Source organism: Spodoptera frugiperda, chromosome 13 (genome assembly GCF_023101765.2).
Source record: "Spodoptera frugiperda isolate SF20-4 chromosome 13, AGI-APGP_CSIRO_Sfru_2.0, whole genome shotgun sequence".
Classification (NCBI taxonomy): domain Eukaryota; kingdom Metazoa; phylum Arthropoda; class Insecta; order Lepidoptera; family Noctuidae; genus Spodoptera; species Spodoptera frugiperda.
Genome location: NC_064224.1, coordinates 2,567,135 through 2,684,469, shown reverse-complemented (window position 1 = coordinate 2,684,469; position 117,335 = coordinate 2,567,135). Strand labels below are relative to the sequence as shown.

At 35.1% G+C, this 117,335-nt stretch overlaps 4 protein-coding genes across 6 annotated transcripts; 1 reads left to right on the top strand and 3 right to left on the bottom strand.

Annotated features, from left to right (window-relative positions):
* Positions 1-6,492: 6,492 nt before the first annotated feature.
* LOC118270816 (uncharacterized) lies at positions 6,493-30,033 on the bottom strand. Of its 3 annotated transcripts, none has more exons than XM_035586595.2 (5): positions 29,866-30,033; positions 15,806-15,963; positions 14,316-14,515; positions 12,722-12,936; positions 6,493-7,403 (listed from the first exon to the last, which is right to left on the bottom strand). In XM_035586595.2, the coding sequence occupies exons 1-5, from the start codon at positions 29,932-29,934 to the stop codon at positions 7,368-7,370; spliced, it is 678 nt and encodes a 225-aa protein (XP_035442488.1). In that variant the 5' UTR covers positions 29,935-30,033; the 3' UTR covers positions 6,493-7,367. The 3 variants fall into 3 exon arrangements, with proteins under 3 accessions (XP_035442488.1, XP_035442489.1, XP_035442491.1); XM_035586596.2 differs by having other exon boundaries at positions 6,493-7,302; XM_035586598.2 differs by having other exon boundaries at positions 6,493-7,287.
* A 23,901-nt stretch (positions 30,034-53,934) lies between these two features.
* Positions 53,935-76,546, bottom strand: LOC118270618 (uncharacterized). Its single transcript, XM_050697911.1, has 4 exons — positions 76,099-76,546; positions 66,357-66,431; positions 64,096-64,271; positions 53,935-54,323 (listed from the first exon to the last, which is right to left on the bottom strand). The coding sequence occupies exons 1-4, from the start codon at positions 76,544-76,546 to the stop codon at positions 54,126-54,128; spliced, it is 897 nt and encodes a 298-aa protein (XP_050553868.1). The 3' UTR covers positions 53,935-54,125.
* A 16,006-nt stretch (positions 76,547-92,552) lies between these two features.
* LOC118270509 (uncharacterized) lies at positions 92,553-106,255 on the top strand. The gene is made up of 4 exons (XM_050697893.1): positions 92,553-92,691; positions 94,068-94,224; positions 95,504-95,598; positions 106,185-106,255. Exons 1-4 carry the CDS (start codon positions 92,673-92,675, stop codon positions 106,214-106,216), a joined length of 303 nt encoding a protein of 100 aa, XP_050553850.1. The 5' UTR covers positions 92,553-92,672; the 3' UTR covers positions 106,217-106,255.
* Positions 106,256-111,644: 5,389 nt separating this feature from the next.
* On the bottom strand, positions 111,645-115,563 carry LOC118280565 (uncharacterized). The gene is made up of 2 exons (XM_035600661.2): positions 115,105-115,563; positions 111,645-114,434 (listed from the first exon to the last, which is right to left on the bottom strand). The coding sequence occupies exons 1-2, from the start codon at positions 115,226-115,228 to the stop codon at positions 112,150-112,152; spliced, it is 2,409 nt and encodes an 802-aa protein (XP_035456554.2). The 5' UTR covers positions 115,229-115,563; the 3' UTR covers positions 111,645-112,149.
* Between the last annotated feature and the right edge of the window lie 1,772 nt (positions 115,564-117,335).

The window sequence follows — 117,335 nt, the reverse complement described above, 5'->3', positions numbered from 1 at the left end:
TACTTACCATTGGAAGGTTTCGAACCCGCACTCTCGTGCATGAGAAAATCATGCGTCTTAAACCTCCGGGGCACTAAGACATAAATAAACCTCCGGGCACCAACTGAACAAATCTGTCCTTGATTTGTCCAAAAAAGTTAGAGAAAAAACAGAATTATACTTCAAAAAAGCTAGCATAAAAGTTTCCCTATGAAAGCGAAAATTGTGAGGCGTCATAATTGGTGTCTCCTAAACTTTTTCTTTGAGAATTCTTATTATCAGCAAAAAAAGATTTATCAAACTATTGCGTAAAATGATGAGAAAATATATCAAGAAAAAGCTTTGAAGTTTCGTGAAGTTCTTGTTTGATAAGAGTGGAGTTTTTTATCTCGAGAGACGGACGAGTTTGAGAACGTAATATCTGTGTCCTCTGGGAAATGTAAGTACTCAAACAATACTTTACTAGTAACTGCTCTTTTGAACTCTAGAGATCAGTCAGTAGTTTCTACAGTTAGGTAATCAAAAACTGTTTTGTCAAAGTATGTTACAAACGACATACACATACGGTACATGTTGACGAAAAGAGTTTGCGTAACGTAACGTAATTTCTGGAAAAATACTTATAAAGTTTTTCATGTACTACAAGGAAAGTTTAATAATCTTCTCTTACTGGCGTAACTGGCATCATCATCAATAGACTATAAAGAGCTACTGCTGATCAAAGGCCTCTTCTCACACGGAAAAGGTTTGAGCATCAATCACCACGCTGAATCCATCCAAATTCAAAAGTCTTTATTGTGGATCACAGGTTTGTATGGTAATATAATATAGGTCTTAAATAATTAAATAGATGTTTTATTCGAACAGACCTGATGGTAAGCAATCGACGCCGCCCATAGACCCCCGAAACATCAGAACGTTACAAGTGCGATGCCCCTTTGCCCCCTTTTGGGGGTTAGGAATTAAGGGTTGTTGAGGAATTGGGGATTTTGGAGGGAGGTTATCGAGCCTACAGTAACCTCACTTACACAAAGAAACACAACGCAAGCATTGTTCCTCGTCGGTATTCTCGTCGGTGTCTCCCACACTTAGATCAGCTATATCCCGCCCTTTGGGTATACAATAGTCATGTAGGAGTTTATGTACACATAAAAAATAATCTACTATTTAAAAATATCTAGGTTCGACTTGCTGATAAAAACAAAAACAGTAATAATTTGGATAGCGACAAAATAAAACTTTCTTCTTTATCAAGGATACATTAACATTATGACAAATGATACCTCAGAAAAACACTAATAGCTTTATTATCTCTTACCAATCTATTTTTAAACAACTACAATAAATCTAGATAAGACTAAGCACCTCGCAAAGTATCTGGCAATCGCAGGCTCTTCACAATATTTCTTCTCCAGTTATCCCAGTCATAATACAAACTTGGATGCGTGAATACTTCATACGTTACGTCTTTCTTCTGAAAATTACAATAAAATAAATTAGACATAGGAAAAATCTAAACAAGCCACCCATGGGGTATACAGGCACAAGGGTCTCGTGTTTGATTCCCGGGCAAAACATTACTGGGTATTTTTAGGATTTTCGAAAATGTGTCATCCCCTATTACATGGGACTTATAATCCCAAATGGTGAAAAGTAAGTGTACATCGTATAGCCGCATTACGTCAGGTAAAGTTTACAGAGAGTCGCTAGAGGCAGGTTACTTAAAGAAGATCTAGAAGTCAGAGAACGAGGCCTATCTCAGGAGTGGACGTCTACAGAATACTGGATAACTGATATGATAATGAAGATGACAAAAAATAATAAGCGATTGTTCTTATAGCCACAAGATATCCAGCATTAATACATATTTAATGCTTAAAATATTTTCTCTCACCACTTTAAATATTTTCGACTTACACCAGTTTGTTTTTTTATGAGATAAGTTAAACAAGCTGACGTATCACCTGATGGTAAGCAATCAGCGCTGTCCATGGACACCCGAAACACCATTTGCCTTACAAGTGCGTTGCTAACTCTTTTGAGACTCTTACTAGGAATTTGAGAATTTAAAGGATTTGAGGATTGGTGAGATTGGAGAGGTCTCCAATAACCTCACTAACACGACAATACATATCGCAAGCATTGTTTCACGTCGGTTTTCTGTGAGGCCGTGGTATCACTTCTATCGAGCCAGCCTATTCGTGCCGAAGCATGGTATACACTTAAAAGTATGTTATGAGTCCCATGTTATAAGGGGCTAAGCCCATTGCCATACACCAGACACACAAACAGCAAGAGTCTGAGACTCTTTCTCGCCTCACCCAAGACAGAAGATGTCGTTGGATAATTTTCCCTCTCGAAAAACAAGAATAGTCTAAAATTAAACTGTTTTCTACTGAAATGAAAATAATAATTCCCACACGCGACTTTATCTTAACCAAGCTCAAGTTAAGTGGAACAAAAATGTCACGGTCTCTATTCCTGACGTGGGTGTGTAGATATTTATAAAACAGGAATTATATTTCAGACCTTATTTTTATACTATTATGGTCCTTGATATTTTTAGAGAAAAAGCTGAAGCATAAAATGGAACCTGTTGATTTTCTTATAGCAATGTGTTGTTTTGTGAGTTGCGGAAGAAAATTGTTAGGCGTTTGGAAAGACTGCGATTCCATTATGGAGGATTTTAGTACCTACTACCTATACAAGACATGTATCATTTGCATGTTTCACAAATACAGTTACTGTTCTGACAAAAGGTCTGACTTTTTTTATGTGATTACCTGATCGTTCATAATCGGTGCCGCCCATGAAGACCTGAAACACCAGGGGTGTAACTTTTGGGGGTTAGAAATTTAAGGTTTATTGGGTATTCGGGAATTGGGGAGATTTGGGAGGTGTATAAGTATAATTGGGCCTCCGGTAACCTCATTCACACGACAGGTTAAAATATATTACTATTGAATATGTTACTATTTAGCTAGAATATACATAATTATACTTCAGAGCTAACATGTATAATTATGACCAAATACAACACTGGGTACTCATTATGATTAATTGTGACTGCGAACCTAAGACTTAAAACCGAGACCTAAGACCTAAGACTTAAAGCCCACATAAATAAAATTAGGTACATTGCCTGAAAATCCCAGCATTAGATACGTCTACTACATAACAAATCTAGACATATAGTTTATATTTCATATCAAAAACGTCTACATCTCAAGATTTTTCCAACACATCGCTTCTACATTTCACAGAAGAATCCAATAAATCCTTTTGACACATTGAACCGCGTAAGAAACACAATTCAATTTATTTTCAATCAAATCTCGACACTATTGTCTCTGTCCTTATGTTATAAAATAGAATGACATTCGAAATATTGACATAAAAATATTATAGTGTCAATGTTGAGCTTTCGTTTTGATGTGTCATTCTTTTTTATTGTTTTTTCTTAGATTTGCGATATTTATTTTGGCACAAGCTCGCCACAGCCTCCTTTACCGCTGCAACTCCTGTGCACCAGAATCTACAGCAGATACAACCATGAAAACACCGGAACATTGAAGTCCGGTGCATCCCAGGGACATGAATGACTGTCTTGGATCCCGCAACGAAATAAATCAGAAGATATTATTAGAGGAGAAAAAAAAGAAATGCGATATAATAGTTTTAGAATAAGATTATTGTTATAAAAGACTGAAAATAGAATTTATCTCAGTACTCAGAGTCATTCAATGGTTAGTTAACCCAATCATTAGCAGTACTTTTAGGAACAAAATTTTAGGTTACTAAGGAATTGTATAAGTAATTATTAAATGTCTCTGAGTAAGGTAGTAATACTTAATTCATAACTAAAATAATAATAGCCTTTACTGATCATTTAAAGTTTCAGAAAACGTGTTTTAAAGATCTTCTTAATCGTTCTTTCTCGTAAAATTTTAAATTTTGAAATGAAAACCGAGCCTCGTTTTCTCCACGAAACTGATTAGATACACAATTCCAATTCAAATTGGGAGAAGGAGTCTCTATATGACTTGAAACTAGAAGAACCTTTCTCAATACTCATTTACTTGAGTAAAACCAGGTATATTTCACAAGTAGTGTGCTAAACACAGTCGTTCTTTCATGTTTATGTAGCAAGTACTTACTTTCATATTTTTCGTATGTTCCGAACAACTTTTACTGCCAACAAAAAGTTTTCAAACGTTGACAAATTGTTGTTTCTATTTGTTCACAAATACTTTGTGTATTATATTCGACTATTATAGCCAATGTTCGCAGCTTTACTTATGACATAAGTATACAAAAGGGTAAGTACCTATATAGATTATCGTCTGATATTTTTTAGCAATTAAGCATACACGTAGTAGTCCTATATATTTATCTGTTTGACTGAATATTGTTGTTACATTGTTCTCTTACACAATTGAAGCAACGTGCGAAAAAGAATGCAGCTCGAATATGCGATGTATCCAATAGTAGGGACGCCATTCATAGCACACATTTTTCCTTATAAAAAACATAGCTTACCCGAGTTCGATTCCATCAGTGCTATGTTATGTGTACCAATGAATATGACAGCAACGTAGCATAACACATATTATTATCTGATGGAAAAGCACTCAAACGCTTGCGATGTGAACATAGGCTATTGCTCAAACCAGTCAATCAATCAACAGTCTTATTGGTAACTCTTTCATAAAACCAGTAAAATATAATAATATTACTACCTACTTGGTCGAGTGGTCGCAAGTGCGACTGCCGAACAAGGGGTCTCGGGTTCGATTCCCGGGTCGGGCAAAGTATTACTGGGCTTTTTTCGGATTTTCGAAAAATTCTCGGTAGTAGCACGGAGTCTGGAATTGTGTCCAGGATATGGCAATAGGCTCACCCCCTATTACATGGGACTTTAACACAAAAATGGTGAAAAGTGGGTGTACATTGTATAGCGGCATTACGTGCCGTAATGTGCACCTCTGCTTACCCCTTCGGGGATAAAAGGCGTGAAGTTGTGTGTGTGTGTGTGTATTACTACCTACCTATTACATCCCTTTATTATTTCAGCTTATTGTTATTGAGTCCCAATCGAGTCGTAGTTTAATAAAACGCACAAATATTTAGAGAATCAACAAAAATCGGTGAAATTGGATATATTGTAATATCTCTCGAAGGGCAAACGAAATTATACAAAACATGTTGCCGGGAGTACGGACAACATTATGGTAATTTATATTTGTGGGTTCTCATGGTAATTTTGTTGATTCAGAGTTTGTGTCGCATTACTAAAAATACATGACAGATTGGGAATTTAAAATTTTAATTTGTCATAACCATAAGGGTGCTTTTCCACCAGATATGTGCTATGTAGCTATGCTACCCGTGCGTGCGGCGCGTCTGTTCAGCCCGCGTCTCAGAATGTCATCAAACCATCACAGATGAGGCCCAGTAGGGCTGATGCTGCGGACTACCTACCCAAAGCTGCGGACTACCTTCCCGGAACTGCGGAATACCAAGCGGGTTTACTATGACCCCAGCTCGAAAAGTAGGCATTAGAACGGGGTGGTTTTTAGTCAGTAAGATTCGGACACTCCCTTTCGCGGCACTGACACTTCCAAGGCGAGAGAAATCATTGGATGATTCCCCGCCTTAAAAAAAGCAACTAATTCTAACATTATTATTATTCTTAAAGGTAAAACGGGGTCGAGGTAATAATACCATTTATCTCAATGTCCTAGAAAGTAAAGGATCACGTTTTCATGAAGGATACAAAGCAAAAGCGACCTTATTACTGAAGGTTACTGGTGTAAATACTAATTGTGTTTATCCTTACGTGCTTAGCACACTTACTTTTTAGTACCTATGCTACAGAACCTGGTTCTTAGCTGAAGACAGACGTCTAGCTTTTTGATTCGATTTTTAAGATTCAGCCTTCAAATAGGTTCTATTTGTTTTTAGACTTTGACTTTCTGATAAAAAGCTTTTATCAGAAAGTCATGTAATGGGCCAGTTAAATATCAGCACAAAACCCTTGCACACATAGAATACCTATATAGTACCAATTTTAATGAAAGGTTGAATAACTTTTTAATAAGTTTTTAAGGCCTTCAATTTTCTTCTATTTTAGTCTGTCTGTGGTTAATATCTTTCGAACCTTCTCCTACGTCTGAAAAATACTTTGCTGAAAACCACATAAAAATTGGTTCAGCCAAATGCGAGATAATCGCGTCTAAACATACATATGTACATGCTTTCATAATTTAAATTCTGAAACACCCATTCCAAAGGGAACCCCCTTTTAAAAACAGTTATCAAGCACAGTATTAGTTTTAAAGTAAATTATTTTCAACCTGGAAATTGAACCCAAGGCTTGTAGTTATCTTACAACTGGCCAGCTTGTATTAGTATTTTTATGATTAGTTATTTTCTTCATAAGAATAAAATAGTTGGTACAGTTGGTACCATCTGTTTACGGTAGTCAGTAGGATTAAATAAAGTTAAAACATGTTAGTATTCAATTCGTTTATTCCACAATAAATAATTAGTACAATTAATGCAAATTTTTAATAAATTATTATATTAATAATTAAGGCAAATGCTTAGTAATTATTATTTAAATGCGAAATTAGCATCATTGTACAAGTTAGTGAGTACGACTATAGTTAACATGATAATAAATAAATAAATAGTGTTATTTACATTAATAATACGTGTACACTTAATAATAAATTATTATTTTGAAAAAATAATAATAAATAATAATATAAAAATAAAAGTCGACAAAACTTTAGCTGCATTTTATTTGATGTGTATTTTCTGACTCATTTTGCTTAAACTTTTTTTTTGTATTTTTTAATAAGTCATTATTTTACTTTTATATGTATATTTCTTTGGTACGTTTTGTCAACTTTTACGTAAACGAAACCTATTACACTTTTCTTACGCTTTTCTCTGCTTTTGGTGGGTCATTGTTATTCCCTCTCTAATTTTGGTACATTAAGTTAATGTACCAAAATATTTTTATCAGCACGTAAACTTAAGTTTACAAAAGACTTCAAAAAGGAGTATTTCTGTATTCTTTGGTCTATTTTAACCCTAGTACCGGTACCTAATACATATCTGTTTTGGTACAGTCACTCTAATATTTAGTTTGTGTCAATGTTTATTGCACTCCATTTTTTTCATCTTTCTTGTTTCAGCCCAAGCAAGATTGTGTAATAAGGTTCATTTTAATTGGTTATTTTGTTGAGGTAAGTATCGCCGTTAACTCCATTCAGTATCAGTCATCCAATTGACTTAGTCCTTTTTGACAATAGCCTGAAAAGTATTCGTACTTTAATTTCTTTTAATTTAAGCTAATGTACTTTCATTAAAAGAATGGTTTACTCAGTTCCAAACGATTGTCTTGAATCGATTGACTGAAAAGAAAAGAAATGGTACATTGATATTATTAGTTTTGGAAATTATTTACAAAAGCAATTTATTTCTTTTATAAGTAAAAAAACATACTCGTCAATAAAGCACAGAAGGCAAATAATTAAATACCGACTAATTTAGTTTTAGTATGTGAATAATAAAATTAAAATAGCAAAACGAAATAAAAGTATTGCATTACTGGAATTCTAAATTACGAATTCAAATGAAGGAATCATATTGCATTCATTTATTAAGTACTAATTGAAATCTTGTCTGAAATTACTCTTGAAACTAAATTACTCGGTATTTTATATCAAATTTGAAATTAAATAATAATACGTTTCATTCTAAAGAACAAATCTATAGTCAAATAAAATGAGAAAGTGCTCTACTGCAACATAAGAGTGGGTTTATTTAATACTACAACTAATATTAAAAATACGAGAAGATAAAAGCTTGATTAAAAATAAGTTATTTACTAAATAAAGCTACATTGTGCTAAGTAATTAAAGCGATCCATTCCAATGGCACATGTGTTTGTGATGTGTGTAACTCTTAAACAATTAAAAAGAACTGTGAAAGAATGCATGCAATCTGCCGTTAGATAAGTTATTTCATTAATTAAAAGATTAGGATTAGAGGCATGTTATGTTTTAATGTTAAAAGATTATATTTGAATGTAAGTAATTAAAAAAAATGTTATTTTGTTATATGTGTCGTACGTGTATGCATATGCATGTAGTAATAAGCGGTTATATCAATATTACAAAACAAATACTCCAATTTTATATATTAGTCTAGAAGCCTAGATAGTTTAAAAGTACATTTATATACACTTTTGATATTTACGTCAAATTTCATCCATGGTCTATTGGACCGTCTATGACGGTCGGGATTCCTCTACCATAAATGGGTATTTGCCATGACCTCTTTATTTGGTAGGTGCGGATTAGTAGTAAAAATTAAAGATCTTCTACTACAAAGCAATACTATTATCATCTTTTATATAAAAATAAGTCGGGTTTTCCTTCCTGACGCTATAACTGCAGAACGCAAGAACCGATTCCACGGTTTTGCATACGCTGGAAAGGTATCGGGCCCCGTGAGGTTTATAGCAAAAAAATCCGGGATAATCATTGGTGGCGAGACGGAGTTCGCCGGATTTGCTAGTCTGTTATAAAAATACTAAAAGAACACTCTGTCTTAAACAATATTTGTATTAAGCGTTAACAAAAAAATGATGACAGTACGATTGACCGACAAACATCCAAACAAAGTAACTTTCACATTTATATTATTAAGGGCCTGTTTCACAATGTCTAGATAGCCGCTATGTCCCAGATAACTTTGAATTAAGAACGTAATTTGTATGCACTATCTGTCATATTAGTTCATCAGGCACTTATGTATATGAAGGTGGTGAAACAGGTGCTAAGTTTGATAATACGTCTTAAAAGAGGATAGTTATAATAATCGCGGTTTGTTTAAAGGTACTAGACTAAGGTATTTTGTTCGTAAGAATAAATAATCTAGTACTATTACAGTTCTATATTTCGTGTTATTTTGACCCTGAAATACTTTATCTTATATCGTGTAAAATAACAATAGTACAATCACATAATAATATTTAAACAAATTCATTTAAAACTGCTCATTGCTCTTCAAAGAAATTCAAACTTTAACCTATTGTTTACAAAGTATAAAATTGAATAATAGAGCTTAGGATAGCTTGATATGCTGATGGGTTAAGAGAAATTTTATTTTATCAAAGGACCGAAGCTCACGAAAGCATTTTCTTGTTCTACCTTTAAAATTTATGCGCACCCTAATAATTTGTGTTTGAACTAAATATTATTAAAATGAATTCTGGAGGCCGTTTAGCCTAGAGGTCATTTTGCCCGAGACTAATAAAACTTCAAAAAAGGTTGACCTAAAGCGTTTCTGGCGAAGATTTATAACGATAGAAATCTGGTACCTTTTTGTAAAGTGTTTATTACACCTTTGTAAGAAATTAAAGCGAAAATGTTTAATATATTTTGTATTATATTTTACAGAGACTAGGCAGAAACGTCCTGTGACGAAACAAGACAAGAAATATGAATACCATTAGATAGGGTTTATTTAATCCTAGGGGGTAATTTTAACTCAAACTTTTAGAATAACGAAAAACGTTACGCTTTGTTCTGGATTCCGGATGGGCCGGCTTGACTGGAGTGATATCGCGGCCTTATAGAAAACCGATGTGTAACAACGCTTTCGTTGTGTGAGGTTACCGGAGGCCTAATTACCTCTTCTTCTAATCCCCGATTCCCCAACAACCCAAAAATTCCCAGTAACGCACTCTGGTGTTTCGGGTGTCCATGAGTGGCAGCAATTGCTTACCGTCAGGTAATTTGTCCACTCATTTACTCCATAAAAATCCTATTTGTTATAAAATTTGGTTCAAAGTTACCCTAGGGTCAAAAAACTCGATTTTACCAATAGTACGTATAGATTTTTTGAAAGATTATTATAAGGGATTTTGGAATCAGATAGGTAAATAGTATTATTAACTCGACTGTAAGACACCTAAAACCTAGGTCTTATAATGACCTGTCCGTCCAATTTATTGTGCCTTCTTCATCCTTATACCACTTAATATTTAAAAGCTAAACAAGACCATTGTCAGCTTGAAACTGCCAACTACTTAGTTCTTTCTTTCATAAGACAAAGCGGATTTTCAATATTCTTATAAAATACTGCATTCATAAACTAAGACCTGCTAAGTGCTAAGTCACGTCTAGCGTTTAAAATGAATGTTGAATGCATTTTTAGGGTACTGCACCAAAAGATTAAAATAGGACTACTAAGACTGTCTGTCATTCACTGTGAGCTAAAAATCCCACACTCCCTAGAAAACTGGGCACCTTTTGAAGGTTTCTCACCGTTATCAAAAAAGGGTTGTATCTTTTAATAGTATTTCTCCCCAAAAAGCTAGGCCAAGGCTGTTGACATTTGAAAAGATAGCTTATACAGCACCCTTTAGTTGGTTCATTCGTACCAGCCAATCAAAGCGCCGAAGGCACACTCGTTTCGTTTTTGTTCAACGTGAAGCAAACTTGTACTAAGGGCACCGTTTGTTTGTTAATTTGAGTAGAATTTAGTCATTATAATTTTATATGCTTGCTGATGACAGATCGATCTGGTATTTGTTACATACTTTTAATTTTTATGACCATACAATTATAATCTAACTTTCTTCAACAATATAAATGAACGAATACTACGAAGCTCTTCGTCCATGAGTCCGACTCGCACTTGACCATTTTTTTATTTAATATGGTGCAGTCAGGTCCTTTATGAATTAAAATTAAATTTGCTGCTCTCTATTTACGAGGCGAATACCTTAGGTTTGTTGGGAAAAATGTGTTAGATTAATTTTGTGCTCAGGTTACAAATATGTGTGGAGTGTTTTGTTTTTTTTTTCTAAAGCTATATGAGTGGTTTGTTGTTTATTGTTTTTAATTTAAATTCCGTTGTCATGGTTGTATAAAAAATAAAATTATATTTTTTGATTTTCATAAATGCAGACTTAACCAAAGTACCTTTGTGATATTAGATAGATAGGTTAGATTAGACTACATTGCTTACTTAATTATTTCTTTTATTTATATTTGGCCTCCATCGTTACTACGAAAATTTATTATTACTTATACAAAATTTTAATAAAAATAAAGATTAATGATGTTTTTCGTAATTGGCAAGAATATACAGATTAAAAGTTAATCTTTTTCTAAATCTCTTAAAAATATCTACTTAAAAAAAATAAAATCCGACAACATTTTAATTATTTTCCCCGCTTCCTGATTGCCATTTAAAACCATTAAGTGGACTTGGTATAATCTGCTTTATATTATATTTTAATATTTAAAAACACATCAAGTAATCTCTTTTTATATGATATAATATTTTTAATGGCTACATTTTTCGCGTGTCCGTAATGTCAGCGTGTAGGGTAACACGTGACAAATTATTTCGTTTCTTATGGAGTTTTAATTGTTTGTTTCCATTTTTAAGAATGTTTTAAACTTTTGATGTGTTTTTGTACTAGGCTTGTGCCTAGTACAAAAACGTGTTTTACTTAATTATAATAGTATATATAATGAGTAAATTATCTTGTGATAATTTACTCAATAACATATTTGTCAATCTTAAAGGTAACAAAATGAGAATTTGTGATTAACGGTATGTTTTGATAGGTATTGAAAGTTATAATCTTAGTCTTTTAAGATACACATTTTTTTTTTAAGTCATAATGCCGTACTCAGGGAGATTTAAATAAAACTATTTACTATTAACGATTAATTAAAACTATTCCTCAGTAACGATTTTGCACCGAAAACAGTTGCTAAGAATTGGGTTAAATAACCATTAAATGACTCTGAGTACAGCGGTAATTTATATTATGAGATCGGTTTTAGTACATTTATTTAAATTAAAATGCAAGTTTACAGCGAAAGCCAAATCACTTTACATTTTAGGCTGCATGTACCTACTCATTCTATAACACAAAAATACACTTGCCCGTATTGTCTTTTCCTTTCTTTACTACCCATAAATCCTGACAAATTGTATTTCGTAGAACATATTCGTACAATATCAGAAAAATGAAAATATGATTCAATCTATAGACTATCTAGAGGCGTAACAATGGGGGATACATTCAATACCTTTCCTGGAATCTCAGTAGGATGATAGAAGCTTTCACATTTCTATTGAAACTCCTTTCCTTCGACAGAAAGTTTATATTTCAATAACATGTGGCTACTTTAACATACGTATATAGGAATTTAAAAAGTTTGGATTGTTGAATAAAGAAGTATGAGTTATGATTTAATTTATGAGGTAATAGTTTTACGTCTGAATACTAGAATACTAAATATTAAGTTGTACTTATCGCGCTATCTTTGTTAATTGATAAAGTATTTGTAGCTGTAGAACTAATCTTTAAATTTAGTGGTGCAAATCGTGCCGCTTATTTAATCAAACAATTTAATCTAATTGTGCTTTCAATGCCAGTTTAGTTTAATTAATTCTTAGACATGCTGAATACAATTCACAGATGCACACAGACATGCAAAGATACAAAGAAAAAATATTGAGTGATAACATTCAAGCCAAACCTTCATCACAGAGTCAGAAAAACAGGTGCAGTCATGAAAATCAGTGTAGTCAAAGTAATCGAAGCAGTCAAAAAAGTCATGACAGTCAAGAAAAACAAACATGCACAGTTGAAACAATTTAATGAAACATGCAACATGCAATATGATCAGTCGGTCACCTGAGAAGAGAATAGCTTCTTCAATCCGATGATGGTTGATAGTAAGAGAGCAATCTTTGAGATCAGTAGGGCCTTTCCGACCATGAGGGCCAAGACTTTGAAGGTCAGGGCACCGAACAATCCGAATTTAAGGGCAGCCAAGGCCAACACGGGCCCGAATGGCTTCTGACGGCCTCTTCCACTTTCGAAGACCTTTGGTGGTTTCATTGATACACCTGGAATTGTAAAAGAAATACGTTTATATTTATCTGACAGATAGGTAAAGTCATAGCAAGTGAGATAACCAAATACTTTTTTTAAGGGGGAAAATCATCCTATAACTTCTCCCGCCTTGGGCGAGGCGAAAGAGAGTATCAGACTCTTACTGACTAAAACCACTCCGTTCCTACTCCTGCGTTTCGAACCGGAGCCCCGGTAACCCGCTAGGTGTCCGTATATCATCAAATACTACCAGTTACAGATGTCTTTACTGGGTAAAGGAAAGGGGTAATTAATAAGTTTTAAAGTTTTTAACTACTTCTTTGTAAACTACTAATAAAAGTATCATGTATGTATGTCATATTTAAAAGTCGATTTGCAAACTCCAAAAATGTATAAAATGCGTAAGCTAGCATTATAATATACAAACATGTTGTAAGCTTTTCTGATATTTCCCATAAATATTCCAGATAAAAATAATATTTTTCGCTTCCTGAGCTCCGTCTAATAAATCCCAATTGGCCATTACAGTCCGATATACAAAATTGGTCTGCAAGTCCGGGGGAGCGTTCACGCAGAGTCTATTACAGCCACGCATCGGCCCTTCTAATTACTTCCCAGTGCGGCGGTCGACTGAGCTCGAATCAATTACACAATTCAGTACACCTGAAAGGCACCTTTTAGGCCTTTGGTATGTATGTAAGTATGGGCTTGAACTGATATTGGATTTGTCGATTTTTTTCTATCGATTTGCCCTTTTTTGTATAAACTAATGTATGTCATAGATAATAGAACTAATGTATGTCAGTTTTGAGTATCATTTTTCACATTTTACTTAAAATTTTCAATTTTCTAGTTGTTTGTTATTACAATTTTTTTGTTTTTTATTCGGTAAAACATCCTACATTCTGGATCGTGGATGTGTTTACAAAGAAATTGCTTCTACGAGGCATGCTGTGTAGGAGATACTGTTTAGGTACTAGTTATATACTCTAAATGTAAAAATGGTGGGGTATTCAGTTCGAAGAAAGGGTAAGTAAATGTTACATTGCCTCGTTGGCTATTGACTGCCTCGTTGGTCGAGTGGTCGCAAATGCGACTGCCGGACAAGGGGTCTCGGGTTCGATTCCCGGGTCGGGCAAAAGTATTACTGGGCCTTTATCGGTTTTTCGAAAAATTCTCAGTAGCAGCACGGAGTCTGGAATTGTGCCCAGTATATGGCAATGGTGAGAAGTGGGTGTCCATTGTATAGCGGCACTAGCCATAATGTGAACCTCTGCCTACCCCTTCGGGGATAAAAGGCGTGACGTTGTAATAGTAGCAGTAGTAGTAAATGTTACATATTCACTTCTTTTAGCTTTTTAAACCAAGTAAAATATAAACCAAACAAACGTACCAACACCAAGGCTTCCGTCCTTCTCCTGCTTGCCAGAGATGACCAGGTCTGCATCATTCAGCAGCCTGTACCTCAAGGACCGCGAGCTGACGAAGTGCCACAGCTTGTCCATGATGAACTGCTGTGCCTGGTCTTCCAGTGATGTACCGGCTCTGGCCAGGGTCTCTGATTTAATTGGGATTTCAGCTGCGGCTCCATGACTGTAATGTGAAATTTGTAACGATTACTATATTTGATCCGTCTAGTTCGTCAAGTAATTGCAATTGGTAAGTAAGGAAACTTGCATTTAATTCCCAGGTAGAGAAAAGTATAAATTGAGAATTGAAAAAAAATCTGAAATTCTGCCCGACATAGGGTAACAAGCTTAGCTTCAGTGAAAGTGCACCTCTGCTACCCCTTCCAAAGACTGAAAGGTGTGACGTTCCGTTATTGATGTCACAATTTGAATCTGATATGCTACAATGCAACAATCAAACAGGGGCTAATTAGGACTATACACGATATTGGTTGCTGTAACTACGCTGCTTCTTATTAATATTTCAGAGACCAATACCTAGCCTACCTTCAAGGACGTCACTGTCAGAGAAGTTATTATAAAAAAAAGAAATTAAAAATAACCAAGTAATGAATCTTGTTTTACGAACTTTGTAATAAACAAACCCTTTACAACCAGGAAGAAAGTATTAAATAAAAAAGGAGCGCCAACCGGCAATCTTGACAGTTCGACGTACGAACGGTAGGTACTAAAAAGTTTTTCATTAACGGCATAATGAATTAAGGCCGGTGTGTACTTCTGAACATTTTTCACAAAGTTTCGTCTGAAAGTTTCGGAGTTCTCGGTACATTTTTTTTTTATTTACGCCCAACTACCCTTTTTAATTTATAAGGCGAATCGAAAACTTCTTGTTTCTTTGTTCGTTCCAGTTCCGTTCTTTTTTCGGGAAGATTAGTTGTGTTTGTGAAGGTGTGTTCCGTATTCACGGTTTTGGTTATTATGGACTCTATTGTTTTTAATAAAGTTAGAATTTGATTAACTTGATATATGGGATTGATGAAACTTGTATATTATCACAACTTTCGTGATGCTTACTCATGTAACTGTTTGACGAGGATGATCAGTTCAGGAGGACCAGTTTCAAGTCATGCTAGAAGCTCATATTAGATATTCGCCGCGTCATGCGTCGCGAAATGCTGCTCATGAATATGACCCACCTATGAATAGAAACTAGTCGAGTTCCTCGTCAAATACGCAAGTAACATAATAATTAAGTTTGTATTTTTTTCAATACGGTCGATTATTTTGATTGTACACTGTAGAATTTGAAGTCCGAGAATTTGTTAAGATTAAGATTATGTATTCAAATTGGGCCAAGTACCATCAGTTTCAAGATCAAGTTTTAGTTCTGTTATGAGGGCTAGGTGAAATACAGTTAAAATTAATTATTCTTCCAAAACCACCACAATCCAATTCTTCGGAAACCAAAACTTACCTTTCATCAACAATCATAACATCATCTCCTAGCTGGAAGGATGCTGTCCTGAGCATCCGATCCACGTAGCCAACCAGTTCGATAGCTATACACGAAGATGTCTCTCGCTGCACACATTTGTTCGTCAAACCTCGTTTCAACGCTTCTTCAGGGGATTTCTGAAACAGAAGAAAGTCATAATTCAATTAAAATTATAATTAATTATTCTTGGAGTCTTTTCAAGTCAGTAACTTTTGGAAAGATGTAAGTTTTTATTTTTATTGGTGGTTAAATATTAGCATCGTTTTTGTTATGTTACTGGGCGTTAAGTGGTTTTCCATCAGAGACGTGCTATGCTATATTGGCAGTAAATGCGTTTGGCTTCCATCAGTCATATTCATTGGTACACATAGCTTAGCATTGGTGGAACCGGACTCAGCTAAGCAATTTTTTATATGGAAAAATGCGTACTTTGGTTGTGTGCTATGGATGGCTTCCCTACTATAGATACATCGCACCCTTAGTATCAGTGGAAACGATCACATAGTTTTATAGCTTAACTATTACATCTTCGTAGCATAGTTACTACTAAGTACAGTATTTTAAAATCACCCAATTAAGGTAACGTGATACAACTCAATGTATTATATGAAAAACTCGTGAAAATTATCGCCAACAAAATTTCATTATACATTTCGTTTAAATTGGTTACAAAACTCGGGAAAAGCTGACGAATATTCACTTTACTCAATGTTGAAATACATACACCTGCAGCAGTTGCAATTTATTTTACATACCGCCTTAAAAATACAACGCGAAACTTTAATTAAAAGCATTGTATACATACATACTGAATTAAGTATTGAGAAGGCCTAGTTCGAATATTCTTTACGTTTAACGAGATCAAAACCGCGTCTAGTAATGTCATTGATTGATTCATCGGAGTAAGTCTAAGTCAATCAGAGCGCAAAACGCGGCAAACTTTTTAATCTCACAAATTATTCAAGTAACACATAAAAGTCAACGCACTTGTAGCGCCTCTGGTGTTTCAAATGAATATGTCTGATTGTTTACTGGCCTATCCACTAAAAAGAACACAGTTTTAAAAATAAATATGTGTAGTCTGTTCCATGTTACACAAAAATATGCCATCATAGCTATGCATTATGGATTATATTCACATACAGTCATCTATTACATTTCGGATTTGAATTTATCATTCGGTTTGATAGCTTGGTTTTTCACGCAGTTTTCCCCTTAGTCTCACTTTATTTTGTGTAGAGGTAATGCAGAAGGTTCATAGAATAAAGCTAATTTAGGCATGGTTACAATACTTTTTTTTGCATTATGTTCCTAGTGGTATAATTCTGAAAAGTGATACACAGTCCATTTTTGTCTAATTTTTAACCAATGACACACGAATGCAAAAACTAGCCGATAAGAGAAAAATACAAACCATCGACTTTATAAATACATAGTAGCGTATTAATTGTAATAACCTACTTTAGTACCCTCAACCCCATTTTAACCCCATTTTTTATAGTAGCACACCAATTTTAGAAACGTTTCTTTCAAATATTAGCGTATTTTTCAACAATAACATAATTTTACCACTGATTTGACTTGATAAATTATTTATTAAATAAAAATTGTGCCTTTGATTTTTTAATTTTATACTTTTTATTTAATTCTTATTTCTAAGTGAACCTTCTAAACTCGCCTATAGCATGTCAATCAATGGTGATAAATCGTGCAGGACCAACGCAAGGATCGTTGACAAACACATTAATCTGTTCAGTTCCTATCAATAAAATATTTCTCAGCAGACCCTTGTTTTGTTTTCCAAGGAAAATATACTGATAAGCAGAATAAATGGCACTATATATTGCACGTATGCTCACGAAAATAGCATCGACATAAAGTATGTTATGAAAATAGTGCGAGGTTATTTTTATTTTCTTTATTGTAGCGTTTCGTAGATGTGAAAGAGCCATCACCATGGGACCCAGTAGGGCTGATGCCTGACCCGGATATTTGGACAACCTAGCGGGTTACCAGAGGCCTTAGTCTGCTATTCGGACGGAGCTATGTAGGTTGTATAGCTCCGTCCCTCTTGACACTGATCAGTGATCGACCATTCTGACACAATTGTAATAGCAGACTAAGGCCCCGGGGCTCCGCATCAACAGCTTTAAGTGGCCACTGCTGACCAAAGACTTCTTATTGCACGGAAAAGGTTTGGGCGATTTCAAAATTATAATTGGAAATTATACGCCCATGTTTTCTTACGGCAGTTTGTCAGTGGTGTCTAAATAATGTTATAAATTAGATATAATTCGGAAAAAGTCGCATTGATAGGCACTTGGCGTTAAAAGGTTTCGAAATCGTACCTTCATGCATGACTAAGCATCTTAAATCTCAGGGCCACCACAACATGCTCCTTGCAAACACAATATATTTTTATTCTAACCTTTTCATACACAGTCTATCAATTTATTTACATACATAGCCTATGATTGTATAAACCGTATTTGTCTCAAGGTTTCACTAAATATGGAACATAAATGCCAATGTGTGAATATTAACTAACCTCAATTTTTTTTTTTTTTTTTTTTTTATATTGAATGGGCCGACGTTTGGCCGCTATCTCGCCTGATGGTAAGTGATGATGCGGCCTACGGTGGAGCACGTCTGCCCATATAGCAACCTATTCACTCGGGCTTTGAAGACACCCAGGTTGTACCCATCAGGAAACACAGACTCCGGCAAGGAGTTCCACTCCCTAGCAGTTCGCACAAAGAAGCTTGAAGCGAAGCGTTTCGTGCGAGTTATTGGGATATCCACCATGAAACGGTGACGCCTCGCCGATTGTCTTGTGGTTCGTTGATGGAAAGGACTAAAAATGTTCGTCTATTAAGGAACTTTAATTAGATTCTCTATTTCATACATGGATAAATCTGTCACAATTATGTAGTTTGTGTTATAAAGGTATAAAGCCTATATATATGTTGTGACAAATAACTTAATTAAGAATGGGAAATAAGCCGTGTAGTAATGGCAGAATATAATATTACTCAAAGTCAAAGTCAAAATTATTTATTTCAAATATACCAGGAAGGCATTTTTGAACGTCAAAGCAAATATTAAAATAAAATATATTTCTGTTGGTTAGTCCTCTAGGGAAGTTATTTGCTCGTTCTAAATATAACTTTTATTACAACCCCTACTCTTTGAGCTGACAAAACAAGTAATACATAAAAATACTTTATTATGCTAAAAGGTTTAAATGTGCTTATATTGTATGATCATAACATATCTTATATTATTGTCCAAAAAGCAATCTCAAAACCATTAGTTAATTGTCTAGTCATTTTAATATCTCTAAAATCCTTTAAAATCCTAATAACCAAGTCCAAGACCTTTCAGTTAATGAAAAATTTAAACCACAAGCACTTAATATTTTAGTATTTACATTTTCATGAAAACTTATTAATAAAACAATGGATTATATGAGATAAAGTGGTAAAAACAAAGCGACATCTTAAGTAATCCCGGTTTGTACTTTCAAAGGATTATGTTTAATACACTAGGCGAGAGAAAATATTATATAGTTAGAACAAGTGGCTGTTTTAAGGTAAGCGTCCACAGGCCCGCATCGTACGCACCGCACGCAACGGATTTTAGTTTGTCTTGTATAGAAACTCATACAACTGCGTCCACTGATCCGCATGGTACGGACCGCATCATCGGCAATGCCTACATGCGATGCGTACTGATGACGTCATACGGAATGCGTACGATGCGTATGAAGCGGGCCTGTGGACGCTTACCTGCTTTTCCACCAGTAATGTGCTATGTAGCTATGCTACGAAGATGTAAGAGCTGAGCTGTGAAACTAGCTATGCGAGGAAGATACGCAACTCGAGTATGCGATGTATCGATAGCCATTCACAGCACACATCCATAGCACGCATCTTTCCATATAAAAAATATAGCTTAGCTGAGTCCGTTTCCACTAGTGTTAAGCTATGTGTACCAATGAATATGATTGGTGAAAGCCAATCACATCCACAGCAACGTAGCATAGCACGTCTCTGGTGGAAAAGCAGCCTTATGTTTATTACTTTACTCGTTCATTTTTAAATACGGCTTTTCAAACAAAGCCGGATTTGTGATATCGTTTTTAAAAGTATTTTTCATAATACAGTGAAACCTCGTTAAGTGAGACAACCAAGGGACCTTCAAATTAGTATCACTTATAGAGGTATTCCACTAACCCAGTGTCTCAGATAACCAGGTATAAATGAATATTTGTCTCATTTACAGAGGGTTCCATTAATGGAGGTGAACATACGGGTTATTTCACATAAAGAGGTGTGATTCTTAAATAAAACAATGTGTTATGTGCACATTATAAATGAATAAGAATAAGTAAATCAACAAACAAAACGATGTTGTCTCAGTTACTGAGGTTTATGCATTAAAATTCACTTGCTGTCTCAGTTATAGAGGTAACTAAGATGATAAATCAAAAGAATGAATCCCAGATATAGAGGGTTGTTTGTCCCACTAATAGAGGTAATTCAGTGCCAATGGGTAGGGACCTCAGTATGAGTTCCATTTGTGGAGGTTTCTCACTTATCCAGGTCCCACTTAACCAAGTTTCACTGTATATATTTTCTTATACGGCTTTGAATAACAATATTAAAATATTTTAAGCCGTTCTTATTATTTCCATGCGATTTTGTGACAACAGATCGTTACTATCTCAGGTAACTATAGGTAAATAGGTACATTTGAAATGTCAACAAATAAATAAACAAATAATAGTCTGTCTGTAAACTAGATGTTCGTTCCAAAGTTTAGCTTTGAATGAAGAAGAACGAAGAAGAAACTCCCCTCTTTACTCTTTTAAAAAAATACATGTTTACAATTTCTCTATGTATACTATGGAAAGCCAATTGCTACGAATCTTATGATTATCGTCTGATACATTTTCAAACAATACTTTATATACATTTATGTTGATCATAAAATTGCAAACACTAAAACCATACATTTACTACTTTTTAACTACATTCTCTTAAAAACACTTTAGCATAAAAAGTAGATAAAAATCTAGCCATAAATCATGCTTTCAAATTCCATTTCCTTATGAAAATACAATACGTACGATATGTGTTCCTACTACCATTAAAACAATGTATGAAGACTATAAACACTATAAAACATAACATAGCTACTCCATTTATACACTTTTTGTTTGCTCGTCTTTACGATTGTTAATTGACTTTAATTGGTTATGTGATTCTTTTGATTTATTACTAAGAAAATTTGTATTAATAGGAAGACGTGAAAGATATAAAAATATATCTTTATTTTTTCGTTACTCCTTATTACATAAATTACTTGCCAATAAAAGTTTACTCAAAATCGGTGCAGTCGTTTCAGAGATTTACCGGAACAAACAGACAGACAGACAAAAATTCACAGATGGAAATAAAAAATACTAATTTGGTGTATGTATCGCATGTACTCATCATATGCATGTAGTAAAAAGCGGCTATTTTAATATTACAATAAACAGACACTCCAACTTTATTTATTAGAGTGTAGATATAAATTAAGATCATGATTTAGTGGTTTCCGATAATTACATATGTCGGTTGGTTACTAATGCCGTAAACTCAGATCATGCATGAATGCTACGAACCTCGTGATAAACTGTTATTAATCCATATTTAATTTGATGTCTTGCTATTATTGCATTATGATAGTTAAAATGGGTAATTAGAGTGAAATATACTTTGTGATTAACACCGAGCACAATTTCACGAGAACTGAAAGCCCAACCAAAAATCATATTAGAAGGAAAAAAAAGTAAATTTAAAAATGTCACCGACCAAGAAAAAAATCGTTGAATATTATTACCGGCCTGCTTTTAATAGTCATCTACAATTCAACTTGACTTATGAAAACGTTCCGGATTTCCTTGGTTTTGTGTCGCCATTATTATGGAACCTGAAAATGTCCGCGACCTCTGTCAAAAACCTCTCATTTTTGAACAGGAAACTAAATTCTGTGTGTGTGTGTAACTCACAGGAAATTATGTCTTTTGTGGTCAGTTTGAGCCGTTCAAAGTCAAAATCAAATCATTTATTCTAAAAAAAAACATCCCGGCCGAATTGAGAACCTCCTCCTTTTTGGGAAGTCGGTTAATTAAACCATAAATAGGTGCTTTTGAAATGGAATGTTTCTCGTGCCTAAAATGTTTCTTATGCTTCTGTAGACATTGAATATTGCCAATCACTAAATGGAATAATTAATATTGTAATTATTATCAGAGTCAGTATTCGAGATGCATCTTTGTCTACCACTCCGCAGCTGCGGATAACGTAAAAGGTTACCGGGGCTCCGACTCAAAGCAAGAGAAGGAACGGGGTGGTTTTAGTCAGTAAGAGTCTGACACTCCCTCCCGCCTCACCGAAGGCGGGAGAAGTCATTGGATGGTTTCCCCGTCAAAAAAAATTTTGTCTACCATAAATTATAAAAAAAAATTGGCATGCTCCTGTAAAATATTACCATCAATGTTACCGTTGCAAAATCACTTCAAAAACGAACAAAAATCATTCAATCATTACCTAAAAACAAAATACTATCCCAAAAAACAAAATAGCAAAATACAAACAACATCAACAAACAACACACCATCCCCTTAAACAGCGGGACGATTCACACGCATCTGCACTACTAACACACTTTCCTGACAATTGATACCTCATATTAAGTAACGCCCCAAGTCATAGGAGAAAGCGGGCACTTTCATAAAGAGAGTGTTTTGTTTTAATTATACCAGTAGGATGCTGATTAATAGAGCGGGTGCATGCAAAATGGTATGGGAAATTGTTTTTTGTTTGCTAATTTGTTTTTGTGGACGGTTCATTGTTTTGTAATTGGTAATTATGGTTGATGAGGGGCTTTTAGTATTATAGGTTTTTGGTTGGTTTGTTTTTTGTGATAAGGTAAACAAATAGATAATTATATCTTTTTAATGGGAGCTAATAATAGTTTATTGCGCTTGGAAACTACATATTAAGTCTTGGGCTCTTTAGTAGGTATTAAATTATATGAAAAAAAAACTACTGCCTCGTTAATCACGTGTCCGCAAGTGTGAATGACAAGCAATGGGTCACAGAGTTAATTTTCGAATTAGGCAAAGTATTATTGAATTTTGTGCATTTAAGAAAAAAAAATCAGTATAACCACGCTATTGGAAGTGCACCCATTGTATAGATTGCTATATAATATTAGGTTCACTTCTAAGGGGGTTCACTTTATACATGAGAATTGTCTCACACTCCCTTTTACTTGGTAATCATAATACAACTCTTGAAAAGTTAGTGTTACATCGTGTGCACTTCAGTATTCCGTTTCAAAAATTATAAGACATGATGCTGTATAATATATATTCTGCAAGTTAGTTATTTAGTAATTAAAATAGTAGATAAATCGCTGACCACTCCCAACTTGCACCACCCACAACAATGTTAATGAAACTCTAGTATCGACTAGAGCACCAAGTAGATAATTATAGCGACAAGTGAAAATGTAATTATGAAGTTCCGATGTTTAGCCACAAGAACTTGCGAGTACAATATTATCGATGGTTTAAAGTTTGCGCCGCTTGTTTGAACAATGATTAATGAGAGAGTTATTGTTGCTTTTGGGGTAGTAATCGGAACAAATTGGTATTTGTTTAAGACTTAAGATATGTTTTTAGCATGCTATTTTCTGAGTTCTAGATGATTTCGCGATTTCGTTAATTGAAATCCGTTTGTTTATTATGATGATGAACGTTTTTCTTTTGTATAGTCTTAATGCTTTTAATCTAAAATTTTTGATAGTTATATAGGGTCGGTTCATATCTGACGTAAAATACGTCGAGCGTATCATCGGTCGTACTGACGTATCGTCGGTCAACTGTATTCTATACATTTTGTCTGTTCTAGCGTTATGCGACCGATAATACGCGCATGTTCCGTCAGATATAAACCGACCCTTAATCCTATTCATAGCTATTATTTTCGTTACTAAAGAATAGTTTAAGTAATCATTAAAATATAACGTCTCTCAGTACCTACGGTACTATCCTTACTAATTCTCAGTGTCAAATTTTTGGTAAAACTAAACTAAACTTAGTTATAAAGTTTCCATGTTCGCCATGTTTAACTTAAACTTGTAAGTTACCAACTTATGTCCAACTTATGCCTGAGCTGGTACGTTTAGAGGAGTCTAGGTTCAATTTGCATAATCCTAAAGTTTCTAGTTTACATCGACCAGAGGAGGAAATTTTGGAATTATGTTCCTTATTACATAAGGTGTTCTAAATGTATGCCACGGCTTTAATGGGAGGTAGTGTTGTTTTTGAAGATTACAATAGTAAATATAAATAATTATTGATTATGTGTAATTTCTTTTTCTTACAAAAATACTACGTCTGTGTTGTTATGAAAGAGCTGTCTCTGTCGCTTCGTCAATGAAAACAATTCTCGCATGGAGCAACTTATTGTGTGATCCACAAATTGTTGTTTCGGGTCTGGGTGTTATGTGTTTGTAAAAGCACTCACAACTCGGGAGAAAATCCTAGAGTGAGGTAACGTTTGAAAAAAAAAAAACGGATTAACCACATAACATATGCTAATTAAACAAAAGACTGACAATATGGAATGTCATTTCATAAAACCTTTACTAACCATAAAAGCTACATTAAACATCTCAATACAATAAAGCAGTCTAAGAATGTAATTTATACTTTGTTACTATTTATACAAAGTACAGTTTTGTATAACACAAACTTTTTATAGTCGAGGAAAAATCCCGAAAACAAAAGAAGTATGTACAATTGTACAAAGAAGGTCACTTATCCTGCCTATTATACTTTTATACTTAATGAGTTATCGTAGAGGTAATTTCAATTTTTATAGTGATACATTCAAACATATACTTTATTGCATGTTTTTTAAGGGTAGTTTTTGGGCGAGCGAGCGACTGATATTACCTATGTGTTATTTCAGTATTTTATATTTTACTAAAAGATTACAGATTCCATTATTAAATTGAATAAAAAATTCCATTTTTTATATTTTTTTGTAATGGCTATTAAGGTACCTTGATGTCGCAATATTTTATGGTATACGAAATTGGTTGAAACAATTGCCAAATGTAAAAAAAAAAAATAGTAAAATCTATGTAGCTACACTTATTTATTGCTTTCTATTATAGCCAATTGGATTTAATTTTACCACAGAAATATTGACAAATTCACCAAAAAGTTGAAAAATTGCAGATGCGTGCAGAATTGCAGATACGTTACGACTTTTATCCCCGAAAGTGTAGGCAGAGGTGCACATTACGGCACGTAACGCTACTGTACAATGTACACCCACTTTTCACTATTGTTATGTGTTATAATACCCATGTAATAGGGAGTGAGCCTATTGCCATATATCGAGAACAAATCCAGACTCCGTGCTACCGCTAAGAAATTTTTGAAAAACCGACCAATATAAATCCAGAAATAAAACATGTCTGGGTTATTACTAGTTAACAAGTTATCCTATAAAGTCAAAGAAACCCGAACTTCTTTGATATTGTTTGATAAATAAAAATAATATACAACGATTTTAACTACTAAAATCAATCCGTGAAATAACACAAGTAACATTTGGCAATTGGTCAAGTATAAGCGGAACTGTAAACCACAATAATCAAAACTAAACTAAACCCACTTAATAGCCATTCAAAATACAATACAATATACCACTTTGGACAATTGATGGCTTTAAATGTATTTAACTGTAGTTTGATAATTATTATTTCAACATCGAAGTTCACAAGTGATAGTTCCATTATATGGATCATACATTATTGTAGTGCGGTTGTAGATCACGGCTCTATTTAACGAACAATAAATATAATGTGTGGAGATTATACTATACCTCTTTTTAAGTAAGTAATCTTTGCCCCACACTAGAATTTTCTCCTGTGTCGTGGATGCGTTTATAAATATACAAGTTCACATACACATGATACCCAGACCCGAAACAACAATTGTGTGTATCTTAAATCCATAGGTGACGTCACAAGCCGTACAAAACTACAGTAAAATTTGAGTGATTAGCATGGGGAGAAAATCTCATTATACCACAGCAATATTCCTAGTCAGAGGACGCTCTCTTTGATCATAGGGAACATAAGACATACGACAAACGTATTGGCAAACCTAGACATAGTAGTAACGATCAGCTCGATAGTCTGACAATCTTACCCGGAGCTGCGGACTACCTAGCGGGTTACCGGTGCTCCAGTTCGAAGAGCAAAAGTAGGAACGGGGTGGTTTTTAGTCAGTATGAGACTGACACTCCCTCGCCTCACCTTGGGCAGGTGAAGTCATTAGATAATTTTCCTCCCCCAAAACAAAAAAGGGAAACTTCATACCCTGTTCCCCAAAAAGCTATTGCTGTAATAGCACTTACAAATAACACTAAATGCTTTTACCGACGCTCATAAAGTGCTAACAAGAGTAATTGTAGCATTGTACCGATAAGTAATTAAGACATAAATGTCGAATAAATTTAACGTGTAACACAATTTATGTCTAGTAAGTAGTAATCCTGTTGAGTGAATTGTTATGACACTAATAGTCTGGTAGTGGTATTATCCGAAATGTAATTGTAATTGGTATTATACTATAGGGACTTTTGTTATTGTTTATTTACGATGTCTTGTTTTGTTTATTTCATTTGTGAAAGAAATCAAAGAAAGAAGAAAGAAAAACAGTTTATTTGCACCGATTACAAAAATAATAAACATAAATAATTGATAAAATAAAAGTATTCACGGCGCAAAAAGGCTTAACGCAGAAAGGAGGTGGTATATGGAATAATACAGCCCTGTCTAACGACTTCAAGTGAAGTTTTTCTAAATTAAATTCTAAACAGCCCCCTTCTCAATCTTCCTAATTCCCGATTCCCCAACAACCCTTAAATTCCTAACCGCCAAAGGGCCGGCAATGCACTTGTTATGCCTCTGGTGATTCAGGTGTCCATGGGCGGCGGCGATTGTCTACCATCAGGAGATCTAACTGCTCGCTTACCGGCTAAAACTAGGCTTAAATTGTAGTGTTTTTACACCATTTTATTAGTCACAATCCTTATAAGAGAAACATAGGTTGTTGTAATTTCATGTAATCTACGAAAAATATAAAAACTTATCCTCATTACAAATTATTAAGCCCAGGATCTTTAAAAATCGCACCTCCAACTCACCCAAACCTTATAGGTGTCTTCAATTCAAAGATATAAATATAATCACAGCCACAAAACTAACTGGTCTCTAACAAGAGTTCCCGGAGATGTGTTCCATAATTAATTGGAGCTAACTGTAATCTCCAATTAAGATACGCATAGCTCGCGACCACTTGCTCGAGCCCGTTATGATACACACTGCTGTTTAATCAGGCTGACTTGTTGGGGAAATTAATTATTATTTATTCATTTACATTATTATTCATTCTGTTTTTTTTTCGATTTAAATACGATAAACTCTTCTTTTCAGTTTTTGAATGAATAAATCGATAAATTCTAAGGTAAGTAACCTAAAACGTGTGTCAAATCATTAAAATTATTTGTATTCTATTAATAACATACAATTCCGTGTTTATCGTAGAAAGGCCTATCAAATATATTTATTTATTTTTATAATTGATAAACTGAATAATAAAAACCTTTTTTAGTTATTGTACCACCACCTTTATTATTAAACTGTTTTATTTAGCTTGACTTGTTTGTTTGTTTGTTTGGGTCTTTAGTAATTGGAATTTCTCCCCCTTCCTGACGACAGATCAATCTGATTTTTGGTACACACTCTTATTCTTGATGACCATACATATCCCATATAAAACCGTTTAACGTACGAAATACTTTTATGTATTACCGATTTAGGTATTAACACGCCCGCGTTGCTATATTATTATAACTACACACAAATAGCATTACATCCTAACGAGCACTGTGTCTCAGTATAATGCACAATATCAATTCAAAGAAAATTCATTAGCAGAGTTGCGTGCACGCACTCAGCTGTGTCAGAAAACCGCTTTCAGCGAAATACCAATAATCTTGAAGTAATGTGATAATTAGCCAATAGCTTTCCACTATACATCATTAATGATTATTGTCTTGTAATGTCATTCATATTGTCAAACGTTCAAAATTTAACCATGCGTGAAACACGCAGATTCTATTTTAAAATGCATATACAAATTTGCATTGATATTATGATCACGCTACCCAAATCATCTAGATTGAAATACTACTTTTATTTTGAATTTTTTTCTTTGCTTGCTGTGTTGCTTTGACTTCGACTTTTAACTTAAGTCTTTGACTGCCAATAGAAAACTACTAAAGGCAAATCCTCCGCTAACATCGGTCACCGATGTCCACCACGGCGTTCAATGTGTTGAACGAATTACATACAATGAAACATCTCATAGGACGCTATCTACTAGCAAAAATCACATAAAAAATCTTTCAGTAGTTTTTGAGTTAAATGTGATGGAAAATGTTTTTCCGATAGCACATAAGTAACTGAAGCATTAAATATTTTGCCGAATCTAAAACTTGGTTCACTGAACTACGGCATGGATATCCTAAGAACAACTGACCATGAGCCTGCCTAAGTCTAGTCTATCGTGAAATAACAGATAAAACTCTAACCTACATCAAAATCAAATAACTGTCACAGATATATTTGTCAAACTAAGCTCCCATCCAGTTGCTAAGCTCAACAGAATGGATTCTAGCAAACAAAATAATAAATCGAACATTCTGAACACGTTTTTAATATTAAAACATACAAATTGTTCATATATCTGTAGAAGTGATTAAACGTAGAGGCAGCTTATCAAGCTACACCTTCCATTACAAATTGACCTATCACTACTCAAACATTCTTCATAATTGGAGCTCAAGTTAGACTGGGCGTGTTTAATCCGATATGCTGCCGTTTTGTTCCAATAAAAGAACAAAGGATATAATATAGTACATTCCGATAATATTCGAACAATTGAATATAATCCCCGCTTTTATGAAAAGAGCCTTTTCACATGACGGAAAAGTATTACGTATGTAAGATGAAAATATGAGACAAAATTGAATGGGTAGATTCTTTTTGTTACAAAGAGAATGTCTACATTTTTGATGTAATATTACAATCGATAATGAGTCTTATGGGATGGGTAAGAACTTATCAGTTCTTTTTTTTACAGTCTGATAGTTTTTTAAAGGTTAATAATACTCAAAGGGAATTAAGATATTTAACATTTTCGATGAATACAGAAATAAATGTTTGTTAAAATGAAGACGAAATTATCGTGAAATATATTTTCGTGACACAAACCGATGACAAATTTAATTTTAATTACTTTTCAATTAATTGGTACGGTAGCTACTCATTAAAGAAATTTTGTTTCAGAAAATCCAATTAAAGCAAAGCGTAGTCAATGATTAATTTTTATTAAAATTCATTGAGACGTTCATTTATTTAATTAGATTTCGAGTTCATATCGTTTTGTGAATTCATTCGTATTAAAAATATATTTCTCTATTTTTGTTTTAAATAGTAAATTAAAACTACTGACCCGGCAAACGTTGTTTTGCCCTTAAAAAAATCTAGATTTATGTATTTTTAATGCCACATTATAAAAAAATAAAAACAAATAATTTCGTCAAAAAATTTAAAAAATATAATTATATTTTAAGAATGATAAACCCCTATCACTTAGGGGATAGAAAATAGATAGTAGCCGATTCTTAAACCTACTGAATACGCATATAAAATTTGGTAAAAATCGGTAAAGCCGTTTCGGAGGAGTACGATAACTAACATTGTGACATGAAAATTTTATATATTAGAATAAACATATCAACCTTAAAGTTGCACACATACAAAAGAAATACTCAAGCAAAACATTTATATCGACACATTTCCCACATAATAATATATAAAAAAGAAAACCTCACCTCCTTATCGATTTCACTCGCTCTAACAATACCGAAAATCAGAACCGCTAATAAGTATGCGTTCTTCATTTTTATCGATATTTTTTGTTCAACGTCTTTTCACTTCACTGACACAAACTAACGTTGATTTGATTGGCTCACGTGTGTAAACCAAATGCTTGAAACTGCATCACTATAGTGTTATATATGAAGACGCTTCGCTGATTCCCTGCAGTGGGGCTTGCATTATAGGAAATCATGCATGTCTGTTTGTCTGTTTGTATGTTGATTGTGACAGTTGCTGTTTATATTTTAACTAGCTTATACTAGCGGTTTTGCCCTTGTTATTTCGACAAAAAAAAAACGTATGCAATTATTCTAGACTCTATTATCTATATCTGTCCAAAATTTAATTTATATCTTTTTTTCTGGTATAAGCCGGTAAACGAGCAGACGGATCACCTGATGGTAAGCAATCGCTGACGCCCATAGACGTCCGAAACACCAGAGATATAAGTGCATTGCCGGCATTTTGGGGGTTAGCAATTTAGGGGTTTTCATTGGAAGGGGGATCCTGGGCATCCGGTAATCTCACTCTTATTAAATTAATAAATATACAAATGGTAGTGGTCATTTATAATTTACTTACAATAAAATTAGGTGAAAGAGTAACAAACATACCAACATCCTCTAAAACTTTAGCTTTCTGATCATTAAAAAATATTGTTGAGAGTTCTAATATCTTGAAACTCAACCACTTGTAGTGCTTTTTCGTCTTCATCTTTAGGAGACTGTCATCTCCTCTTAAGCAGACGAATGATGAGTAAGTTAAAATTCGAAGGTAATAGTCGACATTATCGAATTTAAAACAATCCATGTAACTTTAATACTTCGCATTTAAAGATAAAAGTCAGATACATTCATAAAATATATTACCAGCTCAATACAAAAAGTACCAATACATGATTAAACAAAGACAAAAGACCCTGAAGCAATAATGTCGGCCAAACGATGTACTATACCATACCCTTACTCCCCACACGACTTGTGAACATGCATAGTATAGGGAACTATGTAGGATTCAGGAACATACCGATATCGTTAATTTCCTTCCATTTCCCCTAAGGGGGATAGACATGATAATAGCGTATTTATTAGAAACGCAATCAAGGAAAACGTAGAGGGAAAAGTAAGTTAGTATTCAGTTGATCCGGAGGTGCGGACCACCTAGCGGGTTTACCGGGGCTCCGGCTCGAAAAGCAGGAGTAGGAACAGGGTGGTTTTAGTCAGTAAGAGTCTGACATTCCCTCTCACCTCGCCCTGGCGAGAGAAGTCATTAAATGATTCCGCCCCCCGCCCCCTAAAAACAGAGGGAAGAGTAACTCAGTACTCAGTTGTTGACCAATTACGTTTACTAACCAATAAGTGTGCTGATTTTTTTAGTGTCTCAAACTTAAATCACCATTTTTCGGTACGAATGGGTCGGCTCGACCGTGGTGATATCACGGCCTCACAGAAAACTAACGTGAAACAACTTGCGTTGTTGCTTGCATTGTCTTTCGTTATCTTAGTAAGGTTACTTAAAGCCCAATAAACCGCCTTCCCAATCCCTGATTCTCCTACAGTCTTTAAATTCATAACCTCTAAAAGTCCGGCAACGCACTTGTAACGCCTCTGGTGTTTCGGATGTCTATGGACGACGGTGATTGCTTACCATCCGGCTTATACCATCAAAAAACACCTAACATAATAGTTTCACTATTTTTTATCAAACCAAGTCAATTAAGACGAATAATAATATTCCGAAATTGCCAACTTACTTAAAACATAACCCCTCCTCGGTTTTTGGGGCGTGGTTCCTTAAAATTTACTTCCCCCGTCTTGTAACCCTATCCATTAAATCTAATAGCTAACATCCGTGGCGTACGAACGAGCCTTTGTTGTCAAACCTATCACTGGGTTTTATAATGTCACTCCCTGTATAAATAAACCCGTGAAGACACTAATGCTTTGGCAAATTTTTCGCTTCAAATAAAGTCTTTAAAAGACGTCGCTTAATAACACGACGCTTTTGTCAGCCATTATGCAACGAGAAGTATATTCTGACTGCCTCGTTGGTCGAGTGGTCGCAAGTGCGACTGCCGGACAAGGGGTCTTGGGTTCGATTCCCGGGTCGGGCAAAGTATTACTGGGCTTTTTTCGGATTTCCGAAAATATCTCAGTAGTAGCACGGAGTCTGGAATTGTGCCCAGTATATGGCAATAGGGTCACCCCCTATTATATGGGACTTATAACATAAATTGTGAAGTGGGTGTACATTACCTACATTGAACAGTGGCATTACATCCTATAATGTGCACCTCTGCCTACCCCTTCGGGGATTAAAGGCGTGACGATATGTATGTATGTAAGTATATTCTCTTCATTTATATCTATACCCTCAGTACGAGTTTACTATACGTTTAACAAGATCGAAACGAGACCGCGTTCGGCGCTCTGATTAGTTGGTTCATTCGCACCGGCCAATCAGAGCGCTGGACGCGCTCTCGTTTCGTTTTCGTTCAACGTACAGCAAACTCGTACTAAGGGTACTGAGTAGTTATAAGTTGTTATAGTTGACACATTTTTAACAAGAACTTCGTATGAATAATGTTAAAAATCGAATTTAATCAAAAAATTTTGGATTGGAATTGATATCGGCCACACGTTTCACCAATGCTCTCTGGTAAGCCATAACTTTTTTAACGTAATCATTAATTAAAGCAAGTAAGATTAGTACAGCAAATATTCTTATGTACATGTATGTTACACCTACACAGGCTGATAGTGAACGAATAGGTCTGTACCCTTAGTATGAGTTTCCTTTACGTTGATGCACGCGCGTTCGGCGCTCTGATTGGTTGGCCTATTCCAGCCGGCCAAACAGAGCGCCGAACGCGCTCACGATTCGATTACTTCAAATGTAAAGCAAACTCATACGGTATTAAGAGTACTGTTGTTTATTATAGCCATTTTACTGTGTCAAAAAACCCTTTAATATTATCCGAAGATGATCTGTAATATCGACACCAAATCTCAATAACCTATCGCCCAAATCGTATTTCCAGATATAAATGCATAATTAAGAGTCCGACCCATTTACTTGCAATAGTTACCCGAATATTAGGAACTCAATTTGACAGCGCTTACAAGACTGATCCATTAGTAGCTCTTCAAGCAGTTTGAGGGTAATTGCTTTTGGATGGACCTCGGGAAATAGCTGTTTGAAAACTAATCTATATTAATGGAGCTGATTTTGATGGTATTTGCATAAATGATATTGTTATTGGTAAATGTCTCTTTTATCGCTTCAAAAATGATATGGATTTCTTTATGGAATAAGCCGGTAAACGAGCAGACGGATCACCTGATGTTAAGCAATTGCTGCCGCCCATGGAGAGCCGAAACTCCAGAAGCCTTACAGATGCATTGCCGGCTGTTGGGGGTTAAAAATTTTAGGGTTGTTGGAGAATCCGGGATTGGAAAGATAGTGGAGGTGGTAATTGGGCCTCCGGTAACTTCACTCATACAACGACACACAATGCAAGTGTTGTTTCACGTCGGTTTTCTGTAAAGCCGTGTTATCACTCCGGTAGAGTCGGCCCATTCGTGCCGAAGCATGGCTCTCGTACACTTTAGTGTTGCTAGCCTTTTCAACATTTCATACGCCATATGAATTACATATTGTAATGGCAGGTTCTTAGATTGTAATGGCAGAGTATTACCCATTTTTCTTTCCGTGGGTGTTGTTAGAACTATACTAAACTACATATTTCACAAAAAAATTAGTAGAAACTAACTCTGATCATGTCTATAATATCATAAGAGCTGTTACGTTCCTACAATTTAAAAAAAATTTAACACAAACTTACGAAAAAATAAAACAAAAGTAAGAAAAAGTCGGCGGACAAACTAGACGCATGCGTAGCTAATGATATTAATTTATGTATAGCTAGTATTGGCGCGACAGAATGCATCAGCTGTTTCACATTTGACGCCATTTTGTAAAAGTCAGCTGAGTGATACGAAGCGCAATAATACTAGTACTAAAGTCTTTATTAGTTCTTAATTTATATTGGTAAGTTAAAACACGATATCTTTCGTTTTTAAAGTATTATAAAAGGGAAAGTGTTTTCCTTTACTGGTTGTATTTATTTCAAGGCATAACTGGATGATTTTTGTGTCTAGAGATATTTTGTAGGCTGAACAGTGATGTACTTAGTCTTTTTCTTTTAACAGCTTTTGTAATGGCAAATGTTGGTAGATTTTGAGCCCCGCAACCTCATGAATGAGAAGCGGGCGTTCTAAATCTCTGGGCCACCACGATATTTTGCACCGTAAACTATACTACATATTTATTTTAACATGCTTTGATACATTAAATACCCCGTGCTTTGATACATTAAATACCCCGTAAAATGATAGTAATTTTAAATGACTGTCAAACGACAATAGAGTCATTAATTATTTTGAAACACATTGACAGTCGCATACTATTATTATTTGTAGGAAGCTCACTGAATGTCAGTTTGTCACACAACTCACTAAGTTTACAACACGTAATCAGTGAATTAAAAATACAAATTAATTGGTTATTGCATATTAACGAGCATTCAATACAAGGCAATAGTTTGATTGATTTTATTGACATTCATTTGTATTGGTATTTTTACATTAATTTTATTTTTATTTGTAGCCGGGATCGTGACACTGCAGGGCAAAGGCCTCCCTTATCTCCTTCCTTCCTCTTTCCTCTTTCTGCGGCCAATCCTTATCGGAGGACGTCCCTCCTTCTCTTTTTGTGCTTGCTCCGACGTCTGTTGACGTTGAGTGGGATTTTTTACATTAGGAATATATTTTACGTTTATTCAATTAATCACAAAAAATGCCATGCTGGAGGTTCGTATTCCACAATATACGACGCGGCGACTGTCGCACTGCTACACAGTCGATTTTCTCGTCAAATAATCTATACATATAATAAAATCGTAGAAAAGTGCTGTCTGTACATTGAAAATAAAAATAAAAAAAATAGCAGGGGTTATTGTTATGTCGATGTCGAACCCAAAAATGTAATTAACTTTTTTTTTGTCTGTTTGTCTGTTTGTCTGTTTGTCTGTTTGTCTGTTTGTCTGTTTGTCTGTTTGTCTGTTCGTCTGTGCGCGCTAATCTCAGAAACGGCTGATCCGAGTTGGATGCGGTTTTCACGAATATATTGTGGGATGCTTAAATTTACATTTAGTGTTTGTTTCATGTCAATCGGTTCATAAATAAAAAAGTTATGTCAAATTAAAGAATCACGTCGAACACTATTCTATGCTTATACCATTAATCTCCGCAACTATTTGACGGATTTGGTTGAAATTTGGTACAGATATAGTTTAGAACCTTAGAAAGGACATAGGTTTAGACATAGGTAGTTTTTATTTGTTTTCTATCGTTTTTATTATTAGTATTTGTTGGGTATCGGCCGAGCGCTTCGGTACTGTTGTGGAAATAGTGTACTATAAGTCGTATGATTAATTATTTGTCTGCAGTGGTCCTGCTGTTTCGTATATTCTAAATTGGTTTCGTTGTATTTGTCTATTAAAAAGTTTATTTGTTGGGTTTTCCTGGTTAAATTATTTAACGTAGGTTTAGTTTGATATCGATTATTAGTAGTTACTGTAGTTAGTTTGTTTAATAAAATTGTAAGTCTATAATTTATAAATTAATTAGATTTAAGTCGTTTCTTTTAAATTATTTAGTTTAAGCTTGGTTTGGCTTGGTATTATAGCATTGAGGATAGGTTGTAATATAATTTCTTTTTTAATTGTTATAAATTCGTAATTCGTAGCTTTCTTTAATTCTTTAGTTTTAAGTTAGTTTTCATCTTAATTTCGGAAAGATTATAATATTTCTTTAGTTTAAGTCCGTTTTTAAACTATTTTTTCAATGCCCTAAGTGAGTGTACATCTATTAAATTCAAACGCAGAGCTCATTATGTTGATTTTTGAGGAGTTCCCTAGAATATTTTCCACATCTCATTTTTGAAGAGATCCCGCGAAATCGGGAACTATGTGGTTAAAACCAAAAATTTGCCGGAAGTCACTATTCCACACGAAGGAAGTCGCGGGCTATAATAAATCTGTAGAAGGGTCAATTCTGTTCATTGAAAATATAGAAAAAATAAATAGCAGGGTGTTACTGGGTCGATACCAAACCCAAATATGTGATTATTATTTTTTTGTCTGTCTGTCTATATATGTTCAGGCATCACGTGAAAACTAACGGTTTGATTTCGATGAAACTTGGTATAATTAACTTATTATCCTGGACATAAAATAGGTAACTTTTTATCCTGGAAAAATACGTAGAAAAAAATCTTTATTTTTCAGTTTTATTCTGCTCAACAGCAGTAGCTCAATAGAGGGATCTCCTTAATTATTATGGGCCTTGCCGTATTTGGGTCCAATAGATATTTATAAGATGTCATTTTCACAGTTACTCAAAATGGAGAAATAAAACTTCCACGCGAAGACCGACATCCGCGCGGACGGAGTCGCGGGCAGAAGCTAGTTAATAATAATTAATTAAGCAGTTTATGTCCAGCAATAGATCACAAAATTCCAAAGATGATGTTTAATCACAATCTAAACCTACTACTATAAGCACGACTATCAATACAGAGGAAGCACAAACATCACAAGTATTGTTTCCACAATAACAGAAGTTTACTTTCAGTATATTTTGTAAGTAATTCATCTGGTATTGCGTGTGTCATACATAGTCCTTGTCACAATCAAGGTATTATCTCAAACGACATTGTCTGGCGTTTATCTACAAACAACATACACCACAGTTGTCATTTCTGGCTTACGTTCGTAATCCAGTACACAAACACGACAGGAGAGAGATCGAATACTAGATAGTAGATCAACTGTATTACGTATCTATTATTTTACTATCTTTAGCTAAATAAAGTCTATTTGATAAATATATTAAAACACCATCAAATGTAATCGTTGTTTACCAAAAAGTGGTCGCTTAAAATTCACGATTTAGAAAAATGATCTTTCTATGGTTACCTATAAGAGATTAGAAAAGTACCAATCTAAGAATGCTTTTCCACCAGAGATAATATAAAAAACAGCTTAACTGAGTCCGTTTCCACCAGTGTTGAGCTATTATATCAATGAATATGATTGGTGGAAGTCAAACGCATCATCAGCAACGTAGAATAGCACAATTCTGTTGGAAAAGTAACAAGCCCTACTTTTCATTCACTGTTTATTGATCTAGTCAAATAGTTACATTGTAGCATCTTGTAAAAGTACCCAATAAGCATTGCATACAAAGGAAACATTTGAGATAACATCACCTAAATAAAATACAAAAGGAAAGTACTACATCAATTTTTCCAATAAAAATTGCCTTCAAAAGTATCAAGACGAAAAGCAAACGTATTCGAATATTACAAATGTCTGGTAGAACGTTACCAGTACGAACTCGTGTGGAGCATAAAAACATTTATACCAAACTTATATTTTCTTGCAAACTGTATATTTGTTACAGTTTGTATTGGTGAATTCGATATATTTGAAATATTACTGGTTTTGTCCAAAGTAGCCTGAAAACGTAGTCAAAAACTACTTTGATAAGAAAAAGAGAAACACATGATTTTACTTTAATTATTTCTTATCTATCTAATTACATTCTTTAACAAAAATTTTCAATTCTTTCTTGGGCCATTCCCTATCATTTATGAGATTTTTCTATTGTTATATGAGAAAACTGCCTATTGAGAAAACATAACATGCTTGTATTTTGTGTGGGAGAAAAATCATTAACGCATTTCTGTCGCCTTTGGGTGAGGCGAGAGGAAGTGTGATACTCTTACTGATAAAAAACCACCCCGTTCCTATTCCTCGTTTTCAAACCCGCATAAAGCCGCTAGGAAGTCCGCAAGAATATATCCAGTTATAGCCTTAGTTTTATTTCGATAGTAAATATCTTCAATAACAATTTCAACAGCGTACCTGTGACTTTAACGATATATTGCGATTATTGGAAAATATGTGTTTGTGCAAGTTTTTCCAAACTTTTACTTTCAACGTTAGATTTTATTGGCTTTCCGTTAGCCGAGCCGAGATGCCGAAAAACTTCTGGCTTCTGGAAATCCGCCAACAAATCGTTCTGACGAAGGACTTTGTGAGGGATCTTAAATCGGCTTTGAGTTTCCAACGTCAATTGAAGTGTGACTGAGTGTTTTAGTTGAAGTCAAGTCTCAAGAATCTTGTATTCGTCAAGTAATACATGTCATTGTACCTATAGTATGACAATTACGTGATAGATTTTGTATATTTTGCTGAATTATTGCTGTGGTATCTTACTAATGTTTTAAATGCGAAAGTTTGTGTTTGTGTCTATGTTTGTTACTCAATCACGTCAATACGGATGAAAGGATCGGGATTAAATTTGGGACGGGGATAGATTGTGGTCTGGAATAAAACATAGGCTCCTTTTAATCCTATGGGAACGCGAAAAAAGCCCCGGAAAAAAGCTAGTTTTTTTTTTATAATTATGCATGTCAACTGTTATGGTGTTGTGATTATAGGATTTGTTTGCGAGCAGCACATTCGCCGCATTTGTATGTATCATTATTAACTTCTTGTCTGCCGGTCTATGAGATATAATAAAAATTACATTGTGTCTCGCGTTGATCTACGCTGCTGGCATATCAGGGGTTAAACAATAATATAATATGAAGATTCAAGCTTTAAAACACAAAACGCTATATAACTTCAGCATGAAAATTAAAATACAACAATAACGTTCACTAACATATAAAACATACACATTACACATATACACAGCGCATTAGTAAAACATTATTTATTTTTAACGACTGCGAAAACGCGAAAAATGAAAACAATCCATCTTGTTCAGTTTCGTTTGCACCGATTTTAGCGTGACAGACGGACAAACGAACAAACTTTCACGTCGATCATATAACAGTAAACAATTATTTTCACTCAAATTCATTTTCAGTATTTTTATTACAAATTACATATCAATAACGTCGGGGTAATAAACAATTTTCCGTCGTGGTATAAAAATGAAACATGGCTTTGTGTGAGCAATAACTTTGATTGTTAATAAGCGTGAAAATTCACAGTAAATTACTATTTAAGTGCAAAAAAATTAAAGTTTTTTGTTACCATTGCGTGTCATAGTAATTGATGATTTAAATTTTATTTACTTTTTTTTGCTGTATGATTGTAAAAGGTTGCCAACCGCTGGCAGGTGGGTGGGGAGACGTCAATGTTGTCATTTTTTTTACTGGCTCAATTATGTATAATGATATGTCTGTCTGAGCATTCGTGTTGCTTTTCGATTACTCAAATATGTAGACTTTTAGTTGTACATGTTCATTTTAAATGATATTGTGTATAGTGAAAATATGAACTTCATCAACATCACAACGACTGACATGATGCAGTCGTAAGACGTCCACTGCTGAACTTAGGCCTCCCCATTGGGGGGAGCCCTTCCAGACTTCTAGACTTCCAGATATGACGGTTAGAAGTGACCTGCGTCCCGCGGCTCGCGGCCTTAATGAGGTCGTCTGAAAGTGGACGTGTTTGAGCATTATATCACTTCAAGATCTATAGGGGTATTGCAATAAGAGCCAAATACTACAGAATCTTGCTTCAATTTTTTTTTCAAAGAACTATGGATTGTACCAAAATGATTGACATATTCACCGTATTGCTAAAGGGTTTTTTTTGAGGGGGAAAATCATCAAATTTTTTCTCTCCTTGGGCGAAAATGGCTGACATATTCACTGTTATCTAGTATTGCTAAAGGGATAAAAGTAAAAATAAAGTCTGTTTACAAAACTTTTCAGCTTCAGATAAAGTACTGCAACCAACACTTTCTTAACAGTAAAATCGTCAAAACACAACACCCTATATCTCCAGTGAACGATGACAAATTTCAGAATTTCCCATCCTCCTGAAACTTTCACAAAAGCCATTATTTAATTGAGAATCGATAACGCTTTCACTAAGTTTGACGGATGCTGTGATGATGTGGTTCACTTCCGTCATAATCAGTGTATTAGGGTGCTTTTTCACCATTTATATCTATACTTAGAATAAATCTGTATGAGAGCTCAATGCTGTACATGAAATATGTTTCCAAAATAGCTATCAGCGGGTGATAAGTGATCGATACTGACGCCAAAACTGCAATCAGAATTTTTTTTGTCTGTCTGTCTGTCTGTCTGTCTGTCTGTCTGTCTGTCTGTCTGTCTGTATGTTCTTTATAGAAATAAAAACCACTCGACAGATGTCAATGAAACTTGGTACAATTGTTCTTCATACTCCTGGGCAGGTTATAGTATACTTTTCATCACGCTACGATCAATAGGAGCAGAGCAGTGAAGGGAAATGTTGAGAAAACAGGAGAACTTACGCCATTTTTTAAGCTAGCCTTAATGTTAAAGCTACAAAGTAATCATGTATGACGGAAATGTTCTCCTGAAAACTGTTTAAAAAATATGGCACGACAGCAAATGTCTCTCTTATGGTTGACTCACAATAACACGTATAACTCCCGATAGCTTAGCAGTTCGGAGTTTTCTGATTAGATGTATTTGTCTACTCTTACGTTTATAACACTCTCATTCATTCATTCATTCATTCATTTATATTAAATTTGTTGAAGGGTCAATACTGGACATTGAAAATATTGAAAGATATATAGTAAATAGTAATAGCAATGTGTTACTGGATCGATACCAAACTCAAATAAGTGATAAAAAATTTTTGTCTGTTCGATTTCGATGAAACTTGGTATAATTATACCTTACTATCCTGGACATAAAATAGGATACTTTTTATCCTGGAAAAATACGTATAAAAAAACATTTATTATTCAGTTTTATTCTACAGAACGCGATCTCAACAGCAGTAGCTCAATAGAGGGATCTCCTTAATTATTATGGGCCTCGCCGTATTTGGGTCCAATAGATATTTATAAGATATTTATATTTATAAGATTGTCAGAGTTACTCAAAATGGAGAAATAAACTTCCACGCGAAGACCGACATCCGCGCGGACGGAGTCGCGGGCGGAAGCTAGTAGAGCTAGAAGAAGCTACGTTGTGAAAGTATGCGACCGTTTTCACTGATACTATGTAGCTGTGCGAGTAAGATGTGGTATAAAAAGAGCCACCGCAAAATAGCTGTGCGAGCAAGATGCATCCATAGCAAGCAGAAGATGCGCAGCTCCAGTTTGCGATTTATCGATAGTAGGGAAGCCTTCCATAGGACGCAGTTTTCCATAAGATAACATAGCTTAGTTCAGTCCATTTTCACCAGTGCTAAGCGGAATGTGTACCAATGAATACGATGAGTGAAACTGTCATACTGAAATCATCAGTCAATCTTTTGTGAATATCAGGACAAAAGCCTCGTGTAATATTGTTAGCGAAAGTAATCTGTTCTGTAATGAATTTGTGTTAAAATTGTGTGTTTATGTGACGGTGTGTGTGTTGTTTATGTTTTGTCTATTTATTTATTTAAATTAATTGCTTTGTTGTTATAATTAGACAATTTTGAACAACATTATTATTTTATCATCACACAATATTCATGTTTACACAATATGGACTATGACGCTATTATGTATGTACAAAAGGTTGTCGTTATGTGAGTGAGGTTACTGGAGGCCCAATTACCCATCTTCCCAATCCCCGATTTCCCGACAACCCTTAAATTCCTAACCCCCAAAAGGCCGGCAATGCACTTGTAACGCCTCTGGTGTTACGGGTGTCCATGGGCGGCGGCGATTGCTTACCATCAGCTGATCCGTTTGATCGTTTACCGACTTATACCATAAACAAAAATTCTTAAGATTATCGTTACGCAATTATGCATAAATTACATGCATATTAATTATGCTTGAATGATTAGTTCTTCAAATGACGCAGGCATCACTTTGGCACTACGACACTCTAATTCCGAATTTGTTAGGGTTGAAAATCGCAATTTAACATATTTAACGCCATAGAAGGCAAAAGTGACCGGCGCTAACGAAAGATTTGCCTTCAAAAGATTTTTGATCGCAGTCGTTCTTAAAATATTATATTTTAATGATGGATTATAATGTCTCAGATTTGATTTTTGTATTGTATAAGCCTGAAACCTTTTGATCCGATTGTATTTTGTTACAATAAAAGACGGTCCAGACGTCCTTGAGTTTTGCGCGTAGCGACCATTACGTTTTATTTCAATACGGTACATATTTTGTTGACAAAATTATAACACAGGTTCGAATACATAAGAGTTGTGTTTAAATCTTTATTTATTTATCAATTTTAACTATTATATATGAAATATGGTTATAGCAAAAAATACCTTAGGAATAAAACAGAATTCATAATAATTTACACTTAAAACGTAGAATTGGCTATTTATTGGGTGTTCGTCTATGGTATTTACGAACCGATACGACCCTCAAAACATCAAGAAAAGAACATATTTCTTTTAAAACGCCGACAACGCACCTGTGATTCCTCTGGTGTTGTGGGTGTCCATGGGCGGTGCTGATTGCTTACCATCAGCTGAAGCGTCTGGTCATTTGCCCCCTATTCCATAATAAAAGAAAACTGTTCAGATTTCTTTTATTATTTCTTTTTCTTTTCCAAGATGTATTATTTTCTGAGCTGCCTCCATAAAAGCCATAAAATAAAATATCTCTGATCTTTACACTCACTGCCTTTTATGGATAGTAAAAATATGATGAATTAAGATTTAAAATCGCTTTCTTGGCAAAGACCTAGTTTACATTTTTAGTATTAATTTTAAAAGTGGGATTTGGATTATATTTTCTTTTACAAACAAGAATACAGAATTAAATAACGTATACTTAAATATTGAGATCCAAATTATATTACCATCGACGTCTTACCTTATCAGCCAATTTAAATTAAAATATGTTTTCCACCATACAAATTTTAATTTCATATTTATATACCCTAAATTTTGGAATTACACCCTATCTTCAGTGTTGCATCGGCTAGGTGCTCAAAACTTTTCCTATTTGGTAGTATTGTTTTTTCTTAATTGATTTCCTTAGTGTTTTGCCCATGGGACCATTTTCAGTAAGTAACAAGGTTCATGTCCCTGTTTTAGGCCATGTGACGCAAAGTGATCTTACTTTATTCATGTACAATGTACACCTATAATATGCTTACCATTTCCACGAATAACTTAGCAGACTATGCTAACAATACATGTAAATTGTTTCAACTTTGAACAAACAAACATACAAACATAAATAAAACACGAACATTATAGTCTATATTTATGTTTATTCTCAAAATATTCCAGACGTTATCCATCAATCATATTATAGGACTGATACGAAATTAGATTTCATTGGAAATCTGTCCTAAAAATAAGATTTAACTTTGAACAGTAGGTATCACATTTCACACCGAAATTATAAGTATGAAAGTTTGTTTGTTTGGATATTTGTTCGTCAATCACGCTAAAATTACTGAATGGATTTCGATGAAATTTGGTATACAGACAGGGTGTGAGCTGTTCTTAGATTTACATTGATCACAATTTCAGACTCTTTGCTACTTCCCGTGCGTACGGCACGGCGCGATCTTTGCGTTCTTCAAAGAGCCATCAGGCAACCCACAGGCGGACTGATGCCCGATACCGGAGCTCCAGCTCAAAAACCAGGAATAGAAACGCTGTGGTTTTTAGTCAGTAAGAGTCTGAAACTCCCTCTCGCCTCACACAGGGAATTGGATGATTTTGCTTTTTTCTCTTGCCTGGCAGACGCACTTGCGACCACTCAACCAACAAGGCAGTTATGTATTAAAATAGTGCATTTATCAAAAGATTTTTTTTTATTTTTTGCAACTTCTATGTACAAGGGTGGGCTTAATGCCATTGACATTATCACCATTAGGTAATAGAGTGAGATCGAAGTCAAAATTTTCAGTGTAGATGTATTTCTTTCAATTTAATTGGAAAATCAAAGTTAAAAATAGCGTAGATTATGTAGTATAAAAGTAGCATATATCAATTATGGCTCATGTTTATTCTATATACATACATAATAGATAGATAATTACGATACAAGCATTCGATTGCGTGTGCACGTCTCGTGACGTACTTTCCACCTGAGACATTTACAAGATCATTGCGACTTGAAAGTATTTTTTTTAGAGTTCCTTGATTGATTTTTTTATTTGCTGAAGTAAAAAAGTCAAATAAATATTAAAAATTTATTATTCTGTTATCGGCTTACACACTCACTGAAACTAGTTGAATTCCTCGTGAAACATTTACTGTTTAACGAGTAATTGTCATTCGATTAGTTTTAATAGCAGTGCGACAATCGCTTATCCGTGTGTCGCGGAATGCTGCTTATAAATATGAGCTTCTAGCATGGCTAGAAACTAGTCGAGTTCCTCGTCAAACAGTTACGTGAGTAAGCCGATAATATAATAATTGATTTAGTATGTCTCACGAAAGTTATAATAAAATTCAAAGTTTAGTGAATTGGAGCAAATCTAGAATTAGGAAATAGAAACACAAGAATACTTTGTTGTATTAACAGAGTAACCAGCTCCTCTAAACTTCAATCCGATCCGCTAAACACGTACATGTTTATGTGGTAAACCTTACGAAGGTAAACAATGGGGATTAAATAAATAGGTAAAGTTAGTTCATTACACACGTACGAACTTTGTTTTCTACTAAGTCTCCTGCATTAAATTCACCAAGCGAAGTAAAAACTATCGTTTTATTTTTCTACTTTTCTAATAATATCTTTTGATTTATTCCGTTGCAAAATCCAAGACAGATTTTTATTTGCCTGTGACGCGCCGGACTACAGTTTTCCGGTGTGGTCATGGTTGTGTCTACTGTAGATCCTGGCTTACAGGCGTTGCAGCGGTTTGGGAAGTCGGGGAAGGTGTAGCTGACTTGCCTCTATATAAAAAAAAAAAAACACTTACATTACTGAAGTCAAAAGCAGAAGCACACTCACTCAAAAAAAAGTCTCAGCATATTAAATTAACACATCAATTAACCTTCAAACTACAAATTACAGACCGTCAAGAAAACAAAAATCATAACCACAAAAGTACGAACAACTTTAACAAAAAAGAAAAAAAAGAACAAAACATTTGACACCAGCAAAGAAAAGGACATCGACAAAACAAAAAACTAAAGACAGACACCACAACGCGAATCTACGGAACCGGGCGACGTTCAAATAATTCTTGGTAAACTTTTTATACGATTTTCCCCGATGTAATGTGTTTTCTGTTAGTTTATACATGCCGATGCCGGCGCACGGTGAGGAGGACTCTCATTCTTTTTCAACCATCCATGTATATTAATGGACAACACCGATATTTTCCAATGGATCTGACGAACAATGCAAGTATGGTGATTAGTTACGATTTCCTGAGCAATTACTGACGTGACTGATTGTGTTTGAATTATGTTGTTTTGATTATTTTCAGCAGTGTGGTAGACACTAGAGTAGGTACTAAGTCTCTACTACTCTTCACGCGGGTGCCGCAAGAGCTGATTGACTGTCTGAGTTGGTAACAGATCTCACATCTAGACATTATTTCTGTGTATCGTTACGCCTTTTATCTCCGAAGTCGTAGGTAAAAGTGCACATTACGGCACGTAATGCCACTGTACAATGTACACCCACTTTTCACCATTTGTGTTATAAGGGTGAGAGAATTGCCATATAACGGGCACAATTCCAGACTCCGTGCTATTACTGAGAAATTTTCGAAAATTTCTCATCCTCTGCTAGTTTAGAAGTCGGTACCACAAGCCCGTAACCAAATTATGTCTTACCGATACTACCTATATTGTACATAGTTAATCTACACTCAGATTTTAGTATTATTTTGTTTACTATTCGTGATATCGACTTCTAAACTATCAGCGCATAGACACAGGCTGAACAATGAATCATTGTTATTGTTTGGTTTTATGTTAGGTTTTGTGATTCCAACTATTAACCTTAAATTCTAAGACTCGTACCCAATACTTAGAGGCAGATTGGTTCACAAGTCTGGTCAATAAACATTTTTATCTTGTATCAAAGATTAATCAAGTGGTTAAACCCTGAACCCCTTTCACATTGCGATACCAAGACAGACCCAAGCTCAAAGATCGTGGCTCATACCAACAAACCATCAAGAAAGATAACGAAGTAATATTTTTACGAGCAAAAAAGCCTCAGGCACCAACTAGAAACAGCAATAAAATTCTCATACGTTATAAAAATATGATGTTCAGTTGAGTAGCAGAATATAATGCTGTGTCAAAGTAGTCTATAATGGTAGAGTAGCTATTATTTACTTTGTGAATTATATTGTTTGTGGAGTTATAATCTAGTGTGATTAGAAAAGTAAAAGTTATGTTATTTATTACAATATGACAAGTTATAAGCACTAAAATAGTTTAGCTGTTATAACATAATATTAATAGCAAATATAGTGATAGTTTTGGCTCACAATTCGACCTTAGAGAGGCTATCTATAACCATCAATAGATGAACTGAGGTAACAATCTTGAATTGTCTCGGTTGGCGCGGTGACTGGGCAACTGAAAACAAAGAAACTCTTTGTATGATCCTTAAAATGTTATTCCGGGTCTAGGTGTTATGTGTAAGTGAAAGTGCATGCTTGTAAACCCACCTACGACACAGGATTAAATCAGAGTGTATGGTAAGGTGTAAAAAGAAATATAATATTGACAAAATCTTTATTTGATTTTAGGAAGTAACAAAAGAAGCCTACTTCTATTAACCTGATAAAATGGCTGTATTCTTAGTACTTACATAAGTAAGTAATAGAAAATAATCTCGAGAATATTTTTTATCGAAAAACCCATGAATAATGAAGCACTTGAAAATTTAACACAAACCTCATGCTTGCCACTATGTACAACAACCGCGTAGCATACTTTTCATAACTTAATCATGTTCTTCCTAATAAATAAGAGTCTAACACTCGCTTCACCCAAGGCGGGGAACGTGATTGAATGATTTTTCCACCCTCAAAAAAAAGGAGACTTACAATTAACTACCAATATCTGACATTACATAGCAATAGACAGTTAATACAATTTTAATCTTACAACTGCGGAACATCTAACATTTTCTTCATTTCAACCACACACACATTACGAAGCGAACCACAGCTGAGAAAAATAAATAGGCTCATAGTAGTACGTGTAATGGTCGTAAAAATAAAGGAACATGGTATGGTGGGCTGTTAGAGCGGGCTCTGTCACAATGGCGCAGAACAATGTAACATACTCAAAGCTTTTATGCTTACTACCTGATGAATACATAGGGAGGCTGGAGATTGCCAACTTTTGGGTCATTGTAGATGGGTAAAGTTAAACACAAATATTATAAATATGAAAGTTGTATGGTGTAAGCCGGTAAACGAGCTGAAGGATGAGCTGATGGTAAGCAATCGCCGCCGCCCATGAACAACTGAAACACAAAAAGTGTTACAAGTGTATTGCTGGCCTTTTGGGGATTAGGAATTTATAGGTTATAGGGAAATCGGGGATTGAGAAGACTGAGAAGAAGGGTAATTGAGCCTCCGGTAACCTCACTCACACAACGCAAGCGTTGTTTGACGTCAGTTTTCTATGATGCCGTGTGGTATCACTCCGATCGAGTCAGCCCATTCGTGCCGAAGCATGGCTCTCCCACACTTAAAAAAGTTAATAGGTACTGGTCTGAGAAGACTCATGTAAACGATAGTTTAGGCTCATCAGCCTATCTGTCTGTGTGTATCAAAGTTTCCTACACAGAAACAAGGAACAAATTTTAAGGAATTTGCAATCACGGCTACAGTAGTATGGCTTTACACCCAGTTGGGACAGAAACCATTGTGTCTTTGCTAGCACTGTAGAAACTTCACAGGAATCTAGTTGGATACTGTCCTGAGTTGTACTGAATACAATAGGTCAAAGGATTTGCTTAGAGATCAGAATCGCTTGCACTGTTGTTGCCATTAGAAGAGTGTGGTTAAATTAATTAAAGCATTGCTGGTTTTGCTATGACTTTTTACTAGAATATTTAAACACTATGACGTTATTATTACTCTACTTATCATCCAGCGCTTTTTAGAGCTTGAAAGTATATATAGTGTATTCTAAAAGTATCTGCCACAGCTTTAATGGGAAGTAGTGACGTGTTTGAGGATTAGTTATTTCAATTTGAGAACATAAAGAAGATAAATAAACATTGAATTCACTCTGCATAAAGTGGTTCACAAATACATCACTCTCAAAAAGACAACTTTTTAAATAAAAGACAATTCTTTCTTAAAAATCTCATAATCAATAATTTATATTATTTACTATTGTAATCTTCAAACACAACAATACCTCTCATTATGTAGGAACACTTATGAACACACCTTTTAGATACAAAAGCAACGATAAATAATGTAACACTATGCGTAGTTTCCATTACGCAACTGAGAAATAATAAATAGCAACATTGTTTTATACACAAATTGCTATTACAAAGAATCAGGCGTAATGTATTTTTCAACAACATTTATAGTTTTAGACGCAAACTTTTACTGAATATCAAAACCATAAAGCCATTTCTTCAACAATTTTATTACGACCTTTGTATAAAAAGGCTCCAAAGTATAAAATTTCAGTTTCCTCAAAGCACAATCACGTCTTAGATCGTATAAAAGTCAGGGGTCGCTTGAGTAAAAGTCGTAAAGTTACAAAAATACTGTTAGTGATGTCCATTTCTTTTTTTGGTCCCGGCTTTTTCATTGACCCGGGAATTCCGGACCTCTTTATTACGAATAACAGATATTTTAATTGATAAAAGTGGCCACTGCTTATCTATCGTATTAAGATATAAAGGAGACCACGGGATTGTGACATCATTTGAAACTTTCACAATATTTGGAGCACATTTTGGTAATATCCTGATTTCATATGAATTCACTGATTGGGAAACTTTAATTAAGTACATTGTGTCACAGAAGTTGACGCACTTTATTTGAGCACCTGTGGTCTAGTGTTTGTATAACTTTATGTGTTTTTCCACTTTGCGAAATTTGTTAAGAATTAGTAGAATTTATTTTATTTTTTTTTAGAACACTTGCTACTGTGTTTTTTTTAAGGGGAGAAAATCGACCAATGAGTTCTCTCAACTTGAACAAGGCGAGAGGGAGTGTCAGACTCTTTCTACTCTGTTCCTACTCCTGCTTTTGGAGCCTGGGGTGCTGCCCAGACGTAGAGATAAAATACAACGAGTATTATAATCAAACAAGTTTTAATAGTGCCTACTCACCACTTTAATATTAGACGGAATTTCCCAAAAACCTCTTGCAGATTTAGATAGTAGATTTAACTTTCGTAATGACTGTACCTCGCTCGCTGGTTAAGTGACCGTAAAATTGGATTCACCCATAATAATTACCATTATGAGCGTTTTATACAGTAAGCATTCAGTTTGAAAACTTCGCATCGTGTTAACCTACATTTTTAAATGATTTTTAACAAAATCTTGCAGCTTCATGGAAACATTAATAACTTTTCACCAAAAATTTACTGCATGACATCTTCCATATTGATAACACTGACGTTTTGACACTGAGTAATGGATTCCCGCGTTCAGTGAAATCCCGGGATCCCGGAACTATTGCCACATCACTACGACCGCGAGTGGTCACTCGAGACACATTTTAACATTCTTATAGAGTAATAAACATCACTATATTTTTAGTACGTAAACTTTATTTTCTTTATAGGTTTAAAAGTTGTGGTTTCACGGAGAAATGTGTTGGTTTGCTATAAACTTATACTACTTAGTACTTACTTACTTTTTGTGAGATGTAAGTGCAGTTTCTTTGAGTTAGAGCTCTTAGATGTGTCTGGTGCATTTCAAAGACAGTGTTGCACGATGGACTTAGGAGATTTAAGAGTCTAACATAAATATACCCCTATATAAATGGCAAAAAATACTGCCTCGTTGGCCGAGTGGTTGCAAGTGCGACTGCCGGACAAAGGGTCCAATTCCCGGGTCGTGCAAAGTATTGGTGGGCATTTTTCAGTTTTTCGAAAATTTCTCAATAGTAGCACGGAGTCTGGAATTGTGTCCAGTATATGGCAATAGGCTCACCCCCTATTACATGGGACTTATAACACAAATGGTAAAAAGTGGGTGTTCATTGTATAGCGGCATTAAGTGACATAATGTGCACCTCTGCCTATCCCTTCGGGGACAAAAAGGCGTGATGATAAAAATGGGTAAAATATTGACAAAAGTAACACTGTTATAGCTGCTGCTAAAGACAATAAAACTTGTAATGGAAACTATCCAAATATTTATACTTAAAGCAATTAAAAAAAAATGCCTTTCGTTCACCTTTTTTTACCAACACAATCAGTTCAGTTTAAAATAAACTGCTAGTGACGTGACAGCAAAAGGGGATGAAACGTTCCAAGAAAATTAATTTGGCTGATTCGTGATTTTTGTTGCTTCTGTTTAAATGAAATTCGATGTTATAATAATATTTCCTTTTCTTTTAATTTAATTGTGGTTTGACGTAAAAATCGGTTTGGTAAAAATAAACTACGTGATAGTCTTTCTTTGAACTAATTGAGAAGGACAGTGGGAGGATTTTCTTCAGTAGTCTTACGGTTGATAAAGATGAGGATGATAAGTCCTCTTTGTTGATATTATATTAACACTAACAAGAATTTTATAGTAGAGATGAGTGGTAAGTTGTTTTGGTGATCCTAGGTATAGTCATGTTAACTTAGGAAGAGGCGGGCCGCATGAGGCTACGAACATGCTCATGGCCCAACCACTGCGACACACGAACCAGACCCACGTGTACAGCGCGTCATGTTCCACACGCGCCTTAAAAAGCATCAAACCACCACAGATGTGGCCCAGTAGGTATGATGCCTGATCCGGAGTTGCGGATTACCTTGCGGCTTACGGGGGGTATGTCTCGAAAGGCAGTAGGAACGGTGTGGTTTTAAGTTAGTAAGAGTCTGACACTCCCTCTTGCCACACCATGGGCGAGAAAAGTCATAAGATGGATTTTCCCTTAAAATAAAGTATTCATCATTTTAATTACGATTACATTACGCCATGCAAAGTCACAGATAATTAAAATTGGACTAAAGAAGCCTGTTGCAAAGAATACAAAAATAACGTTTGGAAAATATCTAGAATAAATAGCATCTCTTAAGTTTACTAGCACCAATATAATAAAGCCCGTAATAAGATCTAGGACTCTCAAGAAAATGCCAAGCGTAGGTGCTTACAAAATAAAATACATTAAAGAACATAAGTAAAGGGTACCAGGTGTTCATAAAGCTGAAGTGGTACTCAAATGATACTTCATTTTATTTATAGGTAGTCAATAAAAAGGTTGGGAATGTGCAGTAAATGTTTATGGCGTGGAACTGGAGTCGCGATGTATGCACCCAGTTTATGTTCGCCTGGTACCAATGTGTTAAGTTATTGGAGTTAAAAGCATCGTGATTAGGTGAGCGATGGGTTTTATTGTCGTTTTGTGTGTGTGTGACTGGGGAGAAATGTTATTTAACTGTGGAAGTGTTTGTTTAAGATGTGTGATCAGCATTTTCTTTACTACAATATATACCTTATAACATAAAATATAAGGGCAGGTACTCTAAACAGATGAGGTGATCGTGCTTTGTGGGCTGCACTGACAATTCCCGAAAACGGAAAATTTCAATAAATACGACAACTTTCTTTTGAAGATCGATAATATAATCATCCAATGACTTCTCCCACCTTGGGCGAGCTGAGAAGGACTATCAGGCTCTTAAAAACTACCCCGTTCCTACTCCTGCTTCTCAAGCCGGAGCCCCGGTAAAAACACTAGGTAGTCCGCAGCTCCAAATCAGGCATCATCTGAGATAAATATGACGATGAAAACGTTCTTAATCTTACCAATCATCAAATGAACCAATTATAACTCCATAAAACCAAACAAACCAATCCAATAGAACTTCCAAAATGGACAAACAAAAGTCCTATCAAAACGTTTCAATTATGTATATCCGAATGGCGATCAAACGATACAAGATTCACACAGAACTTCCAAAGATTACCACCAGTTCCTTGATCAAACAATATCAGCAGATAGGAAGAAACCGGTATCAAATTAGTTTCGAAGATCAAAGGGGGAAATTCAACAAGTAATAAAAGTTTTTACTTTAGGCTCTGAACAAATGCTTTGGGCAGTACCCTCATGGCTTCCACTAGAGAGATAACAGGGAAACTTCGGTATTTGTTCTAGGAACTACCAGGAAACTATGATTATGAAGACGTCTGTTTAAATTGACCATGTAAACTTTGCATTACCTTTGTGGAGTGTTCTCAACTTGCGGATGAAGGTATCGAAGGTATATTTGTCAAGAACTTATTGGAAAACCGAATTCTTCGTTCTAGATTCGTTTATTAATTTGAATATGTTAAAGAAGGACCTATTTTAAAGACGGGCGGGATATATTGAGAAGGAAAAAATTAAAAAATAAACTTATAAAGACCGACACACACACGACAAGACTGATGACTGTTGATGAAGCGAAAGAGGTATATAAGATTCGTTGCAATTGATGGTCCATTGTCTCTGTCTACCGGTGCTGCTTCTGGAGATTATAAACGTTATTGCCTATAAAATGAAAAACAAATTAATTTCTAAGTATTTATTCAAGAAAATCTTTGTACATTATTAGTCATAAATTAATTATTTTAAATACCTAATATTAATGTAATAAATACATAAGCAATGAGCAATAATTTATTTTGAAACTTAAATAAACAGTCTTAAAATCTAAAATAAATAAATGCATTATCAGACAGTGCCCACCTTATAACTAAAATTAAATCGTAAAAATACCGAAATTACATAAATATAACTAGACATATATTTATGTAATCCTGCCCAATTAATAAAAACAAATATCGTTCTACACAAACTTATATGTCGTACACATAACTTTTATTAGGTATATTTAATGTGATGTGATAAAGACATTCAATATAAATAATTGAGAGGGCTCGAAACCTACCAACGGTAAGTACCAATGTGACTTTTTCCAAGTTATAATAAGTACTTTCTAAGATTATTTAGACATCACTGACAAACGATGAAGTAAAACAACGTGAGGAAACCTGGGCTTATAATTTCTAATTATGAGTTTGAAATCGCCAACCCGCATTGAGCAAGCGTAGTGATTAATGCTCAAAACATTCTCCGTGTGAGAAGAGGCTTTGGTCAGCAGTGACCACTTATAGGCTGTTGATGACGATGACCCTCACGTTAAAATACATTCAATAATGCAGTATTACTTAATAATTCACCAATTGCTGATATTCACACGATCTGTGGTCATTAAAGTATTTAATTCTGTATATTAAATAATGTATTTAATTCATGTATGTAGGAATGAAATCGTTTAATACATTACTGGGAATATGATAGTAGTATTTCAATGATAGCACTGTTATTGTCATCAATGATTGAGCGATCAGCATTCAAAGCGATCGCTTTAAAAGTCAGTTGAATGTTTTAAAATATTGAATTACATTGTCTCTCAATACTTGTCCTGATGCACATTACTAAAGCCATTGAAATTTAATATTAAGCTCTTGTTTATCCGTAAATGTAAATGCAATATTAAGCTATTGTTTGCAACGTTTTATTTTAAGCTGTTGAACAACTTCAGCTTTTGTCAATTAAATCATTTATATTGATAAATAGGTACTTTTGAAACGACAACAAACAAATAACTAAATAGTCTGTCAGTCTGTCCGTTAGTGAAGCTAGGCGCTCATTCCGAAGTGTAGCCTGTTTTTGGATCTAAGTGTATTTTAAACACTGTGATAAGTCAATGTTTTCTCCATTATCAATAACAAATATCTTATAATCAATCTGATGTTTTTGACTGTGATGTATGTACCTAATCGATCATTAAACATTACAAAAAGTTTTGTTCATTTTTGTAAAAATCCTTTGTAAAATTATCCACCACAAAAATCCCAAAATAAATTAAAATAAACGTTACTAAAATATTTTAAAATAATGACAATAAATAAACTTATGAACTAATTACGCCATGAGGCCACCACTTATAACCACTTATAACTACTTATGGCGTTTATGCAACTGCGCCCGGCGCAGTGATGTAAGTGGGGGAGGGTGTGGGCCTGTGTTTCATCATGTTGTAGGCCCTGTTTGAGGCCCAGTCCTTGGCGTAACCCCCACTGGCGGAATAGGCGTAATTGTTATTGTAATCTGCGGAGTAGTCGCTTGAATCGCTGCTTCCGAAGTAGGAGTAGGACATTGGATGGTGGTGCTGGAAAAACAGAAAAATATTTATTTATAATTTATCAAAGGAAGGTACTTTTTACTTTTCGTCACAACGTTGCCCAGTGCTGTTAAAATCACAATACCTTATAAAGATATAATACAAAACTAAATAGCTACTAATGGTCCAAACAGTACGGTCTATGAACATAAGGCCTAAATATCAATTAGTACAACATTATTGTCCTACCACTATTTAATAAAAGTACATCGAGTTGTGTATGATAATGGTATTTGATGGGGGCTTTTTTCGGTTTTTCGTAAATTTCTCAGTAGCAGCACGGAGACTAGAATTGTGCCCAGTATATGGTAATAGGTTCACCCCCTATTACATGGGACTTATAACACTAATGGTGTAAAGTGGGTGTACATTGTATAGCGGCATTACGTGCCGTAATGTGCACCTCTGCCTACCCCATCGGGGATAAAAGGCGTGACGCTGCATCTTTTCACAATCGAGATTAAAATGTAAACAGATTGAAAATGTGCAGATTATTTCATAATTTAAATACCGATTCGTTTGAGTGAATAAATATTGAAAGGATTTCCGCCATTTCATAATGGCTTTGTAGTTGGATTAACTCATTAATTAATTAAAAATATATAATTTCAGCTGCGGTTATAAAGTACATTCATACGAGAGAACATGATATTCACATCGTTACTTTTGGCTATTTTAAAATAGGATTTAACTATAAATAATTTTAATGGTGCTTTTTTACATGAAGTAGGTACAAAGAGGAGATGCTATAATGTGATTGTGCACTGTGACACAAAAACGGATACTTTCGGCGACGTATTGATTTGAAATATCGCATGATGTTATTTCTATATTGCGTTGTATAATTAGAAATGCTTTTTATCTAAGAATAAAAAATAAAAGGTGACGTGTTGCCAGGACTTCGGCTCGAAGAGAAAGAGTAGGAAGTAAGTAGGAACAGAGTGATTTTTAGTCAGCCTCGCCCAAGGCGGGAAAAGTCATTTAATAATTTCCCCTCTTAAGATAGGCCCACCGCCTATGATTTTCAAGTATTCAATTCGTGGGTACATTTACAAACATACAACAATTTGCGGTTCACACTAAAAGTTGCTCCGTGCGGATTTCGAACCCACTACATGTGCTACGCGCCAACGGTGCAAATTGAATGTAACTTTCAAACAAAAAGCATGATGTGACTCACTAGTCAGTAGTGAGTATTGCACAATGCATTATAATACAAACTATTCACTATTCATGTATGGCATGAAATCAATTGCTTATCATTCCTCTAACAAGTGTTAGTCAATACATGTGGAATTTTATGATATACTATTGCATTAACCTTGCTTCTATCGTATGATTTATAGCATAAGATTCTAAATAGAAGCAAATCTTTATCTAGCCCACAAGTAATGATCGTAAGCCTGCCTTCTCCGGAGCTGCGGACTACCTAGCAGGTTTACCGGAGCTCCGGCTCGAAAAACAGGAGTAGGAACGGGGTGGTTTTTAGTCCGCCCAAGGCCGGAGAAGTCATTGGACGATTTTCCCCCAGCATCAAAAAAAAAAGCCTGCCTGCCTTTGCTGGAGCCGGTCAGCTCGCTCACAAGCGTGGGCTTGAACATGAACATGAAAATATTGCTATTTTTTACATTGAGCGGCTTACAGTACAAAGTTTTCCTGTATAGATAAGAAACTTTGTATCAAATTAATAATTAAACATAATATTGAAAAAACTTCAACACTTTAAAATAAATCGTTTATTTGTGAAACTATTCATTAACCCCCGACGCAAAAAGAGGGGTGTTATAAGTTTGACGTGTCTGTCTGTCTGTCTGTCTGTCTGTCTGTCTGTGGCATCATAACTCCGAACTGCAGTGATTTCAATTTGGTTTTTTTCGTATTAAAGGGGACTTATCTGCGAGTGTTCTTAGACATGTTTGATGAAAATCGGTTGAGCCGTTTTAAAGTTATGGGCCGTGAAAGTAACGTAAGCGGGAGATTAACCGAAGGTCTGCAAATATACTGGGTAGGGGTCTCAAATGAAACCGCACTGAAAGAAAATATTGAAAGATATCATTTATTCGTATTAAGAAAAATAAAAAAATAAATTAAAAATTTAAAAAAAAATAAAAAAATTAATAAAGAATTTAAAAATTAAATTAAATATTTTATAAAATACAAAAGTATAAAACCTTCACCAATGTAATCTTTAGCCTACTTATAGAAATAAAAACTAGTAATTAATAAGTAAAAAAAAAATCAACGAACTTGACCTTGATTGTAATCTTTACCTTAACAAGAATTGAAATTATAGTAAGTATATGTAATATACTAAGCCTAACTTATCCTTACCTACCTATAAAAAGTATAAAATAAAAAATTAAATTAAAAATTTAAAAAACCCCGACACAAATTTACCTTTAAAAAGTAAAAAATAATAAAAGAAACCTAATCTTAAAGTACCTAAGAATGTACTAATAATTCTAAAAAAAAAAAATACGTCGCGTTGGGGGACCGCATGAATACGGACCGCACACCGCCGCCCGCGCCGCTGTATTTCTATTTTCTGCGTTATAGTTAAGTACTTAAACATCAATTTACTTTAATGTTAACACCAAGCATGTGATACTTATGAAAAAATCGTAGAGAAGTAAGAAATACATAATTAGGAGCGGTCCCCCAACGCGATGTATTTTTTTTTTTTTTAGAAGATTAGCATTCTTTGGTACTTTAAGATTAGGTTTCTATTATTTTTTACTTTTTAAAGGGAAATTAAGTTTTTGTGTCGGGGGTTTTTTAAATTTTTAATTTAATTTTCATATGTTAACAAAATATTTTCTAAAAACTGAGCTGGTGGAGTTACATTTTCATGCCTTGCCCAACTTAAATACCATATCACAGACATGATATGAACTTACCACTTGTGGTGCGATCCATTGCAGTATAACTCGCTGCACTTCCACAAGATTAACATTGTGTCTTCTCCTGTGAGTGATTTCAGCTCCACAATTGACACAATATATAGATTCACTAGGCAAAATCGGAAAGTCCAAGTTTACGGGGTCGTCGTCATGTAAAGCGGTTTCGTTGCCAGGGTTAACGTTTGAGCGGGTACTGAGTCTAAGAGTGAGCCGGGGTCATCGGATAGAAAATCACCAGAATCCATTTTGAATAACAGTAAAAATATCCAAAAAAATAATATTCACAATATAATACGAAAAAGAACTGTCACAAAACTGTTGTCATGGCAGTGTCACCAATAATAACAATAATAATTACAAAACTGTTTTTATTCTTATAATAAATTGACACTCCCGAATAGAAATCAAAATTCATTAAATATTATTATTAAATGTGAACTTATTTTTCTCAATACAGCTGTTCAAAAAGCCCATTTTGGTTGATGTCCTTTCTTAATAATAAAATTTAAAGTCAAAGTAAAGCATTTATTTCAATTACATAAGGCACTTTTGAAACGTCAAATTGAATTGTCCGTCAGTCTGTCTGTCAGTGAAGCTAGGCGCTAAAGTGTAGCTTCGAATGGAGTCCATTCTTACTGTAACTAATTGTATGACAAGGGCAGGGACTCGAGTTCGTGGAAAGCAAACTATTTTAATATAAAAACATCATCACAGTGTTGTTTACGACCAACGAAAAATATATTATCTTAAATGCCTTCGTGGAAATCGTAATATGTCCTCGATTCTGTCCCAAAGGAATAAGAGATCATTATGTGCTCAAAGGAATACGTATACAGGCTGTGTCATAAATACGAAATAATATTATTATTGTCACTGAAGTTTGTCTTATATGTATACTATAACTTGGTCTGGTCAAAAAAAAATCATTCTTAAACAGTTTAACGACATCTCTATTCTACATACACAGTTACGCGGGTACATTCACAGGTGTAGCTAGTAGGTTCCACTCCCTTAATGCATTATCGCAGAAATAATATTATTAGCGAAAAGTTTTTGGTGCGGTTTTGGGGGCTTCAGGGTACTTTTTCACCACAGATATGCTATGTAGCTACGCTATGAAGATGTAATAGGAAATGAAACTTGTGACCGTTTCAACTGATATTAAGCTATGTTACCGTGCAAGTAAAATGTGTTATAAAGCGCCGCCGCAAAGTAGCTGTGCAAGGAAGATGAGCAGTTTGAGTATGCGATTTATCGATAGTTCCATATAAAAAACATAGCTTAGCTGAGTCCGTTTCCACTAGCGCTAAGCTATGTGTACCATTGAATATAAATGATGGAAGCCAAACACATCCACTAACCTAACGTAGCGTCATCTCATCTCTGGTGGAAAACAAAGTAATAACAATTATAAAACCGTTACACATAATTATATAACTCATTTCCGTATTAGCTGACTTGGGTGCTAGAACACTTTTAAAAACGGAAAAGCGGGCGAAGCCGCTGACAGAAGCTAGTTATTTCATATTCATGCCACACACTGTACATTATATAAGTAAGGATAAATACTCTCATTAAATATAAACATGTATAATGTACCTAGAATACGCACCGGATTTTATAAATAATAAATAGTCAGAAAAGTAATATCGCTTATATGAATATCGCTTATAAGAAAATGTCTAAAAGGTATAATGAATTTATAATGTCGTGTTATCATAAGAAATTGAGAATAACAAGAAAAAAGGGAAGTTCATTATTACATGGATTATTTCTAGAAAACAAGACTAATAGCTTTGAATATGAAACTAGTAAATAATGTATATATACTCTATACATATCTAAATGTATTTCTTTATTTTTAAGTTATAAATATTTTAGTCACAGTTATTATTATTATTTGGTTTATATACCTATATAGATACATGTAATTTAGTAATTTTATTAATAAATCTCTCATTACGACTCGAATAGAACTCAAATCTATAATATAAAAATAAGTCGGGTTTTTCCTTCCTGACGCTATAACTCCAGAATGAACGATTTCTACGGTTTTGCATTCGTTGGAAAAGTCTAGGGTGCTGTGAGGTTTATAGCAAAAAAAAAAAAAAATTAAAAAAGGAGAAAAGCCCACCTGGTGGCAAAATTGAGTTCGGCGGGGTTTGCTTGGAAAGTTTAAAATTGTACATAGATATTTTTTTATAAGAATACTTGGGGTGTGATCTACAATCGAATTTATATGTTTTAATTATTAATTCTCCGAACTTTTTCACCAGCTTAGACATTAGCCTGTTACCAGGCACTATTACCGACCACTACGAATTATCATTAAAAAAAATTAAAGACTACAAAGTACTCATATACTTTGTTTGGCCAAAGAATCAAAATCCCAAGCTTAACTCTAAAGGACGTAGGTATAACGAGGAAGTCAGTTGAAACCATTGACAGAAACAAACAAAACTTAACGTTCAACAAACAAACATACAGTCATACAATATTCATATTTGCTAAACAATTTGATACCAAGGACGCTATGGACAGTGGTATCTGTTAGATGAAAGCTCATATCAAGTGGCTCGAGATAATACTATTTATTTCGATGCGTTTGTGTCGCGAGTGGATGACTGGGATGGCTGGATGATAAGACACTGGGATATATAGTTCATATTCTTTGTCTATAGAATGATGAAATAGAGTATTTAATTTTATAGTGTGGGAGAGCCATGCTTTGGCACGAATGGGCTGGCTTGACACAAGTGATACCACGGCCTTACAGAAAACCGACGTGAAACAACGCTTGCGTTGTGTTTCGTTGTGTGAGTGGGGTTACCGAAGGTACAATTACCTCTTCTTAATCTTTCTAAACTCCGATTCCCCAACAACCCTTAAATTCCTAACCCCAAAAGGCCTAGAACGCACTTGTAAAATCTCTAGTGTTTCGGGTGTCTATGGGCGGCGGCGATTACTTACGATCAGGATAATGATGAGAAGTACTAAGCTACAATTGCTATCAGACTCAAAGCTACATTATATCTGCCCAAAATAGTGGAAACAGTCTCCCAAACTAACCATTGTATAAAATTGCATGCTCAACGTATTAACTCCTGATTGCTTTAGCTTCAATGCATAGTTCAACCCGAAATGAAACACGATTTCGCCAATGTACGTTAAACGAATCACATTCGCTCACACCAAACACATTTCGAATTAATTGATTTCTGATTGGACGGTTTTCGACAGTTTTCATTGTGTATCGTCGATCGCACGAAAGTAATGCAATAATTGCAGATTTTTGGTTTAAGTAATTCAAAAAGACTATCAGAACTCGTTGTTTGTTTAAAAATATTCATAAAGTTTTAAATTAATAGAATGCTACACTTATTCTATACGAGCTTAATTGTATAGTGAACTAAATATATTTAGTTATTTTTTTATAGATCTGTTACAATAACCTTTACGATCTGCCTGATAGTAAACGGCTACCGTAACTAAACCACACTAGTAACCTATTTTATTAACTAGCTTCTTCCAGTGGCTTTGCCCGCATGCTCGTGGGATTAAAAGTAGTCCCGTACAGTAATTTCAGCGTGATTGGCGAAAGGAATATCAAAACAAACAAAATTTTATATGTTTTATATTAGTGTGATAGTGAGATTTTTTGGGTCGGAAAATTTTGGATGAGGTGAGAAAGAATCAGACTCTTACTCACTAAAAACAACCCCGTTTCAACTCTTGCTCCGAACCGGAGCCCCAGTAAACACCAAGGTCGTACACAGCCTCGGTATTATACAAGGTTAGCATCATGAATGCTTTGCTAATCATTATTATCTATCCACTTTATTATTTACTGAAGAAATGGCTCATTTATGAGACCTTCACCCAATTTTTCGCTTTTTCTCGTGTCTATGTGATATAATAACAAATCTACTATAACCTTCAATGTTTATTTATCATCTAATTCGGTGTTGTAGAGGAAAAATTATATTCCTATTTGATATTAAGTAGAGGGAAAACGATATACCAATATTTGACGATATTTTTTATATCTAAGGTAGTAATTTTACCAATAAATTATTTCTATTAGTTCGCATTACATCATAATGAGCTTAAATTGCTTATAAGGAACATTAGACTGTATTAAGTAATTGATTGCCGCTATTGTATTCATATTTCACTTAAATAGCAGTTCCAAGAATTTCCTTGTCACGTATTTTGAACTTCCAAAGACTTCATTATGATATTCTTTGGCAATTTTCATAATTTTGCTTCTTTATGTTCCTTATATAAGAAAAATTTGATTTTTTAAATCAGTGTATACCCTTTCAAGATCTTTGTTTAGCAACACATTTAATTTTTCTGGGCTGATTTCCTTGTCTGTCTTGATCGTAATTGTTGGTTCTTTTGGCACTTTTGACTGCACGGTTGGTGCGGTGGCTGGGCAACTGGCTGCCGTGCAACGTATAGCGGATTCGATTCCCGCACGGAGCAACTCTTTGTGTGATCCATAAATTGTTGTTTCGGGTCTGGGTGTCATGTGTATGTGAACTTGTATGTTTGTAAACGCACCCACAACACAGGAGAAAATCCTAGTGTGGGGGAACGTTTTCTTAAAAAAGAACTTTAAAAAAATCTCTTAACCCATTTTTAATAACCAATAATAAATAGTCTACTATTAACTAAAAAATGCTGATGGATTATCTTCTAAGATAAAACCATTAAATGAAAAAAAAATGGCCACCATTGGCCTGCGCACGTGATACTGCCATTTTGGGAACCGCACCATTTTGTGGTCACAATATGTCATAAAATATGGCGATAAGCCCCCAATTTTGCAGAAAATTGCCACAATCTGCAATGATTGGTGAAATTGCTCTCAATTGTGCTTCCCAGTTGCAAACCGAAATATTTGGTGGGCAGAAATTTTAATTTTAAAATTCGACATTTTCATTTTTGATTGGTATCATGTCATGACTGTATTTTAAAACTGTGAGATACAAAAACCTTGATGCTATTTTTGTAATCTGAGTTTAAAGTTTTAACCCTTAAACTGGCAAGCACTTTTATTTCTTAAATTTGTTATTTTAATGTTATTATTTAAAAAATCTGTATATTACAGTTTTCGCGAAAACCTGTGTACTTCAGAGAGTACATTGCCAATTATAGTGTAAACTACGTTTGTACTACGTGTAGCACACTGCCAATATATCACTAATACTCATTTTGTTAATTTATTACTTTATTTATAAAAAAATCATCACAAATAAAAAATGTTTTAGTATGACATTGACGACAACAGTCACGGGCATACTCTGCAAGATTATTTCGGAGAGTGCAAGGTGGAATTGCACATACTTGAATACCCCTAGTCCTTTGATTCATCGAATCACAAGACAATCGGTGAAGCGCCACTACTTCATGGTAGATATCCCACCCACTGGTACCAAGCGCTATGTTTCAAGCTTCCTTATGTGAACTGCTACAGAGTGAACATTCTTTGCCGGAATCTGTGTTTCCTGAACAGCATAACCTGGGTGTCTTCAAAGTCCGCGTGAATAGGTTGCTGATAGGACAAACGTGACTCCACCGTAGGCCGCATCATCACGTACGAACTTGACGAAATAGTAGCCAAACGTCAACCCATCAAACGTAATCAAAACTCAAGTTTTGTTATTACCATACTGTAAAATATAGAAATAAATTACATATTGAGTAGCACTATTCAGTTGGCAATTTACTTTTATAAGTTACTGGGACTCAGCAAAGCTGTCCCAAAGAGACAAAGTCCTTAAAAATACACACATAGCACAAAACAAAACTAATAAAAAGAACTTTCCAGAAAGACTAACAGTCAAGACACACACATAGGGACACAATTTAATTTATTTACATTTTACCTGGACCCTGCAAAACGTATACTAGACCCTTGTCAAGAGATTTTGAGAAGGGTTGCCCTACCATTCGCTGCTAGTACCATTTACTTTTCTATTAATTAGGAAGTCTAGCGGAGTAATGTTTTAAAGTAGCCATTAGTAAATTACTGGAGTTAATTAAATTAATAAATATGTGTGGGAGATATTTATTGAGGATAAAGGTGAGGCAGGATGGTTGGTTGTCGTTGTATATGGCACTGGCATACTAAAGGGAAAGGACTCCAGACCAGCTGATGATGATAATGTTGACGAGGGTGAAGATGTTTATAAACTACAGTCACATTATACCAGTTAAGTTACGAGTCCTATTGCAACCCAAAATTATGCTCCACAGAGTTGAATTTCCGGAGCTGCGGACAACGTAAAAGGTTACCGGGGCTCCGGCTCAAAGCAGGAGAAGGAACGAGGTGGTTTTTAGTCGGTAAGAGTCTGACACTCCCTCCCGCCTCACCCAAGGCGGGAGAAGTCGTTGGATGATATTCCCCCTCAAGAAAAAAAAATTATGCTCCACACAGTTGAATTAATATCAGAAATGTTGCATCTTGTATCTCACAATATTACGTTGAAAATAAATCAACAGATTTTGGCTGAACACAATTCCAAACTCAAAATTTATGAAATTTATCCTAACTATTTAACTTGATCACTGATCTTTTTGGTGTTAAGCCAAAGATACATTAAGGGACAAATATCCTGCAATACTTGTCGCCAGTAACGTTGGGTGAAGTAGTGCGACGTTGCCGGGCTTTGGTCGACATACCTGGCAACATCGCGCGACACGACATCGCTTTCAAATTTTCACCCGAAAATTTGGTTGATATGTCATCGATACATATCGTAGGACATTGGTCCGCTAGAGTGTATCCTTGGCTTATATTTATAACTTTAAATTAACTAACGAGAAGAAATTTAAAAAGAAATGATCCATACCTTACAAGCCTTCAAGGTGCTTAATACACTGGGTAGCAACAGGGCAGCTATCAACAACAGCTTCTTGATCAGCAGTACTGACAGCAGGATTGGGATGAGCAGGAGCTTCAGTTTAAGGACTGCGAACAGTGTCAGCAGTGGTACTATTACTGCTAACTTCTTCTTCTTGCCTCGAGCTGGAAATAAAGTAATGATTTTGAGTTTATTTGTGATCTTTTTATAATTATGTATATCAAAGTATATTAACAGGACTTGTTTAATTCCCACATTTTAGATAATAATGTATGTTTTTCATGTTACCCCACACTATCCTACACACTTTTATCCTATGTCGTGAATGCGTTTACAAACATACAAGTTCACATACACATTCACATGACACCCAAACCCGAAACAAAGATTTGTGGATCACACACAAAGAGTTACTTCGTGCGAAAATTGAACTCGCTACGCATTACACAACAGCCAGTTGCCCAGCGATCGCGCCTACCGTGCAGTCTAGCGTATTTTTATAGAAAGATTTCGAACGTATAAAACTGAGAAAATATATTTTGTATACCAATACGAATTCGTATACGAATCGGAAATCAAATAATTCTTCCTCTATTATCAGTCTAAACTAACGAAGAAACCACAAAAATCAACGAAGCATCACCTTAACCAGTGAACCAAATAAAAAAAAAAACAAAAGAAAAATTAATCCACCACGCTCACAGTGACAATCGTGCAAACTAAACGAAATAATTATGGAAGACAAATTATTTGGTCGCTTACCAACTTCGGGGCAAACGGCCCAAATTCATAAGAAACGCTAAAATTGAATTATACAGTGATTTAGTTCAGGTTGAGACAGCTGTCGCATCAGGTCATGTCCCACGGTATAACCTCAATATTTATGACCTCAACGATCGATTGTAATTACAATTATATGGACATTTTAAACGTCTGTTAATTGCTCTCGTTTTTTTAAGGTTAGGAAGACGGGTTATTTTATTTGGGTTATTGTTTTATTAGTTACGTATGGTCGCGTCTGTTTGTTTTGAACTATGCCATGAGATTATGGCAGACTAAATTAACTAAAAATCACGGTACATTAATGGCGAAAAGCTCTACTAGTTAATGAGTCACAAGAGACTCTACATATTTCTTCATTCATTTAAGTTAATTTAGTATGTCTCACTCGATAGTTATTGTAAACAATGGTAGACTAGTAAAGTAGTGATAGCAGAGTATACATTCGACAACAGTTCGTGTCAAAAGCACCAACTAAGGAATTAGGTAATTGTGTGAAAGAGACAGAGCATCTCTCTCTGATACATTTAAACCTACAATCCCAAATTCACCTTGTATTAATACCTCCTATTTCCTCCTAATCCTCATTATACTTTATTTCATCTTCTAAGTACCTAAGCCTTGCAATTTTACCTCACATACTAATTTCATTTCTTCCTCAATAACCCATCCCTTTCTTTCACTTTTATAAAGAAGAGGAAAATCCTCTTCCATTATATTCCAACTCCTCAGTGCTGAATATTTTACATTTCTATTACCCGTTTGCTACGAATTCGCACCAAGATTATGCAGTGCACTTTAATATTCCGTAGATAGAAGGAACTAGCGAACGAAATTCTCTGCCAAAAATTTTGCGGTACATTGCGAAATATATTTTTGGAAATTATTAGTTGAAAATTTGAGAAATAGCTGACGCCTAGTTGGCTTAGCTACGACTCTACGAGTATATGGTGTGCCAAAAATGTTCGGGAAAACTTTCACCGAAATCTATGATTGCTGCGGTTACGAAATGCTAGGAATGATCGGTGGTGAGCAAATAGATCAATAGCGTTTTCTTTTTTGGTTTATGAATGTTTTCTGTTTTGCAGTGCATGTGTTTAGGATATTATTTAGGCATCCGCGACGGAATGAAGGAAAACATCATGAGGGAACTTGGGCTTTATATTTCTGATTATAAGTTTAAAATTGCCAACCCGCATTGAGCATGTTGATGATTAATGCTCAAACCTTCTCCGTGCGAGAGGAGGCCTTTGGTCTGAATTGGCCACTAATAGGCTGTTGATGTGTGTTTTTATACCTTAATGTTCGTAATATATTGTAATTGATTAAATTTTGATGAATACTTTTATTTTGTGTGGGTGAATTTTGTAATAATTTTGCATTGATCATCTAATAATTTAGAAATAATATCAATTTAAAGTTGTTTTTGTAGTCTAGTAAGTATTATAAAGCCAATGTTTAGTACACACCTGTCTTAGCGTAACCGACATCACGTTTCTGGACACTTTTAGTTCCAGTACTATCCCCCTCATTGTGTTCATTATCTGGGAATCAAAGAAAACGTAATTTTGTAATTTATTGTTTGATGTTTGACTTCTAGAGTTTAGCAACTATTATTAAGTCTTTGACTGCCAATAGAAAACTGTTGAAGGCAAATCCTCCGCTAACGTCGGTCACCGGTGACAACCACAGTGTTCAATGTGTTAAGTTTCAAATTGATAATATTCAAGTATTTTTACTAAAATTTGGTATCGTTATCACTATTTTTGTATGACTGAATGTGCTTGTCTATATTTTTATGGAATAATGGGCAAACGAGCAGGCTGGGTCATCTGTAAGCGATCAGCGTCGCCTATGGATACCCGCAACACCAGAGGAATCACACGCCTTTTAAAAATAATACGCTTTTTTTTTTAAGGTCGTATCCGTTCGTATGCTGAATCATTGTGAAATATTTTTGAATTAAAAGCTTAATCAGATTTGACTGAAGGTCAATATTTTATAAAGTAATGTATATACAGTTAAATATGATACAGTTTGGATCAAACCCCTTCTAAGAGGCTTGCCCTTATGCAAATCATTCTAATCTTCAAACGACAACACGCTCTGTGAATCACAGATAAGGTACATATTTGTAAAATATACAATGACCCTTTCAATAAAATCTTCAAGACGCGACTTATACTTGAGACCCAAAAACAGACTGATTTGCTCTTGACCGTATTTCTTTTAAGGGCCAGAATACTTTCGAAACCCATCGATATAGGGTGAAAGCACAATTTGCGGTCGCCACTAGCCCACAAGAACAAACAGAGCAAAGTAACCACACCGGTAATGATGTCATTCACCCTTTCTTGGTACAGACCTACTGTTTAGATTCGGCGGCCATGTTTGCGTCGAAGGCAGTGGTAAATATAGAACAGAGATGGTGAACCTGTACGTAACAACGTGCCATTAAAAAAAAAAACGTTTTTTGAGGTTAGACTTTTTTTTAAGTGGGAACAATTATCCAATGACTTCTTCCACCTTGGGCAACCCAAGAGGGAGTGTCAAACTGTTATTGACTAATAACCACTCCGCTCCTACTCGCTCCTCCTACCCGCTAGGTAGTCTGCAGCTCCAAATCGGGCATCAGTCCCAGAGGGCAACATCTGTGGTGGTCTAATGGCGGAGTGCGACATGTGCCATCAAAATATTTTTATTTGTGCAAAATACATGCTGAACTGGAATCATCTGGATAACTCTGAATCTTTAATGATATTCATATATGAAAATAGCGATAGGCATAGTACAGACTTTGTAATCATGAGCCCAAAATATTGTGCTGCGCGACATCGATGGTACGCGTGCCAATGGTTCACCATCCCTGAAAGGAGTGACATAAAGTAATGCGTGTTTTTATTTGACTAATGACGTGGCGTACGTAATTGGAACTTGATGTATGTCATTGGAAATGAGTTGTTTTGTTGGGACCTTATATTTATATGAATTGTTATAGAGGTGGAATTTATTGGAGAATGTAATATCAAATGTGAAGAAATTGCGCTTTATTAGGAAAATGTTGAACATTTTTGTTAGAGCAGCGTTATGCAAATACATAATAATTAATAATATCATGCCGTAGGTCACATTTTCTGATACATACAGCAGTCTCGAATGATTAATATGGAAAGCAATTAGGACTTAATATTGATCCCGGAGTACGGTCAAAATAATGATTTATTTGACGAAATGTTACTGAAATATTTTGTTTTTTTGATAGTGAACGAATAGACGCATCACCGCACGCACCACTCGAAACAACAGAGATATTAGAAGTGCGTTGTCGGTTAGGAGTTTAAGGGTTGTTGGGAAATCGGGGATTAGGAACATTGGGAAATCGGTAACCTCACTAACGCTCACACAATGTAAGCGTTGTTTCACGTCGGTTGTCTCTGACCTTCACTCCTATTCATGCCAAAGTATGGTATTTGTGTTTTCTGGCAAATTATTTACAAATATAATATATAACTACGTACAAACAACCTTTAGCAGTTCTCCAAACAAACTATTGCTACGCTATTTATCAAACCACAAATCTACACAACAAATATCCAAGTTTATGAACGCAACTTAAAGCGACATTCATTTTTAATCAGCCCTAGAACAGCACTTTACACTTTAATGGAAAAGTTTGTGTCAGGACTTGGTAGGGAGTTTGTAAGTGCGCCCAACTTTCAAATGTCAGTTACAATAAATAGCTAAGTACGCAATCGAATCAGACAGGTTGAAACGTTATTGTTGAAGAGGATTTTTGCTGGTTGAGTGATTCGTTTGTTGAGGTGGTCCTTAGTGTCATGGTAGAGGTTTGGAGTTCGAAGTAGTCGGTCAAAGTATGTCTTTTTTTGGCGAGTTTTGACCATAGGATGGAATGTGGATTTACTCGTAATCGCCCTAACCTATTGTCATAATAATTATAGCGAGTACAAAAAATACCGAAGGCTATCTACTGCTACTGATTGGCAAGGCACACAGAAAGACACCCAGAAGACAAAGCCCCATTCACAGGATCGACTAAATCAGCGCCACTCTGAACACTACAGTCTGCGATGCCGAAGACAGAACAAAATCGTGAACGATCCGGTCCGCGACAAAGTTATTCATTAAAGTCACGACCCTCAGCATTGATGACAAACGACGCAAAGAGGAAGAGGAGGACTCAGTCGCTTATTGTCTGACTCAAAATATAACTAGGAAATTGTATGTGGTACATTTACACGGTTCTGAGAACACCTCTGCATATCCCTGTAGGAGAAATAAAAGGATGATTTTTTTCACACTTTTTTAACAATCTTCACTTCTAGGAAATCGTTTGTTTCGTCCAGTTGAGTCATTGTCCCATCAAATTATGGATTTTCCATGAAAAGATTACTGACCTGAATTGAAAATGTCAAAACGTTAGTTATTACTCAGTAAGATTTACTAGGAAGTCCAATCAAGCTGAAGAATAAAATAAATTTTGACTTTATTAAGTTAAACTGACTTTTATGGCAGACATCCGGTCTTTTATGGTCTTTATAAATTTGATAGATTTCAAATTTTATTACAAAAAGGTAAAGTTGAAGATACGAGTTACTATAGGTCTGAAATTATGTGAGATTGCCATCCTCCTCGGCCAGCCACAGCCACACAGAAAACTGACGTGAAACAACGCTTGCGTTGTGTGAGTGAGGTTACCGGAGGTCCAATTACCCACCTTCCCAATCTTCACAAACCCCGATTCCCCAACAAACCTTAAATTCCTAACTCCCAAAAGGCCGGCCGTAGGATCACCAATGAACACATTTGAGTATGAGTTAAAACACCAAACAAAAAAATCACACTTGACACTTATCACACTAATATTATAAATGTGAAAGTTTGTTTGTATGGATAAGTATTTGTCCGTCAATCAGGTTGAAACTACTAGACCGATTTGGCAAAGGCAAACAAATACACAACTACTAGAAACTACTAGACGCGACTGGACCGATTTGGCAAATGGTCTTGAATTATTTGTAGAAGTCCAGGGAAGGTTTAAAAGGTGAGAAAAAAAAATTGGAGGCGATAAGACGACACCTAGTAATTGAATAAAAAAATTAACTGATACTTTTTGATCAAAACCATGAAAGTAATTCTCAAAAATTTAACATAAGTTTTGAAACTTTTCAATGCCTGTCTTTCTAAATTAGGACGTCTTTGTTAAAGGATTATTCCTAACTTTGTTTAAAGAGAACTTAATTTCCGATATCTACTGGCTTCGGCATTTACAAGGGAAATCGTTATTTTCTTAATACTAATGATGCTTTGTACATTGTTGAACAGTTTTCTTGAACAATATTTTAACATTGTTCTACCCATTTGTGAAGTTATAAGGTATAATATTAGAAGAGTATTCTTCTTATACATAAATAAGTATTCTATTTTATACCTATAAAGATATTTTGAGATTCTACTGAAGAATGTCTGTATCTTGTTGATCATGTGAGTAAATAAAGGCTTTACGATGCTTTTCCATCAGAGATATGCTATGTATATGTAATAGCTAAGCTGTGAAACAATATGACCGTATCCGTCAATACTAAGCTATGTAGCTGTACGAGGAAGATGCGTAGCTCGAGTTTGCGATGTATCGATAGTAGGGAAGCCATCCATAGCACACATCAATCAACACTACCTCCCATTAAAGTCGTGGAAGATACTTTTAGAACACCTTATATAATAAATACTTAATCAATTACCCCATTGTTACATTGAACTAAATTATCACAAGTCGGGAATCCCTGTAACTGACTGTTTGGGGTCAAAAAAGGTTATAACAAAGTCCATAGATTCCAATGGGCCATATCCTCAATATATTTCGATTTTCAATATTGCGGTTACTCGAATATGAAAGGAAGGTCAAGGACAAAATGAAAGCAGAAGGTCAACTGCATTAAATTATTTTATTAGTATAGACATAATTTGTTTGATTGTATTACTGATTTGTTTGTTATGTAGGTTTCAAGTGCCACGCTTAATTAGTGTCTTGCCACGCATAATCAATGTCTGACGAGACATATTTTGATAATTTCGATTTCGAATCGATGTTAGAATTACTCGTATTAAAGGAGACTTAATTGATTTACAAAGTAATAATTACAGGTTTTTTATGAAATGTTCTAATATCTAACATCTCAAGATCTCATCTGGCTTGCGATGTTAGACGTTTGAAACCAGCAACACCAGAGGAGTTTGTATATTACGATATATATTAATAAGTTAAACAATATTTTATAGAACACAACAGAATGACCCCAAACTGTTTTAAGAAAATTATTAATTATTATTAATTAGTTTGGTTTTACAAAAATATTAACTCGGAATATTATATACCTATTTCAAATTTCGTATTTAAAAGTAAAGAAACGTTTCGTGAAAGAAAAATAACTTGAAGTCGTTTGCCTTTCCTTCGCCTAGCGACGGAAAACTACTCGGACCTAATTAGCTTAATTAACAAGCGAGCTACTTGTAATTTTAGGATACAAAATAAACACTAACGATCTAGTAAAATGTTACTAAAATATACGAACAAAATAGTTTTACTTAAAGATTTTCTTACATTGTATTTTTAATGTTGAAACTGAATCTTATTCCAGTTTAAATAAGAACCTTTATTAATTGGTTTATTATGTTACCGCTCCAGCTTCGCATGAGTACAATTTTTATATATTATGGATGTATTACACGTATAAACCTTCCTCTTGAATCACTCTATCTATTAAAAAAACGCATCAAAATCCGTTGTGTAATTTTAAATATTTAAGCATACACCCCTTTGTATCAAGTCGCTTTATTTTATACTATGTGGTGATAGCTGTATCCATGAACTTTACTTTTTTAGAAGAATGTGCCGATCGTACAGCGGATTTTCTTTTTGTACAATGTACACTCGACAACATTAACTAGTTAGCCATACATCGTTAGTAAGAAATTTCCCACACATGTATATTGTATAAATAGTAAATGTAGTTGTAAATGATAGTTGTGTCGACGTATTCCCTGGTAATTAGATAGTGTTGTCATGTGTGTATCTATCTATCTAAATCGATCCTTACATACATACTAAGTCGTTTCATAAATATCTTTGTCATAGTATAAGTAGTGTAATAGTGACTGCTATTACTCTTAACTCAGACTGCACGGTTGGTGCGGTGGCTGGGCAACTAGCTGCCGCGCAACGGGTAGCGGGTTCGATTCTCGCACGGAGCAACTCTTTGTGTGATCCACAAATTGTTGTTTCGGGTCTGGGTGTCATGTGCATGTGAACTTGTATGTTTGTAAACGCACCCACAACACAGGAGAAAATCCTACAGTGGGGCAACGTTTAAAAAAAAACTAAGACTTTTTACGCTTAACTCAAAGACATAATGATAAATTAAACTATTCCTTAGTAACGATTTTGTTCTGAAAACTATTTGTTTGTTTTGTTTTTCAAGTAACCATTAAATGACTCTGAGTACGGCGAAAAGACACTATTACATATTTTAAAGATCTTACAGAAAAAACACGAAAGGCGACCTTAAACTCCTTTACACAAAGACGCAATTGTTATGTACAACTACTTGCCTACGATACATTATACTACACCATTTGAATACGCACTTAAATAAAATGTCCACAATATCCAACGCTAGGGCTTCCTATACTACCCTAGTTCACGTTTAGACCCTTAAAATTTAGATCCAGTTAAATTTCTGTGAACCAACGCTTTTGTGGTCCAGTATCCGACCACGGGGCCATCGGATCACGTAGGCTAACTTTTTATTAGGGTACCTTTGGTAAATAGCCGCGGACCCTTATAAATTGGTCCACTCCATTAGTCCGCGCATCACTCTGAAAGGCTTAATTTTGTATCCGGAACGTTTTTGACCTAAATATTTGATGTTTAACGTCCAATAAATAATTTTGTTTTGGTTTTAGTAGTTGCGAAAGTTTGGTCGGATTTTGAAAGGGATCTTTGTATGGCTTTTGTTTTAGAGGGATCTTTGACTGCTATAAAGGTAAGTAAAGTTTAGCGGTGTAATTTTGGATTGGTGATATTTTATTAACAATTTGAGATCCAGATATGATCTGAATGTAGTGATGGACTGCCACCCAGGCATTCGCCCAGCAATCAATGGATATGAACAGTTTTTTTAACGTTGCCTCACAATATTTATTATTTTTGTGCCGTGGTTGCATTTGCAAATATACACGTGACATCCAGACCCAGAACAACAATTTGTGGATCACTTTGTGTGAGTTGCTCTGTAAGGGAATCGAACTCGCGACACGTTGCGCAGCGGGCAGGAGCCCAGCCACCGCAAAGACAATGATGATAAAGTAACATGTATGTGACATGAATAAAGTAACCAAGTAGAATTATGAATTATGTACTTGAAAAAGGAAAAGGGCTAAGCAACAACATGTCCTTGACTGAGCAACAGAAGGTCGAAGCAATAATATTATTGATTTGATTGTAGATGTTTCTTCGAAAATATTTATAACTGGCACGTGTAGGCGCGATTTGAGGATACCAAGTAATATGAAAGTGTCCTTATTATAGATATCTATTTACTAAAACTTGACTTGTTTAGTAACATCTAGTCCTCTTAAGAATGATTCACCCTGTACCTTGTCGCGACGAGTCTATGAGAAAGATTCAATATAAAATAAAGCCGCTCAAAACTTGTAGACCTAGTACGCAATGAAATTAACCAAGGTAATAAGAATACTAATATAAAAACTATATAACAAACATAATTTATAACCTCTTTTATAGTAAACCGTCATGTAAAGTTAGGCAGTCTAACCTTATGACCACTCTTAATGCTTTACTACATTTTATACCTTTTACTACTACATTTAGAACATAATTTTCTTTGACAATCAAATATATTTGAGTTTTCAAGGGCAATATTCGTGTTAGTCCCAAATATAACGTAAACACGATAAATAAAATTAAATCAACGTTTATCGCGGTAATAATCTCTAGTGTAATGAATCAAAGAAATGTGTCAAACATATTTTTCTGAACTAGTTTTTATACTGACTACGCTTGTTTAGTTTGGATTTTCTTATTCAGTTTTATTTACCGCCCAAGTTAATTAATAAGAAATTTTCAACTAAAGTCTGTGGATTAATCAGAGTTTTAGAAACATGCTTCGGCACTATTGGACCGGCTCGACCAGAGTGATACGGCGGCACAGAAAACCAACGTGAAACAACGCTTGCGTTTTGTGAGTGAGGTTACCGTAGGCCCTATTACCTCGCTATCCCAATTCCTGATTCCACAACAACCCTTAAATTCCTAACCCCCAAAGGCCGGCAAAGCACTTGTAACGCCTCTGGTGTTTCGGGTGTCCATGCGGCATATACCATAGAAAAAGTTCGCACAAAAAATCTACGTAGATCAATCCAAAGATTAAGTAAGGTCAATAATTTCGGTCTTTGATGCAACTAATATTCCAAATCACGAATCGTGGATAGCCATTGGTTGCAAGTAGCAGATTTATCATTCAGTGTGGTCGACTATGGGGGACCTTTGTCCAATTTTGGACATCTTCCGCCTAGTGATATGGATAACGCACAATTTATTACATCCAAGTTTGTCGTTACTTGCAGGGTTGTACCCTGATTGGGCAGAAAAAAAGTTTTCTGGGATATTTTGACTAAAAGAGTAATGTAGTAGATTTTGGTGCTATAAGTATTTTATAATGGTATGCCCACAATGAACCTTTTGAACCGATTCCTGGATTGAATGTCAGAGTGCAAGTAATACGAGTGAAAGAAGATTATTTTTGTCGGAAAGTTTGAAGCTTTGCGAAATGTAATTTTTTTTTCACTTTTTATTTTGTAAATAATAATAAATTGACTTTGGTATTAATCTGTTCAATTAAATAAATATTTTTTGTCAATGATATACATAAAAATAAATTTAAAAACATCGACAGACAAACCAACTAACGAAAGCATTAGTATGCAGAGTCAAGTCAAAAGTCTGCACAGTAATAACGTACGTACAAAATGAAACGAAATACAGGTTTCAACAAACATAATGAGGTATAATTTTCTCTGTAGTTACACGTTGGGTGAGCAAGGTCATTGCTGCCTGCCTTTTGACAGGACAAACGAATTCACTATTAGTCTGTCAACGAATTTTGAGTCTTATTAAATTTTTGTGTGTAAAGCATATTGACCTCGTTTTTTGGTAATCAATAAGGTCGTGAAATGGTTTTACTTCCTCGAAAAGTTACTTGTACATAGTGCAATAAGTGGCATAACAGTGGCAAGAAAGCACACGGCCCACCTGATGGTAAGTGGTTACCGTGGCCTATAAACGCTTGCAACAATTGGGGCATTACATGCGCTTTGCCGACCCTTAAGAAACCTATTTACTCCCTTCTTGAAGTACCCCATATTATAGCCTACTGGGAAAACCTCGGCAGGCAGTTTATAATTTATAAAGCTCTTAAGAAAATGAGCTGTTTTCGATAATAACGTGATGTTAGATTTATTATACGAAGTGCTAAAGTGACGCTTAAACACTCTCTCAGTGAGCTATGGTTTTTCATCATCATCATCAGCCGAGAGACGTCCACTGCTGAATAAAGATGGTTTATACCATTACAGATTATTATGTGTCAGATACGATTCTCAGTCCAAGTAGAAATGGCAAAGAAAATTAAAATATAGGTATTTCATCTGGATTTAGAAAGTATAACAAGCCATTAATCTACCAATTGACCTCTCCAGTCGTGTCTAATTGAAGTTCCATCAAATTTATAATGAGCAGAAAAGCAAAAGTGGTTAACTTAGTGCACCTGTATTTCTCACGAAATTTCTTAGTCATTCTTTTAATTTACTGCCTCGTTGGTCGAGTAGTCGCAAGTGCGACTGTCGCCGGACAAGGGGTCTTAGGTTCAGTCTTCGGGTCGGGCAAAGCATTACTGGGCTTTTTAGGTAGTAGTAACTGGAAATGTGCCCAGTATACATTAATAGGCTAGCCCCTATTACATGACAAGTCACATTGTGACTTATAACAAATTGTGAAACGTGGGTCTACATAAATATCCATAGCGGCATTACATGCCGCAATGTGCACATCTGCCTGCCCCTTTGGGAATAAAAGGCGTGACGTTATTGTTAGTTTGAATTAAAAAAAAAACTTACCGCTATCATCAACTTCTTCAACAGTTCTGGCTCCCTCAGGCAGATTCACTTTCAAACCTTTGACCTTGAAAAATTCTTGGACTAACTTCATAAAATACTTGGCCAGCTCCGCCCATTCGGACAAAAACCCTCTTGGTTCACTGGCTACAACTTTAGCTTCTTTATTCTCCTTGATTCCCAGCTTTTCAATCGTTTCTTCATCTAAAGGTACAAGACTAACTATATTGTTAGCCTTAATAGTTTCATTTTTACTCAAATTGTCACCGAATATTGCGTTTTTAGCTATTTTCACTGCTTTGTACTTGACACAGGATAATGCTTCTCCTCTTAGAAAGCAGCCGTCTTTGACGTATCGGAGGTATCCGTCTTCTATTGAGTGGATTTTTTGGATTGTAACTAGTAGGAGAATGGTATGGAGGAGAAGTGCTGGCTTGTGGTGTGATGTCATCGTGGTGGCTGGAACAAAAAATAATACTTTGTTTTTAAACCAGTAGTACATCTTGTCTAGGCTAATTAATAAAATCGGAGTGTCTGTTTGCAATAAATATAATATTGAAATATCCGCCTTTTACTACATGCACATAAATATACATACGATGCATACAGCATGATCACATTTTTTTTAAATTTTTGTCTGTCTGTTTTGTCCAATAATGTCTGAAATGGCTAGACCGATTTTCTCGGCACTTTTATTAGTAGGTAGCTGATGTACTAAGGAGTAACTAAGACTACTTCTATTTTAGAAAAAAAAAATTAAAATAATCGAAAGTCTTTCAGAATTCATTATTCTACGTGGATAAAGTCGCGGGCAACAGCTAACACTATTATAATAATTTCAAATATCAATACACCATTTTATACGAGCGGAAAATTTGTCACACGTTAATCTTAAGATGAAGAACGGTAGTCAATTCACTTAAAAATATGAAAGATCAGTTTTCAATCTTCCCTACAAATCCATTTAAACCGATTTTTCTATAATCGGATAAAACTCTTTACGATCAGCTGTATCTGTTTATTCTTTTACCTCGGTTAGGCATAAAATAAGACTTCCTTTATTGCGGAATACAAAGCAAGTTTCTGTATTTATAGGCCATTAAGCCGACTCGAAGTTCTGATCATTGTAAAGTTTAACGATAAGCGAAATTTTATGTGTCTTGTCTTGTACTGGGTGTTTTTAAAACAAGAGGAGATTAAGATGACATACTTTTTTAAATTGGTTTATTTTGTAAAGAATTAGGCAGTGATTTGGATCTTTTTTTTTTGAAGGGGAAAATCATCCAATGACTTCTTCCGCCTACGATGCGAGAGGGAGTATCAGACTCTTACTGACTAACAACCACCCCGTTCCTACTCGTACTCCTGCTTTAATAAAACCGGAGTCCCGGTAAACTCCCTAGGCTGTCCGCAGCTCCGAGGTCCTAATATTTAGCAGTCATATTTGCGGCCAAAAGAGCTATAAAACAATGTTTCAAAAATTAAATAACTTCTCTTTTTTAAGACACTTATAATATCCTTCTATGCTTATGTAGAACAACAAACCATTCCCAATAAAGGCTAAAATTTTTCTAAAAAAAAAGTTTCATCTACTTAAAATTCTGGTAATACGGTATTAATTATTTTTAATAAAAGATTGGGTCCGCCAGTTTAATTACGGCCAGCTAAGCACAGCTGCGACCTATCAAGGAGACATTTGTTTTGTTCGCCTTAAGGCATTCTGCTATGTTTTAAGCAAAATGCTTTAAGAAAAGTAAGTACATTCCGTATTGTTTATTATTTAAGTGGTGAGTATTTTTTGCTATTGTGTGTATTTATAAAAATAAACCATTTGACATTAAAAATAAGATTGGTATTTTGATGGTTGAGTAAATTACTTTCACAAGCACCACTTGGTTAATCTCCTTCTAGTGCTTCTAGTTAGTGCTTCTACCAGCGGCTTCTTGCACGTTCCCGTGGGATAAAAAGTAATCTATCACCCAAATCAGCTGATAACTTGTATGTATAACAAATTTCATCAAAATTCGTTCAGTAGTTTCTTTAACATTTTTCACATGAGGCAAAAATAGGTTTTTATAGGAAAATAGGTATATTTTATTTATAATTTTTCACCCATCCTAGAGGTCTGAGGGGTCTCGTACCGGACATTTTACAATTTTTCGAAAATTTCTCAGTTCTAATACGAAATCTGGAATTGTGTCAGGTATATGGCAACAGGCTTACCCTATTGTAAAGAAGTTATAACATCCATAGTGAAAAGTGAGTGTACATTGTACAGTGGCATAGCGTGCCGAAATACACCTCTGCCTAACCCTTCGGAGATAAAAGATGTGACGACAAAAAAATGGAATATGATAAATTGATATTTTAATGACCAAGTGAGCATAGCCCTCTGGCAAATTGATTACTGGTTTACCCCAATTATAATGAGAGTCGGTTAATCTCACCCAGCTTAAAGTAGCCCCTAGTTTAACGAGTTTCTGATAAAATTTCCCGCGAAGTTGAAAAGTGCAACATTGATTTATGAGAATCATAATGATGTGGGATGAAGTTTGGAGATGTGATATGAATTGATCAATAAAGGATCTGATTGTATTTCCTACGTGTGAACGTAAAGTTTAATATTTTAGAAAATTTTAAAATTTGGTACAATTGTTTTGAATGATCCAAAACGACTGCCTATTTTATTAGCGCAGTGATTAGACGACCAGTTGTTGTTTAGCGTATTGAATATTCAAATCCCGTACAAAACAATTCTTAATCATTATAACTCTGGATTAGATTATGAATGTTTGTAAAAATTCTAATCCTAAAACGTAAAAACCCGGAGCTGCGGACTACCTAGCGGGTTAGCGGAGCTCCAGCTCGAAAAGTAGGAGAAAGAACGGGGTGGTTTTTAGTCAGTAAGAGTCTGCTATTCAATACACGAGTAATCGGATTATTTTCCCCCTTTAAAAAATCTCTAATCTATAACTCTTGGAAAACCATAAAAGCTGCTCCAATACTAATAACTACCTAACGACCAAGTATTGAGTTCAAAGTAAAATGCCAGCAGCTACTCAATGCTTCAATAACCCACAATTTACTTGAAAGCACAAACTTCTGCCATACTTTCAACCACAGAACGGATTATAGAAATTATTTTTTAACAAACACGCACGCTGCCATGCAATCTCGAAGGAAATGTTTAGAAAGAAGTGAAATTATAATTATGTAGCGTACTATGTCTCAGTAAGAGGTGGTCTAGATAAGTCAGTGTTTACTTGTATGACTAGACAATATTAGGTCTACAAAGTTATGCAGCTTTAGGTTTTCTAAAAAGTTTTCTTCTGCAAAACACCAGAGACGTTACAAGCGTTGCCGGCCTTTCGAGGGTTAGAAATTTAAGAGTTGTTGGAGAATCGAGGATTGGGAAGACTGAAAATTTTGGCTCCGGTAACCATACCCAAATAACGAAATACAATGCAAGCGTTGTTTCACGTCGGTTTTCTGTGAGGCCGTGGTATCACTCCCGTCGAGCCGGCCCATTCATGCCGAAGCTATCTCTCCCACATTTATAACTTTCAATATTTCTATTACGCGATGTAAACATTTATTCACATTCAGTATACAATTTTATTTCACTCTTAAATATCTGAATCACAACGCTGTGTCATTATGTATTTAATTAATAAAATTATGATTGTTACTTTAAACCTAATTGTCTGAATCTAGTTTCTAGACCAAGCTTAAGCTGAGTTCATACTACGAGTATCTACTGCCAGGCAAGTTTTGCTGCATGGTATAAATTGTGATTTTCCCTGACTTTTTAAGCCAATTAGGTTGAAGCAGATACCAAGTCTTATACAGAGATTTAAATTTATTGGAGCCTCTCTCATATTTACTTTTATACTCATAGTAAGTACTTGATATATTATGATTTTTTATGAAAAACATTAGTGATTGGAAGAGATTCTGTATGACTTTCTTGGTTCGCTAACTTTATTTATTACGTAGATTTTTTTTTATATAATCAAATAAGAATTTGTGAAATTGGTTCAGCTGTTCTTGAGATTTACGCTTAGAAACACATTCAGGGATCAATGTTATCTATTTAAAAAAAGTTGTAACACGCTGGGATTTTCTCTTGTATCATGGCTGCATTTACAAACATTCAAGTTCACATGTACATGACACCTAGACCCGAAGCAACAATTTGTAGATTACACAAAGAGTTGCTCCGTGCGGGAATCGAACCCGCTACACGTTGCACGCCAGCCAGTTGCTCAACCACCGCGCCAACCGTGCAGTATATTATAGACTAGCCACATAATTATCGCCATGGGTTTGTTCCTTATAACTTGATTTTTAACTGGAAAATGTAATGTCAATCTAATAGAAACAAACTGTAGAAGTTTGTGAATTAGTGGTGCTACACTTCGTTGGTTTTAAGTTCAAATAAAACCGTTGTTCGGTATGATAACTGTTATGGGTCGTTGGATGCGCAATTTTGACAATGAATGAGGTTAAACAGTAATATAATTTATTGAAACTAATATTCATATACCGTGTATGCCTGTGTTTATGAATAATTTTGTAAAGAATTCATTTTTGTATGGAAATTATATTCTTTTCAACTGAAAATAATGAGTCTATTTCTATGAGTTTCAGATATTTCGAAACTGTTGCAAGCGCCATGATCACGGACGACATGAACCAGTTCATAAATAGAAAAACATGGTAAATATCCCGTTTCAAGTTCTAATACTAATTTTTATTCTGTTTGATTTGAGATCGTTAATGCTGGCACACACCTTTCATTATACGAGTAACTATATAGTCGAACTGTACAGTTGAATCGTAAGTCCATATAAGCCTCACACCTCACTTTCGAGGGACAGAGGTGTAACCGCCAAACTTCCTGACTTCGGATTAATAAAGGTATTTTACTTAGAAAATGTCATTCTGACATTTTGACAGGGGGATCGACCCACGATACGCCAGCAGCACAGCAGCCAGTCACCCAACCACTGCGCCAACCGTGTAGACAACGCCAAGATTTTTTTAAGTAAGGAGGGGAACATGATCCAATGCGCGGGTTTACCGGGGCTCCGGCTCGAAAAGCAGGTGTAGGAACGGAGTGGTTTTTAGTCAGTAAGAGTCTGACACTCCCCCTGGCCCGCCCGACACGGGAGAAGTCATTGGATGATTCCCATTCCCCCTCAAAAAAGGTAGGTAGTCCGCAGCTGCATAATACCAGTATAAACCTACCTTTAATAACACGCTAGTTTTCTTAATTACATAGAGATTACGTTTTCGCTGCTCTAACCGTGAAAATGACGCGTGGTTTAACTTGTCGCCTGAGAAACCATCCAGTAATTATGTGGTGGCTGATGGTAATCACTGGCTCGGTGGTGATGCCACTTTACATGGGTAACGTGGGCCAGGCTTGTGTCTAGAGACCTAGAAATCTGTAGGTCTTACTACTTGTAGTGAAGTAAAGTTCAAATTGGAAGAACTATTCATTTTGAATTGATTTTAGTGATTGGCCCTTTTTAGATGTATGAAGCATGAGCTCAAAGTCAAAGTCAAAATTATTTATTTCAAATAGGCCGCGAAGACACTTTTCAACGTCAAAGCAAATATTACAATAATAAAAAAAATAGTTTTTATTAAAGCTATGAATTTGCTCATTCCAAAGCTCGTTTTTTTTTAAATTGGCAAACTATGTATATACGTATATATGGTTAACCGCTGATAATATTTTTTTAATTAATGTTGTAGAATTTCTTCCAAAATTTTAATCAGTAATTACTTACGTAAAAGTAGCTAATCTTATTTAGAAGATTGTATACAAAAAATAAAGTTTTTGGAACTCGGCTAAAACCGAAAAATTACTTTCTCACATTAAGGATTCATCCCAGATAAGACAAAACAACTAAATCATATAGCAACGGTAACCGAATGATCCGTATCATAATATCTGGATACAAATATGGAATATTATATCAAAATCGAGCAAACTGAATAATCATATCGTATGCATCTGGGCTGTGTGGGAGACAGGGTTGGCGATGAAATAACATTTATTTCATGTAATAATATTATATGTCTGCTTTTAACAGATAGCATCACTGAAAATTTATTTTACCGTTAACAAAATTAGAGTAAGACCATTTATTTCAAGTAGATAATTAAACTATAAAACTGAATTTAAATAATATTTTTATATTGTATTATTAAAGATCAGTAGAGAATAAATTAATAATTATTTATTTCTATACCACAACATCCAAACTACGTAACATTCTGTCTCCTGAACTAAGAGGCAGTAGCTTCCAATTACATTTTTCATAAAAGTAGTGCTTACAATACAGAATACTTAATAACAATTTAGTTTGTTTTGTTTTCTGTAGTTATTCTGTACATTATCACCGTCATCCATTTGGATTTAATTTGAAATACGTTTATTGATAACTCATACCCTTTACATAAAAACATTTGCGTCTTCACAATACAAACAATATTTTTTTAATAATTTTATTGATGGTCAAATACAAAGCGGTACAAAGTACCTACTTAAGTAAAAGATAAGATTATGTTTGAAATTCTATTTTCATCGCCTGCCAACCCTGAACACAACAGAGTGCATCATGCACAGATTGAATTTCAATTTGTATACACACCAGCACCTCAAACTACTCTATATAAAATTTTATTCGATTATCAACTTTGTACCAAAATATCAGAGTTTAAAATCTATTAAGATTTTTATCAATCATCTTGTTGCATTTGTACTTGTATGTAGGGAAACCAGGATACGATCTAAATAGAAACCTTAAAAATATTATGTTAAGGTTTCATTTTAGGTAAGTCATGAAAGTTCATAATACCTGTACTAAGATAATTCTGAGATAAGTTTCGAGGCATAGCATGACAGCATGTATCAAAGGCCGGAAGTGAATAAAAATATAGCTTTTACCATTGGCTTCGCCCGCGTTTCTATTGGGTAAAAAGTGGCCGATGTATATAAACTATTATCCCCTGTTCTAAATTACATTTCGATCCCTTCAGCTGTTCTGAAGTAAAGGAACAACAAACAAACATACAAATTATCATTAATTTCAAAAAAAAATCAAGACAATTGATGCCATGGTCAAAGTAACGTGGAGAAAAATTCGAAAAAAACATCAAAGACCTCTTTGAAATGACTAAACCTGTGGTTTCAATACGTTGCACGTATTAATTATAAAGCTTATTTATAAAAATAAACTAAAATGACATTATTTTTTTAAAATAAATAACACATAACTTTAAAACAACCAGAAAAAAAAACTCACCTTCAATAAAAAAAGTCACGTACACAATAAAAAAACCACAGCACTTCACTTTAAAAATAAAATAAAATAAATACAAATAAATAAATAATAACTATTTGCTCTGCGCGTGCGACGGTGGCCACAAGATCAATGTCAACGGAACGCTCCTGATTCGCTATTTAAATGATCTAGAATCGAACATAAGTTGTACATAGATCTGAGACTTTTTCTTTTTGATGTTGTGTAAGAGGAAAATTATGGTTTCCCTTCGAATTAATAGTAAAAGTAAAGTTTATGGTGTTAGAACAATTTATCAATGGGAAGCGCAGTTTGTGGTTTTAAAGATGGCAAATTGAATTTCTATAGGATTTGTGATTTTTAGTGATTGAAAAATTGGGGCAGTTAAGAAAAAGCATGTTTCTCGTTAAAAAAAACATTAGTTTTTTTTTTGAGAATTTGGAAGGACATTTGTTTATTTTTTAATAAAAACATGTCACATTTTTTTTATGTTATAAGCTGGTAAACGAGCAGACGGCTCACCTAATGGCAGGTTATCGCTGCCGCCCATGGATACCCAAAACACCAGAGGTGCGTTTGCAACCTTTTAGTGGTTAGTAATGTTTAAGGGTAATTGGGAAATCGGGGATTAGAAAAATTGGGTGCTGTTTTGTGCCTGTGTATTTGCAAAAATAAATTCACTGTTTTACTGTCACATCCTCTACTATTTCTCTCGAATAGCTAAGTACCTTTACGAAACTTTATCCCGTCATTAAGTTACCTGCAATTATTTTTTGACTACAATATTAAAACTTTAACTTTAAAACAAAATTATACCTCATTATAAATTAATTTTATGCACAATTTTACAGTCTCATCTAATTACTAATAAAACATCCTACTTCTCTAAGTATAAGATTAAAATTACCCATTTAATGCACCATGGCAAAATCAGCCAAAACACCTTAGCACACCTATTACGTTAATGCCATTTTTGCTCGACCGAAAAACCGAATTGGGTCGACGACCTCTATCGCCCGGCCAAGTGATTCAATTTGACGAACGTTCCCATTCCCTCGACCAAGAAGATCAATTTCCGAAATGAGACAAATAATTCCTTTGTGTTAGGACAACATGTTTTCTATGTAGTTTATTTATAGATCAAGTATTGTATGTATAAATAGAATGTATGGAAATAAAGTAGTTTAGTGTTTTGGGATGAATTGATTTCTAATTTCATTGACGCAAGGTGCTTTATTGTAAATCCATGACAATAACTAGCAAAAACCTTATTAGCTAACCATGCCTTTACCAATCGCTTTATTAACACAAAGAAGAATTTAGACTATTTAAGACAAGCCAAAAAACAATTGCAGCTGCAGCATTATAATTTTCTTTAATGGGACAAGCCCGCTCCGCCTCCTAAAACCACTACAACTTCTTTATAACCCTGTATTTACAGTAGATATAACCATAAAAACACCGAAGTCCTGCATCCGAGAAACATGAGTCTGTCTCGGATCCCGGAAGAAAATTATTTAGATTGGAGATAATCATCCAATGACTTCTTCCGCCTTGGTCAAGGCCGAAGTAGTGTCAGACTTTTACTGACTAAAAACCACCGCGTCCCTACTCCTGCTTTTCGAGCCGGAGCCCCAGTAACCCGCTAAATATTCCGCAGCTCCGTATCTGCTCCATATCGCGCAAGCAAATAAATTAGAAGATATTATAAGAGGAGAATAAGAAATAACAATAATTGTCAAAAATAATTCATCTCCTGTATATTTGGATTATTTACCAATAACATATAACAAATCCTCTTACTTACAAAAACCCAGACCAACCCACGCTAAACCACTAGTATAATACCAACTTTTACTCACAATCTAGCAACATAATCCCCCAGATTTCCCCTGCATTGGGTTACACTTGCATTTTCTTGATTACACGCACTCAGGGGTCAATGTACTGAGGTCATTGTCTTCCTTAGTGAGGTCGGGGTCACTGAGGCAGTTTCATTTAATATTTCGGCTTCAGGATAGTATCCTTAAAAGCTTTGAAGGTAAATAGGTCTTCACGTTTTTAACCGACGTCAAAAAATGGGAGGTTCTCAGTTTGACCTGTATGTGTGTTTGTATGCGATTTCCTCGCGTTTGGCTAAAACAATTTTGAAGCGACTTGCAGCATAACATTTAACATAAGGTTTTAGGCATATTGCCTAACTTATTTTTTTTTTTTTTAGGTCCTACAGTATTTTTGTATTTATTTCCCTCTTCTAAGGAAACATAAAACATATGGAAAAGGTTACATATTCAGATATACTGTGCTAAGGTGGACTGTCAGATAGTGCTAGCCATTAAGCCTTGGACTATGCGAGAGGGAGTGTCAGACTCTTACTGACTAAAAACCGCCCCGTTCCTACTCCTGCTTTTCGAGCTGGAGCCCCGGTAAACCCGGCAGGTAGTCCGCAGCTCCGGTTCAGGCATTGCTCCTACTAGGTTCCATCTGAGCCATAAAGTTTGCCTTTTGCATTATGTGCAAGAGTATCGAATAAAAATAAAATATAAGCCTACCGGACATAAACAACAACCTGCGCCGTTACGTAATTCCAATCTAAAAGCAGGTAATTATAGCAATGGTAAAATACATCATTGTTTAAACATGAATCCTAATTGCCGCGGAAGTTATTCTTAAAGTGGATTGGGTAGGAATGGAGTCGCTGGAGTTTTACATAAATATTGCTCACGGAATGGAATTGGGGCTGGATACGGAATGGAATGTTTGTATGTATGTATGTGTATGAGGTTGTATCGTTAGAGGGTTGTAAATATTGGATGAAGATTGTGTATTTGTATTGATAGAAGGATTAGATTCATTTTGTTTTTGTATTTTTATGTAGAACTATCTGTCTATAAGTGGAAACTGCTGACAACAGCTTATAAGAGGACACTGCTGACAACAGCCTAGAAGTGGAAACTGCTGATCAAAGGCCTCATCTCATACGGAGAAGGATAGAGCATTAATAACGTACTAAAAAAAAAAAACATTCTAGAGCAGCATTGATCACTTATCATAAGACGATCCATGTATTCGGTTGCCTCAAAAATATAACGCAACTTCAAATGATAAATGATAAATGATATTTATTTTGCATTATATAGGTAACAATGTAACTCTTTTACACGTCATCGTCAAAAGAAAAAAAGACTTTGACTTTCTTACTCCTAAACCAAACCAATCTTCATCACACGTACGTTTAAATACCGTACTCCTCCTCTAACTCAGTAGCACAACACTAAATAAATCACTCACAGCACCATCACTATAAATTCACATCTGCCCCCGTTTTTCACGTTTTCGGGAAAACCTTGAATACAGCCATAGCTGCGGTGTGGTAAACAAAATCTAAATATAATACACATTTCGGAACCATCGGAGAATTATACATTCAATAATGTATTAGAGAAATGTGCTACTGAAACGGAAATTTTTCAGAGTGCCGGTAAACACAATGTTTGCATTTTATATGTGATGTGACATGTCGATATTTTTGTGCGGATATTTTTTTACAGAGAATTTTAATAAAAGGGATGATGACTGTGTACGAAAATTAAAAATCTGTTTAGTACGTCAGTTAGGCAAAGTAAAAATGTTAGACACGTATTTTTTATTTTGTCATATAAAACAATACTTAGATATAACGAATCAAAGTGTAGGATTGGGAGCAAATACGTAATTGCTACGTATAAAACACACCTAGAAGTGTCGTTACGCGATATTTTAAATCAATATATTATTATCTTCTAAAGTATTTATTTTATTACTGTAAGAAAATTAAAAATACATGTCTAATATTTTAAAATAAAAAGACGCCCGCTTCTCATACATAAGAGTACTGGTTTAAAACCTACTAATGTTCTTTCTAATCTTATTTAGACATCATTGACAAACGGTGAAGGAAAATATCGTGATGAAACCGGGGCTTTATAAGTTTTAATAGTAAGTTTAAAATTCCCTACCCGCGTTTGAACAAGCTTGGTAATTATTGGTCAAACCTTCTCCGTGCGAGAAGACGCATTTGGTCAGCAGTGGCAACAATTCTTCAAATGCAGAAACGTTTTATTTTGTTTTCTTAGTTCATTCAACTTCTTTGAACAAATACGAAAACTGCAGTTCATAGAAACGTTGAATATCCAATATCCTAAAATTTGCAAGTACCTTCTCATAATATATGAGTTTCGGATATTAAATTTTCCGAGCATCGATTCGGATATTTTATTGCATAGTACTCGGATATTGAGTGGCACATCACTAGTAATCGCATTACCGTGTCTTCACTTGATTCAATATTCAGGTTTTTTAAACATCTAACTTCTTCCTGCGGCTTCGTCTGCGTTATTTGGGTAAAAAGTGTACTATGCAATTTTAGAAAATGGAGTTTCTTTCTCGTTCTTCTCCATTTAAAGGTACAATTTGGAACGAGCACCTAGCTTCACTGACGGACAGACTGACAAACTATTATTTGCTTTCAAAAGTACCTACCTGTTTATGGTTTAATAGGAATAAATTATTTGAGTTTAGATAAGTAAGTATCTGGTGACACGTCTGCTCGTTTGCCACCTATTCCATAAAAAATGTATCTCTACATAACTATAGAGATAATTGTTTAAGTAGATAGACAAATATACAGAGATAGCTTAAAAGTGTATATTAGCAGAAATCCCGTGTGAATGTGTGTAAAATTTCAGTTTATTTTTAATTTTGTTTCTAAAATTGCAATTTTTTTTTATGAAACGCGCCGGTAATTGAGCTGACGTATTACCTGATGGTAAGCAATCGCCGCCGCCCATGAACACCTGAGGCGTTACAAGTGCGTTACCGGTAAGTAAAATCAAAAGCAAATATACTTAAATAGAAATGACAGCTTGCAATAGAAATGAATGCACGTAATTGCAGTATTGTCAGTACGTAATATAGACATTATATTAAAATGATAATCTTTTTATTTCTCTTTATGATGGTTCTGGAAGATGGGCGCGTGATATTTTGGTGAAAGATTGTAATTAAAATTGATGTTCACTTTATATGAGACTAGCTAACCTGGCGAACTCCGTTTCGCCACCAATGTTTTTTTCTGCTTTTCTCTTGAAGTTTTCCCGAATTTTCTTTGCTATAAACCTCACGGAGCCCGAGACCTTTCCAACGAATGCAAAACCGTGGAAATCGGTTCGTGCGTTCTGGAGTTATAGCGTCAGGAAGGAAAACCCGACTTATTTTTATATAATAGATGAGATTGTACTAAACGTATGAGTAGAAATTGTCTGCTAATTACATATTGTCAATAGAATTATTTGATGAAAATTATAATTCGATACCGGTAGAGAAAATTTTGCAATCGTAATATTCGATGGAAGAATTTTGTTAAAATTTTGTAACGACCTGAAATCTGTATAAATGTATATGTTGCTTAAAAATGTAGGTCCAATTAAAAACTTAAGGCTGAAATGTACTTCACTGGCGATCCTTTACATAATTGATTACTAATTCTTTTAGCATCGAATAAGAGTCACTTAATTTATATCATTGCTCCAGATATCTAAAAAACTAATCAGAAAATTCTTTATGGCTTCAAAACTACTCTACTCTAGACATTTTGTTTTCATTGTAAACATACCTAATTACATACAGATATTTTCAAACACTAGTACGAATATTAACGGCTACAATATGGGGTACCTCAAGAACGGAGTACATAGGTTTCTTAAGGGTAGGCATGTAATGCCCCAAGTGTTGTAAGCGTTCATAGGCCACGGTAACCATTTACCATCAGGTGGGCCGTGTGCTATTTTGCCACCGTCGTGGTATAAAAAAGTAAGCAGGTAGTACTCAGCTGCACATCAAGCGATGTATATCCAATATAAATAGACCGTTGAATATACGGAAACATCATACAAAGCAAGACCATGATATACTGGTTTTGTTTACCATAATTTGTGTGTAAACCAATAGTATCCACGTCTAAAAAATATGTCAACCTAAATTAAACCTTATCTAATACGAATTGAAGTTCCATTTGTTTAGGGCAAAGGGCACAGCCGCCGCGTTCCTTAGCATGCAAAACGCGATTAGAACATTAACCGTTCCCCATTTATTGAACGACAGTTAAATAGAAAAACTGCGTGAAATATAACCGACATTCAATGTGACATTGTTTTTAAGGAAGCTATTTGTCATTATGGTCTAATTTCGTTTGACTTTCTTGTTCTTTCTGTGGTTAGAAGAGTAATTGCTGTGTGTATGGTGTTTATTGAGTCAATGTTAACGTCACGCTTTTTATCCCCGAAGGGGTGTAGGCTGAGGTGCACATTACGGGACGTGTTGCCGCTATAGAATGTACAATTGTACATCCACTGTTCACCATTTGTGTTTTATGTCCCATGTAATAGGGGATGAGCCTATTGCCATATACTGGACACAATTCCAGACTTCGTGCTACTACTGAATTTTTCGAAAAAATGCCCAGCAATACTTTGCCCGACTCGGGAATCGAACACCAACGTGCGGTGGCAGTCAATACAATTACATACCTCAATACTATTTATTTTGATACGAAAACCAAAACAACCGACAACTCCTTTTTTGTAACAAGTAACATCATTACCATTATTTGAATAAACAAATCAAATTCCTTTCCATACAAACAAATCCTGACAATTTCTTACATAGAACAACTTTATTTCACTTATCCATGCTAATAGGAGCCTTTTTCCCCAGAAAATATGATCATTTGTTCCTCGAACCAGTTAATGGGGGGTATAAATCTATGCGAACAAACGAAATGTGTGATTTATATTGTTTATGAATTTACCGGTGAAAGGGGAATTCTCAATGCCATGGTGTGTTGTTTACTGTCTAATGTGTTTAGCTTATTGCTGCCAAAAATGAATGGTGTAACCTGGTACTTCTTTACATCATTGTAATTATTATGTTCTAGGTAATTTCACCCACTGCTCGGTTCCTATTCATCATTTCATGATGTTTTATTGCCGTTCATCTTCCTCGATAAACGGACTATTGAACACAAAAATAATTATTCAATTCGGACTAACAGTTCCGTAGATAAACGCGTTCAAACAAACAAGTTTTTTCAGCTTTATACAACAAGTACTCGTATAGAGGTATACAAGTATAGAGGGATATTATTAGTAAGTATATAGATAGTTGTGCAAGCGTTTATCCCATTTTTTATGGTATAAGCCGGTAAACAAACAGACGGATCACTTGATGGTAAGCAATCGCTGTCGCCCACGGACACCCGAAACACCAGAGGCGTTACAAGTGCATTGCCGACATATTGGGGGTTAGGAATTTAAGGGTGGTTGGGTAATCAGTAATTGGGTAGATTGGGTTGGGAAGAGGGGTAATTGGGCCTCATATAACTAAGGGAGGACTTACAACGCAAGCGTTATTTTCTCGTCGATTTACCCACTACATGATTTTGCAATACAAATAAAACTAGGACACAGACCAATCAATTCATAATCCGGTAGGCTTAAAAATTTCTCCCATTCAGCTTTCTACGTTTTCCAAGCAAGACTTAGATTCCATCAAATGGTTGTGGATCACGTATCTGCTGGAGATTCGTAAATACTGCAATTTCTTCATAATAACTTATCTACGTGAGTAATCGAAACGCTTAGAAAACGATGGGTTTCGTTTTCTATGAACGATTGCGTCTTTGCTTTTAAAGTGGTGCAGAATTTTAATTTTGTGGTTTTTTTTATGGAGTTGGTGGCAAACGAGCAAACGCGTCACCTGTTGATAGGCGTTTAGCGCTGCCCATGGAACACCAGAGGAGTCACAGGTGCATTGCCGGGCTTTTAAAAGGAGTATGCTCTTTTCTTGAAGGTTTGAAGGTAGTATCGGTTCGGGAATACCGCCGACGACAGCTCATTTCACAGTTTGTTTCACATTAATGTGATATTTATGCCTTAATTCCTACCTCAGGTTGCACATACATACGACTTTATTTTACGTAATAAAAATTAACTTTGTGGTCTGGTTTTTCAAATCCAAATACTTAAACATTTCAAACATTTTATATTTTAGCTAATCGCTGCTAGCTAGCTGTTTGAACGCGCTAATCTTTGGAACTACTGGTTGGGTTAGAAAAAATCTTTTTGTGTTATATAGTATATTTATAGAGGAAGGCTATATGTTATAAAATATCACGCTATGACCAATACGAGGCGAGCAGAAGTAGCTAGTTAGGTATATAAAATATGTATAACAACAGACGGTTATAAGCCACCCAGTCTCCATACAAATTGACTACTACTTTTGCCATTGCGCATTAAATTGTAAAACGTATTAGCTATAAACTAAAGTATTCGATTTTATAGAGAGCAAGGTTTGTTTTATTAAAAATAATAAAATTTATGACTTCGGAATAAGGTCGGGAGAACACTGTGTGCATTCTGCAGAGAGCTATTATATTATTCATTATATAGGTACGTGATTCCGTGATTTAAAGAGAATTTATAATAATGTTATTATACCAATATCACTCGAATTTTTCGAATATTTCTCAGTAGTAGTACGGAGTCTGGATTTGTGTCCAGTATATGGCAATAGGCTCACCCCCTATTACATAGGACTTATAACACACATGGTGAAAAGTGGGTGTACGTTGAATACTGGTATTACGTGCCGTTATACAAAGGTATAACGGCACGGCCATATATTAGGCAAAGGCCTACCCCTTCAGGAGTAAAATTCGTAGCGTTGCATATACATATAATATATTAATCGAACATACTTATCAAATAAATCATCACTCAGTCAAACCACCCTAAATATTAAACTCCGAAGTCATGTATTAATAAAGTCACAATCGTGCCCATGCACAAAAATGTCGCTTTTGTACGCTGTGCTATAATAACAAAATCACAGCCACGTTAAGCCTCGTCCCTACTAGGAACATTTGGACTGCATTATCGCGACATTGTTGAAACTGTTCCTTGTGCGGCGATGTCGTATGACGTCGCCCGACATCGTCCGACATCGCCCGATGTCTCTGGGGACAAAGTCGCTCGACAAAATTTAAATGTTCCTAACGGAAGAGGCTTTACGCAACAAAATAGTGGTAAAATACACATCTATCGCAAATCTCTCGCTCTGCTTCTCACTATAACACAATCCTAAACCAACTTCCGTGGCTGTAAAAACAAACTCGGTACAATTTATTGTTCCCTTCAAACAGATTTAAACCTGACGCAGGCGATGTGTGGCCGCGTGGTGGGTAATGTATTACATTAGTACCTATTTATGTACTTACACTTATTATTTAACTATTAAATTATATGTTATTGCCTCGTTGCCCGAGTGGTTGCAGGTGCGACTGCCGGGCAAAGGGTCTCGGGTTCGATTTCAGGGTTGGGCAAAGTATTGCTGGACTTTTTTTGGTTTTTCGAATATTTTTCAGTAATAGGATGGAGTCTTGAGTTGTGCCCGGTATATGGCAATACGCTGACCCCCTATTACATGGGATTTACACCGTAAATTGTGAAAAGTGGATGTATATTGTATAGCAGAAATACGTGCCGTAATGTGCACCTCTGCCTACATCTTCCGGGATAAAGGGCGTGACGTTTTGACATAAAACTGCAGTGTTTTGAGAGTAGGTACCACTAATATATATGGTGCCTTAATTGATGTACGACTTTAGAAGCATATTTTTTTTTGGTTTTGTAGCATTATGTTAGCACAAGATATAAGATTCGAAGATAACAAAATTCACTTTCTCTAAAATAAAAGAAAACATGTAATTTTATAGGCGAGCAAGATTTTGTTTTCTATTACCAAATACAATTTCTTATACGGAAACAATCTAAACTCGGTAAAGCATAAGAAAACCATAAACTCTATTCGTTCCAATTTTCTTACTTTTTATAGTAACTAATAAAAAATGTGCTAGCGAAAGTGTATGTAAGCAATCGACGCGATGTACGGACAAAATATTACATTCAAAGGAAAAACTTAGGTATTTTTACTGCACTAAAACTTCCTAGGAAGACTTTTATTAGGGTTTTCGATATCTGAAATTGTGCCTGGATGGATTGAATCTAGCCTATACCTAGCAGTGTAGGAATTCAGACTGGAAATAATAACCTACGTGTAAAATTATAATAATCTGGTCCTTTTTCGTAAAGTAACAAAAAATATATACCTACTGTATTTCAAGTAATAATTTTGAGGTAGCATTGTTATTTAATTTTCTCCTAGTTTCATAGACGGATAGACAGACAGTCTATTAATTATTTTTTTATTTGTTGACATTTCAAAGGAATTTAGGTATAGTTTAAATGAAATAAATGCTTTGGCTTTAACTTTGACTTTTAAGAAAAGAACTTTATATACAGTTGAAACATTTTTAACCGCCTTCAAAAAAGAAGGAGTATGTATGTATATACGCATATACATACATACTCCTTCTTTGCATGCATGTTTGTGCGTGATTATCTCAAGATTGGCCGAACCGATTTGGATGCAGTTTGCAGAAGAGCCTTTGTTACACATTGCAGCAAGTTTTAATATATTAACCGACTTCTACAAGAGGAAGTTGAAGTTAGTTTTTTTAAACATAGTTTACTGAAAATTATTAATTTAACATTGCAGGTTTCCTCACAATCATTGTGTTTTTATATGATGTCGAAGCGAAGACTAAGTATAGGAAGGAAATGCCCAAGTACCCACAGGACACACAATTCTGGGCCACCGACTTCTTCGTGAGAGGGTGTAAGAATTTCATAGAGCGATGTCCTAAGGCTTACAAGTGAGTAGTGGAGATTTCTTAGTATTATAAAGGGTAAACAAGCAGACGGATCACCTGATGATAAGCCATCAGTGCCGCTCATGGACACCGCAACACTAGACACACATCAACAGCCTATAAATGGCCACTGCTGACTAAAGGCCTCTTCGCCTTCTTACACGAGAAATGTTTGAACATTATCACCATGCTTGATCAATACGGTTTGGCGATTTCAAAGCCAAGGTATCCTCGCGATGTTTTCCTTCACCATTTGCCAGTGCTGTTTAAATAATCTTAGAAAGTACGTATAACTCAGACAAAGTGATATTGGTTCTTGATGTTGGTAGGTTTCAGACCCGTACCCTCAGACTTGAAAAGTGAGCGTCTTAAGCCTTTGCGATACCATGAACTTATAATGCTACAAGTACATTATCAGCGAGTGTTAAAAAAACATAATAAGTAGGCCTACTCCAGTTTTCGAATCCCAAGTTTCTTCGTTTAATCTTCGACCGTAGGTTTTATTGATTTACTAATAGAATATTTATCTTCATTTCATTCGTTCATTGTTGTTCATGAAAGTTCGCAATAAATAGAATTGTAGTATGCAATCTGCGAAGTTTCTTCGTTCGTTCGTTGAATTACAGTGTATTGTTTCACACTGGTTTTGTATGACGTCTGTCATGTCATGTCATTTATTCCCTGAAGTAATGAACTAGAGTACACATGTCATGTGAAATGTAACACTTTCAGCATTTTAGTCAATTATTACGTCAGCCACTCGTCATTCAGCACACTTAGACTGTTGAATAGTTAATCATTTCAGATTCAGAAAAATCTAAGATTATTTTTTAACTACACTACATTTTGACCGTACAGTGTACTTGGTGGCCGCGCAAACGGCTGCTGCGTAACGTGTAACGGATTCGATTCCCACACGAAGCAACTCTTTGTGAGATCCACAAATATGCATTTGCATTTCGATTTGCGTGGCGTGAGCCTGATTGTGGCGATTTATATATTTTTTAAGATCATCTTGGCAGCTCACCCGTAGTTTGCAAATAAAGGAATTGAAATTTTAATACAAATTTAGGAGACTAGTCGTCATGTCACGCACGACACAGAAGAATATCGTATATGAATAGAGAATATCATGCGGCTATGGTTTTTATAAAAAAAAAAAAAATTGAAATATAACTAATTTGTGGTTTTGTTATTTTTTAACGAATATAATATATAAAGGTAACTTCAACTGCTGATAAATTTCCTACATTAAAATACATTTAAAATATTTTATTGACAGAGTGCAACAAATCTGCGCGAGGAGTTACGATGGAAACTTCATGAATTTCAACAATTACTGCGAAATGCAATATGAGAACTGCAACACTTGGAGGAGTAAGTACATTTTTAACGCTGTATAGTCGTTACATTGTTCTCCCACATATATACAATAGGTAAAGGATCAAATGTATTAGAGAGATTGTAAAAAAAAAAACATTTAAAAAAAAGATTAATGATAGTGTTTCTTGCTCGTCATTCTTTATAATAATAATAATAATAATATATTTATTTGCGTAAAACACGGTATACAAAGTTGGTAATATAAATATAAGGTCCAGCATGTTTTGCTTAAAATTAAAGCATGCAAATTAGTAAGTGCCTAGTCAAACGCTACTAACATATTATGATATTACAATAACAAAGAAAGAGAGAATAATCAAGGTCTATAATCCAAAAATTGCTTAATGCTATAGAAATTATTTTGTGACAACAAATTATACAGTTTATTCTTAAACAATGTACAGTTTAACGTTTTTAAGACACATGGTAGTTTATTAAAGACACACACACACATAGCTGGACAACTCTTATTGTATTTCACTATCCTAGGAATAATTTCTAGTTCTAGTTTATGCTTGTGCTGATCACGTCGACTACGTGAGTTTACTTCATCTATTGTTTTAAACAATTGTATATATTTTTTTACGAACATAGACACTTCATATACATACAATGAAGGTAACGGTAGCAGACCAAGCTTTTTAAAGATAGGTTGGCATGATTCATCCGATGGGAGTCCATAAATAGCTCGTATACATTTTTTTTGGGCAACAAACACTCTACCTTGATCAGTACTATTTCCCCAAAAAATTAGTCCATACCGTAAACATGACTCAACATATGCCTGGTAAGACATCACAGCCGTTTTTATACTAGTGACCTTCTTAATTTGCCTAAGGGCGTACGCGAATTTATTTATTTTATTACACACATGGTCGACCTGAGCTTTCCAATCCAAATGTTCGTCTAAAACTATTCCTAAGAACTTAGTTTGCGTCACTTGGGTAAGTTTGGGTATGTTCATTTTAAAATTAAATTTGTCATTATAAGATTTATTGAATTGAATATATACTGATTTATTAAGATTAATAGATAAATTATTATTATTTAAATAGTTAATTAAAATGTCAATTGTATTATTTATGTCCGTTTCATGATCAGTAACGTTTTTAATTTTTTTGTCACTAGTAACAATAATAGAGATGTCATCAGCAAAAAGGATACATTTATGATTGGTTATGTTAATTATGTCATTTATGTAAATTATAAATAGGATAGGGCCCAATATACTACCTTGGGGTACGCCACTTTTTACATTTTTATATTCAGACGAGTAAAATATCATCTCCCTCTTTTCATCAAGTTTGGAGATAACTACCCTCTGTTGTCTATCAGTTATGTACGATGATAACCACTGGAGTGACAAACCTCTGATTCCGACGGACTCCAGTTTCTTTAATAATATATCATGCGAAACTAAATCAAACGCCTTTGACAAGTCAAAAAATAAGCCCGTTGTTAGGTGTTTGCTATTGATACTCGCCAGTACTGTTTTTAAGAGAGAATAAATAGCTAAGGTAGTTGATTTTTGTTTTTGGAAACCAAATTGTTGTTTATTCAAAATGTTGTATTTTTCACAGTAACTAATTAACCTTTGATACATGCACTTTTCATATACTTTTGAAAGAATGGGTATTAGTGTAATAGGACGATAATTTTCCATATTACTTTTGTCACCCTTTTTAAAGATTGGTTTCACAAGGGACAGTTTTAAGGCATTCGGAAACACACCCTGTGAAAAGGATAGGTTGATAAGATATGTCAAAACTCCGCTTATTTCATTAACACACGACTTAATTAATTTGGTGCTAAGTTCATCGTAACCCTCAGACGTGGTATTATTTAACGATAATATCTGTTGTCTTACTTCAGTTTCGGACATTGGCGTGAGGTACATTGAGTTTGCAATAAGGTTTTTATTAGCGCATTTGGTGTTATTGTTTTGAATTGGATTACAATTAACGTAGTGACTATTAAAGGCGGAAGCTATTACTTCCGGTTTTGTAAGGACAGTGTTGTCAATTTTAATGTGTTCAATATTATCTTTGGGGTTCATATTGTGTATTTCGCTTTTAATAACTGCCCATGTGGCTTTACATTTATTGTCATTTCTGTCAATATACTTAATATTAGCATTTCGCTTAGCATTATTGATGCATTTCTGTAGCAAAGTCGAGTATGTAGTATATTTGGTTTTGTTAGCTTGATTTTTATTTTTATAATATTGGTATCGTAGACAGCGCTTAGTTTTAGAACTCTGTTTTAGACCCTTGCTTATCCATGTTTGTTTTGTTTTTTTGTTTAAGTCTATTTTAACCCTTACCTTTGGAAAGCAGAGATTGTGAAACAGACATATCAATTCAAGGAAACAATCGAATGCCTTGTTTGCGTCGTTCTCCATGTATATGTTTGCCCAGGACAAGTTTTGTAAGCATTCTATGAACTTATGTGTATTATCCAGATTGTTGTCTCTCTTATAGATATAATATATTGATGCTTTTGCTGTCTGAAATTTTAGAGGAAAGCTAAGGGTTTGAGCCGTTTCGTGGTCAGAGAGATGAAGTGGTAGTACTCTTGCAATAGCGTTAGGTATGTTACTCAAAATATGGTCTATACAAGACGATTTACGAGTGGCTTCATTAATATGAATGTCAATGTTATGGCTACGTGCTATATCGTGAAAAACTTGCGTGATTTTCCCTTTTTTGAAAGTATTTATATTAAAATCACCTGTCAAAATAATACGGGTTTTTGTTTTGTATTTTTTGTAAATATCATGTAAGATATTATCTAACTTACTTAAAAATTGGTAAGGATCGGACTGAGGCGTTCTGTATATGCAGATTATGATTAATTTTTCATTCGTTAGTTCTATACCACAGGCCTCAAATGTATTTACGGAGGTATGTGTTTTTACAAACGGCAGTTCTTTGTAACTAAGACCCTTCTTAATCAGAATGCAAGTGCCACCTCGCTGTTTATCCCTGCAAAAAATTGATGCCATTTCATAATCCGACAACTTAAGATAATTTTCGTGGCCCTTTTTAATAAATGTCTCAGAGAGGCAGATTACATGTGGGTCGTTTTGCAAGTCTCGCATCTCCTGTAATGTCAATTCCAATATTTCTTGTTTAGACAGTGCACTTGCAATATTTTGATGAAGTACCCGAAAGTTATTTGAGATCGATGTCGCGGGTTTAGGAACGAAAAAACAAGTTATTTTTTATTGATGATTGAAAATAGTGAGGTATTGTACCTTTTTTAGGTTCCCCGATACAAGTACGCGCGTTTTTATTTAGTTCCGGTTCTGTATTACTATTGAAGTAGGAGAGATTTTCAGTTTGAGTTTGGGTCTTACGACCAAAGTAGAATGGAATTGTGCCTTTTTTGGGTACATTGTTAGTATTTAATTTAAGACTTGATCTGCTAGTCACTATTCTTTTCATAAGTTCTCTAGGGTTTAAATAGTTTTCACTATAGTCATTACAATCTATAAAGTAGTTAATTTTAGTACATAATTCGGTCATATTAAAGGACTCACTTTCCAGAAATTTACATTTTTTAAAGTATTTACATACATTTTTCAGACGATAATTAAGCCTATTAGGATCTAAGTACTCATTCTTAAACACATTCAATACTATGACCATATTGTTGTAAAATGTATCTAGAATAATTTGTAGTTGAGACAAAACAAATTTTAAATTGTGGTCATTTTCTCCCACACATATTACAATTTTATCGTTAATGTTCAATTTAGCTTGACGACAACTCATTATTATTTGATTACAAAGAGCATTTGGTTTTGTATCTGCTATGATTCTATACTTTTCGTACCTTGTATTTCGTCTCGAGTGTATCAAGGCAGCTGCTAGCCCGACGCATTGTTGAGATCCGAAGATAAGTATTTTGTTTGTCGTGTCGTGTTTTGGCTCTTCAGTATAAGTAGGTATTGGTGTGTTCATTTTCGATACAAGTGAATTTTTGGGCATTATGTTATTATGTTTCAATGGGTCAAATATTTTCTTACAAGCTTCAATCTGTTGTTGTGCGTCTTTTAGTTGATTTTCTAAGTCAGTTATTTTTTGTTGTAGGATTCCCATTATTTGAATACTTTTCCCACAGTCACCCTGCGAGGAGTTCGGCAAAGGGGTAGAAGGTGGGAAGAATGAGCTTTGACGTACCAATGAGTGCCTTTTTCTTTTAGAATTGATAGCTGGGCTGTTTTCAATGACTGTTGAGGAATGGCAGAGTGATTTTAATATTTTTATTTCAGCTGTCAACTTATCTAATTGTTGGCGTAGATCATTATTTTCCAGGATTGTGTTTTCTAACTCATTTTCAGTACTCTCCAGTTTATTTGTAAGTCCTTTTATGGTGTCTTTCATTTCTAGAATAGTCAAAGTTTCGGATATTGTGCAGTCTACACTTTTAGATAATTTATTGGGTGTGTTATAAGATTCACCTGAAATTTCGCATTCCGATAGGATGTGGGAGTCCATGATATCTGAAGTGTTTTGTGCAGAGGACATAACAGCTATGGGTTGAATGTTATTTATAACGTTTTCTTTTTCTACTGGAGAAGAACAATATTGACGTAGGTTTCCTTTTTTTCTGGTGGTAATATTAGTTACATTGGTAGCTTCCTGAATTTTCTTACTTTTATTTATGCATGTCTTACATTGCCATCTTTTTTTAGATTCTTTGTCCATTAGACGGTAAGTTCCTAGTGGGTAACCATCACAATCCAATTCGTATCGATGGTTACAAATTGAACACAAGGCTGTATCTTTAATGTCAACTAATTTCTTACACTTAAAGCATACAACTTTCTCTGGCATCCTGCGCTGGCTTTTTGTATCGCTTTTCGATGACATTTTTAGAATTATAAGTTATTTATATAGTTCTTAACTTTAGTTATGATATGCACTTTCAAGTACAGAATGACCAGACTATCCAAACTAAAGTCAGTGTTTGAGTTGTTTGTAATGCGTGCAACGGAACGTAGTCTTAAAAACCTGGTGTCCAAGTTTGCTGATTTAGATTTCTGAACGACAACTTTTGTGTCAAGTTTGAGATCAATAGTTACGATTGGTCGATAGTTTTGACAGATAAAACAATGAGTCAGCTGTGGTTTGTTTACAATGTGCAAAACTTATTTTAAACTTGTAACTGACTATAATTGTGTCATTTTTGTTTTAAGTAGATCTCTATTCGTGTTTTATTGATAAATCACACTCACTTTTAATCCTTTTATGAGTTTACAGCTTGTGTCTTACTTGTTATGCACTTTATATAAATTATACACTTGTTTTTAGTCTTCAATCACCAACAGTTACTACATATGAAGTTATTGTTTTATCTAATTAATAACGATACAGTTCATGTTGAAAACACTTTCACATATATTTTATTGTCTTGTTAGCGTATTTATGACAATTTAGAGCTAATGAAGTGAAGAAAATTAATTAAAAGTAACTAAGAACTGAATTTATGTAGCACAACGACAGCTGTCAGCTGTCAAAATTCGAAACTACACTTTAGAACGAGCCCCAACTTCACTGATAGACTGACTGACGGACAATTCGGATAAAAAAAAACTAAAATATTATGTTGTCACAAAAATTACATGCCATCAACAGTCTTATAATATTAAGTGGCCACTATAGACCAAACGCCTCTTCTCACACGGAGAAGGTTTTAGCATTAATCACAACACTTGCTCAATGCGGGTTGGTAATTTCAAACTTATAACTACTAGAAATAATAACCCAGGTTTCCTAACCTGTTTTCCTTCACCGTTTATCGGTGGTGTCTAACTAATCTTAGAAAGTACAAATAACTCTTATAAATATGACATAGGTTGTGATAAAAAGTTCTACCCCAAGTGACATCATACGCTATACGCAGCAATATTTTTATTTACATAATCTCATGCAAATAAAATTGTTGCCTCATTCATAACAATGATAATATAGATCCATGAAACTAAATAGGAATTTATTACATACTAACTTTCTCCCGTGACGTTTCACGATACCTGTTAAGGTTTTGGCTGATACTTCAATCTCGTGTGTTGCCTGATGGTAAGTAATCACCGCTGCCCATAGGCACCTGACACACCAGAGGCGTTACAAGTGCGTTGCCAGCCTTTTTGGGGTTAGAAATTTAAAGGTTGTTGGGGAATCGGGGATTGGGAAGATTGGAAAGGGGGTAATTGGGCCTCCGATAACCTCACTCGCACAACGCAAGCGTTATTTCACGTCGGTTTTCTGTGTTGCCGTGGTATCACTCCAGTCGAGCCGGCCCATTCAGGCCGAAGCATGACTCCCTCACACTAAGAATTACATCCAAAAATAAATATTATTTAAATCTCCAAAAGTTAAATCTAAATAAATCTACAATACCAGACGGTTCGAAACTTAATGATTCTGAAACTTTTCAATAGATAAGTAAGTACCTAATACCTTAATCTTTAAATAAAATAAAAGTACTGAATTTTGTGAAAACTACGAATGATAAGGTGTTCAAATAAATCCTGAAATTGTGTTAATATTTATGGAGGACTAGATAAAGATATTTTATTTATATTAATAGTCTGGCTCGTTAGTCAAATGGTTTCGAAGGTGATTCCTGGGTTATGCAAAGTATTATCAGTACCCTTAGTAGTTGGCTTAACGTTTAATGAATATTGCATTCGACTGCATAGTTGGCGTGGTAGCTGGACAACCGGCTACCGCACAGCGTATAGCGGGTTCGATTCCCGCACGGAGCAACTCTTTGTGTGATTCACAAATTTTTGTTTTGGGTCTGGGTGTCATGTGTATGTGAACTTGTATGTCAATTAATTCTCAGTCTACAATCCCCGACTCCCTAACAACCTGTAAATTCGTAACCCTCAAAAGGCCGGCAAAACAATCTGGTGTTTCGGGTGTCTATCGGCGGTGGTGATTGCGTACCATCAAGTGATCGGTCTGCTCTTTTTCTGGCTCAAACACACACAAATAACCTAATAATTATCTTCTAACAAGAAATTCTTAAAACATTATAATAATTACTCAAAAAGAATGGTAGATCAGGTGGTTATTGAACCAACAATATACTACACAATACCATATCGTATCGGCTTTGTACGTGTTTCCCTGACCAACCCATGCATTCCTCCATGCCAGAGCATCTTGTACGCACGTGAGGAAATTGACCAGACCCGTTTATTATAATGACCGGCTATGTCGTGAGTAGAAAATGGTTGGTTCAAACTTTTAATATACCTTAATCCAATGGATTACGATCGATTTTTAACATTAATTGAGTTCAGTCTTCAGTGTTTCAGTCAAAAATAAAGATACTCCACTCTAGAAATTTTTCGTGTGTCGTATGAATATTTGAGAAAATTTGCGTTAATAGGTACTCATTAGTAACTGGTGTTTATCCATCTATAACTACGAGTACATATGACTGAGCGTTCGATTCCCGCACGGATCAACTGTTTGTGTGATCCACAAATTGTTGTTTCGGGTCTGGGTGTCATGTGTATGTAAACTTGTATGTTTGTAAAAGCACACACGACACAAGAGAAAATCCTAGTGCACACTAGGCAATAATGAAAAACACCAAAATTAGACAGTTAAAGCATCCAAACATAGAACCTCCTTCTTTTTTGAAGTCGGTAAACAGCACTACCGAAACACAATATTAATGCTTAAAAAAACTCATGTTAATAACAAAAACATGTTGGAAATGTATGGACTATCAAAAATATGATTATTTTATCGCAACCACTGATAAATATCGTTTAATTTATGAACACGTTAATGTAAGCAATAATAAATTTTGCATTTTTGGTAAACAACAGCTTGTTTGAGCATTGCCTGAGGTAGAAATATTAATAAGTAAATTGGGAAATATTATATTACTGTTATACAATTTTTAAATCATTGTTATATGCAAACATATTTACATTACATTGTATGTATATATTTTATATTACGAGAGGAAATAACAGTATAATAAAATGATTGAAATCGAATCAGTAACACAATACAAATAAACTATATTCAGGTTTCACATAAACAAAGAATTATAATGTGTTGTAAAAAACGTTAATAGTTAAACAGTTTCAATGTGTACCAAATACAATATCGATCTGAGGTCACTATGGGGTAAACTTTCAGTTACTGAATTTGAACCAAATATACAAACGAGACAAGCTAAATAACCTCTAAAATCGTTTAGTGTAAGTTATTATGATATGCGGGTAAATTATTTATTAGAATTGTGAATTAGAAATGTGTGGGAGAGCCATGCTTCGGCACGAATGGGCCGGCTCGACCGAAGTGATACCACCGACGGGAAATATCGGTGGCCTTATAATATCGTTGTGGTGAGTTTGATTATCAGAGGTCCAATTACCTTCTTCCCAATCTTCCCAATCTCCGATGCCACAACAACCTTTAAATTCCTAACTGCCAAATGGATTGCAACGCGTCTGGTGTTTAAGATTATCCGTCTGCACATTTACAGGCTTATAACATCAAGAAAAAAGAATTAAGCACAAACAATATAACTTACAACACTAAAATGTCCTAATACTAATACATCGAAGTAACCAAGGAATATTCCTTACACATAAAATGAGAAAGGACTCTAAAACAGTAACCGTTTATTTACGAACAATTCAGAATGATACCGATGTTGTTATTTTAATACAAAAGTTGGGCTCTAGGGAGCGTGCGTCCACAGACGGATAAACGGATATATTTTAATTAATTGTTAAGATAAAAGGGTTTCTGTGTATCATAAATGCGGATAAATAATTGGTTTATTGTATGGCTCGGGTAATGGAATGAGGATTCCATATAAATATGGCTTTTCCATATAGGTGTGGCATGAAGTTTACTTATATGATATTAATCCGTCACTATATTTTTTTAACTTGAGTAGTCAATTAGAACGGGCTATTGTTTTTGTACCATTGATATTTATTTAAAAACTTCTGACAAACATTACATCATGATTTGGAAATCATTTAACCAGTTACTAAATATTTACTACTATGTATTAAACCACCAAATTTTAGATATACATACAATAAAAAAATACGGAAAAAATTGAGATTTATTTTTATTATCTCATAACATAAACGGACAGACGGATCACCTAATGGTAAGCAATCGCCGCCGCACATAAACATCCGAAACACAAGTGCGTTGCTGACCTTTTGGTTTTAGAAATTCAGGGGTTATTAGGGAATCGAGCATTGGAAGATTGGGAAAGACGGTATCTTTGACTGTGAACGAAACATTTTTAAAAGTCATTCCAAAAGAAAGAACCACAAATCTCAAGCTCAATACTCAGAATAAATAACTTAAATGAGAATTGTTCTGGAAGGGAGCCAAGTATAGATTAAGCTAAAGCAACCGGTTCATATAATTTGTAGGCAAAATATGGCAACATTATGAATACCTGGCTACTTGGAGAGTTGCCAGAACAGAAAATCGATAGAACAAAAGGGTTGGACCTTTGATTTTATGGTTTTTGGTAACCCGTTGCCTGAAGGTGAAAAAGGGTTGGAATTTCATTTTTTCCAAGGGGTTTTGACCCTTGTAAACAAGAGATCTTGGGTGAGATCAGATCTAAATCGCCAGTCGCGTGTAATACTATTCGGTTTCTGGAGTATGTGTGTTATTTGTCTTTGAGTTTTGTGTTTACATTTTATAGTAATAGCATGAACCTTTCGTACTAAGATTAGTTAGTTTTTCGTCGTGCAGCTCTTCCCGGACGGTTAAAGAAAAAAAGTGGCCTTTTCGTTCTCTAACCTTCTAAGCTCTTAAAAGTCTTCAGACACAAATATCATCGGGTACTTGGTGAGCTCGCTACCCGATCAGTACCAGATTCGTGTGCACAGCGCGAAGCGTTCCGCGCGTACCTCAAAGAACCAACGACCCACTACAGATAGAGGCCAGTAAGGCTGATGCCGGTTACCGGGACTCGCCTCGCAAAGCCGAAGTAGGAACGGGGTGGTTTTTAGTCAGTAAGAGTCTGACACTCCCTCTAATAAAATAATACTGACATAGTTAACTCCACATTATAAAACAATAATAAAATTAAATAAAACATAAAAACTCAAAACAAAAACAGAAACAAAAACAAAAACAAAAACATTAAGTTCGTCATGCAGTTCTTCTTGTACAGTTAAAGAAAAAAGTATTTTTTATTCTCTCAAAGAGCCAAAAGATCACAACAAATGGGGCCCAGTAAGGCTGATACGGACTAGCTTTTTAGCTAGTAGGAACTGACATCCCTCTCGCCTCACTCAAGGCGGGAGATAAGTCATTAGATGACTTTCCTCATCAAGAAAAAGACACAAATATATAATTATCGTAAACCATTATGTTAATTGTTTACAGGAATTGACGAACATCACTATCTAAATTGTAATAAAAAGTAATGTGTTCACAAAAAACATATTTGATACTTGTATTCAAGTGAAATCTTCATTACGATTAATATTTCTCAGAACAGCGACATTAGATTGCTATTAAACCTAGCTATTGTAAAAAAAAACCTTTCTTTTCCAGACTGGGTCGTGTTCAAGAGAGAAAGATGTTAATTAACTTAACTGAAGAAATAAAGAAACGATGTAATGAAATCTGAAGTTTCATTTTTTTCAGGTTCATTTACATTAAATAATGTGAGCATTGGATTTATGAATTCTTCTTTTAAGGTCAATGCTGATTATTAAGTCTTAGTATAATCATACTCACAGCCGTACTCAAAAACAATTAATGATTACTTAAACTATTCCTTAGTAACAATTTTGTTCTGAAAACAACTGCTAATTTTATTAGTAATAATCAAAACTCATGTCAAAAAAATCAGAAACAATGCAACAGAAAATAAACGTCATTCACTCTTCTAGCAAATAAGAATGAAATGACATATTGTCATGTGGTTCATTCAAATTCATATCGTGCAGTTTTTGAATGAGAACGTATATTCACGTATCTACGTGAATATACGTCACGTAGCGGGACTCACGTAGAGTATTGAACTTGTTTGTTTGTTTTAAGATGGTACACGTGTTGTATGACTGTGAATTGTAGATCTGTCAATGTAGATGTTAGTAGAATATTCTAGTAAGCTAGATTTTATAAGGTGACAGAAAAGGTTCAAAGTATGGTTACGGGTTTTTTGTTGTTTCAAGGTCATGGAAATGGTGTATTCACAATGGTGTATTAAGGTAGATTTCCACCAGAAATGTGCTATGCTACGTTGCAATGAATACGTTTGGCTTCCATCTATTATATTCAATGGTACGGTAAAGCTAAGCACTGGCGACCAACACATTCAACTAAGTTATGTTTTTTATATGGTAAGATGCTATGTTGATACGTGTTATGGATAGCTTCCCTATATCAATACTATTTACTAAAGGGCGCATCTTACTAGCACAGTTACATAGTTTAGTACTCAGTGGAAATGGTTACACAGTTACACAGCTTAGCTATTAAATCTCCGTAGCATAGCTTACATAGCACATTTCTGGGGGTAAAGCACCCTTACAATGGAATAATATTCACCGTACAACATACATAATTCAAAAACATGAAAACATAAATGCTCGATATAACGACTCGATTCTATCCTTTTTTCCAATGAAACATAGCCCAAAACATGTTTTATACAAATAATGCGTCGAATAAAATGATAAAAAAAACTATTTGAATATTCAACGAAACAAGAACTGTAAAGTGCTGAAATGGCAACTGAAAGTCTGAAATGGAAAACAAATACAGTAGCACAGCTTTATCGAAACTGTTTCAAGTGGATATAGTGAACTGAAACCAAAATATGCAACATACAAACCAGTTAAAAACAAAACAAAAGTAACAAAAAAGGCTTTTGAAACTTTGTATTTTTGTATTATCTATGAAAGTTAATTTTGCAAACTCGTAATATAACCATATGTACTTATAAAAAAATAACATTTCTAAACAGTAATCTATGAGTCTTACAAATGTAATACTACATACGTACATACATACGATATCGTCACGTCTTGAAACCCCGAAGGGGTAAGCAGAGGTGCACATTATGGCACGTAATACACCCACTTTTCACAATTTATGTTGTAAGTCCCATGTAATAGATGGTGAACCTATTGCCAGATATGTGAATACTAGTTCAGATAAAAGACAAAATCTAGGAATTAGATTATAAATCTGTTTCAAAATAGTCATGACTAAAAGATATAATACACTTGACGAATACCACTCCACACCAGCAATTAACTTGTCATTAAAATTTGAACTTTAAATAGTATTTCGCCAGCAATCCACTTATGAGTCGTGGTTGACGCGCCCGCGTGGGTCGGACGAGCGAGCGAGTTTTACCGCACGCTGACAGCTAGTGGTAGCCACAATTCGTGCCGAGCCGAGTTGGAACCGTGCTTGTTATGTGAGTTTTGACATTTATCCTTAAATAAACTGTTATTCTAGGCAGCAAGAAAGCCTATCAAGACTTTAATTCGGTTATCAGGTCCAGCCATTATATTGACTGCACGGTTGGTTCGGTGGCTAGGCAACGGGCTGCCGCGCAACGGGTAGCGAGTTCGATTCCCGCACGGAGCAACTCTTTGTGTGATCCACAAATTGTGGTTTCGGGTCTGGGTGTCATGTGCATGTATATGGGCATACATATGCGGCAACGTTTAAAAAAATTAAAAAATATTACTGACTATACGTTCGCCCACGTTTCCGTAGGATAAAATGTAGCCTATGTGTTATTTCAGATCACAATTTACCCTGTTCCAATTCCGTCAGCCGTTTAAACATGATTGAGTAATAAACAAACTTTTACATTTGTAATATTAGTGAGAAGTAAGGTTATATTTTATTATTTAGTATATGGATTTCTAATCTTATTTGTACCAATAATACTAACACGGAATCTAAGCTTTAAGATAAGCACGCCTCATATAACACAAGCCCTAATAAAATCTAGGAACAAGTTTAGGAAAATGGTTCAACGTAATATATTTCCCGAAGACAGACAAGCGTTTTATGGCTGCTAACCTCCTTTTATCAAGAGGCGTGAAGCCCGAACATGGACATAAAAGTTTTATGTCTAGACCAAAATTTAATGAAAGAGCCCCAATATTGTGAATGGTACAATGGATTGGTATGAAAAATTAAAATTGGATAACTAAAGGGTCGCGTAGCAATATCGCTACGAAATAAAAAGTTTCGTAGCAAATTGCTACGAGTGTGTTTACACGTAGGTTTTATTTTTACCTGTCTGTCGGTATATGAGATACAATAGAAAATAATCTGTGTCTCGCGTAGATTTCCGTTCCGATATACAATGCGTTAAATGCTGTCAATGATGATTTTGGGTTAGAACACAAAACGAGGTATTTACCATGTTCATTAGTTTTTATGAGTTTCCATTATTTCGGCACTCATGATCTATGAACACTATGAACTCATAAAAACTAATAAACATTAAATATCCCGTTTTGAGTTCTAATGGTGTTACTGGTGACCATGTCAGTCAGTCTCAAAAACTTATATTGTTAGTAATGGTTGTGAGTTTTTAATAGGTTAAATATTTTTTTATAGAATTTATAATTATTTTATTTTGTACATGTTTTTCCTTATGAGTAGGTTAACTGAAACCATTAGCTGACGTAATAAATAAACTCATTTAGTTTTGTGGCTTCTTCCACGTGTCTTATTGTTTTCAGTGAAGATAAAATGATCAAGATTTGAAGGATAAAATTAGAAATAACATAATATTAAAAGTTTTTTTAATCACGAATTCAGTATTCTATTAAAGTCCATTTGAGTTATTAAAATATTTTCATAAATCGTGAAACCAATTTCCCATCTCCAACCCTTTCAGTATTATTTCAAAACCTTTCTCAAAGTGATGTTAATTTCTTTCTTCTTTAATATTCGCGTTTAACAAATAAAACACTTTGAAGAAAAACTGTGTAAACAAAGCTGCAGGAAGAAGTCAGTGAGAATAAATCTAATTTCGCCCAAAATGGAGTATGGCGGTAGAGTTGTAAAAAAAACACTTTTTAATTAAACTTCCCTAGGGACTGTATTGTGGAGGTGAAAACAGAAGGCTCATTGATCAAAATATTATAACTTAGGTAGGTACTCATTGTCAGTTTCGGTAGGTTCCTGTTCCTTATTGGGCGGGAGGAAACGCCCGGGTGTCATCACTGTGAGGACCGCCCGGAGGACACGGTAGAACATACGGTGGCGGTGTGCCCTGCGTGGGCTGAGCACCGCCAAGTCCTTAGGAATGTGGTCGGCGACGGCGACCTCTCGCGTTCGGCATTGTTTCTGGCCATGGTGCGGAGTAAGTGGGACTGGGATGCCGTCTCCTCCTTCTGCGAAGCAGTCATGCTAGCTAAGAAGGAGGCGGGGCGCGTGAGAGAACAAACCTCCTCACGCCCCAGCCGTCGCGAGAGACACTCCGGGCGTAGGGGATCGCGAGACGATCTCCGGCCACCGTAAGTGCGGGCCTGCGGACGGCGAGCAAGGGTAGCTCGCCGCCCGAACAGATCCAGACCCGTGCGTGCGGCGCGTCGCGTTCCGCGCGCGCCTCAAAGAGCCATCAGACCACCACAGATGGGGCCCAGCAGGGTTGATGCCTGATCCGGAGCTGCGGACTACCTAGCGAGTTTACCGGAGCTCCGGGTCGAAAAGCAGGAGAAGGAACGGGGTGGTTTTTAGTCAGTAAGAGTCTGAAATAGAAAGACAGACTATCGGTCTGTCAGTCTGTTCGTCAGTAAAGCTAGGTCCTAATTGAAACTGTTGGTTTGAGGAAATCTTGACTATATATACGATACCACACCGGGACCCATGTTATTAATGAGCTGCGTGCTTGAAAAAAAAAATTAGATTGCATACTGGCAATAGATTGTAGAGTAAGTATCAAATATGCAAATAATGTGCAAAATAAAGTGGTATTTTTGGCTAATGATAGTGAATCTGCAAGCACCAATTTAAAGCAATTGGCTTGGTATTCACTACTACCAGATACTATACTATTCTAACATCCGCAGCTGCGGACTACCTAGCGGGTTTACCGGGGCTCCGGCTCGACATGCAGGAGTAGGAACAGGGTGGTTTTAAGTTAGTAAGAGTCTGACATTGAATGATTTTTGAAAAAAACCCCTCTGACATGTTTATAAGAGAAGTAAATAATATTATTTATAAAGTAAACCTTCTGCCTTCATTGTCCTACACAAAAGCAGGGTGTAAGTCAGCCGGTCGTAAAATCATTTAATCACAGCTTCTGTTCCCAGTTGGTGAGAATTACAACATTTTGCTCACGACTATGTTGACGACCATATCGACTGCAGCAATTAACAAAGTCGGAATTGAAAAAGTACGTTTTTTCAGTACGGCCAGATTAAGTTTCTAAGATGAATTAAATCAACCTAAAACCGGGGATTATTACAATATTTGGTATGATGAAATAGTTTTAAGTACTCTATAAGATAATTAAGAAAAAAACTCCAATTATGTTCAGGAAACCTGAAAAAAGGCACATGTTACATTATTAACCGCTTGAACATCTTACTAAAATGTCGGAAATGGGACATCCTACATTATTAATTGGAGTTGTATTGATCGATTTTGTCGGATGTGGTATATCCTACAATATTTATTGGAATTTTAATTATCGACTATGTTGGAAGTGGGAAAACATACATTGTTAACCGCACATTCTATTCACTATCATGTAGATACTACATATATGACCAACTATTATCAATTAAAAATCTGCTATAATTTAGGTTTTAAAGCTTACAAAATTTTCAAAATATTTCTTATCTTGTTCGGCACAACTACGTCTGCTACCTACCACAGCAATGCTTTGTCCCGGTCACTTATACCATGTTGTTTTGTATCTGGCAGATATTGCTAACAAAGCTTGAGAGTACATATTTGTTAACATTCTCTCCCAGGACATTATTTCATAAACACCTAGGATTATGGTCAAGCAATGAAAACAAATTTTTGTTTTTAATCAAATGGTTACTTTAATAATTGACAAGTAAGTACCACTAAATCTGTATCAGGTACTTAAATAACAATAAAGAATAGGAACTATCAAAACGCATATTAAGACGTGGTAAAAGTTTCATAAACTAAGGCACTTTCTTGGGCATTCTTAGTTATAAAAAAACCAAAACACAACAATAACGTAATTAACTTTTCTTCTAACAATAATCAACACTTAACTTAAACAAAGAACTTCTAAAATTTCTAAAAACAAAAATGATCAAATAAATACTGCAATTCTAATAGGTATTCTGACATAGGTAGGTAATAATGACTAAAATATTGTTTTTTTGCATCTAATAACAATATTAAACTTAAACAGTCTTTTCTCTTAGGAATGAACATAACACAAATTATTCTTCTTAATTCTAACTACCAATCTACTTTCTCAGGAATCACAGTCGAATCATTATAATTATTATGGCACAATCAACTAACCCTATATCTACCTACTAAATTACTCCGAGTCATCATCATCATCTTGAGAATTAACCAAATTTGCAGCATCTGTGTTAGGTAAGTTGAAATAAAATCTATGAAAACGATCGGGTATAATTCCCGTTCTGCAGAGATCTGTCAAATCCTTGTATTTGTCTTTGCTGATAGGTAACGGTCCGTCATAAGCCCGTTTCAAATCAAATTCGTTTGCCAAACGTTGTTGGTTCCGTTTTCCCGCCCTTATTACGATAATTGTCTTTGGCTCATCATCAAAATCGTACTTGTACTCTATACGATCAAACTGTTCAGCATTAACTTTTATTTCTCTTATGGTAGTCCACATAACCTTTTGATTCGCCGTATTTTTAGTCCAGTTTTTATTAGCAAGCAGGGTTTTAAAATCGAAGATTTCCTCTTGTTTTATCTCCTTTACTATGTAAGGGGTGCCTTCGGATTTAGCCCATCGAGCTAAGCAATACCATTCTTCGGGCACCCAAATTGACTTATGGCGGCAAGCTCGCTCGATTGTAGAATGGACACTGTCTCCTTCGTTTTGTGTGTGGCCCTTTTCAAGGAAACGATGAGTGACAGTTACTCCGAATTTTTTAGCCACAAACAAATAGAGCGAAAAAACAATTCTATTGCGGTTCTGTCCAGCGCAGTTGTCAGACCAAAATCGGAATTCTTTAACACCTCTTTCAACGTGATGTTTGATAAAATCTAAAAGACAACTAGACACCTCTACAGATCCTCGCTTAGCAATACCATCATGCCACATGTAGCAAGTACCTACGTTGCTAATCAGATCATAAACGGTGAAATTTAAGGTAGCCAGTCTCCTTTTATAGTATAGTACACTCACTTCACCATAAGGAGTCACTAAAACTTTTTGAAAATCAAATGTAGCTGCAACGATGGTTCTATTGGTTTTCGCTTCTCCTTTGTCTGCTTTCTTCAAATCTCTGGCTTTCTTCTTCCGAACTTGATGTTTAGAAAATACGTGTTTTTCTTCATCAGTAGGTGAAGATTTGTTTTCAAACACATGACATATATCGCACCTATCTTTCTTTGGTCTATGTAATGCTAGATTAAAATTCAAACTAACGATCTCTCGGTATTGTCTTTTGGTTCTTGCTTGTGAAGAATATTTGCTGGAATCAAACCATTCACAATAAAGCTTGTACATACGGGAGATGCTTTCGATGCTTTCTAAGTAAAGCTTACTGGAATTTTTTCGAACATAGTGGGCCTCGACAATAGGTAAACATCTTACATGATCACAGACACTCTTAACCATGTCGTCATTATAAACACGTTTCACATGTTCATAGCGTCCTCGTTTATCTTCTTCTACCACAGACTGTCCGTCATATTTTTTCCATGCTGTGCTTACTACACGCTCACTTAGTGATATGGTGTTAAGAAACATTGTCTTGCAAACAACAACTGCATTTTTATCAGCATCCGGAAGAAAGTATTGAAATGTGTTTTGTCTATCATGCTTTGTAACCTCAGTTGTTTGACGGCGTTTTGGAATTTTATTGGTGTATTTTATGACAAACTCCCAATGTCGTTTCTTCTCACCTAAACGCCAAAAATATTTAAAGATTCGTAAACGTTGTTCATGAGATAGCTTTTGTTTACATTTTAATCTGCATTTATCCGTACACGGTACTTTCAACTGTTTCTCTTCAACCACCTTACCTTTTTTGTTCAAAAACTGTTCCCCGGTGTTTTTCTTCAATTTTCTTTGTACTGTAATCCAATTATTTTTATGAACTAGGCGTTTCTTTCCCTTATCAGTCTTAAGAGTTTTCCTTCTGGAACTGGCTGTAGAAGATGGTGTAGGTACATATGTAGAAACTTCTGAATAACCCGATGGTGTTCCTATGTTTCCATAATCAACCTGGGGTATTATGCAATCGACACAACAAGTACAAAACGGATTTTCACAATTTTGATCGTGTGGTGGAATAGGTGATGGCATAGGTGTTGTGTTTAAAATCTCGTCTGGGCTATTGTCGTGAATGTCGAGTACCCCATCCTTGTTATAATTAGGATCTGTGATGTTTGATACCTTTAGTGGAGACGTACTGGAAACGATAGGTGTAGGAATGTTTGGAAGATCTAAGTTTTTATCTGACCTCAACATTTCTGGAGCGACTGATGCTGATATTTCTTGATCCATGGCAAGAAGAATGTGTTCTGTCAGGTTCACGGAGCTATCGGTAAACACATCTCCTAGTAGGTCTTGCAGCTGTATAAGATCCTCTTGAAATTCTTCTGGAAGTGGGGATTCTTCTCCTACAATTAATAAAAAATAATGATTAGACTGCTAAGATCGTAGAATGCACATCGTCTTACCTCTCCTACTAATATTAACAATGATCGAGAGAACAGAAGTTCATGAAAATTTGGCATGTTTGAATGTTTGTGTATTTTATTACGCTCAAACAGCTAGAACAGAATCCTGAATAGATTATAGGATAGGTAATTGTTAACCGACTACGACAAAAGAAAGAGTGAAACAGCTAGTAAATCACAACATAAAACAAGGAAAACCCAAAGAAAAAGTTGTAAAACAGGTACCTAGACGTAATAGTATGACAAAGACATATCCGACTCAATTATTACGATATATTATCCGAATAACAAAGTCGGTTTTACCACATCCAACTTAGGAATTATATGATTTACAATAAACAATGTCGGTCGTACCACATACGACAAACGCTATTGCTAACCCAACAAGTAATATTGTAGGATATGGTACATCCGACCCAAAAACTAAAATGAAAATCAGTTAAGATTGTAGGATCTGGCACATACGACAGTATTAACCGCACATTTTTATTTTTTTACTTTTGTTAGAATAGTGTGATTAAAAATAATAAAAGTACAAATTTAACTTATTCCCTATTAAAAATAATATATAAATATTTAAAAAATATGGACAAAAATATGTAATACTTACTTTTTCTCTTCTGACCGGACTGTGTTTGAACCTCGGTGTCGTTTAAATTTGTTTTTAATGGATTATCTTGCTCCGGAACATGTTGCTGTACCAAATCTAACATTCGCCGAGACCGAGACATCATTAAAATAAACAATATTGCATTGTAACGGTCGAGTTGATCGGAGAGACAACGAGCGTGCGCTCTCCCCGCTAACTAAGTGGGAACTGCCAGATCCGCGCGGCGCACGAGTCTCCTCAACCCCCGCGCGCCCCGTGAAGAGCGTCGCAACATGACTACCTACATTGTTAATCGAGCGACACAAAAACATCCGACTATTTTCCAATTGAAAAACACAGAAAACGTCCTTTTTGAAATTTTATACTTTGTGAGGTGAAAGATTATAGGTATTCAAGGCTTCTAATGCAATAAAACAAAATTGGCCAAAATGTAGTACCGACCATGTTAATTGCTGCAGTCGATATGGGCTGTGTAGGCTTAGACTTACTAAAGACTTGTCTGGATGAAGGTCTAGATTACAGCGTGTACCTAAATAAGTTTATTACTACAAATATAAAATGTTATTACTTGTGATGACTGAATAGTTGACCCATTGGCTGGATTTTTGTGTGACACTTAAATTGTTCTGGGTCTGGATTTTTTGAGTCGTGTCCTATAGAGAATATTTATAAAGGGTAAGTCTAAGTATGTTTTTTTGACATAACATAAAAATGAAAACTACCTCATATGTATATGTATGTATGTAACGTCACGTCTTTTATCCCCGAAGGGGTAGACAGAGATGCACATTACGGCACGTAATGCCGCTATGCAATGTACACCCACTTTTCACTATTTGTGCTATAAGTCCCAAGTAATAGGAGGTGAGCCTATTGCCATATACTCAACACAATTCCAGACTTCGTGCTACTAGTCAGAAATTTTCGAAAAATAGAAAAAAGCCCAGTAATACTTTGCCCGACCCAGGGATCGAACCTGAGACCCCTTGTCCGGCAGTCGCATTTACGACCACTCAACCAACGAGGCAGTCTTGTATTATTACAATGTTTGACAATATGCAACAAACAATGCAACAGGTTATACATTACTAATAATAACTATGACAAGGGCCTGATGCAGAAGGCAGTACTCCTCGAAACGGCACGTATTGTGAGGAGGTTTCTGTCTCTGGAGCCCTAACCACCGGTGGCTTGGACCATGCTCCCGCTACTGGTCGGCGGTCTTATTTTTATATTTTTATTTAGTATTTTGTAAGTAGTATGTAAAAATGTAATTTAAGAGGATTTTAAATAGGTATATGGTAAATAATTATGACTAAATTATTTACAACTCAAAATACCTAAAAAGAAATAAAACATATTTAATACTAAAATAAAGAAAAATAACTTAAAAAGAAAATTCTCTCCTTTAGGCGTCGAACTACTCGTCTATTTACATACATGTAAACAAATACAGGTGCCCCTTGCTTCCACACTCCCATGATCTGATGGGACAGCAATCCGAGGAGACATCAATCGTAGGATCAACGGATTTGTTTGCTTTTTCTCGGCACGAGGAGGATCCGATCCGAAGGGAGGTCAACGACTTTTATGCATTTTCTTGGCACACATGAGGGTGATACATTATCGAGATTTTACTCTACGCTTGACATTTCTAAACAAAATACCATTGTTAGGTTTCCTTATATATTGACCATCGTGACAATAACCCGGAGCTGCGGACTACTTTACCGGGGCTCCGGTTCGAAAAGTAGGAGTAGGAACGGGGTGGTTTTTAGTCAGTAAGAGTCTGAAACTCCCTCTCGCCTCGCCCAAGGTGGGAGAAACCACTGGATAATTTTCCCCCCTCAAAAAAATCGTGACAATAAAGCTAATTGATAATTACGATTTTCTCTTTTACTCCTAATTTTCTCCCTATATCACACTAATATTATTTATGTGAAAGTTTGTTTATCCGTCAATCACGCTGAAACAATTGAACGGATTCTAATGAAGTTTGGTATACAGACAGAGTATGAGCTGACTTAGGTGATACAACACTTTTTATCCCATGGAAACGTGGGCAAAGCCGCTGACAGAAGCTAGTTGTATATTGTATAAACAAATTTCTGTCACTTACGAGTATACATCTCCTTTTCTTAAACGTTAACCCACACTAAGACTTCCTCTCGTGTCGTAGTTTACAAACAAGTTCACATACACGTCACACCCAGACCAGAAACAACTATGTG

Bases quoted from the DNA above. Each gene is read 5' to 3' on its own strand.
- LOC118270816 (XM_035586595.2), bottom strand. From the start codon at position 29,934: ATGAAGAACGCATACTTATTAGCGGTTCTGATTTTCGGTATTGTTAGA. The intron at 14,516-15,805 runs GTAAGTTTTGGT...TTCACATTACAG, and splicing joins GTTATGATTGTTGATGAAAG to TCATGGAGCCGCAGCTGAAA. The intron at 12,937-14,315 runs GTACGTTTGTTT...TTACAATTCCAG, and splicing joins GGACGGAAGCCTTGGTGTTG to GTGTATCAATGAAACCACCA.
- LOC118270618 (XM_050697911.1), bottom strand. From the start codon at position 76,546: ATGACATCACACCACAAGCCAGCACTTCTCCTCCATACCATTCTCCTA. The intron at 64,272-66,356 runs GTGTGTACTAAA...CTTTATTTCCAG, and splicing joins TGTCGGTTACGCTAAGACAG to CTCGAGGCAAGAAGAAGAAG. The intron at 54,324-64,095 runs GTATGGATCATT...CTGTTTTTCCAG, and splicing joins GCACCTTGAAGGCTTGTAAG to CACCACCATCCAATGTCCTA.
- LOC118270509 (XM_050697893.1), top strand. The intron at 94,225-95,503 runs GTGAGTAGTGGA...TTTTATTGACAG, and splicing joins CGATGTCCTAAGGCTTACAA to AGTGCAACAAATCTGCGCGA. The intron at 95,599-106,184 runs GTAAGTACATTT...TTTCTTTTCCAG, and splicing joins GAACTGCAACACTTGGAGGA to ACTGGGTCGTGTTCAAGAGA.
- LOC118280565 (XM_035600661.2), bottom strand. From the start codon at position 115,228: ATGATGTCTCGGTCTCGGCGAATGTTAGATTTGGTACAGCAACATGTT. The intron at 114,435-115,104 runs GTAAGTATTACA...TATTAATTGTAG, and splicing joins GTCCGGTCAGAAGAGAAAAA to GAGAAGAATCCCCACTTCCA.